Source organism: Orbicella franksi, chromosome 3 (assembly GCF_964199315.1).
Source record: "Orbicella franksi chromosome 3, jaOrbFran1.1, whole genome shotgun sequence".
NCBI classification, from domain to species: domain Eukaryota; kingdom Metazoa; phylum Cnidaria; class Anthozoa; order Scleractinia; family Merulinidae; genus Orbicella; species Orbicella franksi.
Window position 1 is genome coordinate 18,368,948 of NC_138147.1, and position 140,965 is coordinate 18,509,912.

General features: G+C 39.7%; 11 protein-coding genes and 1 pseudogene across 17 annotated transcripts in view; 5 read left to right on the forward strand and 7 right to left on the reverse strand.

The window, feature by feature from the left end:
• Window positions 1–1,590: 1,590 nt before the first annotated feature.
• Window positions 1,591–16,919, reverse strand: LOC145482604 (TNF receptor-associated factor 4-like). Of its 3 annotated transcripts, none has more exons than XM_081461210.1 (6): window positions 13,422–13,507; window positions 13,040–13,343; window positions 9,955–10,062; window positions 7,697–7,774; window positions 5,553–5,630; window positions 1,591–4,013 (listed from the first exon to the last, which is right to left on the reverse strand). In XM_081461210.1, exons 1-6 carry the CDS (start codon window positions 13,424–13,426, stop codon window positions 3,159–3,161), a joined length of 1,428 nt encoding a protein of 475 aa, XP_081317336.1. In that variant the 5' UTR covers window positions 13,427–13,507; the 3' UTR covers window positions 1,591–3,158. The 3 variants fall into 3 exon arrangements, with proteins under 3 accessions (XP_081317336.1, XP_081317337.1, XP_081317335.1); XM_081461211.1 differs by lacking the exon at window positions 13,422–13,507 and adding an exon at window positions 16,857–16,919 and having other exon boundaries at window positions 1,593–4,013; XM_081461209.1 differs by having other exon boundaries at window positions 1,593–4,013; window positions 13,040–13,448.
• A 2,263-nt stretch (window positions 16,920–19,182) lies between these two features.
• On the forward strand, window positions 19,183–25,097 carry LOC145482380 (uncharacterized). Its single transcript, XM_081461013.1, has 5 exons — window positions 19,183–19,263; window positions 19,539–19,613; window positions 22,007–22,038; window positions 23,806–23,933; window positions 24,903–25,097. Exons 1-5 carry the CDS (start codon window positions 19,183–19,185, stop codon window positions 25,079–25,081), a joined length of 495 nt encoding a protein of 164 aa, XP_081317139.1. The 3' UTR covers window positions 25,082–25,097.
• A 9-nt stretch (window positions 25,098–25,106) lies between these two features.
• Window positions 25,107–47,166, reverse strand: LOC145482579 (SWI/SNF-related matrix-associated actin-dependent regulator of chromatin subfamily A containing DEAD/H box 1-like). 2 transcript variants are annotated; one of them, XM_081461175.1, is made up of 23 exons: window positions 46,686–47,161; window positions 44,358–44,576; window positions 43,695–43,763; window positions 42,636–42,826; window positions 41,637–41,675; window positions 40,459–40,572; window positions 40,160–40,233; window positions 39,507–39,597; window positions 38,677–38,776; window positions 38,097–38,156; window positions 37,037–37,112; window positions 35,653–35,785; window positions 35,273–35,413; window positions 33,966–34,058; window positions 33,278–33,395; window positions 31,043–31,164; window positions 30,679–30,774; window positions 29,974–30,066; window positions 29,439–29,557; window positions 28,871–28,938; window positions 28,300–28,414; window positions 27,050–27,159; window positions 25,107–26,261 (listed from the first exon to the last, which is right to left on the reverse strand). In XM_081461175.1, the coding sequence occupies exons 1-23, from the start codon at window positions 47,032–47,034 to the stop codon at window positions 26,200–26,202; spliced, it is 2,652 nt and encodes an 883-aa protein (XP_081317301.1). In that variant the 5' UTR covers window positions 47,035–47,161; the 3' UTR covers window positions 25,107–26,199. The 2 variants fall into 2 exon arrangements, with proteins under 2 accessions (XP_081317301.1, XP_081317300.1); XM_081461174.1 differs by lacking the exon at window positions 25,107–26,261 and having other exon boundaries at window positions 26,269–27,159; window positions 46,686–47,166.
• A 972-nt stretch (window positions 47,167–48,138) lies between these two features.
• On the reverse strand, window positions 48,139–58,455 carry LOC145482574 (transient receptor potential cation channel subfamily A member 1-like). The gene is made up of 10 exons (XM_081461168.1): window positions 57,646–58,455; window positions 55,723–56,066; window positions 54,592–54,904; window positions 53,944–54,271; window positions 53,351–53,547; window positions 52,545–52,874; window positions 51,302–52,148; window positions 50,738–50,953; window positions 49,799–49,977; window positions 48,139–49,495 (listed from the first exon to the last, which is right to left on the reverse strand). The coding sequence occupies exons 1-10, from the start codon at window positions 58,074–58,076 to the stop codon at window positions 49,267–49,269; spliced, it is 3,414 nt and encodes a 1,137-aa protein (XP_081317294.1). The 5' UTR covers window positions 58,077–58,455; the 3' UTR covers window positions 48,139–49,266.
• A 146-nt stretch (window positions 58,456–58,601) lies between these two features.
• Window positions 58,602–69,954, reverse strand: LOC145482575 (transient receptor potential cation channel subfamily A member 1-like). 2 transcript variants are annotated; one of them, XM_081461169.1, is made up of 10 exons: window positions 69,524–69,954; window positions 68,036–68,379; window positions 66,913–67,225; window positions 66,240–66,567; window positions 65,546–65,742; window positions 64,754–65,083; window positions 63,061–63,907; window positions 61,681–61,893; window positions 60,687–60,865; window positions 58,602–59,834 (listed from the first exon to the last, which is right to left on the reverse strand). In XM_081461169.1, the coding sequence occupies exons 1-10, from the start codon at window positions 69,952–69,954 to the stop codon at window positions 59,606–59,608; spliced, it is 3,411 nt and encodes a 1,136-aa protein (XP_081317295.1). In that variant the 3' UTR covers window positions 58,602–59,605. The 2 variants fall into 2 exon arrangements, with proteins under 2 accessions (XP_081317295.1, XP_081317296.1); XM_081461170.1 differs by lacking the exons at window positions 58,602–59,834; window positions 60,687–60,865 and having other exon boundaries at window positions 61,588–61,893.
• Window positions 69,955–72,131: 2,177 nt separating this feature from the next.
• Window positions 72,132–80,576, reverse strand: LOC145482648 (transient receptor potential cation channel subfamily A member 1-like). Its single transcript, XM_081461257.1, has 10 exons — window positions 79,973–80,576; window positions 77,720–78,063; window positions 77,066–77,378; window positions 76,316–76,643; window positions 76,005–76,201; window positions 75,455–75,781; window positions 74,018–74,858; window positions 73,525–73,728; window positions 72,701–72,882; window positions 72,132–72,387 (listed from the first exon to the last, which is right to left on the reverse strand). Exons 1-10 carry the CDS (start codon window positions 80,299–80,301, stop codon window positions 72,132–72,134), a joined length of 3,321 nt encoding a protein of 1,106 aa, XP_081317383.1. The 5' UTR covers window positions 80,302–80,576.
• A 2,208-nt stretch (window positions 80,577–82,784) lies between these two features.
• LOC145482578 (transient receptor potential cation channel subfamily A member 1-like) lies at window positions 82,785–94,476 on the reverse strand. Of its 2 annotated transcripts, XM_081461173.1 has the most exons (10): window positions 94,056–94,476; window positions 92,451–92,794; window positions 91,941–92,253; window positions 91,049–91,376; window positions 90,123–90,319; window positions 89,085–89,411; window positions 87,942–88,791; window positions 87,383–87,586; window positions 84,743–84,924; window positions 82,785–84,087 (listed from the first exon to the last, which is right to left on the reverse strand). In XM_081461173.1, exons 1-10 carry the CDS (start codon window positions 94,373–94,375, stop codon window positions 83,868–83,870), a joined length of 3,285 nt encoding a protein of 1,094 aa, XP_081317299.1. In that variant the 5' UTR covers window positions 94,376–94,476; the 3' UTR covers window positions 82,785–83,867. The 2 variants fall into 2 exon arrangements, 1 of the variants encoding a protein (XP_081317299.1); XR_014048781.1 differs by lacking the exon at window positions 82,785–84,087 and having other exon boundaries at window positions 84,837–84,924; window positions 86,919–87,586.
• Window positions 94,477–96,274: 1,798 nt separating this feature from the next.
• On the forward strand, window positions 96,275–110,118 carry LOC145481649 (transient receptor potential cation channel subfamily A member 1-like). Its single transcript, XM_081460169.1, has 12 exons — window positions 96,275–96,661; window positions 97,165–97,299; window positions 97,835–98,207; window positions 101,157–101,497; window positions 102,317–102,590; window positions 102,932–103,262; window positions 103,529–103,731; window positions 104,071–104,406; window positions 104,790–105,606; window positions 106,384–106,593; window positions 107,219–107,394; window positions 107,928–110,118. Exons 2-12 carry the CDS (start codon window positions 97,245–97,247, stop codon window positions 108,142–108,144), a joined length of 3,333 nt encoding a protein of 1,110 aa, XP_081316295.1. The 5' UTR covers window positions 96,275–96,661; window positions 97,165–97,244; the 3' UTR covers window positions 108,145–110,118.
• Window positions 110,119–110,402: 284 nt separating this feature from the next.
• LOC145482573 (uncharacterized) lies at window positions 110,403–129,859 on the forward strand (annotated as a pseudogene). The gene is made up of 11 exons (XR_014048780.1): window positions 110,403–110,660; window positions 112,990–113,368; window positions 113,906–114,243; window positions 114,968–115,241; window positions 115,707–116,037; window positions 116,584–116,786; window positions 117,534–117,869; window positions 125,084–125,912; window positions 126,490–126,699; window positions 127,571–127,746; window positions 128,772–129,859. The product of XR_014048780.1 is annotated as an uncharacterized LOC145482573 (transcript).
• On the forward strand, window positions 118,770–120,760 carry LOC145482601 (uncharacterized). Its single transcript, XM_081461206.1, has one exon. The coding sequence runs from the start codon at window positions 118,863–118,865 to the stop codon at window positions 120,486–120,488; it is 1,626 nt and encodes a 541-aa protein (XP_081317332.1). The 5' UTR covers window positions 118,770–118,862; the 3' UTR covers window positions 120,489–120,760.
• LOC145482594 (uncharacterized) lies at window positions 122,241–124,977 on the reverse strand. Its single transcript, XM_081461197.1, has 2 exons — window positions 124,707–124,977; window positions 122,241–124,592 (listed from the first exon to the last, which is right to left on the reverse strand). The coding sequence occupies exons 1-2, from the start codon at window positions 124,859–124,861 to the stop codon at window positions 122,816–122,818; spliced, it is 1,932 nt and encodes a 643-aa protein (XP_081317323.1). The 5' UTR covers window positions 124,862–124,977; the 3' UTR covers window positions 122,241–122,815.
• A 1,382-nt stretch (window positions 129,860–131,241) lies between the features above and the next one.
• Window positions 131,242–140,965, forward strand: part of LOC145482577 (transient receptor potential cation channel subfamily A member 1-like) — an 18,051-nt gene continuing 8,327 nt past the window's right edge. Inside the window, exons 1-7 of the mRNA XM_081461172.1 lie at window positions 131,242–131,362; window positions 135,886–136,270; window positions 136,460–136,800; window positions 137,525–137,798; window positions 138,356–138,683; window positions 139,494–139,696; window positions 140,493–140,828. Coding sequence (XP_081317298.1) covers window positions 131,311–131,362; window positions 135,886–136,270; window positions 136,460–136,800; window positions 137,525–137,798; window positions 138,356–138,683; window positions 139,494–139,696; window positions 140,493–140,828 — 1,919 coding nt within the window. The 5' untranslated portion in view covers window positions 131,242–131,310. The remainder of the gene's footprint in view (window positions 131,363–135,885; window positions 136,271–136,459; window positions 136,801–137,524; window positions 137,799–138,355; window positions 138,684–139,493; window positions 139,697–140,492; window positions 140,829–140,965) is intronic.

Genomic DNA, 140,965 nt, shown 5'->3' on the forward strand with positions numbered 1-140,965 from the left:
GCTCTCAGGAGGAGAAAAATGATTTTTCTTCGGCATGAATTGAAACCACGTGTTTCAGTTGCTGAGTGTACACCGGGCAAACATTTTATTGCAACATTTTCTAACACAACATTGATTACACTCGCCTGCTTGTTTCAGTTGGTTTCAGCAATTCCATGTAATTGTTGTTGCGGTTCATTCCGTCGTAAAACAAGTTAGCAAAGAACGAAAACGATGAGCTTCCTTGAGAGAATGTTTCGAGCTCTTCGGCTTGTTTATCGGAGAATGAAACTATTTGAAAACCGCGCCTGGTTTTCTCTCGTCCCACATTGCTGCACGGGCTTTCCGTCCTTTCGCGCCATTTTTTGTCGAAGTCCCGTAAACGGCAAATAAAAGGCTTTGCACCAGCAACATTTGAACTTATAGTGCACTAAATAAAGTTCTTTCAAACAGGCAACAATGAGGTCTTCACATTCTTTTAATTTCCTTTCACGCCTTTTTGTGGGGAGCTGTCACTGACTAAATCACGTCAGCTAGTAATGAGTCTCGTCTGGCTCGTAATTACATTAGATTTCCAGTTGACGTCTTTCTGGCGTTTTCTGTCAAGGGCCTTACTTTAATAAGAAAACCAAAGACCGAGCCTTTAAAAAAGTTTTTAAATTATAGTTTTTAAAACTACACTCCACCCCCCTCTTTGTCGCACTGATGTTAGCGAGCGTGAAACAGGTGACTGGACCTGGTGAAACTTGGAAAGCCTTGGACATGCGATGAAATAGCGAGATACTTGTATAAAAGTGGCAGATCTAGGGGAGGGGCCCGGGGGCCCCGGGCCCCTCCCCCTTTGTTTTGATTAAAAAAAAATTGCGGCAGGAAGAAAAGCCGGCAGGGCAAGCAAAAAAAACCCCGCCCCACCCCCTCCCCTTCAGCTCAAGGTCTGGATCCGCCACTGGTATTTACCAAGAGCCGTAAATTAAAAATAACGGTAAGTTTCTCACTCAGCGTAAATGTTTGCAGGAACTTTGATGCTCAATTTACAGCTATTATACCGATTTTATACTCCTGAGGTGAAAAACATGCTCCCGCCATCCTCTACGCTTTGTCACACGGCACAACGGATGGGCTGAGCTGGAGACGAAGAAGCCGTGAGGAAGTAAATTGAAGAGGAGGAAAAACACTGATATTGGCAGGGTAAATGAAGAACAAACAAAAAAATGTTTTTCTCGATCGGAGTCACTTGACCTTAATTATTCTCTTTCCGTTGCGTTGTCTCGACAATGCCCGTGAGCTTTAAATTCATTTTTCTTCTCTTTAGCTCGATATCTGACTAAAATCTCCGTTCAGTGGCATCAAAATTGCCACTGTTTACAGAAGATCCATTTCCCAAGTTAATTTCTCTTTCCAGTCTTCCTCCATCCTTTCGTTTAGCGTTACGTATTCGTCCCCTTAAAATTGTATAAAACTGGACGCCAGACGAAATTGTGACGCATATTTAAAACTCAAAATTTTACAAAGAACGCAAGGGCTTATTAGGGCTTTAGCCACCTGGAAATGTTTGCAGTTGTTGAAAGAAACTTTCTCCTTCGATATGACGCCCACACAGCTAACAATTTCGCCTATTTCTAAGTTTCACAAGTTCTCTAAATCTTTAATAAATTCATATCTGGTATGATGGCTTCTTTACGCACAGTCGTATGCTAATGAGGCAAAATATAAAATATGATATCACTAAAGATTCTCCCGTAGAGATATTACAGCAAGTGGGTGCGTGCGTAGCGCGCGAAATCTTTATCTCTTTTCAGAGGCAATAAAATTCGATTTTCGAGCGTCTTGGAAACATTTCCTTCCCTCCCCTTCCCTCCCCCCCCCAAACAATGTTGATTTTTCTATTTCTTAGACTGCACAGACTACAGCAGCTAAACAACATTGAATTGGGGGGCCGGGGGTATCAGAGAATTAACGCTAGAAGCAAATAAAATAGAGTAAGGCTTAAATATCAAAGTCTCAACTACTTTTGTCGCCCATTGAAGCTACGGTCAATGAGAAATACTGCACGGATCTCTGTTGAATGACTTTATCGGTATAGAGCGTTTTCACATGACTTCACGGCAGTCATATTGGTGTTCCAAAACAATGAAACGGCGGCTATGTTGGTGTACCAAACCAATCCTGTAGGAGTGGAACTCTTTTCTTATGTATACAATTTCTTTTGTTCCAGTAAGTTTACATGGTTGCTGGCCAAGTGAGTTAAAACGCTCTTCGGAATCGGTATAGAATGTTCGGCCCAAATCACTGGTATTTCTCTCCGTGGAATGAAGAAAACGTTTCACTTGATGTCTCAGCAGTCATTACTGGTGCTCCCCCAAAAATTGCGTTTTTATTGATTTTAAGCAAAATGGCCAGATTGTTAGGACACACACACACAAGCCGCCTTGACATTGCTGTACTGAGTGCAGCTGTTTGTATTAAATGCTCGTCAAAGCAAACCACAATGGACATCAACTATTCGCACTTCACCGTCCACTTTGTGCTTCCTTTGTGTTCCCTCAGGCAGCGTTCACTACCCCTGAGAAATTTGAAAACACAGCTTTATTCTACGGTTAAGCCTACTGTTCACACTAATCCGTCACAAAAACAGAGCTTTAAGAAAACGCTCTTCAAACCGGAGGAATTTGAAAACGCCGTCTTTTCGTTTTCGTGTGGACGGAAAACTTTTTGACAACGGAGCTTTTAAAAAACGATGACATCACGTGCGAAAGTATTTTTTTATAATCTTCGCACCTTTTATGTTAATTCTTCGCGCCAAAATCGCTTTAAATGCTGTAATTTGCATGATCTAACATATATTTTTCCTTGATAATGGAGTCATGACTACTCCGAAACGCCTGATTTTATCGTTTTATGTTTTAAGAAATCTTTTTAAATACGAATCACGATAATCATGTGGTTTTCCTGCTCGAGTTTTCCTCAAACACAAATCCAAAATGACCGGTGATTGTTGCGTTTAAAAAAATCCTCCGGCGTAGTGTGGACGGAAAACATTTGATGCGTTTTCAGAGTGAAACCTCCGTTTTCAAATTCCTCCGGCGTGGTGGGGACGGTGCCTCAATTGTATTAAGTTGGATGCCAGACGTGGCTCTAAATGGAAAATATGCATCCCGAGACAAGTGAAGAATTCATTTCTATGATTCAGGCATGTCTACAAGAATTCGGATGAATAGGGAGTCATCGGCAAGAAAGTTACCAGCTTCAAGTTCTTCATGTTTAATAAAATCATCAAATCCAACAATGATGGCTCTCTCATCTCGACCGGGCCTGTCGATTCCCTTCCTTCTGACGTCATCGCGTTTAAAGTCGTGAACTTTGCGCATGCGCGTTAAATCCTTCCTCGCTTCAGAGTCCGGGTTTTGATCCAGCAAGCTGAACGTGTAGCGTGGTTTGATTGGCCATTGAAGAACTGCGTCATACTCCCCAGACATGACGCATGCGTATAATGACAAGCAGGTCCCAGTTTCTTTGCCTCTCCCATTTAGGTAAGCCCAGACTACGATCTTGTAGCCGAATGCCGATGTGTAGAACGGTTCACTGGTCATTGGGTCGTCGGCCCGACCCGATTGAACACGCTGCAATCTTCGGGAAAAGCTAGAAATTCGCCAGACAAGTTCTCCGTAACCATTCAGCCCGGGGTAACGAACGAGACCGTTTTGGGGCATTTCTGGTCCTCGTTTCTCCAGCTCGACAATTCTTTGCCTCAGTTCCTTCTCGTGCTTTGATTGATGTTTCTTCTGCTCTTTCAGCTGTTCAGACAAGCGATTGATGGTTTTCTCCTGTTCCGCGTTACTTTTGAGTGTTTCCTCGCACAGTGCCGTCAACTTGGTGACACTTTCCATAAGCTGAGTTATGTTGCCCTCCTGTTTTCTCAAGCGGCCTCGCTGTATTCCCATCTCGGTCCGTTGCTCTTTGATCACCTCCAGTGCCAGCTGTAAATGTTCCTCCGAGTTCTCCTGCAGATGCTTCGTCATGTTAGTTTTAGGACCCTACATAAGTCATGTAAGAAACGGTTATGTTAAAAAACGGGAAAACTGCTATAGGAGTCGACTTAAACAACTCACACAATACAACAACTTGAAAGCACTTTTCACAGGTCACCTAAATGATGAAAAAGACAACTCGTTCTCTCTGATTTTAAGTTAAATCGTTAAGCCACAATTGATCGATTTTCTTGGATGACGCCATAATAACGTTATCTGGCTAAGTATCCCCAATTAGAGAGAGGGGTGTTTCCTCTCGGCTAGCTAAATTTCGACAAGTTAAATAAAGTTTCTGATTGATCGATTGAGCCACGAGATAAAAGGCGAATTCTTTCAGCAGCCGGGACAAGTGCAGAAAAATGAATGTCCTTCAACTTTACAAGCAATGTGTTGCGCAGTGGAGGCAATGGCAGCATAACGAGCATGGTCAAGTCGGTTTGCAGGATTTTATACTGAATACGCACACGGTTTAAATGGAAAGCGAGTCGAAAGCGAGTTTCTCCTATGACGCATACTCTTCGAGACCTCCGGCATTTGCTAGTTAGGATTTTCACTTCAAAAAGATTTGTAGAGCGTCTTCCTTTGAAGAGAGACTTGAAAATTAAATAAAGAATTAATTAACTTATTAGAGACTCATTAACCGTCTGGACGGACTGGGGCAAGTTCTTTCAGTGCGTCTGTTAGTGTGTCAGCACAAGACGATTATACGTCAAAAAAAAAAAGTGCATAATTAAGTGTGTAAAGTACGCGACCTAACGACATATCGACACAAGACGGGCGTTATGTCGTTATGTTGAGGTAATTTACAGTGTGACCATGCTGAAACAATGACATATCAATAATATAACAGCATAAACACAACGACATAAGGATAAAACTGAGGCCAAATTGGTTGGGCGTCTGAGTGTCCCAAATTCCGTTAATGTTTCGCCTAAATATTCCGTATCCCGTAAATTTCAATTTCAAAACGTAACATTTTTCTTGTTCGATATCCCGGAAACTCTGTTCTAAATATCCCTTTTCCCGTTGATTTTTTTCGTTTTTGGGCGAGCAGGATGGCGCAGTGGTGAGAGCGCTCGCCTCCCACCAATGTGGCCCGGATTCGATGCCAGCTCGGTGCCATACGCGGGATGAGTTTGTTGTTGGTTCTCGCCTTGCTCCGAGGGTGTTTCTCCGGGCTCCCTCCGGATTTTCCTTCCCCCCGCAAAAATCAACATCTCCAAATTCCAATTCGACCAGGATAGAGGACCCGCTAGTAAAAACCAGCCAAGGCTGATGTGGCTCCCTCTCTAAACATTGTAATTTATTTCATATATCCCGTATCCCGTTAATTTTTTACCCAAAAGGGCCTCGAAACTGACATTTTCCTTATATTACACCAGACACATAAAACTGGAGACCCATCAAGCTGCAGACGGCTAGCTCGTCTGGGTGGATTTTGCGTCTCCAGTATAAACAAGAGCCAATTTGCAACTGAAACAGCGTGAAAAGAAACCAAAGTTGCTAAACTTGAAACTCGAGTTCAAATCAAAACAGTCAAGTTACCTGAAAAGCGCATCCAATGTCTTGATAAACACAATGTTCACATGTGTTCGGGCACTCTTCCATAATGTGATCCGTGAGCTGCAAAATTCAGAACAATAAAGCAACATTTGTTATAATTTATAATCTCTTAAAAAGGCAGCAAGATACATTTAGACAAAGAAGACAGAGAAGCGATTGCTTATCAAGAAAACAATCAAAAGGTGAAAACAGGATTCTCATTTTACCGAGATTTTCCGTGGGCGGTAAAATACGTGTAGCCTGCAGCTAAAAATCACAGCCGTGCAAAGTGCTTTCCTGAAGGTCGAGACAACTCTCTCGTTACCTTTGGGCTACGTTTTGAGTAACTATGTATATGCATTTTAGACAGTCGATGCAATCTGTCAACAAATATTTCAAATAGCCACAGTTTCCCATACATTTTTGACCTTTTATGTTTTGCTTTGTCTTGCGTGATCTATAATAATGAACATTGAAAAGTAAACACACTTTACAATAGAAACATCTGAGTACATTCATCACAAATCTCAGAGTTTTGCTATTTTATTTCTTTAAAAGCCGGAAAAGGTGATATCCGTCGGAGTGGCTTATCTCATTATTTCTCGAAACTGATGCACTCTGTCGGCGTCTTTGCTTTCATTAGGTCTAAGTTCGTTTAATTAAGGATTTGTTAATCTTTTGCTGTCGCTGCCAATAACACATAGATGCAAACAGGATGAATGCTTCCTTTGACAAAGCATACGTGCATGCTATGCGGACCTATGGCTTCGTGTTTTGGTTTATAGTAATCCAAAAATCGTACCGCACTGAGTTTGACATTTAGTCACATTTGGTTGCATTCGCTTGTTAGTATTTGCGTTCTTCATTTGAAAAAAATTGATAAGCCACTTAAATGCATTCAATCTCTCTTGTACAAACATCGGCAAATGTCGTCGGCTTTGAATTCGCCGGAAATGCCCGAAGAGAACCTCACAGGTCACATTGTCGAGAAATCAAACAATACGAATGTATTTGTCTACATGCAACAAACTGGATTATGTAATAAGTAAAAGCAAAGTACAAATTTTCATGTAACGTCAATGCCAGCGTAATTAAGGGAAAAGGGCCCCGTCTACACTACGTTAGAGAAATTTGAAAACAGCCTTTTCACCCTGAAACCGCACCAAATGTTTTCCGTCCACACTACGCCGGTTTGAAGAGCGTTTTCGAAAAGCGCCGTTTTCGTGACGGATTAGTGTGGACGGTGGGCCTAACCGTAGAAATAAAGCTGCGTTTTCAAATTTTTCCGGCGTAGTGTAGACGAGGCCTATTAAAGTCAGGGTTAAATCTCAAAACACGTTTTATTACAGCACGCTTTTGATTGAACACGTTGTCACAAAAATTTCCAAAGGCCCTGTGATTCTTTAAGTCAACCCCTTTAATAGACTACTTTTCAAAAAAGAAAAAAATTATATTTAAGGAGAAGCTAAACTGACTAGAGTAGTGGTAAAGTTCGAGAAAGTAGCACAATTTGAAGTCCTTATACAATAAAATTCACAGCGTGTAAGTTTGTACTGATGCCTGGAAAACATGGCATAATTGCCAGCCGGCCATAAAATAATTCGAGATTTATAACATCTCCCAGTTTCTCGACTTTCAATCCAGTGAACTGAAACATAGCGTTTCTCAGAATTTTAGCTTTCTGGAAATAATTATGCTGTTGCTTATCGCTTGAGAAGGTAATATCGTCATTTGAGAAATAAATTAAGATGTTTCATAGCAGATAACCTCTCAAGCGAATGATATGTCGATAAGATGCTACTTATCATTGAATTTTATTTTTTGCATGTAACAAATATTTAAGACTCGTAGTTCCGCAAAGATATTTTAAAATGAAAACAACCGATAAACTTGACTGAGAACGCGGACTGTCGTCAAAGTATTTAAAAATATTGAAAGACCACATCAAATACTTTGAAGATTTGAATTAAACATTTACATTCATCACAAACGCGACGCGCGATTCACTTGAAGTAAATATTACTTGTACTATAAAATGTACCACTTGAACGGAAGAGGCATCCGATCGTAATCTAGGAGATTTTGTACATACTGCTATAACCATTGCTATTCATGATAATTTTTCAGTTTTGAGTTTTATACTCTACCTTTTCTCGAGGAACCTCCATCTTGCCACACATGTTAGGACATTTGACCGGGAAAAGAGGACACACGTCCAAGTGATTCTGTTTGGGTGAAAAATACGAACACTGGAGTGAGAAACTCGCAGCGCCATCCATTCTAACAAAGTTGAAACTCCCAACTTGAGCTCAAAATGTTGCCGACCAAACGAAATGTTTTCACTGGGTTATTTTCGTCTGGGCAAGAGCCAATACGATGTATTGAAAGAATGTGAAAGGAAATACGCTGTGGTTAGATCTTCAACAAATGAGATTTCACTGCCATATCCTTCAACAGCTCATACGGCTTAAGGCTATGACAAACTCGAAGCGCGCGCGCGCTAACTCCATCGAGAGATAATTACCGCATCAATTGACCTTTAGATTTACCTCACGCGATCGTGTGATTCCCAAGCCTTGCCTTCGATCGCGAGTTCGGGACTTCAAGACCGCTATTCAGAGAATTCTTTTAAGCTTCACAGGACTCAAACATTCAGTCATTTTACTAGCAGTGCCGGTGGCACTGTTTACCTTATTATATGTGTGTTTATGGTTATTGAAGATTCAATGTTCGTGACTACTTCAAATTCGCCTCATGTTTGCCGAACTGTACACAAAAACACATGTTGAGATTTGTGAATAAATTGACGTTACACGAGACAAGGAAACGGCTGTGTTGAACGTGATTAAAATTTTCGACAAGTGGTGAATACACGCGGCTTCATATAAACATGGTTGTACAATCACTGCGAAGGAAAAATATAAAATCAAGTTCGCGATACAAAACTGACAAGTGTCTCCTTCGCTTGTTTCTACAAAATCGTACTTCATAAATTACAAATCATTAACTTGATTGATAGTTCAAAATCTATGATTTCGGGCTTTCCGCCTGTCTCTGGACTTAACATTCCTCAAGCGTTTCGAGTTCTACAGAAATTGCAAAGAATTTTCGGCAATTTTCGCGGCTGAAGAACATATAGTCAACATTATGAAACAATATTTTATCGCTCTTACAAACCCAGTAATGTTGAACCTACCTTTGATTTAGACGAGTTTTCTTTCACTTCTCAAGATACGCTCAAAACTCGAGTAAGGCGGCTTTTACAGAGAAATTCTAAAAATGATCCAGATGTGATCTTTTGTGCAGAAGCATGAAAACAGTATTGAATAAATTACAGTATGGCACTCGCATTTTAATATCCTTCCTTTTGTGTTTCGCTGCTATATTTGTGAGATTCATTTCCGAGATTGTTTGTCTGTGAAACAATAGTTTCCCGCCCATTTTAGAAATATGCCATTGAGACGATTGGCCACACCAAAAAATGTTTTAATACAAAATGACGCCAAGGAATGTAGCAGGCGACATAAACATTCACTTACTAATGTGAATAGCTTAATTTACCCTCGCAGCTCGTCCAAACAACGACGGCGAGGCGGAAACAAGGCCGATATTCAACGTAATTTTAGTCGATTCCAAGTGTTTTCAATTTCCGATGAGGTTTTTTAAGTTGTGTGGATATTGAGTTAACCAAGGCTTGACAAATTTGAAGTGGGACTCATTGTTGCACAATTGTAGAGAAATGCCGGGGGGTTTCAATCAATTAAGTATTTGAAAATATTTCTGTCATGCTTCTCAATGCTTCTTAATGCTTTAATGCTTCTTTAATTGCTCAATGCTTTCTCAATGCTTTACTTTTAACGGAAAAGAAAAACAAATACCCCTAAAGTTGAAGCTTTTTTCTCGCGTTGTTCTGACACCGGTACTTCAAAGGAAAAATATGGCCAGCCGAGGCTGCGATCCCAGACATTGGTCAGCGGTTGTCGCTCTCATGCTGGTCGCCCTAATTTAATTTTGATGTGTTCCCTATCTTGTCGAAAAGACGTTCAGGACCTCGGTGGTGATTTTGGCGTAAAATATGCGAGGGGTCTCAATTGGCATCATTCCTGGAAAAAGCTAAATTCGCGCAGTTTAGAGAAGAATTTGAATATGGCAAATTATGTTTGCAAGAGACGAATTCCGGTTTCCTTGAACGCTTAAACGACCCTTATACTTGAAAGTTTCTTCTCAACACAGGCTTTCTACTGTCACGTCCCTCATTCATTCTTCCCGGTGGCCGAAGGGGATGAGGTAGGGAAATTGCGTGAGGAGCAAACACAAGTGCACGATGTCCACAGGGAAATATAGACTCATAGGCAAAACTCTCCCAGCTTGTGCCACAAAATACAGCAATCAATATTTGGCTCACCTTCAAAGCCAGCGTCACTGGTGTCATGTCGTCCTTGCAAAATGTGCAAGTGACATCTGCGCTAAGCTGACTGTCCACATTGCTATCTTCACAAGATAAGTCCTTTTCCTAATGACAAGCGAAATTTATCGTAACTACAATAACAATTCAAAACTTACTTACTTGTTTTCTATAAACAAAACAAAGTATTTTACATTCAGCCCGTGGGTAAATCTTACGTGAGAACTGAACAAGAACGTAGATGTATTGAAATCTTGATAGAAATAACCAAAGGTGATTTAATGAGGCATTTATATTCACACCCGAGCTTAAGTTTGTCGGGTATGTTCAGTTTAACAAAGGCAGTTGGTGTCCAAGATTATCCCCTTCAAGTTATCAATCTGTTTTCGATAAAATAATAAGATCAGATTTGCAGGATCAGAATAAGGCGCTTAGAAAAGATATTGCAAAAAACTAAAAACAAAAAACAAAAAACAAAAAAACAAAACAAAACAAAACAAAGTCAAGAAACAAACAGAAATAAAAAAGCCCGGCAAAGTTCAGTATATCGTTTTTGATAAGGTTTTCTAACAATACCTCCGTGTTTTTTTTTTTCGTAGGCCAAACGCTAACTTAAGTTTTACTATTTTAACTGGAGCACTAAACTTATGATTAGAATTAATTCATAGTTGCCAACCTAGATTATAGAATGGAGTGTATTCGTAGAAAACCTTAGAAAGAAAACCTTAAACCGAACTTTGCTGTTTTATTTTTTTTTTATCAAGAATTTATTAAAGCGTGGCCGTGCAATTTTGGATAAAAAAAGAGGATCATGGAAGGTGATAAAATAAGTACGTAATGCGCTTAAGTGGGTTACATGAAGATGTGGAAAGACCACACACACACAAAACGGTAACAGCTGACGCCAGAAATAACTTTCCTAGTGAATTGATTAAAGCGTTCTTTTGGGAAATAGGGATCAGTTTGAAAACTAAAGAGCTTTTTTCAACTTTATAAAGAGGCTTAGGCAATCTGATTTACGTTTGAAATACAGTGGCCCGTAGAACATCTAGAAACCACTGTAATCTCAGAAACCTAATAGCAGTCGTTTGATAGACGGAACTCTTCATTCAGGGAAAAAAAAAATTTGTTTGACGGAGAACTGTTTCTCGACATGACACTTGACAGATTGGATGGGTCTGCTTATTTTAGAGGACCGCGCAAAGTTTGCGCGGTCTTCTGTATTGAGCGGACACCTCCCTTCTCATGGTCATGCCAGGTTCCACTTGAGCTACCTTATCTTAATCCAGATAGTAATTTTTTGATACTCACTTTAGCACATACCTGGCTCATTTGAAAATTAAAATTAAAGGAATTAAAGGATCAACCAAAAATACCTTTTCTGACAAGATTGAAGAACGCTAATTTTCAATTCCAGCTGTGCAATGTCAGCTAGATGTTAAGCTAATATTTTTGCAACCTTCATTTAACTGTCTGTGACAGAGGTGTCCGCCTTACTTAACCTGCGTTCAGGCGTTCTTTTTTCCCCTTCCTCCGTTCGCCAAGAAAAAAGAACGGCTGATGGATCGCAGGTTACCCTATCAGGCTTAGACAAAGACGAAGTTCGTGAGATTATTTCTTGAACAGTTCCCTTCAGTGAAGAACTGGGCAAACGAAAGGTGTTTTCATGATGCGAGTGCATCAGTCTTAAGTTCAAAGGGATGGTATGGGAAACACTTTAAAAGTCAAGGGCCATGACCAACACAAGTATCACACACCCTATCCCTCCTCCACCGAGCCTCTTCCGATCCGACTGGAGCCTGGACTTCTGCATCCGGAATCCAGTCCACTAGCCATTTAAATTAATAACCTATAGCTATCTGTGTGAAAACATGTTGGAGTTGATCCATAGATCAGCAACGTGGATAAATGGATATTGCAGTGCTCAAATATTGCGAGGACGTATATCATTAAAAAATTTATCCTAAATGTTTCAAGTTCGCCATTCCTAGTCCACGACCGACACAAACTTCTCTAGTTGCAAAAATTCATTTTCCTTTCTTGGATTGTCGTTTTTATCTCTTTGGTTACATGGGTCTTCAGTTACATCAGCCATAAGATCACAATCAAAACTCTCCTTACTTTTCTTCCCGCATTCCTGTAGACCTCCACGGGAGAATTTCGTCCTAATCCGAGAAGCCGATGACTTTAATTTTGCTGAAAAGGAGTTGGAATTTGGAAAACAACTCCTGCTCTTGGGAAATATAGGAGTACATCGCTCACGAGCGAAATGACGGCTACACTCGAACAGATTTAAAAACACTAATCGGCTGCTTAGGATAAAGTCGAAGATAACCTTTGCGACTTACAGGAAAGAAAAAAAACATTTCTATCACGTTTTGGTTATAGTAATTCAGTTCCTAACTGACCAAGCACTCAAGCATATTAGGATTTCCTAGATTTACCGCATTAAAAGAGCTAAGACAATTCAAGGAAGCCGCCAGAGGAGGGATGCCTGAAATACGCGAAATATCTACCCGCGCCTACTCTTTGTTATAACAATAAAGGAGTTAATAATGCAGGAGTCAATAATATACGAGTCAATAAAAAGAGCCAAGCCCGCTGTGAATACAGCGTGGCAAATCCACTTCTTTTTTGAAAGAAAAAAAAAAAGGAAAAAGTAACCGCTTTGCCTAGGAATCCTTCATTATAAAATACTGGAGGATTAAAAGATTAAACATCAGACACATATTCGTTCATTTACGATCCGTTCAGCCCGAACCGTTTTAACTTACTTTTTATCCAACCGGATAAACACTTTAAAAACGCTTTTGCCCAAGCAAAAATAAATTAAAGAAATTAAAAACTGACGAAAAGAAATGAAGAAATATAAAATCATTACGAATTTTCTATCCTGTGGCTAAATTTAATAATCTTTCTATAACTATCATAGCAGAGCAAAACAAAACCGAGGGCAATAACCATTGGTTATGCTGTTACTGTATTTCTGGTCGGATTTTAGAAACATAACCACACTATTAAAGTAAACCGCAACAAAATAACAGAAAATGTTTACATTGAGGATTTCAGGAGAACCAGATCTTACCTTCGTGTCATCCTGAGAGCTGCTGAAGTACTGTTTTAAACAGATGGATAAAAATTTCTGGATCGTCTCCGTTTCCAACGATCCATTCGAAGACATATCCCCATTTTTTGGACTGACACTTTCACAAGCTTCTTGCGCAAAGAACTCGCGAAAAACAACACATTCCGAAGTCATGGCCGATACTAAGTGAAAACCTTGGATTATCTGCTGCGATGACCCTTTTAATGCCGTGGCCAAGCCTAGAACAATGCTAGAAAATCTTGTCCCTTCTGCGGAAGTCCAAGGCGCCGATTTTCTACCGCTTCTAAGAAGGAAAAACAAACCGGAGTAAAACATGATGAAAGAAGTCAACATTGTACAGATTGCTAGGAGTTTACAATACCTCATTAATAATGTGGACGTTTGGGCTTTTCCGTACACTGAACTCAGGGTAGCAGAACACGTATAACCTTACATTGAATACAGTGATTGTATTAGATCTGCATCTAACGACATACAAGTTGAGTAATGGACTTCTTCTAGGCCGCGTACTTACATCGTAAGCGTTTCTAAGAGGTGTGATTTCCAGAGATAAGGACGGAGGTGAATTTTTTAAACTAATTTGAAATGCATACGACTTAATCGAGTTAGAAGGCAGGCAGGAAGGCACTAAGATTTTCGTTTAGGATTTCAAAATGAAATAAAAAGATAACCGTGTTCACCTGGCCGGATTCCTTTCGAGGAGAGCGTAATTTGCGACAGCGCGCGTGCGGTAATATTCCATCTCTTTATCCCAAATGACATTTGCAAATTCGTGGTGTTAACTAATGACCTCACTAATCGAGGGATACGGTACGTTGTTTAAAAGCTCCTTTCGAAGAAAGATCGTGCCTTCGATATCACGGTAACACGATGACATCTTATGTGTCCATTACAATAGATGCCCTGCAATATCATAATTATCATCTGATATGGAGTTGTATCACCTTGGTGTATCTTTGGCTAAACTCGATAACGATGTTTGATACTGTATCACTGCACGCAAATTTTTTCTTCATTATTTTTACAGCTGTGTGTTTGTACTTCTGCTAACCTTCGGCAAATAAAGATGTTTGCAAAGTTGAGACCAAATTAAATTTAATCGCCCCAATTTGTGCAGGGCTGTTCACACGCATGAGCAGAATGTAATTCACCTTCAATTCACAAATTCATTTCGGACGACACATCGTGTCTGAAAGCCTTGATTCTATTAGGCAACTCCTTAACAGTTTGCAGTCTCTGGTGATAAGAGCGCATGAAAACAACAACATAAACAAAAACACAAAAAAACTCGCGTAATCAAAAAAGCAACCACGTTTATTTTTAATAGATAGCAATTTAGATAAATTATGATCTCATTGGTATAATTAGTAACCTACAATGTAGATCCTACAATCTCGGAACTGATCTTGGGTATAATAATCAGAGATATAAAGTTTCCTCCTCCCACCCCACTCCTCGAAAATCAGCGATGACGTGCGCTAAAATCAAAACGCGCCATTTTTTAATGGTTGAAATGTGGGGAGGGGTTGTCTTATTGTGTTCATCACGTTTAAATTGAGTAAGAGCATTTACAACACCTCCTTTGCCAACTGCTATCTGACGTAGCCGCAATCAACACATCTCCTCCGAAAGGCCAAAAGGGAAATTAGCCGCCTGATCCAAATCAAATTCATCTAACTACTTCTATAGCGAATTAATGGGGATGACAAAGGAGAATTTGTATGTTGACATTGACGTTTACGTTGTAGTGCTTGGCTAAGCTGGTTAACTGGCTTAACTTTGTCATTTTATTCAGCTTACGCGCACGCTAACATTCTACGAAACATCTCAGCAGGAAGGGGAAAAATTAGATCAATAAAAATGCTTCGGTGAGAAAAGAGTTCGATTCTTTTCATTGCCTCGTCCTTAACTGGCAATGAAATAAGACCGTTTATTTTCGTCCTCTCTTGGCTGTGAGGCAGTCATCTAAATAGAATCCTAGCTTTCTTGACGTCTTAGGCAAGGGATAAGAAGGCGTTGCAAAAACTTCGGGAATCCCGAGGGTCATCCACGGGAATTGAAGCGAAAAGGATGAAAGATAAAGAGATAGCAGGGACTACTGTAATAAGTGGATTCAGCACCTCTTTCCATGGCCAATAAGCTATATTATTTTAAATATACCACGTTGTATCAGCCTTGCGGTAGCCTTTGAATTCTCATCGTTTTACTCCTTGAGCGCCGTTTTTCGATAGGCACCTACTAAGTATATTTCAGGAAAGCGCCGATACTTCTAAAGTGACATATGCATACAGTGGACGATTATTATCACGGGATATGGATCTCGTGCTCATAATGTAGAAAGAAATGTTCCTATCTAGATCTATCTCAGGGCTGAGCGCTTTCCTATTTTAATCAATCTGTTAATAATCATAGGATGTGAGATAAGGAAACTATGGCACGGAAAACGCATGTTGAAAAAAACTTCTATCAAGATTGTTATCCTAATCCACGACCATCCTCATTTAATTTTTGGGTTATTATTACTTCTTTCTCATTAATGATCTAATACTCTGGACTTCGTTGATTTGACAGTCATTTTGTTCATCACAAAACTAAAATGTATCCGATATTTATCTAGTAAGGCTTTATTTTCTCCTGAGCATATGCACTGAATTTAGCTTGTCGGTAAAATGTATTTATAAAATCATCACATGTACATATGAGTAATGACTCATTTCCGTGCCCAAATCAGGATCATAATCTCTTGCCCAAATATAATAGACTGCTGGCAGCAAGTCTCTTCTCACAGAGTCAGACGAACGTTGATCTGTGAACGCAAACGCGAAGGAGCAGTATGGACGAAATGGGGTCCAAATGTGCGCGTCTCGCCCCTTAATCCCTGCCTGACTTCGAGAGATAAATAGGCTATCTGCAGTAAACAATATAATGAAGGTAAGAAAGCTATTTTAAAAACCTATTTCCGCTCTCGGCACCACCATTTTTCATAACCGGAAATAAACTGCGCGAGTTTGCCGACCCCGTTTTTCTCGCTCTCTGCCCGCGGGTGGCACGAGACCTCTAATTACGAGGTCGTGAACTTTGATCAATTTCCTAAGCCAAAACATAACCAACAACACGTGGGTGAAAGGGTAGCAGATTTACTAGATTTAAAGCAAAATCAATTTTATCTTTTGCTATTCCGCCTGAACAGTACGTGTTTGTTGGCGAGGATTTGCAGTCTCCTGCTGGATTGCGGAAAGCGAGAGAGGTTTGCTCTTTTCAGTACTGAGTGTTTATCGAACTTATGTTGGAAGACATCTTGAATGCACGTGGTGCCGATGAACTTGTAGTCGATAAAAACATCCAGAACAAATTTCGAGATAAGGATTTTCATTGAATGCATATTGCCAAAAAGTGCTGCTATAATCAAGAAAATACAACCCAAGAATTAATGCAACCTCTGGAAAAAGTATCTTAAATTTATCACCTTGAAAATACAACACTGTTAGAGCCACGTGAACGAGTGTAGGGATTAATCTAAGCTTTACTTGGCGTTGACATTGCGGATTTTGCATTAGCCTAGGTGAAAAACGCACTGCCTGTTTTCGAGGCTTTCAGTTTAATAGATCTATCACGTTTGTTTTGCGTTTTCTTTGGGCAAAGTCAAGTGAGCAATAAGTACAGCAACATTAAAATCACATCCGCTCAAGCCAGGTGTGTTTATAACTTCATAACGCGCGAAAATTTGCAAGAAATAATAAAAAAAAATTAACAGCTGTGATTTACTGGTTACTGTCAACTTCGAAATTCTGCTTACCTTGAAGTTCCAGCCGTCCTGTGCGTTTGTTTCAAAGGGAAGCCGGGCACGTAAACAGGAACCGCCTCCACTAGTCTAGCTCTGCTCCGGGAGTGAACATACAGAAACGTGTTTTCGACTAAGGCGGCAAAACTGAAATACAAACCCGTTTTGGTTGATGTCGATTTAGAGCCCGGATCGGCAGCGGGTGATAAATGGTTGCTATGTCTCACCCAGGCCGCTTTCCCGTCGGCACGCCCAGACATACGAAAATAAACACTCTTATTTTACGAGTTTTTTTCAATTCGCTGGTAACTAAACTAAAATTTTTAATTCAGATCACGCCATGGAATGGCTACAATTTATAGAAGATCTAGAAGCTGCGGGGGAATTTGAAAAGCTTATTTTCGTGCGAGACATTATTTTGCGGGTACATTCTTCAAATTATAGAGCTTCCGCGGTTCAAAGGGACATGTGTTCAACAACCGCCAAACTCGAGAGGTTTTCTGTTAGTGGTGTGTTTTTATTTATTTTTAATTAAGTCATTACCGATTGAGAATAAAAAAAAACTGAAGACAACTAAGGCGGCGAATGTTCGTTTTCTTGAATTTTACTGATGCGTGGTTGTAGCCAATTTCTATCCAACCTTGCAAACAGGATGAAGCAATTTTTATACACGCTCAGCCACCCGCAAGCGAATGCACTACTATACTTCCTTGAAAGGTTTTTCCTTCTCCACAACGAAGTAGGTATTCAGATTGTGAAGAACGGGTGAAATATGAAACAGTACAAAGGAGAAAGGGTGTGAGAACCACAAACCACTAGTGGCCGCAAAATACTGGACGGTGCGGCAACTTTCTTCGCAGTCGATTTTCCTGCGCTTGCTGTTGCAGTCCCTTGCTTTTCAAACATAATTTTCGTTGTCACACGAAAGGACACACGGTGCGAGAAGGAATTGCAGATAATCGGCATAATCCGGTGGGGTAATCCCTTCTTGTCTGTACCGCAGATCATGGGATAATTAGGCGTTGGAGCATGAGGGGCACAGTGAGGTGGACTAATTTTTGACGTTAGCGTGGGAGTTTTATCCATTTCAATATTTTGGAATAGGATGGAACAAGGTATTAAACTCTGTTTGAGTCTCATAATTCGTCTAAGCCGTCCGCATTCCTACCTGGGGTCCATCAACAGTGTTCAGTGGGGAACCACAGACCCAAACCTCTAACTTAGCCCCTTACCCCATGAGCTGGCTGCCATGATATTCCCTCACGGCACTTTTTTTTTAAAGGATTCCTCGAGCAAGACAGTCATTTTACGGGCTGACACAAAAAAAGCGACTTCCAGAGAACTGACATAGCTCTCCATCATTTTACGCTCCCTACTATACGAGCAGGCTCTCTTGGTTTGGTTGTGGAACGTTTTGTTTTTGTCCCTTAAAAAGCACAAAACAACAACAAAATCGGCAAAACCTGCTAGTGGGCTAGCCAATCTCTTACGTACCGTCCACCCAGGCGTAACCGGCTAGATGTAGTCAATTTCCCTTTAATCAACTAAATGTCAGTCTCCACTGGACTGGATTTCGTGTGGTACGTATACTGAATAGGAAAAGTATCCTTTATGGCTTACACCGTAAGGCAGGCGCTCGCGGCTTATCATGGTGCGCGCGCCTTGCGCGCGCATCTCCGGCAACGAATGTTAGTTGCTTTGCACTGCCTAGCACTCTGATTACCCGTTATTCCACAGACTAGAAACCTTTGTTCTTTGCCTGACCAAGGTGTACAGGATGCTTAGTCCCCTTGCATTGGTAGCTGCTATTTCAGTCGACGTCCCACAGGTTGATCTAAAGAAGCTTGTGTGAAGATTTTATGTGACTTTTGGACTTTGCGCGCGCACGGTGACGAATTGAACCAATATTGAAAGAAATGACAAATTCCTGCATAAATGACGAAAGAGAGTACAGTGGAACCCCGCCTTATGGACACCTCATAATACGGCCTCCTCGTTATTAGGCCAACTTTATTCCGGCCCGAACAAAAGCTTAATATATAGTCAGTCATTTTCTCATTTAGAAAACTCCTTTAATACGGCCACTCCATTAATACGGCCAGATTTTTGTGGCCCGTTAGTGACCGGATTAAGGGGGTTCCACTGTCCTTCGTTACTACATGCACCGACTCAGACTATGGCAACACAAAATCTTTCTTCTGTTATCTCACTTCATGCGTGACAACAGGATGAATGCTACCATAAGACAGTTCACCATTATGACAAAACTGTGACGTCATAAAAGAAACTTCAAAGTCCTCGAGTTGTCCTACCATGGAGAGATCTATGTTTCTTTTCCATAATGTCTAAAGACGACAAAATGGGCAGATTTGACTCGTACGACTTGAGTGAGGCATGCTTTACCCTCGATAAACCTCTTGAGGTAAATCTGTATTATCGTTGCAGTTTTGTGGATTCTCTTGTAGCTTCTTGAATTCAGCTTATAATTTTAGTCGCACATCGGTATAATGCCGTTGCTGCTTCGCGTTTTTAAAATCTCCATGTTTAAAAACGTTTTGCTAGCGAAGCTGCGATAAACGCAACACCCTCGGTCAAAGAGAATGATCCACTCGCCATTCTTCATCAGTGTATTGTCAAGACCTCTTGGAGTGTTTTAAGCGCTTTAATTTGTCGTGAGATCTCTTTTAATCCTTATAGGATGAAATAGAAAACGTTTGGCAACAACACAACACACTTCTTAGATTACCAGTAACGCCCGTCACGTATCGCATAGTACTACTCTCTCCTTCCGTAAATCTCTTATTTTTTTTACATCCAGCTGCATAATAACTGCTTGTGCGACTAGTTACTAACAGTAGATCTTATGTCAGGCATTCTAAAGCCTGTCATCAGTTTGTAAGTCTGCCTATCTTCCGTAGAAAATTTGATGATTTCGTTAAATTGCTTACCAGTTTCAGTTGAAGTTGGGACGATGAATTTGTTTTGATCACCGAAACTGTAGCCTCTGATTGAAATATCATTATTATATTGCCGCAAAATGTAACCTAGGTATGTTGTACTCGGAGCACCAGAGGTGTTTCTCATGGCAAGGCCATAACTTTAATGATATCGGAACAAGCCTGCGTGCAAACGTCTTCTACTTTAAAGGATGTAGTAAACGTCTGCACGTAAGCAATACTTAGACCAAAACCAGAAACTTCTTAAGAAAAGCCTCCGGCACCCAGAGCAACTTTGTTGATGTTTCGAAGACTTCTAGAATTGTGAACGCAGAACTGCTGTACACTGTATAGAATGCAGTAACTCTTACAGGCCAAACGTTTGGCAATTAGAGCGGTTTTCAACTGAGTGCTGTAAGACCAAAACACAATTAATCGCCAATCCAGTGAACAAATCAAAACTGGAAGTCATTACATGTAGCTAACACGAAGCGCGGGTCCGGATTGGTTATTACTTCTGATTGGATGAAAACGTGGCGCGATCTTTTTTAAGCCAATCCCGTAGCGTAGAAACGGAAAACTAATACACCTTTTACTGTTCATTTACAGAAAATAAACATTCATTTGTGTCCAAATTTCTTTCTTTATGGTCAATAAACTCTCATTAACACCAATATGACCTTCATTTGCGCGTAAGGAACGTTCAAGGATAACATTTACATATGCATTGACATTCAAAATCATCAAAAGAAAAACAATACCTTCATTTGACATTCATTGACTGTAAATGTATTTTCATTTTGGTCGAAAAAAAATTCGTTGTCGCGAAACGACAATCATTTACACTTTAGGACATTCAGTTTTCAACAAAAGACTTTCAATAACACAATTTGCATGAGAACTAACATTCAATTGCATTATTAGGCAACCATATCCATGAAGGTAACAATCTTAAGTGCGGTAAGACAAACATTACCGTGTTTTCACCAAACGTTAAGAAAAAACAATCGCTCATTCGCGCAGTTCTTTCGAACAGAGATATCTCGCCCAATTTTCCTCGAAATTTTTATTATAGAACAAGGGACCATATGTACTTTTTTTTTAAAACATATTGTCACAATCCTCCTCTTCCAGATATATATAGAACACCGCGAAAGGATAGTCAGGGCCTTTGAAGATGTCAAAAGAGACGAAGCAAGACGCCAGGGAATTGCTCTGTGAAATTATCGCACGCAGCTGCTGCCGCAAGCTCTACAACGAAATATGTATTGGTACCATTACGGCAGCTAAATGTGGACAGTGGTTTCGTTTCATGCAAACGTATTTGCCACGATGCCTCAATAGTGAGGCAATTGAAGGATAAATCGTTCAGCGAATTTGATATTCTATCTTTCAAAAATAAATGTTATTATGGCTGTAATGTTTGTCTCGCCGCATTAAAGACTGTTACCTTCATGGATATGGTTGCCTAATAATGCAATTGAATGTTAGTTCTCATGCAAATTGTGTTATTGAAAGTCTTTTGTTGAAAACTGAATGTCCTAAAGTGTAAATGATTGTCGTTTCGCGACAACGAATTTTTTTTCGACCAAAATGAAAATACATTTACAGTCAATGAATGTCAAATGAAGGTATTGTTTTTCTTTTGATGATTTTGAATGTCAATGCATATGTAAATGTTATCCTTGAACGTTCCTTACGCGCAAATGAAGGTCATATTGGTGTTAATGAGAGTTTATTGACCATAAAGAAAGAAATTTGGACACAAATGAATGTTTATTTTCTGTAAATGAACAGCAAAAGGTGTAAAAGTACCTTTCGATACTCAAGAGAAAACAGCTTTAAATCAAATGTATTACATAACAATATTTTTATGCTGCAACATGCACTTCTCAAACTCCTTAATAATTCATCAAGTTTGGACAAAGGAAATTATGACCGCGGCGGTGTTTGGATATCTGATCTTAATTAGCGTAGATTTTGACAATTTTATTTCTCCGTTTTCTCCTTAGTTTTAGTTTCGATTGAGAAGATATATCAAACACTCAAGACAGTGTTTGACCACATTTCCAAACACCTCGAAGTTCGTCAAAAATACTCCGGTGCACGTCGTATTTTCAACTCTCTTCTCGGTGTTTGGAAATGTGGTCAAACACGGTCTTTCGTGTGTGATATATCACTTCCTTACTTTAAAAATTGTTAGTTCTGAAATTCTTTTCTTTCCTGTAGGCTTTTGTTAGCCAGCAAAGTACAGAGTCCAGGTAAGGTTTAGGTTTTTAAGCTGACGAATTTTTAAAGGTGGCTCAAAACAATAATATTTCCGTGAGAAGTCTGGGCTCTAACGCGTATTTGAGCACGAGGCATCACGTGATCACCTGAGGACAGAGGCGAGATTTAAAGTTTGCAAAACTCACAATAAACATGGCGGCACGAGGCCTACTTACTTACATCCATCCTCCAGGCAATTTCAAAGGAAAAAATATTCTTTTAATCCGCTGTGCTGGAACGTAAACGAAAATTGTGATGTTGATGTTGCTATCGATCGCGCCGGCTATCAATCTAAAAAACAGCAGGAAAAAACTGCTCTTCAGGTTTTCTTCGTCTTTTACTGTGCCAGTCTCACCTTCGGGTATTTATGGTACTCTTCTTCTACCGCTTATGCTGCCAACGACAACAGCGAAAAAGAAAACACTACTCGCGGCTTTTGGCGTGGAATTGCGGGCGTTACTGAGCAGCCGACTGCCCTCACGCGTACGGAAAGAGCGATCTTGCAAGTCGAGATTTTAATTTACGCGTAGAACACGCTTGTAAAATTCCTTATCCACGGAACTAATATCAAAAACTGATCCGGTGACCTTACTTTTTTAATGCAAAAAATATTCAACAGCAAAAGCGGAATGTATGTGCGAAATTGTAAACCCTGTTTCTTCTTCTGTGTGTAATAAAAAAGATTTTTATAAAAAAATATGAGGTCACCGGCTTAGTTTTTAAGATAGATGCAATTGATGGTAAAAAGAGGGTCAAGTTTGTTGCTATGCAACAGAACAGTGCACCCTTAATTTATGACTTAAACACAATGAAAGGTACACTGGAAAGTTACCTTGAAAAAATAGCACGGCTATGCAAAACAGTACAGTTCCAAACCTGAAAAATCGCACCTAGTTCTAAATGTCTCAAAAAAACAGAAAACTGTTTTGAGCCAGCTTACATCGTGTTTAAATAAAGATTAAATAAATAGAAATAAATGAATAAGAGTGATCATCAGCAGCTAACTAGCAAAGACAGACACTTGACTTGTAAAAACCAAGTTACAACAACAACAACAACAACAACAACAACAACATCCTCTTTATTACCCTTTTTTCATTAATACAGAAATATATAAAATATTGCTAAAAATTAGGGTTCTGGCAACCCGAAATAACCACTAGGTTAAAAATGCCGGGTTGCCAGTTAGTCAAATTTTGGCCGGACACACACACGTACACACGGACACACGTACAAAATATAATATATACCAGAAAGTAAAGAAGAAAAGAGGCTGAAATTACACGCGTAATCTATTACCTTAAATAAAAAAAATATATTTGAACTGAACAATGAAGAATATCAGATAAATAATGGTAAGGCGTTGCAAAAACAGTGATAATATCTTAATGTGAAAAAAAAAGTGAGTAACTCCGTGTTGTGCTGGAGCCGCGAGTGCACCACATTCAATGCCAAGAGCTAGTCGATAATGCCGTTCACATGCTTCGTGTCCTAGAATTTTTAGTGCACCTCCCGTCTTATCCACTGAGAAAATTCCACATCGGGAGACAAACGATTATGCTCTCTTTTTTATAATTCAAATTGCAGTCTCGTATCGTATTTATTCACTTCCAAGTAGACACTTGGATGAAAAAAAAAAGGAAATTTATCAGGCAGCCGCTAAGATACACTGTCTAGTTTCAGAACTCAAGGGATGAACGGTACTCATTTAGCAGAGCTAGGGTTTGCGATTAAATAAGTGGGTTTTTTTGTTTCTTTAGTTGCCAGAGCTCTGCACCATCGACAGCAAGATCGTCATGTTCGTTGACTTCAAATGAGACAGGAGAAAGTTATTGGATAAGGGAGGAAGACAACCGTGAAGAAAATGCCTCGTCTTTTAGTAGTCTAGGTAAAGTATGTATATGTCCCGGGGGTGGGGGGACTCAAAAATGTCATATACGGGGAGGCTCTGCTCCGAGGTTCGCAACCTTGCCATCTATATACTGTTTCTGACAGAACTGGTGACTCTTTTATATAACTTCCATAGAAAATGGTACCCCCTTTACATACCTAACGTACGCTGCTTTTACTGACCATATAAAAGTCCTGCAGAAATTGTTCTGATCAAAAAAGGTCCACCAGAAAATTTAGCTAAGTTTCTACCCTAAAAAAAGCCATAAAGGCCTTCGCACAACCACGTCACTGATATACCAGTGTTCCCTACCCTTTTATATTCCTCCGTACACTGAGTCCATTGGAGTGGATGTTTGTTTACTGGTTTTTATCTAGATTCAACCTAGAACCAACAACCAGCCTTGGGGTTTCCACCGCAATAATTAAGATTTCTCGATCACGGAATCAACTGGGAACTGGTGTCTGGGTCTTAACCTCCACTAAGACTTACAACCGTGCGCGGACCGATATATAGTCAAATAGTAATAAAAAAAAAACGTTATCTAGACGTCAGGAGACGAAAGTGGAGGGAAGCAAAATAGACGTATTCGGATAACGTATTTACATCCTTGATGTCATCCTCCCACTTCAGATCACGGAATGATTCATTTGGGAGGTTACAATTGTGTAATTTGCTACACGCAACCGATTGCATGGAAGTGTGTACAAAGAGAACAGTTGTAACCTCCCAAATGAATCATCACATGGTCTGAATTGAGTGGCAACAAGGATGTAAAGTCGTTAACCCAATTCGGCTATAGTGGATGAAGCAGGACTATACAGCAAATTACCTCTGCGGATGTCAATACTGCTAGTCGCTCCATGCAACAGAAACTGGTGGTAAACGAACACGCGCTAATTTAGGTGATTAGATATCTGGTTGCTCCTAGGACCAAAACACTGAGATAATTCGCATTTTGTTTAGGGTTGAACTCACCACAGCTTGTCCACCTAACTAAAGCAAGAGCAAAGGCTCCAAGAACCCACAGACCAAGGAAAAACAGATCAAGCAAAGCAAGTAAAAAAGATAAGACTGAAAGCACCTTTGCTTCATGTACCAAGGACAACGTTAGGAATTTAAGAGCACGATTTGAACAAATGTGAGATTGAATAAGTTTACACAACAGAATTCATAAAAAAACCAGTTTATTTCGAGAACAAAATATAGAGTTGTCTTTATACAATTTATCACGTGACTTCATGTAATACATAGACAAAGCATACTACGTATTAACACGAATTCAGTGTCAATCCGCTTGTGTTGTAGTAAATTATTGAATTTTTTGAACGCCTTTGACTGTTTTACCTAACGCAATTGGTCTTAAAAAAACAAATCGCTCGAAAAGGTGTCACGAGAAACGAAGTTGAATACCATAGCCTGAGATTGTCAACTTTGTTTCGCAAAATCCAAAATACCGTTACTACAATAACTTTGTCGCTGTTTAAAATTTTTGGCATAGCAGTGCCAACAATGCTGCGAGGAGATGGACGAGGGAATGTCGCGAACGCGCAAAGCAAAAGGCCATTTCCGAGTTGCATTTTGTTATGTGTCAAAACGAGTCTTAATGCAAAAATATTCATTTGGAAATGTGTTTCCCCTACAGGTTTTTTTAATGCTAATCAAACTCATTTTCATATAAAAGGTTTTGCACCAGGACTCGCTCTAAAGCAGAGACACAAGGTAAGTCGGAAATGACCAATTCCAGACAAAAACATTTTTCAAATGTTTAAAGTAACTCTCCAACTGAGGGAAGCCCCAAAATTAAAGGTTTCTACAAGAGAGAAAAACGTCAACGAAACAACAATGAACTGAACTTAAACACGGGGGGTTATGACCGTAAAAGACTAAGGCTTAAGAGAGACAAAGTATTTGAATTTTTTTCAAGCTTAGCCCTTTGTGACATAGCTCCCTTAAAACATTCTGAAATTAGATCGAAGGACTTTGCAAGAATGGATACAAAGATCGTGTTTCAACTTTAAGGAAATGAACTTCAGTGACACGAGGTATAGGGTTCAGTGCGCTCTTATCATATTAATAAGCATCTTAACGTATTTCTATATGTACTACATTTCTTTACGTTAGAGTTTTCAAAATTGTTCCATTTTCTATATCCTACCATAAATTTACATTTTATGTATACATTCAACTTCAGCTAGAAATCTAATGAATTTCTCTTCAATTCAAAATATCATCTAATACTAACGTTTCGTTAGAGAATGGGTCATGAAGAATTAAACACCTCGCTAAGAAGTTCTGATACATCTTTTGGTGCTGTTACATCATCTGCAGAAGAACACGAGCAGAGAATTGAGATATATTCAGTTCACAGCTTCTAGTTTCCATGTCAGTAAACAAAAGAAAAACCACACACACACATAACAAAAACTAAATTACAAACAAATACATCGTGTAAGACCCTATACGGGTTAACGAAAATTACTGTTATACCTCCCAACTCAAATACGCTTTCCGATAGCCGGAGAACATGTCAGGTGTCAAACCTCACTAACTCCCTCGGGAAACAACAACTCTCGACCCGCACGAGATCAGGTCGTGCAACTTAAAACCGTGGCAAATTTGTGTGCCAGACGGCGTCAAGCAAATAATTTTTTCGGAGTCTGTTCTCTTTTTGAGTTGGGAGGTAAAACAAAACACTTATTGACTGGCACCACAGGAAACAGTGAGTTTTGTTTCCCCTCGACCCTCAACATCCGGGTCTCGGCTTCCCTTTGGACCAGTCATAAAATGCTGAAGTGATCAGATCTTCAAAAGTACAAATTGTCCACGTACGATATTCGGCTCTTACTAGGTGTAGAAGACACAGCTGACGTAAAACAATAGAGAACAAAAAGACAAAAGAACGTGGAAAACAATGAAAACAATAGGTTTGTGGGGTGGTGGTCCATAGTGACGTGTACTGTGACTTCTACGACAGCCCGATATTCTCATTGCAATACAACGACCTCGTATTTAACAATGGTAGTAGAGGACAAGGAGGGGGGCGGCGGGGGAAGGGGGAGGGGGGAATGCAACGACAGACAAGCACAAATAACAACTCCTTTGTAACTCACCTTCGTCTGAGGCGGCCATGTCTCGCTCTAGTCGGAGTTTATTCTGTGCACATTGAAGCACGCCTTCCTCTATCGTGTCCTTAGCGATCAGGCGATATACAGTTACGACTCTGTCGGTGAAATGTTCCCGAATAAATTACCGCATAAAATACTTAAAATTCCAAGTCAGTTCAACCAGTTGGGTAAACCAAGCTGAGCAACTAAAAGATCAGCTACAAGGCGCAAAAAAAAAAAACGTTCAAGACAATTGTCAGCAATCGAGGTTCTACCCTTGCGATTAGCGTCTGATTTTTCCCTAACGAATCGACTACGCTTTCAAGCGAGTGATTGATGAAAAATAATAAAACTGATCAACAATTACGGTTTATTGTCTCTCCATACAGAAAATTCAAAATTCTTAAAAACAACGCAAATAAAATTTACGAAAATAAGCCGCGAGAAATAATATTTTGAGCTTGGATATAAAAGGGTTTCATTGTTCAAGTTCTGATATGAGCGAGTCACGGACGCCTTGCCGCTCTTTTTACCCTCTTAATTAACCAAACGCAAAATGATACTATGGAATTTGACACCTCATACAGTGAATAACGAGTTACTTCTTAATGTTAAGGGGAGGAGGAGGAGGAAAAATTTCATCTTTATATACTTTTAATTTTACACATGTAGTTATTAAAATCATACCGAGCCCTCTTTGGGTTTTGAAATTTAATCATACCAAATCCAATATGGGGTCGCACGCAAAGAACGTCAAAGAAACACATCAAGAATCAGAAAAACTTACCAAACTTACCCCCGCCCGCTCCTAAGGGCTTGAGGTAGTTATTAAAATTTAACAAAAATACACATGGAATTTAGTCCCTGTTCCCACTACACCAGAGAAATTTGAAAGCGGCGTTTTCACTCTGAAAACGCATCAAAGGTTTTCTGTCCACACTACGCTGGAGACATTTCAAAACGTAACAATAACCGGCCACTTTGGATTTGTGTTTGAGGAAAAATCGGGCAGAGAAATCACATGATTATCGTGACTTCGTCGTTTTCGAAAAGCTCATTTTTTGAAATGTTTTCCGTCCTCATTAAAACGCAAAGCCGGCATTTTCAAACTCCTCCTGCTTGAAGAACGTTTTCGAAAAGCTCCGTTTTAGTGACGGATTAGCGTGGACAGTAGGCCTAACCGTGGAAATAAACTTAGCTACGTTTTCAAACTTCTCCAGCGTAGTGTATCCTGGTACTTGATTATGCATGCGTACCTTGTTTGGCCCACTCTGTGGCAGCGGTCCTCCGCTTGTTTGTCGTTGTACGGGTTAAAATCCACGTCATGCAAGATGACAACATTGGCTGAGGTTAGATTGATGCCCAGGCCTCCTGGAAATGACGCAAGAACACTCGGTTAAGTTTGAAAGAGCATTTTAAGAGGCCTGAAACAACACTGGGACTCATGTGTAAATCAACAGCGCTCCAGTGACGTTGTACATTTACAATTGGACGTTGGTTGTAATCGTGATAGCTAGATGTAACTCAGCTTTCCTTAAATAGATTGGCCCATAAGATGCCCAGATGAATTTCCATTTCAGTTCAGTCCTTGTCTTAAGAGTCTGAAGCTTTTTTTGAACGAAACTTTTGTTTACGCTTGTAAATATTTGTTCTAAAAAGATCTACTTCTTGTTCATTTCGTAATTAAGGGACCGCATCACGTCTTAGTGCACCCTTATATTAGGAGCCCTCTCACTGGGGGTCATAATTGAGGTGCTTATGTGTGGTCGGACCACAACCCTGCGTACCCTTAACCGACAAATGAGCAAACGCACTCCAATTACACACCTGCTTTGGTGGAAAGAAGAAACACGAAGATATCAGGATCGCCATTAAACTTGTCAATAAGACTTTGTCTGCAAATTGGAAAACAAAAATACGCGGGTTTAGACTTTTACGTCAGGAAAGTACATAAGTACATATGCTTAACCTCAAGGAAAAGGGTATCACTTTAAACAGTGCCTTAATATTACAATGCGCATCAATTGTTAGAATGTGAAGGCAACGGAAAAATCGGATTAAGAGTACTAGGTGCGTCAATTTTGCTCTCCTCTATGTTTTAATCCCCACCTCCATACAGAAGGAGCAAGCACATTAGCTGGTACACAGAACGGGTCTCTTTCCGAAGGTTATGAGCCGCCCCAGGATACAAGGTCCCTCTTTACAAGCCCCTTTGAAATTGTAGGCAGGACTTACTAACTGGATTATAAGGTGCCACAGAAGGTAATAAGCCAGCAGTACATGTATGCTATGAAGTTCTAAATTTCAAGTTTTGTGTAAATTACTACTCTGTTGATAAAATTGCTTCTAAAATGCTTCATGCTATAGGATCATCAAATGTGTTAGGTGGACCTACCTGTCCACCACCGACGTCTGACCGTCCAGTCTCAAGTAACGATGGCGTCTGTCTGACAGATAGACCTCTATAATATCCATTACCATTGTAAACTGGCTGAACAACAGTACGCGACAGTTCTAGCATGATAAAAAATAAAAATGAAAACAAAGCAAACATAAAAAAAACGCGGAATAAGGCCATGTAAGTTATGTACAAGATTGATGATCCAAATTGTATTTGTGCTTAATTTACAGGTACACAACGTTCAGTAATATTTATTTTGTAAAACGGATACTACAAAAAGGATGCAAGCAGTATTTAATCTACCTTACATGTCTTGAGAGGAAATCGAGAGGGTTTAACTCTGTCAGCGGAGATGCACCTCAAAGTTGCCGGCTTTTCCCAATTCATTGTAAATAAGGGCACGAGAATTCTTACAATATTTGATCGTAGTATAACCGTAAGAGGCCAATTGTCTTTATCAAGACTACTTCGTTTGCCATGCAACCAATATTTTTCACGTCTGTATACATGGTATGATACGAATACCAACCTTCTCCTTCAAGCTCGGAAGCAGAGAGTCCAGATAGACAAATTTTCCCGATTTCAACAAGATCTCTTTACTAAGACAATGATCCGCCAGCCTCTGAAACATGGTACAAAAAAAAATGCCGATGACTTGAGATGCTTTAAGATGGGGCTATGTCATATATTTGGCAGCACAAAACGGTACCTTTACTGATTTAAAGCAAAAAGTAATTCTTGCTTAACGAGTTAGAAAAGGTAAACATTGAGCAAAAAACAACAAGGAAGGGTTAAGATTAGAAAAGACTGAGAATGGTCACGACCGATGAGCTTGGGGAGCAGGGATGGCGCAGTGGTGAGAGCGCTCGTCTCCAACCAATGTGGCCCGGCTCCATATGTGGGATGAGTTTGTTGTTGGTTGTCGCCTTTCTCCGGGTTCCTCCTTCCTCAAAAACCAACCTTTCAAATTCCAATTCGACCAGGATAGAGGAGCCGCATGAAAACCAGGTAAGGCTGATATGGCTTCCTCTCTAAATATAGTAACATTGTTTTTAAAAAATAAGGCTAACCCGTGAAATCGCTCTCGAACAAACATGTTCTTACTGATGTATGTTAGACACGTAATGAAGCACCTAAAATGCCTTGTATATGAATCTATCTACAAGGTACACAACATCGCGGAGTATTTTTTTTTAGCCAAATATGAAAGGGAGTAAGTTGCAAATCGACTTACCTGTTCTTCACGACAGAGACAATGGAGTTCAAAGTCTGACATGACTGTCATATCCTCAAAAACCAGATCTGGCTCGGAGTCACGGTGACCAGGATCCTGTTGAACAGCATTAAAAAGTTCGTCAGATAGTCTACTACGCGCACGCTCTTTGGCCTCGTCACGCGTTCGTCACGCATTTCTCCCCGAGCACGAGGAAAGATTGTGTGACGACCCAGGAAAGCTCGTGCGCACAAGACTATTTATCAAACTGATCTATTCAGCTTGTGTAGCGACGTCAAAGCTATCCTCAGCTGAATGTGAAAAGATAAGAGATAACTTGGATCTTCGTCTGATAAAGATCACAGATAAACACTTGTAACAATACCTTGCAATACTTCTTGGCCATCTTAAGTAACACGTCATCTTTGTAGTGGCTGCGAAGAAGTAAAGGATGATTGGCGGCCTTGCGAAGCAGCATCAAAATATTACTGTACTGCGAACCTGCATCTGAGAAAGAGAGAGCGAGGGTTACACTTACAAGCCAGATATTGTGACATTCCTTCGCATGCAATGGCTCAGCGAGGATTTGAACAGAAACCTGTTTTCAATAACTGCCTTGTACCATGACTGGATATCTTTCCGAAATGCTTGGATTTTCCCTGAAAATCTTCGTAGAGCTAAAAGCAACCGAGGAGTTTCTGATTCTTATTATCCTATCAAAAACTAGCGCGAGTACTCACGAATACTTGGAACGTTGTCGCGTCATTCAAAGGCGACGTGTTGCTAATAATAATAATAATAATAATAATAATAATAATAATAATAATAATAATAATAATAATAATAATAATAATCGATATTTAAACAGGGTGACCCCTTCAGTCGCAGGACTGGTATCAACGGGGGCCCTGTATAACGTAACATAAAAGAGCATGTATAAATAATATATATCTATAAAAAACTAACTACTTTAAAAGATACGCTGAAATGTTTAAAAAATTAAAAAGCTTAAAAAGGTAATAGCGTTCTCATAAAAATTGGATATCGAATTGAAAATGTTCTAAAAAATAACCTAAGAAAAAAAATCGGAGATAGCCTTGAAACGTTACTTAGGTGGCAAAATCTTTATGTTCGTTGGAAAGCTATTAAATGTGCATGCACCATGATAACTGTATTTGCTGAGCAAATACAGTTTAACATCCCGCACTAAAGGCCACCTGCACCAAGGTGGCCGTTGTGGAGAGCTTCCACTGCATTCGATGATTTAAGCCGAACCTCAGTCAGTAGACCCGTAGCTTCCTAAATTGTGATAAGTATCCAGTTAAGAAGGCGGCTTGGTTTGGTGGTTAGGGTGCTGAATCTGCAACCTGGAGGTCCCGGGTTCAAATTTTCCTCCCTGCTTCTGGATGGATTTCTATTCAATGGTCCCAGATTAACTCCAACTCCCCCACGTCTTGTAGATAACCAACCAGTTGGGATTTTTAACACGCTCTCAGTTCTATTTCACAATACAGTGGAATTCCGATTTCACGAAACTTCGATTTTTCAAACCTCCAGAAAAATTGAAACAAAAGTCATTTTCCGCGCCTCAGTGAAACGCTGTAATTCTACTCCAGATTTCTCGAACTATCCGATTTTTCAAACCAATTTTCGTTTCCCTCGGAGGTTCGAAAAATCTGGATTTCACCAAATTTGTTTCTCGATTTATAGTGTGCCCAGTTTGCACAGCAGTGCTAAATATCGTGACACTTGAAGTGATTTTTTTTTTTATCTCGGATGATTCATTGCTCTTTAGTGCTTAACAGTTCCTGTACCTATACGTCTAAAACTAATCATTCATTCTCACACATATGAGATTAAATTTGAAAGAAATAACTCTTGAGGGTAACAAAATACGCGGTCTGAAATGGGACAAGGTGCAAACGTAGTTAAAGATCTCTTGTCGACAAACTTATCTGTGAGTAAAAGGAGCTACGCCACGGTTTCGCAACTTAAAAAGCTTAGCCTAAATTTTTCAAGTTCGTCGTTTGTAATTGCAGGTTAACGCACCTAGCGAGTGAATTATCGGGATTTACCTGCACGAGTTCACTAACAATGAATGAGAAATTTCAATACCGCACGAGGCTTTGCCGAGTGCGGTATTGAAAATTTCGAGTTCATTGTTAGTGAACTCGTGCAGGTAAATCCCGATAATTCACGAGCAATGAGTGCGTTAACATTTTTATTATTCAAACTGAATACACTGCACAAAGAAACACTGCATTGAAACCACTATATTTGAGTCAGCCGAAGCCATGGTGTAATGACAGTGGTGTGTTGAACGGCTATTACACCACGATAATGACGTCAAGGTGGTTGTCTCGTCACAACCCAGCATCACGTGGTACAAATAAGCCAATCGGAAAATCGGAATACGTACAGTGTATGAAAGTTGAATAATAATCCGTGTTTATCTTCTCCATCCTTAACCGTCCTTGTTCCTTTATGGCTTATTATTATCTTTTTGGTGTTTTCTATCATAGTAATGTACTATTTTCAGCTTACTATCTTCAATTTAATGGTAATTTTGTACTCAAAATACCATGACCGAGCTCCTTTAAAAAGGTATCTGCCATCTTACCCGATTGCTTGAATTGTTTTGAACAGTTTACAAAGCTGTCATTGTACAACTGACGCTGGTCCTCCATCAGGTCGACCTTTATTACATGATCATGTTTTGCAGGAAGCTGTTGAAGAACCTGAAGAATGAAACGATTCGCCAAAATAGCGAGCAATAAGTTCTTTCTATTCAATAAATCGATCCTGATTACAGAATGCAGTTCTTGAGAATACAGCAACTGATCAGTCAGTGATCAGCTCAGGTCTGGTAAGGCGAAACTGAGGGCGCTTTCCATTCAACCAAAAATTCCGGATTGAATTTCTAGTGGCGAACGGAACAGCAATTAACGGAATTTTCGAAAAGAAGACAACCTTGCGAGGTGCACGCACTTTTTCGAAAAATTCTTACCGGAAATTTCCGTTCCCGGGATCTTGAGAATTTTCGGATGAATTTTTTTGCATTTCGGAAGTTCTACAACTTTCGGATATTCCGGAAACTTTGCAAGGACATTTTCATATCATTTGCCAACGTTTCGAAAGTTCAAGAAGTTTTGGTTGAATGGAAAGCGCCCTGGTTCAGGTCAGAAGTTAGGCGTTTTGAACTGTGACCAAAAAACAAGCAAATTTGCATTCCATTTCGGATCAAATTAGCTGACCCATGCAGTAGTATGAGCCTATCCTGTTTTTGCTTTTAAGTAATGAGTACTTACATCTTTCTTGAGTCTTCGTAGTACAAAAGGTTTCATGATCCTCTTGGCTTGAGCGACTGTGGCCTTCTCATAGTTACTTCCTGGTTCACCATTCTACGAATACAAAACAGTGAAGTGCAGTAAAATTAATCTTAATTAATTCTTAGCCGCAATAAATCGCGACGGAGGTTAATGTAACTTAGGCCCCGTCCATACTACGCCCATGAAATTTGAAAACGCAACAACCATCGGCCATTTAATTTTGGATTTGTGTTTGAAGAAAACCCAGGTGGGGAGGGGGGGGGGGGGAAATCACATGATTATTATTGTGTCAAAAAAAAAAGCTCTGTTTTCAAAATGTTTTTCATTCACAAACGCAAAGCCAGCATTTTCAAATTCCTCCGGTTTGAAGAGCGTTTTCGAAAAGCTCCGTTTTCGTGACGGATTAGCGTGGACAGTAGGCCTAAACATAGAAATAAAGATGCGTTTTCAAATTCACCGAGGGTCTTTAATCAGATTCAAGTAGATAAACAGCTCAGTGCAATCAGTGGAATACCAAGACCGATTTGTTATCAATTCGTTGAAAATACTCGCTAATTGGAATCAATCAATACTGACAAATCTAGGTTTGAGGAACACAAGGTCATTGTTCAGGACTATTCAATGATCTAAGTGTCAAGGACACTTCAGCGATATTCAAGTACTGGTTTTCCTCACAATCACATGCAAAATTTGTTTAGCTATATCTAGGGGTTGACATGAAACGTGGGAAGCATGGTGAACTACATGTAATAGTTAGCACGCTGGACTCCGAATCGAGTGGTCTAGGTTCGAGCCCTGGCGGGAGACATTGTGTTGTGTTCTTGGGCAAGACACTTTACCCTCACAGTGCCTCTCTCGACCCAGGTGTATGATAGGGTACAGGCAAATTTAATGCTGAAGGGTAACCCTACGATGGACCAGCATCGCATCCAGGAGAGAGTAGAATTACTCTTAGTCGCTTTGTGCTACACAAACCGGAGATAAGCTCTGGGCTTATGGGCCACCGGTATCCCTTTGCGCGCGCTCCATTCTTCCATTAGAGGGGCGTCCGAGATGCGACCGGAAAAATTCCATGTTGATGATGTACATGTAACTTTAGGTTAGTTGGCGTTTCTTACACGGCAACATTCAAAACAACCAACCAGAGGCGTCACCCCCGATTAATGTGGGGCTACGCCATGTCAAATTTCAGACTGCTCGGCGACATGAAAGAAGAATGACTGTGCAAGAGAACGTCTGCTTATCACGTTGAGAGACTGAAAAACAAGACAGTAAGATATTTGTACCATTCTGCTGTTGGAAAAGAGTAGTTTGATCCCTTGTACACTTTCACCAAACATGCAAGGCATCACAAAGCTTAGAAGAGACATCAGTTCCAATAAGTTGTTCTGTAGCGGGGTCCCTGTGAGAAGAAGTCGTCGACGGGCCTGGAAAACACAAAACAGGAAAAATTAACATATGTAAAAGCTGGTGAAATAGATGAAAAAGATTTCTTGTTGTGGATTTAACAGTAGAGGAAATCTCTAATAGTCACAATTGTTATTCACTATACATGCATGCACAAATACCGAGTACGGTGTGATATTGTTCTCGTTTCCCACATTATTTGTACTCCATTGCGGGTGCTATAGTTGGATTATAATAGCGAGATACACACTGCACCTACCTTGACCTTCATAAGTCCCTGGTATCTCTGTGACTGCATGTTCTTTAACATGTGCCCCTCGTCTAGTACCACATAGTGACACTTAAGTTTTCGCAAGAATGCACGGTCATCACTTGTAGTGGCAACAGCGTAGCTTAGGACAAAAGTGGCAAAATTACAATCAGATAGGAAAGGATGCTCAGTTTTCATAACTTTGTACAGTACAGGAATAAGCGAGTTCACAGCAGCACTTCAGTTCTACGATTCCCTAAACTCAACCCAAGTGGGGCAACATCTCCACTTGAAACAGCCAATAGTTCTCTCAACCATAATAAAATCATATGGCTAGCTCCATGAGCAGGCAAGATAAACTGAATCCTAGGCTGCGATTGGCTACCCGAGCGATGGGATTACCCGTTTTATCCTGAAAGAAACACTGCTCTTTTTCCATGTAATAAATCCTACATATTGACCACGCTTGTTCAGTCAAGATGGTTGGATATTCAGTCAAGATGCATGTTTATGGACCTTGACTCTGTCTCTGTCTATAACCATGCGAAAATAAGATAAATAAATAAATAAAAATTAATAAAAATAATGAAAATAAATAAATAAAAATAACTTGACAAATAACCAGTCATCTTGACCTCACGCTTGGTCAATAACCCATATGTATCACACAAGCACAGTATACTCTGAAGACAAACCTATTCATTAAGAGTTTAGCTACCTTAATTCTTAAATTGACAATTAGGCTCAACCCGTTTTGACAGGGGTGCTACTACCAGTGAATACCATCAATCAATTCAGCTCACAATAAAATGGCATAATGTTAATGTCAGCTCTGTTAGAATGTGCTGGTAGTCAGCAGTGTTTCCCCTACAGTAAATTATTGCTAATTTGCTAGCTGCTTTTTGCATGGGAGTTTACCAAGAGAGGATGAGGAGTAAGCGAGTTAATCCCCCATATGTAGGCCTTATTCCCAAGATAATGCCTCTAAAGCTATTTTTAGACATGGTACCCAGTTCTTCTGTGGTTAATGCTACCATGTGAGGTATGTGGATGTTGTCATGGATGATAAAACTGTGTGTAAAGCTGCTTGGACTGTCCTCGTTAGCAAACTCTGCATCAAAGGATTGGCTATTTCTAGACCCTCCTGGGATTTCCGAAACCAGGCGTGAGTGATCTAAAAGTAACTTAACAGAGAAATATCTTACTTTGGGTTTAAGGCCTCTATGGAGGATGACTCTCTCATCCTTCATCTTCTCTTGAATTCACCTGGTTCACTAATCCTGACTAACAACAAATCCATCTATAGACTTTACTACATATATACTACAGTACATCTGTCATCCTGCCTGTGACTATGAAACATTATTAGTAACACGATTTTAAATGCACTCACGTGGTAATAATAATCTCAGGTTTCACTTCTCTATCAAGCACCTCATCCTGCAGGTGACGTCTTTCCTCTTGACTCCCTGTCCAGTTTTAAATTCAACATACACACACACACAAAAAACATTTAAATCATGACAAGATCTTTAGCAAGACAGACATCTTGCATCTATCCTAGTTAAGTTGCGGAAGAATTTGTTGAAGAATTAGCCTGCATAGCAAGGTGTAATAGGAGAGGGAAAGGGGAAGGGAGATTCAATTTTCTCTGTCAAAAACACGATGGGAATTAACTGTACTTCTTACTGATGAAAGTGACTATAATACATACGCTTTAGGGATCAACAGTTCAAATAAGTTATAACTAGGCTAAATACTCTAATTTTGTATTAAGAAGTCCTGGTTTCATTCCGCTCGGAGCATTATTGTACAGTACGGTGCGGTGCGGTGCAGTAGGGTAGGGTAGGGTAGGGTAGGGTACAGTACAGTGCGGTATACCAGTTAATATTAAAATAGTGGTATCAAGCAAATGCTCATGACCAACCACTGGCAGATATGCTACACTGTAGACGTATGCTCATCTTCTTGCCATAAGCTAATAACACTGAGGGTTTACCCAGGGCTCGAAAAAAAACTTGAATTAAAGCTTGCCCTTAGGAAGAGCATCTCTCAAATAATTATTGCTTGCCTGGGCAAGTCTTAGTTGGTTCTTTTAATGATTTAGTTGACAGATGACTTGCTTGATCTCTTGCCCATCAGGCAAGTGAGAATGAAGAGGCATTTGCCCAGAGGGAGAACCTACTTGTCCTGGATGACCGGACAGCCTTTTTTTCAAGCCATGTATTACCACAACAGCAGTGTTATCTGTCAAAACGCCCTTAATTTCAGCTTTGGGGCTAATAACTAGAAAATGAATTTGGTAGCCTCAATTGCCTATAGTATTCATCAATGATCAGCCAGCTTGTTAAGATACAACTTTTTGAAAAGACCAAAAGAATTACAAAGAAGAGATTCAGAGCCACACATTACAATTCACTATGAGAATTAAAATCTAATTTGACAGGACTTACCATAGTATAAAAAGAATTCTATTGATGGACACCATTTCTTGGTTTCCCTACACCAGTTGTCTGCAATTTATCGACAAGCAAAATTAACTGTGAAAGATAACTTTCAGTAAAATCTAAATATTAAATTCATTACCATCACAACAATCAATTATTCCAACAGTATTAAAACAATGACATACAGATGTACCGTAAAGAAGCTACGATAAGACCTCTGAGACCTCTGATTACAACTCTGTCCTAGAAATAACTGCATAAAATTTTATTCACACTCAGGGCTCAAAAAACACTCTCAAATTTTGCTTGTCCTGGGTAAGTCTTGAGTTTGCTCTTTCAATGCTTTAGTTAGCAGGCAGCTTGCCTGATCTCTTGCCCAGCGGTCAAGTGAGAATGGAAAGTTAATTGCCCAGCAGGAAAACCTTCTTGTCTCTGACGACTGGACAGCACCTTTTTTTTGAGCCCTGCACACTGTCAACATGAGAATTCATGGCAATACATTTTAGTTACCATTCCTTGCAGCTACCAATTGGGAGAGAAAAACAAATAATCAAAAGGAAACCAAAAGAATTTTCAAAATTCTGACCTAGTGTTGATGATGGGACAATAATCAGATGAGGGCCTTCTTCTCCAGTTTCACACAAGTGAGCAAGAAAAGCAAGGGCTTGAACTGTTTTCCCAAGACCCTGCAGAAAAATTGATAGCTATTTAGTACTTGTAATCTTTTAAATATTCACTACATGAATGATCCTGTTTATTGGTCATAAAACTGAAGGTTCTTATCATTTTCATCAGTCAAGAATGGAAAATGATAAATACAGACGACCATGTCCACACAACTGCCACCTTTCTATTCTGGCCACATATTTTTGTCCTGGGCAGTTGAGATCTAAGATCCTCTTTTAAGAATTTATTAGTTAAACCTTGTTTTAATCTTAACTCCTGTGGAAGACAGGCCTTTTCAGTTGTTGCTCCTGAACTGTGGAATGAACTGTCACAAGATGTTAAATTAACTAGTACGGTAGAGATTTTTAAACGCCTACTCGAAACTCCTTTTTATTTGAGCTTACATGTATACATGTAACTTACGATGCACTAGTCTATAAGTATTTTGTATGTTTCAGTAGTGTAAGCAGCCCTTTTAGAAAAGGCGCTATGTAAAATAAAATCTATTTATTTATAATAATAATAATAATAGTAATAGTATAGTAGTAATAATAATAATAATAATAATAATAATAATAATTATTATTATTATTATTATTATTATTATTATTATTATTATTATTATTGAAAGATTTGTGGCTCTTACTAATGGCCAGTAAACTCTGTCTCCAGGGTGGCCAGTGTAGAGAGGTTCAACTTAAAAAAGTGCATTAAATTATTTAATTACTTTCAGTGACAGCAAGTCCTTACCATTTCATCAGCTAATATTCCATTTAGCCCCTGCTCATGCATCACTACCAACCAGTTAAGACTTGTCAGTTGATATGGCTTAAGCTGGAGGCTAAGAGAGATAAACTGTCAAGTTTCTATCAAAAGAACAAATTACTACAATTATCTCAAACCCACTTACAAAAATGACCGTTTTAAAAGAAACTTGTTATCATTATTATTGGACGTAATATATCAAACACGAGAGACAGTGTTTCATGGGATATCCAAGCACCGAGAAGAGAGTATTTTTGACAAAATTTGAGGTGTTTGCATAGCCAATGAAACGCTGTCTCAAGTGTTTGATATATCTTCTTAATCGAAACAAAAACTACGGAGTAAATGGAGAAGTAAAATCATCAAAACCTATGCTAATTAAAACAGCGTATCCAAACCTTCTTCACCGTTGTGATTTCCTATGTTTTAACGTGAATTATTAATGAGTTTGAGAAATACATGTACAGTCCTGATTAAACATACATGCATGTTTATCCTAAAATTATAAATGTATGCCTCTGGAATAATAAGACTGATTGTGAGTCTTATATGAAAAGTACAGAGACTGTTGTCCTGATGATGTGGGCTTTCTGTGATTATGTGGACTTGCAAGCAAATCATCCACAAGTGAAATGTACCTTTTTGCTAATATTTTTGGTTGTGAAGTGATTACAGCTCCATTTTTACCATTTGAAGAATCACCCTCCTCAGCCTGAAAAAATAAATTAAAATAACAACTGCACATTTGTCAACATAGGTTTTTTTTTTCTTAGAAACCAATCGATTAAACAAACTGAAACAAAACAAGTTCTCCTGCATGAAGGAGTGATGCCCTACATGTATATTGTTAATGACCAAGGAAATCGTCATTTACGCTTACTTACATGTATGAAGCTACCACTGTCATGTATGCTGTTTACTGATCAATCCAACTTACATTTAATCTTGAGTTCAGCATGTCTTGAATTCTATTTGAGATATCTTCGCATTTGTTCATCAAATTCTCAACCACTTTACGCTCCTCCAGAAGACTTTGGCATTTGTCTATTAACTGTAAAGAAAATGACATCTAAAAATATTAAAACAAAAGATTGCAGTGGGAACATACATGTAAGGTAGTGGGGTCACTTTCAATGCATGATTGAGCTTACGTCTGAATATACGCATGTATATTAATAAAGGGATGAAAAAAAATTAATATGTAAGATCTGATTTCATACGCTGTCTTATAAAGGCTCTTTTAAGGTATGGCAGACCAAAGATTACAGTGTGTATGGAGGAGAACTGTTGAAGCTAAGCACAAAGACCTGGGCTGGGTCCAGACTAGCTGAAATGGGCAAGCAAAAGACCATGTAGGATGGAATATTTTACTAAGCACCCTTATGCTCCACTCACAGGAGCAAAGAAGATGGCCATCTCCTGACCAAAAACATAAGCCTTTTTTGACCAACGAGTATAGTACAGTTATACCATATTAATTGGCACATGCAAACTGTTTAGGGTACAGAGTACCATAACAAAGTACTGAGGGAAGACTGCAATGCACATGATGTCATGGCAGCCATATTGGTGTTCCAAAACAATGAAACTGCGGCCATGTTGGTGTTTCTCAAGTGAACACATTAAATTCTGTTGTTTCAATAAATTTGCATGGCTGCTGGACACGCTCTATGGACTAGTAAGTTAGCAGTCCATTCAGGAGGAGTACTTGTAACAACACCTGTACATGTATGTAGCAAAATCTGTTTCTGTAGGCCACCAAAGAAAATGGAGTTGTAATAAGTACCAGCACTGATGAGCTAACTGGCTACAGTGATCTCTTGCATTGGAATGGACCACTAACCCAGTAGACAATCAACTCTCGATCAGCTGCTGTTGTTGTTGTTGTTGTTGTTTTTTTTCAGCAGGGTTGCCGCAAGGCTTTGAAGGCATATTTTTAATTGGAGTAAGTAAGCGGATGATTTTGCCATCAGATTTGAAATAATCAGATGAATAACCACGCAGAGTAACTGGCCCAGATCATAAATAGGTGTCATGGCTTTTGCCAGTGGTTAGCCTCTCTTGAAAAACCCTGTTTCAGTAAAATCAGTCATGAAAGAAATCATACAAAATTACCTGGGATGACAAAGACTTGGCAGAGTTTAGCTTAGAAACCTACATGTAAACGTGTTCAAAATAAATAACAAAATGTCAAGGAAAAGAAATCTTTAACATCTTTACACGTATTATGAAATAAGATCAGATGAACAAAACTTTTGTAGTAAAAGGAATGATGTACATGTACATGTACATGTATTTACTATTGATCTCAGACATCTGTTGAAATGGCTTGTTTTTCAGGCAATTGCAGGCATCGTCTTGTGATGATGAATTTCATGACAGTGTGATGAGTGAATCTCCTGCCGATGGGGAAGTTGCTCCACAGTTTGTTTTGAGTTTTGCACTTTCTAGCAGGAGACAATTCAAGATAATTATGTTACAGAGGAGAGTTTTCAGACAGATGCAAAATTCATGGCATGGATAAGATTTGCCTTGAACTTGCCACGTTTGAGGAATTTGCAACAGCTGTGCTAAAAACTGTGGCCATCCACGCCAAGAGATGTTTGTCAATAGGTGAACACTTTTTTGGAATCCATGGCTGAAACCAATGGTGTGTGAAAAGGCCTCAAAAAAGCCATTTCAACAGATGTCTGGGATCAATAGTACGAAAAAACCAAAAAAATAACAAAACAAATGAGAGTACATTGCATGTAATTCACACACAAAGACATTTAGAATCACAGTGAAAAAAAAACAAACAAAAAAGTATGTACAGCTCAGCTTAACAAACAAAAATCAATCTTGTATATACTAGTAATGAATTCAAAAATTTTCATTGCTGTAAAAAGCAAATACTGTCAAATACTCATTCTGCTTTTGTACTACATCTGCATTTCAGCCTTGGCAAATTGGTCTGCTTGTTCAATTCTCTCATGCATAGCCTACATTGTAAACACCCTGGCTTTAAAGAGAACTCCCTTGTTTCTCACTGCTCTTTCTTTGACAACTACATTTATACCCAACCTACACAATGTAATACAGACTGTAGGGGTTTGTTAACAGAAACATCCTTACAAGATCATTCCAGGAGTCAAAAGGTCTCATCTTGATAATTTTCTCAGCTTTTTTGGCTGACAAGGTAGGAACAGATGTCAATTCTTGAAGAGAACAGTCATTGAAAAATGACAAAATAGTAACCATCTCCTCGTCATTGAAGTCCTCCTCATCACTCTCATCAGCAATGTAATAATTATTATCTGTGCAATCTGAAAAGACATGAATGTGGAATAGGGGCAGGTATGTTTTGCAAGTTGCAGGTTGCAGGTTGAAAAATTGACTTTCAAGTCTGCGTGAATCTACTTAGCACTTCGGTTAGCCTGAATAGCACTCCGGTTAGCCTAAATTAGCTTAGGTTGCTTGCGGTTAGCCTTTATACTGGGGTTTATTCGAGTTCAACTCAAATAAACAAGTCTCTTTGACCTGCAAACTGCAACATATACCTGCTGGTGGAATAGTATTCATTTGGTAAATGAACAGTAAAAATCAATTACATCTTGAAGATTAATAGATTTGTGAATGAATGCATGCATGCATTTATACAAGAATGCATAGTATTACGTGAATTTGTGCAGTTAAGCCACAGTAGCCTGCACGTCTTAGTGCTAAAGCTATCCTGGAATCCTTGAGAACGAGGAAAGTTTGGGATACTAGCTCATCTGCAAACAACAACCTAAAGTAAGTATACACTCAGCATGTTCCATTGGAAATACACAAATCTGATTGGTTCTCCAGGGCTGCAAATAACAGTTCGTCATTGGCCGACCAAAATTTGCTCACGTCTGACGAAATCCCAACTGTGGTCGGACATGATGTCTGGACCGTAGATCATTTTACGGTGAGGAAATAAAAATCTACCTTGAGTAAATCTTACTTTTTTTGGTGATGTCCAACCACAATTTGATATGTCTGACCAAGATGGTGTCTTAGTTGGACATTAGTCCTACCAAGAGAAAAAATTATTTGCAGCCCTGTTCTCCCGCTGAGGTCTATTTGTAGAAAGAACAATTATAATAATTTATGCAAATGTTTCTTAAAAGAGAAAATTATACTGTACTCTGAGTTTGATATACTTACCGATAACGGTTACCACAACATCACTGTCACCAGTTTCATCATCTGACACACAAATAACTTCAACCTTGTCTGAAAGGAACAAAATGAACATAATATAATATAATAATAACATACTGACATGCCCACTATAGCCATCATGGTACATGTAGGTCAGTTTAACCCATATGCAGAAAACATCGCATAATTAGTATACTGTATTTACTCACAAGAGCACTGTGACACTCTTTAAATTTTTAGTGTTTAAGTTGTAACCCTTATTTGGGAGTGGAGCTTATTCAGGGGTTTATAAGGGGTGGCAACTGGGCAGATTGACCAGCAAGGCTAATTTAGCCTGTCTAGTTTGACCACCTGGAGGTGAGTTTTCTTATAAAGAAGTTCAGTTAAAAATGAATGCAGAGCTTCTTTGAAGGCAACATTCTTTAATACTTTTGCTCTTGTGCCGTCCTATGCAGCACTAAATCTGAAGTGCTTGAGTACATCATGATTGCAGTATAAATAATTATACACATGCTGGCAGCATGAACATCAAAATGTGGTCAGTTTACATTGTACATGACATTCACACTGCACTGTTAAAACTGCAAAATCAGTACATCAAATCTTAATCTTAACTTTTTTAAAAATAAAATTTTATAAAAAAAACACCATTAAATTTTTATTCACCTTGATCTGAGCATTTCTCACCAGTACCATCTTCATTGGATGCATCCACTGGTTGTGAACTTTGTGTTGAGTTATTCCTGTACTTATTGTGGTCTAAAACATTGTTATCAAGTTGGCAGGACCTCTTTGTTCCTTTGTCAATATCTTCATCATCTTCAAGAAAACGATGTCTCTTTCTCTTCTTTCCTGAACATTCAAAATTCTTGTCTCTGCAATCAACTTAAATAAAATTCAGTCAATATATTACTCACTGATAATTTTTCATAGCTGTTAACAACACACACACGTTTACTTACCTTAAGTTTACAAAACATAAAAAATACAGTATTTAGGAATACAAGACCATACACTGTAGCTGGTAAAATCCCATCCAGAACAAATAAAAAGTATATAGAAGCTAATAGCTAAATGGCTGCTCTGATCTGAAATTTATAAATTTCATTTAACCAACAAAATCTTAGCACATTGTGAAAGAGATTGACAGGGTTCAGCTGCTTTAAAAAGATAAAGTTTTCACAAGCCTGCATGCCCATCACTATCAGATTTTATTATCCTTACTGCAGCATGATATTACCATTATATTTGTTTCTTTTCTTCCGTTCATGAAGAAGACCAGTTCGTACATGTAAATATCGTAATTGGAGCACAATTCAGGGAGTTAGGGGGTGAGTAATTTCAAAATCTGATGAACATGCAGCACAAGGCTGATTTGGAATGATGAACATGATTACTCCCTGAAAAAATTATTGTATTCATGACAGGAGGTCCAATATATAAATAAATATAAATATTAAAGAGTCTTTTGAGAACTTCTTTTGATCAAAAAAGGGAGTAGCATTTTCCATAAAGGTCAAAAAATTTAGGAAACATTAAGAAGTAAGCCAAATGTTACAGTGCGCATAATAGACAGGAAAATGGCATAGGTATCCAATAACAAAAGCTTGCAATTAGATACCTGTAATTGGACACCCACGTGAACATGTGCAGATTATGCAACAAATAGGTGCTCGCAGAACCAATGACAATAGAGAATTTTGTTACAGATGATTATTATTGTTATTGTCATCGTATTTATTTCTTTTCTGCCATTTATTAATAAGATATATTAGCCATTAAATTGTAGAAAATGTATGTAAGCTTGAATAAATAAACAAACAAACAAACGAACGAACGAACGAACGAACGAACGAACGAACGAATGAACGAATAAATAAATAAAATTAATACTCTAGAAGATACCAGACTTGGCAGAGCAATAACCACGGTGTAGTATGAATAGTACACCACACCACACTTTTACTAATTTTATGTGCTCAACACCTTTCATCAAAAGAAATCAACCAACCGACAACACAAAGAAAACGTCTGAAATGAATATACATATTCAATGCGTGATGGACAATACACTGATCCCCAGTCCACGGACTACCCAAATGAACTACCCTAAAATGGACTAACCTTCAAAATAATATTCCAAATAAGTACTATTTATTGTTCTTAGCTGCTAGTATACTTAAATTACACATAACTTCCGCTTATGATCATCCTGTACAGCCTCTAAGTACCATTTTGAATAACTTCTGAACACAAAATGGTGCAAAAAGCATAAACTCAAACCAAATTTCATCATTTAATTATCAATGGTTGTTATCAATCAGAGGAACCAATCAGTATCAGGATCATACAAGTGTAAACATAATAACTTGAAAAGCCATTGAAATGTAAGCGAGGAACCCAGTCTAACATTTGATTTAGGAATTGCACATTACTAAACGTAAACTAATGTTACAGGTGATTTTCAGTTTTATTCAATGCGATTCAGTCAGCCACTACACATGCACAAGCTAAACGATGACATGATAGGAGATGACAAGAAATAATGGCTGAATGGTAAACTTTCCAGGAACAATGACAAATTAACAAGGTAGTCAGAACATTCAGTTCCTCTCCATCTATTAACAGCCCTTAATTGTTCCCAATTAATTTGGAGGCAAACAGCCTGAATCTGAATGTTTACAACGCATTTGAGAAAAACACTGGTTGCTGGCGTTATTATTATTATTATGTTATGCTGGCGTTATTATATTTTAGGGTTAGTCCATTTTTGGGTAGTCCATTTGGGTAGTCCATGGACTGGGGGGTCAGTGTTTTTTTCCATCACCATATTCATTGAGCAAGTAATTTTTACCGGGTCAGTGATTACAATGCTTTCATCATATTTGCATTGCACTCAATATCCGGCATCTGTAGTACAGTACTAAAGCTTAAGAACGAGTTTTTGCGATTATTTTCATGACAGTTTTATTAGTAATTAAGCCCTCAACTTACCAGAACTTGAAGTCTGTTTATCGCAAACTGAATTGACTGCTTCATCGAGCGAATTAGAACAAGTTATGGCATCGACAAGTTGAAGCCGAGTTTCGCTTGGAAAAATCTCCATCATGTCGACAAGAGTTTGGGCAAGATTTGAATCTGTTAAACCTGTGCTGTCTCTATTTGGGTCAAGTTCACTATTTGCCTCATTGCTAGAATTCGAAGAGCTCTCTGATGAATTATTTTCCGAGCTGTGTTTCGTCGAGTGTGAAGAAGAGGCTGCACATGGCTGATGTGAATTATCACGTGAAAATGCTGAACGCTTTCGTTGATATGCAAACTCGTCCAAATTGAACTCTGACATCTTTTCCACATGCCAACCTTCCGTCCTGCTATTGTGTTGGTGAATTAATAGCGATCTCGAGCTCTACAGTATGCCAGAAATATTTCCCGGCCATTCGTTAATCGCCTCTGAAAATTGCCAAAATCGTCAAAACCGCCAAAAAAGCACAATAGATGAGGAAGCCTGGGTACCAAGTACCCTTTACAAAGCGCCACTTCCAATAAGCGCCCCATAAAAAAGTGCCCTCCACAGGGGTTGCCAAATGTAAAGCCTTTCTTTCACCTCTCGTGCGCTTGGGAAAGAATCGACTGCCACGCAGGCTATTTAAAATTTGGTTCTCGGTAGTTTACGGTTACTTTTCTCCCTTGATGTGAGATTGGAAACTGGGGCACTAAGCAAATGTTTAGCATTTTTAACGTTCTGTGCCAAACAGAAGAAGGGGAGTCCCTCTAAAGGTGTCGGAAAGTAGTCCACAGTTCCCAAACGGATATTCCCGAAAATTTCTTTTCCATTTGACTTTAAACAGCTTAAGCCGGGCCGGTGATTTACGGATTGCTTTGGCTAAATGAAAACCTATTATTTAACATTTACCAAACGTTTTCCGGAAATTTCGGCGGGAATTCACAGATATGAGAAATACTATCCTGGCTTACCCGGCCGGAACGTCTCGGAAAAGTAGTCCCAAATTCTCAAACGAAATATCCGAAAGGGAAATGTGCTTACAATATCTATTAGCTTTTATCCACACCAACGCCAAGCCCTCGGCCAGTACAGGGTTGCCACCCACCGGAACAAAAAAAATCCCTGATTTTTCACTGGCTGTAAAGCAATTTTCACTGACCCTGCAGGATGACTATTCTGGCAATGAATCAACAAAAATAAGGATGGCTCAGATAATTTTTAAAACAAAATTGCCTTGTCTATGCAAAAACATCTCATACAATAATTTGCGGCAACCAAACATCCCAAAAATGACGAAAAGGAGCTCAGCAAAATCAATGTTTTTTTCTGAGTCTAATCCCTCACATGCCCTCTTTTGAGCTATGATGACAGCCTTCCGTATAGGGACGTTTTATTTTTAAAAAAATCATCTTTATTAACAATAAATCGTTTAAATCGATATTTGAAACTTAAATATAGAAAATATTGACCAGCAATCTTTATGCTATTTAATTGTCGGTCTTAAAAAAATGTTCTATATAAATAGAGAACAGACCAGTGTATGAAGTATGCGGCTAGTTTTTAAACACCTAGTTTTCAAAGCTTGCAAGAGAAAAACAGTTTTCGTCGTGAAACAGTCATTATTAACTATGGGAAAATCTTAGCTTAAGGTGACTTCTTGCCGGCACAGTGAATCTTTGTTACCAAGACCTTAAATAACAATTCTTAGAAAATTAAAGCCCATCATGCATAAATACTTTCAAAACGAATTCAAAAGCTAGGCTCGGTGCCCTGTTACCTATTTTCTATAAACTACATCATCCATGTGTATTATTCTCTATTCATTTGAGGTACAAAAAAACTATTGTTGTTGTTGTTGTCTTTCCACCTTGTTCAGGTTTTTGCTTTATTTTTGAGCAACATAACGGGATGAATTGCTTTTCAACGATACGCATACACTTTACAAACGCTTTCTCCCAACCACCCTCACTCTTCAAGTTTACAATACGTGCCTCAGCAAAAGCGATTCAGTTTGTACTGGAGCTACAAAAACATCAACTCTGAATATTATAAAGGCATCCACGGTTAACTGTTCTAAGGAATTTGAGCCCGATGTATGAAATATACTTTTTATGGAACGCGGATTTAAAAACACAAAAGTTTACAAAGATGTCATGTATGGGCTCATTAGCGCTCTTGCCACCCAGAAACTGTACATTTAATTTTGAAAGCCAATACCACCGTCAATATTACACCTAAAGGTCTGGCTACCATTTGAATCAATCATTACTTTTCATAAGTTTTTTAATGTTTTGGAGTCAATTCATATTTAACGTGATGCCTTCTCTTCGCAAATACGTATGCTAATGAGGCAAAATGATAACAATGACGTCAGCATGGTCAGCAACGATCGCCCTGTATGTCACGTTGATAGGCCATACAAGAATTCTCGGAATTGGAAGTACTGAAAGTAAGGAAATGAAATTAATCTCTGTTTAATGATACTTCCCAGCACGAGCCTCCATTGCAAGGTAGTCCAATATCGAGAATACGAATATGGCTTAAGTTACAACAGATGTCTTGCTCATTGTGCTACTCCATCTTCACGCGCGTTGGTAAATTGACTTCCACACCAACGCGTTCAGCAACTGCGAGCAGAATGTCCCTCTGTTGATCCACAGTACCCATCATGATCTTCTGTCGCGCCTTAGCCTTCTCGATTTCCCGCGTTAAATTGTCAAGACGTAAGGTCATCTCGTCAATTTCATCGTTGTCTCCAAGGAGATCTTGATCCTGGAATTCTTCCTTGTTGGTTCTTCTCCTACAAAATTATTTCAGGATAGTTTGAGACGACATACGAGGAAAACATTTTGATTATTGCATATTATTTGAAATCATGATAACAAAAACACGTGAGGTCTGAAAGAGGTTATTTGTGACTGCCAAACAGCCAAAGTTCTAATTGACAAATTATTTTCAGTGAACCTAACTCTCCAACAGCCAAATGTTTAACAAACAACTTACGAATGACCTAGTAACGCGACAATTGAATTTTATCGCCCTTTGTTTTAACTGTGTTTCTCATTGTTGTAAAGAGACATGCATTCAGTCAAAACATACTTACTTCCAAAAACTTCCACCGGTCACTGCCACTCTCACAATCTCAGTCCCAGAATACATTCGACGGGTGAAAAATTTTGGGAACTTTCTCTCGATGTCGGCGATAAACGTGATTTGTCTTCCTTTGTTTCTAAGGAAGGCTGTCTTCTGGATGGCCTCGATATCGCCAACCGCTAGACCAATCTGAGAAGAGAAGACACAAAATGATTATCATTTATTTTTCTTTTGCATTTCTTTGAAAAAGTAAAATACACTGGAAACCCGGGCAAAAATAACGGGGAGATGAGAATTGTTACAGGGAAGCATGTTTAGATTGCGACATTCACTTTTGGGGGAAGTAACGTTGGATTCAAAGTGCAATTATTGATATCCGACATTTATTATTGTTTGATAGAATGGAAGATAACAAAAGGATTGTGCTTTGTCCAAAGACGATCAGAGAGCTTTCCGAGATTTCGAAAGTTCCGAGACCCAAAATTTCCGTTCACCATTCGCCACCCCTACTAGCTGGTCATACCCTGAAATGTCAGTGGTCTTCCACCCCCATTCTAAACCCCGTTTATTTTTTAAGTGTGGGTGGCGACTGAAATTTCAGGATGGCTAGGTCCATAGGTGTTGGTCGTTATGGCAACTACAGCACACTAAACGACAAGTGGTTTCTGCTATTTGTTGCTACATGGAGGGTCTGCATGAAGTTGTTGGAATCTAAGTTACCAGTGGAATTTTAGGGGATTTCTCAGCTATCTATCTATCTGTCTGTCTGTCTGTCTGTCTGTCTGTGTGTCAGTCAGTTTTTCTCCTATCAGCAAATTTTGGAAGTCTCAGATTTTTCTCAATTGATATTAACTCTCAACTATGAGTTAAACTCATAGCGACCTAAGCCTCTAAATGGTACCTTACTGTTAAGTTTCAAACGGGAACAATTAAGAGAATCGCGGCTTACCAATAAGTTAACGAGGGCTATCGGCATCACCAATATAAACAAGTAGTAGAACAAATAAGTCGAATCTTCAAAAGGCACGAGGGGTATACCACCTTTGCCCGACGTCCCAGGCACGGTATTGTTCAGTTGGTCAATAACAGTTGCAGCGTATTCAATTTCTCCTGTTGTCATCGCAGTCACCTTCATAAATGTCTTACCTATCGTCGCAAATGAAGCCTGCAAAAGAAAGAAGAAAAACATATTCTATGGAGCGTTTGACTCAAATTCTCAACGGCCGACAGCATAACATACCACCGGTTACTCCCTCCCTCCCTCCCTCCCTCCCTCCTTCCCTCCCTCCCTCCCTCCCTCCTTCCCTCCCTCCCTCCCTCACTCACTCACTCACTTACTTGTACTTATATAGTCTGATTCTAAGTAACACACACTTTGTTCCTCACTTATATAATTCCTCTTCGATGTACATGACACTTAGGACGCAACACATCCATGGCTAAGTTGACCTGAGACCATGTGCGCTAATGCAATGATACATACTGAAATATTCAAGAGGTTTGTTTATTTTACCTGTTCTTTCAACAAAATGAAAAACGCCATCGAAAAGGCCAAGGTGAACATCACGAACAAACACAAAACCTTTAGCACGGTCTTCATTACTTCGAGGAACATGGTCACATACAAACCAAAGTACTTAAGTGGCTCTATGATTAGGATTAGGTTGATGTAGCCAAAAAAGATAGAAAACGTTCCCATCTGCCAGTAAATATCGTACTCATGTCTGAGAGAAGTGTCGTCGGAAATGTAGGGCAAAACGAACAATAATGCAGTAATGTACAACGTCCATTCCAAGGCGTTGGACCACTCTGTGAAGTAACGAAACCTCTGCGAGTAAATTTGATAAAGCTCTTTTGCAAGGTGTAAGATTGCGAATGCAATGACGATGTACGGCACAGCCTGGTTGAAACTATTTCTCTCTTGGAAGAAGTCATCTTCGATTTCTGGTTTTTCGCCAGGCTCTGGAGGCTCTGGGAAAGAAAGCGTGTCTCTCTCCGTCAGGACAAAAATCGTCAGAAATACGAGAAAAATTGAATAAAGAAAGAAATTTCCTCCGTAGACAAACCAGCCGAACTTCCTCCACTTCAACACCATCAGCTTACGAGAGAGCGCGTGAGTCAGGAGAAGCTGCTGTTTATGTTTCACCATGGTCGACAGGCCCAGGAACCGTTCCCCTTTCGCGCCACTTTGGTCGTCGGGACCTGGATCTAGGAGGGTGAAATCATACTTGATGGAGCGCTCAGAAAGTGATCTTTGGATGCACCGATCCATGACAACATGGGCAGCATCTGGAAAATGTTCGATTAACCTTCCCATTGGATTAGGTTTGACACTCGTGGCTGTTAGAGCCTCACGCCACCTAAGAAAGAAATCACGAATTTCAATGGAAGGAATTTTGGCATGCCTTAAGTAAAGAAAACGTGAAATTGTTATTGCGCAAACACGTTGTTGTCTTGTGAATTCTCGTTACGAAACTACAATTGAGAGCCTAGCTGTTCATTCGTTCGTTCTTCTAGCCGTCTGTCTGTCTTTCTGTCTGTCTGTCTGTCTGTCTTCTGTCATGCCTGTCTGTCTGTCTGCTTGTCTATTTTATCAGCGTGTCTCTTTATTAAAATCTTAACTGATCATGAAACGGTGAAAACGTCTTATGGAGTAAGATTTTGCGACTTTGTTCAGCAATGAAGCTTATCTCTGGACTTAGAAATATAAAATGGAAGATAAAAACAAATAGACGAGGTGTTTGGTAGTGCAATACCTTTGATGTTTGACAATAACCATCACCACTTCATTATTCTGCGCTTCCATAGCAACGTCAAGGCACGTCATTTCACGTTTGTTGAGTAGCAGCAAGCTTGCCCCATAATTCATCAGAATCCTGGTAGTCTCTACTTGATTAAAGTGCGCTGCTACATGAAGTGCCGCGTTACCATCGATATCCACGTGATCTGTGAGGACGCCTCTCTCGAGAAGAAGTTCCGCGACGCCCAAGTTTCCTGCCTTAGCAGCCCATAACAGGGGCGTCCAGCCCACGATATCAGGGCTGTTAATATCGGCACCCATCTCCAAGAGTATGACGCAGGATTTTCTGCAAGGCGATGAGGTGAAAATGAAGTTATGAGCAGAGGATAAAACAGCTCCCTTTATGGTTAAAAGTAAATGTCCCAAGCACTACTGGCTTACGTCCATGAAAAACATTGACTTGAAAATCATGGGTAGCAAAAAATTCCGGAATTTTCCGGGAATCACCAAATTAAATGGCACAATTCCGTTTGCAACTCGTCTGTCCTATATTTCCAGTCCCTAATCAAAGCAAAACTGCCAGAAGCGAATTATAAGTGGTAAGAGGTACATCTCGTTAACTTTTGTACGCTGAAACCCATTACCATCATTCAACGGTTATCTTAACCCAGTTTGCAAGCACCCCATGCTTACAAGCCCGGTCTCTTACGTTACAAGCGTTTTTACAATTAAAAATGCCGTGTTGCTTAACCAGCAAATGTATTTTCTGTGCAAGGCACGTTCCTGCTGTAATAACACACATAACGGCAATCTACACTTTACCTTTTCATGCTAATGACAGCGTAATGTAATGGAGTTCTCCGCTGGTCATCTCGCAGCCAAACACAAGAAGGCGCAGCCTGGGTGAGAGCCTTAACCTGCCGAGCGGTACCTCGGTCAGCGGCTACATGAAGCGGTGTTTTGTGCTTTACGTCTCGAACACATCCATTGACTTTGGTATCAAGTAGCAATTCTAATAACTAAAGAAAAGAAAAAATTATAGATTTCACAACTCGGTTAGTAGCGTTTGTCCCTGGCTCAAGAGCAAACTTGTTTTCAAGTTTACTAAGGAAGAGGAAAAGGAGGATGAGGAGGGAAAGAAAGAAAGAAATTTGTCTATAAAGTAAAAACTGCAACGGCAAGTTCTGAAAAGAAAAACAACTCATCAACAGACGACACTTGCAAAGATGTACGAAGGTTGACTTAAACTTCTGACAAGAAGCGGACTGGCGGGTTTTCCGCTTATGTTCTGGCGAACGAGTAACAGCAACACCAGGAAAACAGATAATATGCAGAACAACAAGTCAATGCTGGAAGCATACTTGGAATCACATTTAACTTCAAAGCTATTTCCCAAACACTTTACCCATGAATACCTTCGGGTTGTCAGCGCGAGAAGCGTAATGAAGAGACGTCCGCTGCTTGTGATCAGGTATGTTGACCAAGTCGGACCCAGTCTCGCTTAGCAGCATGCTAAGAGTCTCTTCTCTGCCATGTTCCACGGCAAGATGTAAACAACAACGCAGGCGATTATCTTGTGCTGAGAGCTTGGCTCCAAATGATATGAACAATTTGACGCAGTCAGACTGTCCAGCGGCAACCGCTTGGTGAAAAGGCGTTTGGCCATTCTGGTCTCTAGCGTCAATTTCTGCGCCATTTTCGTGGAGAATTTCGATGCATCTCACGGATCCCAAAGCAGCGGCACTAACAAAATAATTTGTAAAATTTATTAGTACGATGAACTGATAGATTATTCTCTAATTTTGGCGCGAAATCTCATAAACAAAAATCGTCCCCATTGTTTCGCTAAAGAAGAAGCGGAGAAAACGCATACAAAGTTCGCCAAGTTATGAGAACATTTGTATTTGAAAAGGACAAAGTAAACGGGTTGAATGCACGTTAAGCTGCTTCCAATCCCTATAACGTCCACATTTTTCTAATGTCCAGATCAGTCTGCCCCGAGGCCTTTGTAGATAAGCATGTTCTCTTTAAACTTACTGATAACGTAGTTTAGTCGTAAATACCTGTGCAGAGCTGTTTTCTGTAGGCTGTCTATTGCATTCACATTTCCACCTTTTGAAATCAGCATTTTTAACACCTCCTGGTGTCCTCCGACCGCTGCCAAGTATATTGGTGTCTGCGAGCTCTTGTTTTGACAGTTCATATCAGCACCATATTGAATAAGGACCTGGGACACTTCCTTGGAGCCCGTTTGTACGGCGAGATGAAGTGCCGTACTGCCATCCAAGTCACATCTGTTGATGAACTGTTTGAAGTCTGGACTGCTCTCTGGCTTTGAAACAGCAGAGGGCTCTTTTTTGAAGTAATAACGGATTGCTATAACATTTTAAAGCAGAAAAGAGTTACTCTAATGGGAATACAAAACAGAATTGGGATAGTATTTGCGTAAAGACAAGTACATGATCAAACATCGAAAAACAACTTCAAACAGTGTGCCACGCGACCTGACATTTGAATCTAGTAAGGTAATGTGGTGGATTCCTAGCTTGTTGGCAGAACTCGTTAAATGGTTCATTTTGAAAGAAGCTCCTGGTAGTGATTGATATTACAATAATGCATTTAACAAACACACATTACTCTTTCAATAACCGAGTATGAATGGTAGTTCCTCATCAGCTATTACGACAACGACTGACTGTATTTTTGGCGAAACTTCGTTTTTTGCAGATCGCGAGACAAGATAAAAGAAAACAATAAACTAAGCAAACACGCAAAACTTAAAAGCCACATAAAGCTCATGTTCAAGGGTAGAAGATAAATTCTTAATTGCTGCCGAAAGATTGTCGTCAAAGCTGACGATGCACGATGACCTTTTGGTTTAGAACGTTTGAGCTTTTACAGTATACACGACCAGAATTCTTAGGTCGCCCAACTGTTTCTCTTGTAATAAATCAATGGATCGCTTGACTTGTGCTTCGTGTCTTGAAATAATTACGGAAAAACCAGGACGAAGAAAAAAGTTGGAAAAAAGTACACGCGATTTAACGAGACGGTTTTTATCTCTCGTTCGCCCGTCTATTTTTTCATTATTCCCCTCACAATCCTTTTCTACACAATGCTTCGAAAGTGGAACGGGCAGGAAAAGCATCCTGTTGAAGAACTTTCAAAGAGAAAGGTTGGCAACGCTTGCTTACCTGCTTCCACTATCTGTTGTGTGACGTACGAATCTCCATTGGTTGCAGCAAAATGAAGCACCGTCATTCCCTCCGCCGAGCAAATATCAATCGTGGCCCCATACAGCAGCAAAAGTTGACAGATGATGCTGTAACCCGCACCACTGGCATGCATAAGAGGAGTCACGGCTTTGAAATCTGACGCGTTTGCATCGGCATTTGCGTTCTTAAGGAGGTGCTCAACGATTTCTTTGTTTCCAAACGCCGCGGCCTCGTGTAAAGCTGTCGACCCCGTCAGGCTGTTTGCAACGTTAACTTTAGCCCCTGATCCGATCAATGACAGCAGCGCATCCATGGAATTGAACCTATGAAGGAGAAGGTACGAATTAAGACCTCCTTGAATCGTCAAAGACAGAAAGAGAGAGCTCTCCTGAGAACTCGCGACTGGGATCTCAATTTGAGCCTCTTCCACTCGCTTGGGCTCTACATTTGCGAATGACAGCTCACAACGCCTCTCTCCGCCTCACCTGGATATAAACTACTAAACCGCTATGGGCTAGCATCGTACTTACCCAGTGGCTTCATGATCACTTTTTACCACGTGGCAGATACGTATCCAAATTTAATGTTCCGCCTTTCCATTTTTCGCGCATTCCCGTTCCAGCGTAACAATTTAGCTTTACCGATATTCATGAGCATTCCAAGCTTCACTCCTTTGGACAGCTTTCCTTTAGACTTATTGCTAAAATTCTGCGTTTCTTGTGTTGCAAAAGCTAAATTTGAAACTATAGGCTCCTATATTTAGTGTCATTTGAAATACACTGGACTGTCTGTGTGTTTCCGTGACTCAAGCCAGTTGATTTGCACATGAATAGACCCTATTCATAAATGGCTGCCAATTAAAAATTCTTTTGTAAGTATTAAAATTAGCCCAACTAACCTCGTTTTTTGAGTTGGTAATTCAAAAGAATTTTTTACTCTCAAACGAGGTTAGTTGGGCTAATTTAAATGGATACAAAAGAATTTTAAATTAGCAGCCGTTTATGAATAGGGTCTATAACGCAGCTAATAAATGCATCGCGGCCAAAGAAGGTCACTGTTACATGTAATTCATACTGCGAGAGAGCTACAGTACGTCACGAAACACAGATTTCGTTTGTAACAGACAATCAAGACAATATTGTAAATTCTAAAAGCAAGGCATTCATCCACAAGCAATCAAGCTGTGCATTTTCATTTGTGAACGTTGACTGAGTAAAATTTGGGTTTGTCATTTTAGTCACTTCGATTTGTTCAGCTGATTTGTTTAATATTTGCTGTATTTGCTTGAGTTCACAACAGCAGTCGAGATCAAACATTGATCGCGCTAAGACAACTAACTTGAATTTGCCTTAGAATAGACCCTATTCATAAATGGCTGCCAATTAAAAATTCTTTTGTAAGTATTAAACAATTGGCCCAACTAAAGACCGTATTCGTGAAGTGAAAACCCGAGAACACCGGATAGCGAGAGGGTTCTTGTAAGAAATTCCAACAGTAATATCGGCAAAAAATTGTTACAGCTCTCAATCCAAATATTCGACTTGATTTTTGCCGCACAACTCTTAGTTCTACCTGAAGGCAATGAAGCACGCCGGCCGATAAACACGTACAAACAACTCGTACGTAGTAGTTCTCCGTTACTTTTGGCATTTGTGTTGTCTGTTTGTACGTTATGGGTATGGGAATGAAACAAATAAAAATAATTATTCAATCGTTGACCCTAAACAGGACATCCTGATCTCGCGTGTTTAAATAACTATAAATACGCAATCTATACGAAATACGGAAACCGTAGTCCCCAGAAAAGCTTGTGCGAATGCTTTTCAAGGCACGGTTGTTTGATGCCAGTACAATGTAAAGATATTACATTAGCACATTGTAGAGATACGGTAAGTAACTCACCTCGCGGCAAGATGAAGCGGAGTTGACCCATCTATGCCAACAACAGCTACTCTAGCACCGAAATCAAGAAGCATGTTGACGATGAGAACTTTGTTGTACTGAGCCGCATAGTGCAGTGCCGTGAAACCGTACTCGTCCAACGCGTCCAAGTCGTATTTTTTCTCCGCCAGAACTTTCCGCACTTCTTCGGAATTTCCACTTGCTGCCGCGCGATGAAAGGCGATGTTTCCATCCTGTAAGGGAACCATTTTCAAGCCTAACCGAAGTGACTCATCTTGAAGCTGAAGTCTTCCTCCTGATTGAGGTCTTTTGGTTTGAACCATTGGACTCTGTCGTATTCGCGATATAAGACCACGATATCCCCCAGCGCGAACGTTTACCGTCGAATTTGTCGCGTTGGAATCCGAGTCGCCCATATCTCGGTCGGACATTTTAAGCGTGATATGTGCTCAACTATTCCTTATTCCTCCATTTTCAGTTCAGCGTCATGCAAAGTACGTGATAATTACTCACTGGTGGTGTGTTTCACCAAGCATAACATACGTCACGAAAACAATAGTAGCTAAGGTTACCAGTTAGCGGAAACAACATCTTAGCTAACCAGTAACAAAGGGCGACGTTTTCCTGAAGTCAACGTCACGTTGCGAATGCGGTGATTTAGATGGCAAATTGACCAATGGGAGGAGTGGTTCGTGAAATATTATTTGAACCTTGCAGTTAAACAAATAAAATGAATAAACAAACATGAAAAGAAGGAAAGAGAAGCCAACGACAAGAATGACTCCGCGGGTTTTCATTTCACCAAGTCAGGGATTTTAATTTACTCACATTTAGAGCTTTGAGTGACATTGAAAATTGACGTCTCTTATTGCTTTTAAATTTTAATAATATTCAGTGAATTAATAAATAACTTAGTAATTTTTATAGCGCTTTTCACAATAAATTATTTGAAGACTAACCAATAATAATAAAAAAAAATTATTAATTAATAGGAAATAAACAAGAAATGCATCAAATATACATTAAAATGCCAACCCGAAACAGAAATAAGTCGTGTGACAACACGCAGGTTAGCCGGGAGGCTGTTCCATGGAGCCGGTGCAGCAAAATTAAGTAATTAAAAGACCTGCCGCCAAGTGTTGGGCCCATTGTCTCCCGTGGGCTCTCCCGTGGAATTTCTAACAGCAGGCTATTTAAGAGCGTAAGGACTATGAGCTCTTTTGCTTAACTTTTAGCGGACGTCACTAAGATAAGATGGCGCTAGTCCGTAAATTGATTTAAAGGTAAGAATTTACTTAATTCGATAAGTAATGAGACGCCAATAAAGTTCGTAGAGAGCTGGCATTATGTGTGAGTAGTCGGGTATGTTGTGGAAGGCGCGGTGGCCTCATGGTAGTGCGCTTGTCTCCGGATCGAGCGGTCCGGGTTCGAGCCCTGGCCGAGGACATTGTGTTGTGTACTTGGGCAAGACACTTTACTCTCACAGTGCCTCTCTCCACTCAGGTGTATAAATGGGTACCGGCGAACTTAATCCTGGGGGTTACCCTGCGATGGACTAGCATCCCATCAGGGGGAGTAGAAATACTCCTAGTTACTCCATGCTACAGAAACCGGGATAAGCTCCGGCCTGATGGGCCACTTGAGTCGTATACAAACTACCTTTTTTACTTTCTCCTGTATGTTCATAACACGTCCAACAGCGGCATTTTGGACACGCTGTACAGTGTAGCTTAGAACTTTGCCAACTGGGAAGTCCATATATTAAGGTCATTAAGCTATTACAATAGCCGAGTCGAGAGGTAGTAAAGGCATGGACAATTGCACGCAGACTATCCTCAGAAATATATGTTTAACGTAACAGGATGTTTTAAGTCAACGCTTACTCTTTGTCCTCCAATCTGGCTAAATCTGGTTAACGTAGGATGGCAACTGAAATTTTACAAATATCTTGCTCATTGTATTACTCCATCTTCACGCGCGTTGGTAAATTGACTTCCACACCAACGTGTTCAGCAACTGCGAGCAGAATGTCCCTCTGTTGATCTACAGAACCCATCATGATCTTCTGTCGCGCCTTAGCCTTTTCGATTTCCCGCGTTAAATTGTCAAGACGTAAGGTCATCTCGTCAATTTCATCGTTGTCTCCAAGGAGATCTCGATCCTGGAATTCTTCCTTGTTGGTTCTTCCCCTAAAAAGAGGTTTCAGAATAGTTTGAGACAACAAACGTGGAAACCAGTTTGATTGCTGTTCAGAAAAAAGCCCACAAGAAAATACACGCACTGATTGGTTAAGAATCGTGTTTCTATTTAACTAGATAAAAACACAGGGCTGGTCAAGGCTGCTGACGTAACGATGGCTCCAACAAAGACAGTTTACAATCTGATGTTCAAAGTAAACAAGTTGTTGTTTTTTTCTTCGCTGTATTTTCTAAAACAAATAGAAAATATGTTCTTCGTGTTTCTATCGAGAGATCGGTGGTTCCCACACAGCATTTTCGTCCTCCCAAACTTCCACTCGTATTTCTGTTAAACAATTAGATTATGTGCGAGCGAATAATCTAAATTATTGTTTTAGTACAAATCTAATAGTCATTCAAAATTTTATCAAAATCCTCTTCACAGACACTTCGAAAACGCAAAGGAGCGGCCGTCATTTTGTAAACAAGGGCACACTGCTACGCGCATAGACTCTCTATATCTACCACAGAAAATAGATCATGTGAGTAGCGTAGCCAATCAGAGAACGGCATTCGTGATAGAACGCTGGTAGATTTATACTAAACTCGAAAAAAACACTGTACATGTTTTCTGTTTCTTAAATATTAATTGAAATCGTGATAAGAAAAGTAAGTGAAGGACTGGATGAGGTTTGACTAGTTCTATTTGACATTTCAGTAAAACACACTCCCGGCCGCAACAGCCAATTGTCTAGAGAAAAACTCACAAAATGCCCCTTTAAGCCGACAGCTAAATTTTGTCGCCCCTTCTTTTGTCTGTGTATCTGTTGTAAAGAGACATTCATTCTGTCAAAATATACTTACCTCCAAAAACTTCCACCGCCCACTTTCGCTCTCACGATCTGAGTCCCAGAATACATTCGACGGGTGAAAAATTTTGGGAACTTTCTCTCGATGTCGGCGATAAACGTGATTTGTTTTCCTTTGTTTCTAAGGAATGCTGTCTTCTGGATGGCCTCGATATCGCCAACCGCTAGACCAATCTGAGAAGAGATGGCACAGAAAATGATTAATATATGGATCTAGCCAAGCCTAAAACTGGAGTTAAGTTGGATCTAAATTACAATTATTGATATCCGACATTTATAGTTGTTTGATAGAATGGAAGATAACAAAAGATTGTGCTTTGTCCTAAACGATCAGAGAGCTTTCCGATATTTCGGAATCGAATCAAAAGTTCCGAGGCCCAAACGCTTCTATGAACCATTCGCCACCCCTACTGGCCACAGCCAGTGGTCTTCCAGCCTCATTCCAAACTCCGTTAATTTTCAAACTAATAATGAGCGGCGACTGAAATTTGCGGATAGCCTGATCAACAGTAGCCTTGTACGCAGACCCTCTTTGGGCTCGTCATTTGGGTGCCGAGCCTAAAGTGCGTCTGAAGACGCGTCTGAAGTGCGTCTGAAGTAGAAGACTAGGTCACTAAACACTGCAAAAAATGGCGTCTAAATATGATTAACAACAGTACTTTATACATCCTAAACCTCGTGTTAATGTTTCCAGACAAAGATTTTTTCACGTGGCTGTCATTCTTAGGACGTATAATTATTGTTATTCAATGTCGGCGCCATTTATGAAAAGTGTCTATATATAGGTGTTGGCCTTGCGGCAACGACAGTACACTAAGCTACAGATGCTATAATTTCTGCCAATTGCTGCTACCTGCAGGTTTCTCAGCTGAAATTTGAAGTAGTGGTCAATTCTCAGCTATAAATTAACCCTCATCGAGACCCTCTACATGGTACCTTATTGCTTAGTTTCAAACAGACCGAAAACAATTTAGAGAATCGCGGCTTACCAATAAGTTTACGAGGGCTATCGGCATCACCAATATAAACAAGTAGTAGAAAAAATAGGTGGAATCCTCGAATGGCACGAGAGGTATACCAGGTTTGCCCGTCCCAGGCACGGACATTTTTAGCTGGTCAATAACAGTTGCAGCGTATTCAATTTCTCCTGTTGTCATCGCAGTCACCTTCATAAATGTTTTTCCTATCGACGCAAATGCGTCCTGCAGAAAAGAAGAAAAACATATTCTCCTATGAAGCATTTGTATTCAACGTCATGCGAGCCATGCATACAATGTTTTAAAAAAGAGCTCAAATTCTCAACAATCGTCAGCATAACATATATATATATATATATATATAGAACCGCTAACTTCAGGCAGAGAGCCACATAAATCATTAATTAGCTCAATTTGTTGTATCGTGAGCCCCATTCTGTTGGCTTGTCACACACGTCGTTGGGGAGTAGTGCGTGACGTAGCCTGTGTAGCATGCAAGCGTTCCCATACAAAGACCTTTTACCCCATTCTCGCCGTGCCAAAAATAGAGTAAGAGCAAAACAAAACAAAACAAATACAAAAAACTCGACGGGTCACCTAGCCCGGTGACCCGTTTCCCCCACTATCCTCCCTGGGACAATTTGTTTCGTGTGTATCGACCTTATGGCGGGCAGTAATTGTTCGACAGTGGATCAAGGTTTATTAACTCGCTTCGAAGGGGCATGGACTCCTTGAGGAGGTTAATGGTGGAAGGAAGAAGTGCTCTCTTTGTTACGGCATTTATAAATGGCTAGGACCACAAGTGGCTCTGAAGACCGGCCAGATACTTTTACTGAAGTATCTATTAAAATAGCCAGCCACCTCGGTTGTGATTTCAATATACTGAGTACCACACACCGTGTTTTAGGCTAAAACATAGATGAAATTGAATAGTGCACAATTTGTTTTTGATTTAATAGCCTAGATAGTAAGTACTGCAAACTCAGTGTTTGACTTAAATATATAGATAATAGCACGAATAGAGGGAAGTACCTTGATCATGATGATACTAAATAGCGCAACCGATCTTTGCTTTAAATGGAGCTACGTCATGGTTTGCGAATCATGATTTAGTTTGTCGATTGCAATGCGTGTTAAAATCATATCCAGCCTTAACCAACCGCCAGTCCTCTTATGGTTTATAATAATCTTTTTGGTGTTTTTTTTCTCTTAATAAACAACTATTTTAAGGTTTCTTCAACTCAAAATACTGTGACTGAGCTTTTCAACTTACAACATTCTTCTACGATGAACACGAACCACTAAGGACGAAACACATCCCTGCCAAAAAGTTGATCGTGCATACTCATGCAGTAAAACATACTTAAATATTCAAGAGATTCGCTCACTTACCTGTTCCTTCAACAAAATAAAAAACGCCATAGAAAAGGCTAAGGTGAACATCACGAACAAACACAAAACCTTTAGCACGGTCTTCATCACTTCGAGGAACATGGTCACGTACAAACCCACGTACTTAAGTGGCTCTATGATAAGGATTAGGTTGATGTAGCCAAAAAAGATAGAAAACGTTCCCATCTGCCAGTAAACAGCGTAAGTACTTCTGAAAGTATTGGGGTCGGAGACGTAGGGCAAAACGAACAATGACGCAGTAATGTACAACGTCCATTCCAAGGCGTTGGACCACTCTGTGAAGTAACGAAACCTCTGCGAGTAAATTTGATAAAGCTCTTTCGCAAGGTGTAACGCTGCAAATATTATGACGATGTAGGGCACAGCCTGGTTGAAACTGTTTCTCTCTTGGAAGAAATCATCTTCTATATCTGGCTCTTCACCAGGCTCTGGAGGCTCTGGAAAGTCGATTGTTTCTCTCTCCGTCAGAACAAAAATCGTCAGAAATACGAGAAAAACTGAATAAAGAAAGAGATTTCCTCCGTAGACAAACCAGCCGAACTTCCTCCACTTCAACACCATCAGCTTACGAGAGAGAGCGTGAGTCAGGAGAAGCTGCTGTTTATGTTTCACCATGGTCGACAGGCCCAGGAAACGTTCCGCTTTTGCGCCACTTTGGTCGTCGGGACCTGGATCTAGGAGGGTGAAATCATACTTGATGGAGCGCTCAGAAAGTGATCTTTGGATGCACCGATCCATGACAACATGAGCGGCATCTGGAAAATGTTCGATTAACCTTCCCATTGGATTAGGATTGACACTCGTAGCTGTTAGAGCTTCACGCCATCTACGATGGGAAACACAAATTTCAATGGAAGGAATTGGCATGACGTAAGAGCAAACACGTACGCTGTGGCAACGGAATATTTGTTTGAAATTGTTATTTGTGCAAACACGATACTGTCTTGAAGATCCTCGTTATGAAACCACAAGTGAGAGCCTAACTGCCCATTTGTCTGTTCTTTTTTCCTGCTGTCTGTCTGATGCCTGTCTGTCTACCTATCCGACTGTCTGCCTGTGTGTATGTCCGTCTGTCCGTCTTTCTGTCCGCCTTTCTGTCTGTCTATCTGTTTACCTGCCTGTCTACCTTTCTGTCTGTTTGCCTGCCTATTTGTCTGTCTGCCTGTCCGACTGTCTGTGTATCTTTCTGTCTGTCTATATGTCTGTCTGCCTCTCTGCCTGCCTGTCTGTCTATCTGTCTGAGTGTCTGTCTATCTGTCTTTCTGTCTATCTGTCTGTCTGCCTGTCTACCTGTCTGTCTGCCTGTCTGCCTGTGTGTGTGTGTGTCTATCTGTCTGACTGCCTTTCTGTCCGTCTTTCTGTCTGTCTGCTTGCCTATCTGTCAACCTATCTGTCTGCCTATCTGTGTCTATGGTCTGTTTGTCTGTCTGCTCTATCAAAATGGTTCTCAGTTTACTTAAGATTTTAAATTTAACTGATCCAGTGAGACAGCGAAAAAAGATTTCTTTGGGTTCCTATCCTAGAAATGTTGTATGAAAGTCAGTTTTTGTGACAATGTTTGGCAAATGAAGCTAATTGACAGTGCAACATCTTTAAATAGAAAATTAAAAAAAAAAAAAAAAAATGGAATCGAATTTGAACGATAAACAAAATGTTTGGTAGTGTACAATACCTTTGATGTTTGACAATAACCATCACCACTTCATTATTCTGCGCTTCCATAGCAACGTCCAAGCATGTCATTCCACGTTTGTTGAGTAACAGCAAGCTTGCCCCATAATTCATCAGAATCCTGGTAGTCTCCACTTGATTGAAGTGTGCTGCTACATGAAGTGCCGCGTTACCATCGATATCCACGTGATCTGTGAGCACGCCTCTCTCGAGAAGGAGTTCTACAACGCCGACGTTTCCGGCCTTAGCAGCCCACAACAGGGGAGTCCAGCCCACGGTATCAGGGCTGTTGATGTCGGCACCCATCTCTAATAGTGTGACGCAGGATTTTCTGCAAGGTGATGAAGTGATGACAAACATTAACTGGTTAATCATGGCTGCTTTTCATCCCAAAATCCCGCAATTTATCCCGAAATTCCGGACTGTTCGTAGAAGCATCAAATGGCACAAACATTATCAGGAAATTCCATTCGCTTGTCCAATTTCTAGTCTCTCATCAACGAATATCAAAAGCCGGGAACTGAATTTTGATTGCATTGGCAAGCGCCATCTTGTTCAGTTTGTTTGCTGAAACCACTTTCAATCATTCAACGGTAATCAAAACCAGTTCATGCTGAGCTGACAAATGACAAGCACCTCACGTTGACAAGCTCTTTACATTACAAACGTGACTTCCAATATTTCGCCTATGAAATTACAAAACGTGAATGACCTTAACAAGCACTGTGACGTTCTTACAATATAAAAAGTCGTCTTGCTACAATAAAACACATTGCATCAATCTACACTTTACCTTTTCATGCTAATAACAGCGTAATGTAATGGTGTCCTCCGCTGGTCATCTCGCAGCCAAACACAAGAAGGCGCAGCCTGTGTGAGAACCTTAACCTGCCGTGCAGTACCTCGGTCAGCGGCTACATGAAGCGGTGTTTTGTGCTTCGCGTCTCGAACACAACCATTGACTTTGGTATCGAGTAGAAGCTCTAATAACTAGAGAAATGCCAAAAGATAGATTTCGCTTCTCAAGTATATATTGGGTACTTATGTTGGTGGTTGAAGAGGAAACTTGTTTTGGTATTTAGTAACGAAGAGAAAAAAGGGGGAAGAGGAGGAGAAGGAGGGTAGGGAAGGAGGAAAAAAAATTGCACATAAAATAAAAGCAGCAAATAACAAGCTCTGAAAAAGAAAACGTATCAACAGGCGATCCTTGGAAAGATGTACTAAGGTTGCATTAACATCTGACAAGAAGCGCTAGGCTGTGTAACTGGCGGGTATTTCGTTCCGTCGGGCTGTCGAGTAACGGCAACACCAGGAAAACAATAATATGCGATACCACGAGTCACACAAAAGACACTAGCTACTAATAAAGTACAGCTAGCTTCCCCAGACGGAACCGAAACATACTTTAGAAGCATAAAGAGGGTCTTAGAATTCCATATAACTTTTGAAGCCATTTCACAAACTTAACACTTTATTTATATCAATACCTTCGCGTTGTCAGCACGAGCAGCGTAATGAAGAGACGTCCTCTGCTTGTGATCAGGTATGTTGACCAAGTCGGACCCAGTCTCACTTAGCAACATGCTAAGAGTCTCTTCTCTGCCATGTTCCACTGCAAGATGTATACAACAACGCAGGCGCTTGTCTTGGGCTGAAAGCTTCGCGCCAAATGATATGAACAATTTGGCACAGTCTGTCTGTCCTGCAGCAACCGCTTGGTGAAAAGGCGTTTGGCCATTCTGGTCTCTAACGTCAATTTCAGCGCCTTTTTCGTGGAGAATTTCGATGCATTTCACGGATCCTAAGGCAGCAGCTCTAACAAAATAATTTGTAACGTTTATTAGTACGATGAACTGATAGATTATTCTCAAATCAATAATCGTCCCCAAGACCTCCAACTTTCAAATTTATTTTCAGCAAGGAGTCGCCAAAGAAGAGGCAGACAAAACGCATACAAAGCTTGTCATGTTAGAGAAAATGTTTATTTGAAAAGGACAAAGCAGTCGAGTTGAATGCACGTTAAGCTGAGACTTTTATAAATAGTACCAGTCAATCCTCCCTATAACGTCCTCTTCTTTGTAACAGCTAGATCACTCTGCCCCAGGGTAGCCGTTGTAGATGGTTATGTTCTTAATGGTAAAGGAGTTTAGAAGTAGATACCTATGCATAGCTGTTTTCTGTAGGCTGTCCTTTGCATTAACGTCTCCACCTTGTGAAATCAGCATTTTTAACACCTCCTGGTGCCCTCCGACCGCTGCCAAGTATATCGGTTTCTGCAAGCTCTTGTTTTGACAGTTCATATCAGCACCATACTGAATAAGGACCTGGGACACTTCCTTGGAGCCTGTTTGTACGGCGAGATGAAGTGCCGTACTGCCATCCAAGTCACATCTGTTGATGAACTGTTTGAAGTCTGGGCTGCTGTCTGGCTTTAAAACAGCGGAGGGCTCTTTTTTGAAGTAATGACGAATTGCTATAACATTTTAAAGCAGAAAAAAGTTAATCGCATGGGAATACAAAAGAGAAAAGTGAGACTATTCGCGTAAATATTTCGTCAAGCTAGAAACCTCGAAAAACCAGTTCAAAGAAGCCAAGTTTTTCAAAGAAAAGCCACTTCACTTCACCTGTCTTCTCACATCCGAACCTCGGCAGAACTCTGAAATCGATTTATTTTGAAAGAAACTTATAGACGAATTGATTACCAAATTTGCCAAACATGGATTGTTCTTTTACACAATGTAAATAGTAGTTTCTCATCAGCTATTACGACTACATACAACGCCAATTGTTCGACCTCCTGAGGAGTACACTTGAAAGTATCGGCTTATGACAATATAAAGTCCCAGTACAGTGGGAACAAGTGGGAACGAGAAGCCAGTGTCCCATTAATGGGATGATCCCTGAAGAAAGAGGTTTACCAGTGCTGTTTAGGTGCCCCAAAGTAGACGTTTCATGCTAATTGCTCTCTCGAATGACATAATTACTTATAAGAATACACTTGAAGCGGAAAATCCTAGCGCGGCGGAATACTGTTCGTTCATGAATAATATACCAATAGATCGCCTAATTTGCGCTGCATGTCTTGCAATAATTATTGCAGGAACACCGGCTCGAAATGTCCGTGAACTAACAGGCGTATTTGTAACGAAACGGTTTTTGTTCTCTCGTTCACCCGTCTATTTTTCCATTTCCCTCACAATCCCTTCCTCACACATACAATGCTTCGAAAAAGTCCTCGGAAGCGAAATTCTTAGGGAATGCTTGAACTCATGAACTTCGTTACCTGCTTCCACTATCTGTTGTGTGACGTACGAATCTCCATTGGTTGCAGCAAAATGAAGCACCGTCATTCCCTCCGCGGAACACATATCAATCGTGGCCCCATACTGCAGCAAAAGTAGACAGATGATGCTGTAACCTGCACCACTGGCATTCATAAGAGGAATCACGGCTTTGAAGTCTGACGCGTTTGCATCGGCATTTACGTTCTTAAGGAGGTGCTCAACGATTTCTTTGTTTCCAAACGCCGCGGCCTCGTGTAAAGCTGTCGACCCAGTCAAGCTGTTTGCAACGTTAACTATAGTTCCTGATCCGATCAACGACAGAAGCGCATCCATGGAGTTGAACCTGTGAAGGAGGAGTTCCAATCGTGAGTGATTGAACAGGAGAATTATCTACCAAGGCTAAACGTTTTTACCACACAGTAGGTCATAGTAGATACGTATCCAAATTAGATATTCTGCCTTTTCATTATTCCTGCATTTCCGTTCCAGAGTACAATTCCAGCTATGAGCATTCCGAGCCTCCCCCGTTTCGACAGCTTTCCTTTTTGACATTTTGCATTATCAGTGTTACATAAAAGCTAAATTTGAAACTAGGCTTCTAAATTTAGCATCTTTAAAATATACAGGACTGTCTGTGTATTTCCGTGACTCCGGCCAGTTAATTTGCACATACATAAAGCAGGTAATAAATGCGTCGCAGCCAAAGAAGGTCATTGTTATTCATACTACGAGAGAGGAAGAATACGTCACGAAACACATATTTGGATTCTACAAGACAATAAAGACAATGCTGTCACATTTAACAGCAAGGCGACCATCTATTCTTTCTTGAATACTAAGTGTTTTAACGTGAAGTTCAGCAAAAGAAAACTTTTAACGTTGACTGAGTAAAACTTGGGTTTTTGTTTAATATTTGCTTGATCGAGTTAACGGCAACAGTCGATAAGAAATTGATCGCGCTCATTGATTTTCAAATCTGTTTTGAAAAACACAAAATAATGAGATCTGAATCAACCTTAGGCAATTGAAAATAAACTGAACCGTTACTGGAAATTTAGAGAAGTGAAAATTAACCCGAGAATGACGATGGGGTTCCAGAATATTTAACATAGAAAATGGCAAAGATCATATCTGCAAACTTTCTGGCAATTTTTCTGGTTTTTCTTTCTGGCCGTAGGCTATTAAGTACGCAGAGTAACAGGTACATATACAGTACAAATAATTCGTACATAGTATAAGTTCTCCGTAAAATCTTACCGGCATTTTTGTCGTCGACTTTTTGCGACAGCGTTAAAAGAAACAAACAAACTGAACTAAAAACTCATTCAAATGTTGACTTTCCGTAGGACATCCTAATTTCGTATACAGTTAACATTCAAAATACGTAATTTAATTAATCGCAGATATGAGTTTTAGAGGTGCGTTAGTTTTGATGTATGTGCCAAAAATATAACACCAGCACGTTGTAGCAATGCGGTATCACTCACCTCGCGGCAAGATGAAGGGGAGTTGATCCATCTATGCCTACAACAGCCACTCTAGCACCGAAATCAAGAAGCATGTTGACGATGAAAACTTTGTTGTACTGAGCTGCATAGTGCAGTGCCGTGAAACCGTACTCGTCCAACGCGTCCAAGTCGTATTTTTTCTCCGCCAGAACTTTTCGCACTTCTTCGGAATTTCCACTTGCTGCCGCGCGATGAAAGGCGATGTTTCCATCCTGTAAGGGAACCATTTTCAAGCCTAACTGAAGTGACTCATCTTGAAGCTGGAGTCGTCCTCCTGATTGAGGTCTTTTGGTTTGAATCATTGGACTTGGTCGTATTCGTGATATAAGACTACGATATCTCCCAACGCGAACGTTCACGGTCGAATTTGTCGCGTTGGAATCCGTGTCGTCCATATCTCGGTCGGACATTTTAAGCGTGATATGTGCTGAACTATTATGCCATTTTCAGTTTAATGTCATGCAATATTATTCACTGGCAATATGCTTCACTAAACATAGCACACTTTACGACATCAATTGTAGCTACGGATACCAAACAACGGAAAAAACAACATCCTAGCTAACCAGAACGGGTGAGGTTTTCCCACGTTTGATTCATGAATGGTAATGCAGCGATCAACGGGAGTGGTTTAAAATTTCATGAACTACGTATTACCAAATAACAAATAAGATAAAATAAAATAAGATGAACAAAAAAGGAAGGAAAAGATAACAGCAAGACTGATTTCAAGTCAGCCAGTTTTCATGTCGCCAAGTAAGGGATAGGAATCAAGCCAGTGCTTTGAGTGACTTTAATAGCTTTTTTCACAATTAATTAACTTTCCATTTACATTACAATATAATCTAGCATGTGTGTGAGGCAATTTCGTGCTATTTTGTAGTTTCAGCCTGAAATTGCCTTGCATCCACGTTGGATTGTATTGTAATGTAAATGAGCAAAACTAACCGTGGGAAGGGCTATTGGTGCGTAACGATCGGGTATTTTATCTCGAAAGGCCTCCTTTCATAGCAGACCATAACAGCATGTACAGCTGTAAAAAAGAAAAAAGAAATAAACTGGACAAACAACCGAAATTTACACCGTCAAAACTCTCAGCCAATAAAAATATGCCTGCACATATTAACGTTCAACAAGTATTATAATTTTTAAGTATTTTATTAAAATAAACTAAACAAACATTATTTCAGGTGTCTCGGTATTATTAAGCCTGATTCTTGAGTATTTGTATTTTCTCTCTCAGGTGGGCAGTCTTTTAAACTTTTAAGACAGAAATTAAAATTTTCAATCAACTGATAACTCAAGAAAAATTTTCGAGGGAATTTAATTTTGAGGATTGATCATTTTTGCGTTGTAGAACTAATTTATTAAAATAGGGAAAGGCTGGTCTTTCTTGCCGGTGGGGATCGACTTTTTGGCGATTTTTAGGCTGTCGCGTTGATAAATTTAAGCGAACGCAAATAAATAAAAAGATTCCTTGGATGCCGACCTATTCTTTTTCTAAAAACTTGTCGAAAGTAAAGTTGTTCAATTATTGTTAGATTGTGAATAGCTTTTACGTTTTCACGCTATTCCCGGTAGCATATGCAGTATCAAAATTTCCCAACGTTTGAACCTAAAAGGGCTCTCAAGCTAAGAGAAGTGTAGTGTTTGTTGGGTTGCCTGTGGCAGCCTGTGACAAGTATTATGAGATAGGTCTTGTGGTTAGAAACATGCGGGCGTGAAAATGGCAAGAGCGAGTTATACTGTCTTCAATGCGGCTTAAAGGCGAATAAAGGAGTGTTAGAACAAGGAACAAGGAAACAGGAAAGATCTGACAGAGGAGGAAGAAGAGAAAGAAGAGGAAGACGAGATAGACGGAAGAGAAGGAGGAGGAAGAAGAAGGAGAAGAAGAAGAAGAAGAAGAAAAAGAAGAAGAAGAAGAAGAAGAAGAAGAAGAAGACAAACTGAAAGGTACCTCTGCAGTCAATGAGAATTTTTTAATGTAAGTAATGACAAACTATGAGATACTCTTCAAGATGTAAATTGATATAGGAAAGAGATTGGATGCATTAACAATGTGCCATCATTGTTCCTCACATCTTCCAACAGCCGTCCAATACATAATATCAAATTATATTGTTTCTAAATACAAGAAACTTAGGCTCGAAAATGGGATTCCGGTCGTCATTTTTTTAAAACTGAGACTTGCAAACAAGTAACTGGAAACAGTCAGAGCAATGTCCGGCTGGCGAGTAAATAGGTGCATACTAAATAATCAACCGTTTTTGGACTTTAATCCAAATGTCTGGACTTTAGTCAATTAAGATTCACTCGGTTTTATTGCCCCAATAGTTTTTCCGAAACTTTTAGAACCTCCTTATGTTTACATATAATTCCCCAGCTAGTTTAGAAAAGTAACCATTCGAACTGAGTTTAACTGATTCCAGTCCGAAATGTTGTTTGCCTGGGACATCGTTACGAGAAAATGGCTCTGTTAGGTATGACATAAACCAAAGATTTATCTCCAGCATACAAAGATTTATCACACTGTATCTCGTCATTCAATGTCTATTACTAGGGTCCTTTTTGTTGCATTCGTCGACAATCACACGGCAAAGTGGGCAGCTATGGCATAGTGGTTAGCATCATTCGAAGTGACATCTTCACCGCGCATGTCCACGCCGGTTTTGGCAGCTACAGCCAGTAGAATGTTCCGCTGATCATGGATCGTGTCGATGATTACCTTCAGCCGTTTCTTGGTCTTCGCCAGTTCCTTAGCAAGCTGGCCAAGTCTATCTTCATCCTCGTTTCCAGATATTTGCTCTTCTTTGTCAAGGTCTCCGTCTTCAAAGGAAAATCTTCTGTGGATAGCAAATATAGAGGTTGTTTTCAAAACAGTGCGTGAAGATATGATTAGATAGACATTTTAACAGCCTGATCTAACAGACAGAGCCACAGGCCTGCCTCCGAGTTGCTGTTAAGAAGCTTTGAAATATCACAAACTTCATGCTTATAAAGGAGCAAGTTAAATTCCTTTACCTTTATTACTGAACCAAAGTTAAATGGTGAAACAAAATGGGTATATTAGTTCATTTCTGTCTTTCACCGAGGACCATCAATCGCAAACGAAACGAACCGTTATAGGGTTTTCCACAATCCTACACAGATACTCACCGTGACAAAATCTTCTTTTCCACATAACGTCCAGTTATCACCAACTGAGGCTTGTGAAAACGGCGTGTGATGAATTTTGGAAAGTTTCTCTCAACTCCGAAAACGAAGTCAATGAACTTTCCTTTATTCCTCAGAAAAGCATATTTCTGTACTGATTCAATGTCCCCCACGGCTAAACCGACCTGTGAGAGACATACAAGTGCGCAGTTATTGAGAAATATGAGAGACATACAAGTGCGCAGTTATTGATCACCATGGACAATTAGTGGAAAATGGCGCTATATAAATGTATATTTATTTATTTATTTATTAACGGTAGCCTTTTAAAAGGGCATTGTGATGTCATTGTGATCTCAAAAGTAGACTAACTCTTTGAAAGTAAATGAAGTCATACTTCAGTCGAACGCGAAAGTTCATAAAAAGTACAACTAGTGAGAAACGTTTTTGAGGGTACATATTTCCCATCAGGTGGGTAAAAAGAATAACTATTTTAACATTTTGGAGACCTATTGTTCAATTTGTCTTTGAGTTCCCATGCTCCGGTTGCCTTATTAATTTAGCAGCTTTAAAGTCTTAAGGGTTAGTGGTGGAATGGTTGGGCTCCTAGTTACCACTGAATAGATTTGTTCTTTCCGATCCCGAATGAAACTCCTCCACGCTATGCGTAAATCACAGCCTCCCGACAGTTAGGATTTGTAACAAGTTTCCGTTGAATTTTACTTGCTTGTTCATTATGTGTGTGTCCCGACTACGTAAACCATTGGTAAATACTTAGATACTGCAATATAGTCACTAATGTTTTCACTCTCAATCTATTTACTCACCAAAAGGTTCATAAGAACAATAGGCATGGCAAATATGAAGAGGCACAGGAAGATAAACGATGATTCTCTGTAAGGTACAAGATGCGCATGAGATACTGGATCCTTTTGTTCTAGGCTGTCCACCAACATAGTGGTATAATCTAGTTCGCCAACAGTCATCACAATCACCTTCACTAGCGTCAAGAAAAAGGTGTCGAACGCGTCCTGAAAAATAGAAAATGAATAGACCATTGCCGAATTACTTTAGCCTCTTTCTCAAAGCGAGTCTTGGTCCCTATCCTTTCATGTGGATCATTCATTCACGTGCAAATTAAACTCATTTTCAAATCAATGGTTGTGTACCTGACCTCACTTTGATAGAGAGGCTTAGGGCAACTCGGAAATGGGCTATTTTTATATCAGTCCAACAGCGAGGCAAGGCAAAAATTCGCTGCTGAGTTCTAGCAAACTGACTTATACCTTAGACGTTCTACACACAAAAACAGAATTTTACCTGCTCCCTGAAGAGTATGTAGAACACCACTGAGAAGGCAACAGCAAACAGCATGAAAAGACTGATGGTTTTGAGCACCGTCATTGCTACTTGAAAAAACATTGTCACGTAGATGCCAACATGATCCAAAGTCTGTGCGAACAATATCAGGTTACAATAGCCCAAGAAAACGGCAACTGCTCCTATTTGCCAAGTGACCCTCGTGTCACCTCGAAGACTTGACAGGACTCTGGACACGTAAGGAAGTATGAAAACTATGGTTGACACGTAAAGGACCCATTCCAGTATGTTTGTCCACTCTTTGAAGTACGCTGCTCGTTGGAGACATATCTGGTAAAGCTCTTTGGCTAGATGTAATAATGCAAATACCAGGATGAGATATGGGACTATTTTATGGAGTGCTTCTTTCTGCTCGAACATGCCATCGTCATCGTCTTCATCGTGTTTGCGCTTGAGGACAATCTTTTTCCGCTTATCCAACATGAAGAACGTCATCAGAAACAGGTATAATGAAAATATGGCAAGGTTTGTCCAGTAAACGAACCATCCATAACTGCGCCACTTGATCTTGAGAAGTTTTCTGCAAAGATCATGCACCAGGAGATCCTTTTGTTTGTACCTCACCATAACCATGAGGCCGAAGAAAGGCTCCTCGTTTGGTCCACTTTGATCATCAGGGCCTGGATCGAGCAGACGAAAATCATAGTCAATAGAGCGTTTGGTCAGAGACCTCTGGATACAGCGATCCATGACGCACTTGGCAGCATCTGGGAACCGTTGAATTAGCTTCCCCATTCGATTCTGACCATCAGGGCACTTCGCTGACAAGATCTCTCTCCATCTAGGAACAGAACGAAGCAAGGTATCACCATATGTTTATTTTGGCATGTGAAATAATCAAACATCAAAGTGGTCTTCAATGGTTGGCCAACAATCTAACAATTATATCGTATGCTTGAAATAACTAAAATTTTGCTTTCACTTGCAGTTCAATGCTCGAGTTTTTAGCACACAAATCAAAGCTAAACCGTGCAAGACTGAGTTTTAACTAACATTACTACCCATTTATACTCTAATCACCTTGAAACGATCTTAATAAACACAAATTAACATAGCATCAAGAGCGATCATCTCGTTTATTAATACAGGATATATCATAAAGAAAATAAAGCAGTTAATAAAGAGAAAATTAAAAAAGCAAAGTTGAAATAGCTGCCGTTGACTGGCTCTTGCATAACTTACAAAATCCTAAATAGCGTACTAGCCCCTTCGGGATTCATGCCTGCAAGCACGTCTAAAATACTTCTACCGTTAACACGAATCATACATAACGAACATACACCAGTGTAATTAGCAAAACGTTACAAAACAAATTTGTGAGGTCTTCATTGAAGAAAAAATTGCACATGCAAGAGGTGTATGAACTTTCTTATTTACCTATAATTATTAGTAATTGCCATGACAACGTCTCCCTGTTGATTCTCAATGGCCACGTCCAGGCAGTTAAGTCCATTTTCATTCGCCTTCAAGCTGGCTTGTCGATTTAGGAGGATCTTTACAGCTTCCACTTGACCACACGCGGAGGCAATTAGGAGTGCTGTGTTCCCTGTTTGATCTTGCTGATCGATATTGGCCTTCAAGTCGAGAAACATTTCAATTAAGCCACTGGCACCTATCTTAGCAGCAAATATCAGAGGCGTCCAGCCGTAGGCATCAAGACTGTCGACTTGTGCACCCATTTGGACAAGGATTAAACAGATTTTCCTGCAGAGAAATAAAAGCTATAATTCTCCAGATCACTGAGTGCAATTAAGGCCCTAATTTCTCTAAAGAAAAGGTTGCAATTTATGTAAATCGTTAGCACTTCCCTTCGAAAACTGAGTGAAGAAACCTCTACAGAATGCAATTACTGAGTGCAAACTTAGCAAAGCTAATCTTGCTGAAATTCAGTATATGACTGCTTGCATTGACCGCCTTGTTGCCTTACTGTTTTCCATTTAACGCCGCGAAATGAAGCGGTGTTCTGTTTTCTAGATCCTTTTGACAAACACAGGTGATGGACGCTTTGGTTAGAGCTTCAACATGGCGGGCCTTTCCATTTTCAGCAGCTATGTGTAATGGCGTCTTTCCAGCATCATCTCTCAGCAAAGGGTTCGCTTTCTTTTCCAACAAAACGCTCAGAAGCTGAAAAATTAGACAGAAATTCAGTTAAAAGCCTCGCTCAATGACGTATTTAAGTCATTTATCCTCAGGTTAGTGTGATGTACTTGCATTAAAACGAAATCAAGCTGATCTTACCTTTATGTTTGTAGCTGACGCGGCGTAATGCAGGGGTGTTCTTTCATGTACGTCAGGAAAATTTATAATTCCTGAACCACATCTCTCCAGCAAGAGCTTTAAGACGTCTTCCTTGTCGTTTTCTACAGCCAGATGAACACAGCATCTCTGGTAATTGTCACGAGCAGCTATCTCGGCACCGGACTCGAGAAGCATCTTGGCACAGTTTGCATGACCAGCGGCTACAGCACAGAGAAACGGCGTCATACCGTCGGCGTCCGAGGAATCTATGAACGCGTTGTTCTTGAGAAGAAGCTCGATGCATTCTGGGTTTCCAAACGAAGCGGCACTGAAAAAACGCAAAGATAAAGCAATATTTTATTGGTCACAGGCAAAAGAGGATGAGAGTTAACACCTCATATAGGTCTTATTCTCAAAGTAAACGTCCGTTACCTTGGACAAAATTTAGTGGCAAGAAACTAGAAAAAAGATGCTTATGTGCCCTCTGCGGGCTGTTGGTTATTGTTCAGCCACTAAATTCTAATCGAATACTCATAATTCGGCGTAGAAATTTTGAACAAAAGAACAGCATTAATTCATAGTTTCTGATTCCGACCCGTTTCTTCAAACAGAGCTAGCGTCAAATGCTTTGAAGAATTGAAAGTTATGAAACCAAGCAAGTTTACCTTGCTTTAAGAAGAACTACTCCTTCAGTTTCCTGTTCTATTTACAATGTCCTTTTGTGCAAAACTCCAGCTCTTGTGATCCTACCTGTGTAGCGGAGTTCTTTGGTTACAATCCTTCGTGTTTGTTTCTGCTCCTCGTTTGATGAGTAATTCCAAAATCTCTTTGTTTCTTCCATTGGACACCACATGCAAAGGAGTCTGATGGTGTTTGTTTTGAATGTTCACGTCAGCACCATGCTGCAGGAGGACCTGACAGATGGACACGTGACCTTTCTGAACGGCTATGTGAAGTGCTGAGTTCTGGTTTGCGTCTTGATTGTTTACGAACTGTCCGAATTCTAGATGATCCTTGGTCGACCGCATAGCGCTAACTGGGTAACTTAACGTATTCCCCAAAGCTGAAGTGAAATTCAAAAACGACAACAATATAAAAAAAAGATGCAAAAACACAGCAACATGAGAATTACAACACTTTTGTGAACTTCCTCTTCTGTGATACTAGTTTATTTACATGTAGGAGCCACGAATATGGCAATGATGCATCATTAAATAATGAAGGCTGGCCGGGATGGCAGCCTTCCCTCCTGCCAGCCTACCAACCATCCAGCCTGCCAGCCCGCTTGCCAGCCGGTCAATCGTTCAGTAAAGAATGTTAATTAATTGTAATTAGTCTCTAGAGAATACTATTGGGAAGTGCAATACGGCTAAGATTTGTATCAATCAGACGTCCATCTCTTACCAGTCTGAAAAATCAAAGAAACAATGTTGATGTTGACCGCGTTTGTCGCCAGATGAAGACAAGTATGTCCCTGTTTTGTGCTAATGTTAATACTGGCTCCATTATCGATGAGATATCTACAAATATCCTCGTATCCTCGACTGATGCCTATGTGAAGAGCAGTCATTCCTTGCTGGTCCGTTGCGTCGATTTCCAGGTTTTTCGCCTTGAGCAGTCGTTCGACTGTCTGTATGTGGCCAAATTGCACCGCAACATGAAGAGGGGTACAACCCTTCGACGAGGATGTGACGTTTGGTTTGGCTCCCTCCTTCAGCAAAATATCGATGGCTTCTAGAGCATTAGACCTAAGTGGCATCATGAGAGAGAAGGACGGAAATTAGCATTACTTAGTTACATATTTAATTGGCTACTAATCCCTTGAATTCTAACCTTTTTGTTCAATGCCTTACCTCATATGCAAGGTCGTTTACCTATAGATCCGCTATCGAGTCGCATTTAACTACAATATTGTACTAGAAGAAAATATTTAATTAAAAGGGGACCTTCTCATTATTCGAGGTCTTTTTTCTCACACGATAAAATAAGTATGACCAGCGGAAATAAACAATAATAAGAAGAGTAAAGTACTTATTGTGAGCTCTTTCATCTTTGTGCTCGAGCCCATACGATCTTATTGAAACGTCGATTTTAACGATTTCTAATGTTTCCCAAAATCAGAAATTGATGTTCTTTGTTTTAAAATTCATTGGCGTCACCAGTCATTTTGTCTATAATTGATGATCGCCAAAACTTATCAGAAATTGAATGTCACAAACTTGTGCTTGTGATTCGCTGGCCAATTTTGTTTTAATTTCTACTCTCAACTTTCTATTAATTACACATCACAATTGGTTCTTCCGGCGCAAATACACAGTAAATGTAGAAGCAAATCAAAATAATGCAGTATTCATTTGATAATGAAATGCAGAATGAAAATGAATTCGAATTTAAAAATTTAGCATCAACAACTGAAAACGTTTTAGAAAATGCATTGTCAAATAATATAGATTCAAGTTATTATCTCAGTGTAAACGGAATGTGGTGAAGTGTAATGTATTTCAAGATATGAAGTATAACTTGAATGAATGTTTTGTTAGTACTGTGACAACTTGGAAACGTTCATTTTGTTGAATGTGCAAGTTAATTATCAACAAATTTTATAAGTATACCTTGAACGTTTGAGGAAATTGTTTCTTTTTAAACTCGTGGATACGCGAAGCGTAGAAACGTGTTTCTTGTGGGGACTCCGATGTACAAATATGTCACTCACTCACTCACTCACTCACTCACTCAGGTGTAGACACTGTTCGTAATCAGTCGGCCCGAAGGAGAGCGCCCGAGGCCGACGCCATGTTGGAATAGTAACCGAGCCCGACGTCATATTGGAATAGTAACCGTGCAGTCAGCGCGAGCCTCGCTATCGTTTTTGCGCGGTTACTACTCAAAGGATGCATCGTGCCAGCCCGAATTGATGACTTTGTAGCTTTTACACGACCATTAATGTTAGGTGTTTCGCTAAATTGAAGTGGAGTTGACTTCGAATGTTCGAATTAGTACTATGGCCAACTTGAGAGCTGAATTTTATGAGCATTTGACTCGTCCAGGCGTTCAAAATGACCAGGAGATGAGCATTTGTTTGCCGGAAAGGAGAGTACTCTATGATTTCTTTGGCATAAGACAGTGTCCTCTGTGACCCAAGAACCCTTAGCCTTTACCACTCTCTGTTCAGCTGCAATTTTGCCACCCTAGCTATTCTGTAATATGTGTGCAACAAAAGCCAACGAAAAAAGCCTACGCTTTGTGAGATAAGTGCGACCTTGCATGGTACGAACCCGGCTTGTTTTAACAACCTTTGAAAATACACCAGTAATTGCAAGCTCACCAACATGTTTCATCTCTAAATTACTTAATCCACGAGTTTTACGATAGGTCTCCTTTGATTGAATTCAATTAACAGTATACGCCTTTTGCAATACCCTCTCAAATAATATTGCTAAGAACGGTAAAGGGATGAATTAAATCAAAGCGGAACCTAAATTAGAAATCTCTTACGTTATCTTCTTTATGGCACTCAGTCCAATTAGAGAACACAATGTGGATGTATGTAAGGCTGAAGTGTTTTTCATTTTCCTGGTCAACACTACCACTCAACTAAAACCCCAGTGTTTTTAAACGTTACATGATAAAAATAGTAACTATTTTGCTCATATTTACCTGGCAGCAACATGAAGTGGTGTCAGTCCTTCTTTGCTGTAAACTTCGACGCTAGCGCCAGCTTTTAACATGAAGTCGATTACCTGAACGCGGTTCCTTTTCGCTGCGTGGTGTAGAGCGCTTAACCCATTCTGATCCAAAATGTCCGCCATGTTTTTCGTCGATGAGAGATACGCTTGGATATCGGCCACTTGTCCGTTGGCCGCGGCTTCAAACAGATTGTTTATTTGGCGCGAAGAGACCACCCACTCGAAATAACTTCCATCTGGGGCGCTTTCATGGTCTCCGGGAGAAGACAGCAACGGGGAAGGTGCAAAGTCGATATTCATCGAGTGCAACGCTTGAAATCCAAGATCAAGAAAACCGGAGAAACTCAAATTCAGAAAACTAGCTCCAGATGGAGACAGATTTCAAGCGAATGAGTAACAGCCCTGCTGAAACTTGTGGACGGTTCCACTGGCAAACCACGTTGTTGCGAGTGCAATAATTTCAGAGGAAATCAATGCTAGATTGCAAAATACTTGCATGTTTCCGCCTTTAAGCGAGAGAACGTTTGGTTCTCATTGTTTTTTTCAAAAGACGTTTGAACAGTGTGAGTATTTTCGTTGGCAGCTTCCGACACGTTGGATTTCTTTAAAATCATTTATCACGTAACTATACACGGTCGTAACTTATTTCCATAACAAGTACCTGTTACCTGACGTGCTGTCTTTGTAAGTAGCGTAATGCTTTTGGTTAGTGTTGTGGCTAGGGTTAAATTTTTAAAAATATTTCCGAACATTCTGGCGTTCCTGGTCTTACTGCATGTTCATTGGAAAACAATTTGGACGCAATAATCCCAGCGCGAGGGGTCAATACCACACTCCTATTAGTTCGCTCTGATCATGGGCATGCAAGTTAACCTGGACTCTCTCTTTTCCCGCCTAGGTTCAACCACTATATAGCTCGGGAAAGCTCAGAGACTTTACTATTGGGCAAGTAAAACACAGCCTTTATCAGTTTGGAGTTGATAAAGGTAAATTAACCGCCGTACGGAGTTAGTGAAGCTGTGACTCTCAATACATTAAATGTAACTTTTTTGCAAGCATATTAGTAAAATTACGATGACTCTTAAAAGCCATGCAGTACACCTGTTACCAAAAAAAAAAAAAAAATCACGATGTCTTGAGTCAGAAGCATATCACCTGCTTGAGCTTGAAGTTACAGTGGAACCCCGTTAATCCGGTCACTAACGGGCCACAAAAATCTGGCCTTGTTAACGGGGTGGCTGTATCTTAGCTCGAAATAAATTCATCTCGTCGTCGAAGTTAGATTTGCTCACGCCATCAGATCGCATTATTGGCTTACACAAACTGTAATTGTGACGTACTTTAACTTACGTATACTGAGTTTGATATCCTGCCTACACTAGCTATGTTACAATCGTCGATAAGTTCTTTATTTTTCCTTTAAAAAATTACATTGTTGGCTAGACTTCTAACAAGTCTGTTTACTCATAAGCGTTATTGTGTATAGCTGGCCATTAAGCGATGGCACTTCTACAGTGAGCACGAAGAGGTGAAATAAGTTACAATTTTAAAAATCCGGCGAAACAAATTTCTTTATGACATTAGGCAGGCCGTACGGCCTTTTTGTCGAACCTCTCGCCTGCTAAAGTGCTCTCGTTCAAAATTAAAAAAAAAAAAAGAAAAAAAGAAAAAAAGAAAGTAGAATATTTGAGATAATAAGGGGACTAGTCAAAGAGTAGGCACCTTAAGATACCAGGACGGGACGAACCAGGACGGCTACCGGAAGTAAATTAACTCAACTGGGCACGCGCACGAGAACTCTCGACTCATCTCTTTGCTGTCCTCATGTCGTCGAGGACGCCATTTCGCCCGACTAGCCGTCATATCGAAAACGTGAGTATTTTGCACTTGTTTTGCGCCGATAACTGTTCCAATCGACTTTATTCTCAGTTATATTGATAGGAAGGTTTATAAGGTTCACAGTTTTCGTGATTGTAGTGTAGAATACCACGCTGAGATAATGTGAATAAAAATATTCCTCGTCTCATCGTTTGTGTTTCTAAAGTCACTGTTAAGACGCTATCACGAGTGTGCAAGCTCAATACAAACTGTATGCATTGAGAATACATCAGTGTAAGTACAGTCGATAAAATGTTGTAAGAATGAATGCCATGGAGCATCTATCGAGGAAATAAAATAAACATTTTCAAACTGATGTTTAGGTGTTTTTTTATACTACCCGGAACTTGATGCAACGTTTGTTTGATTTTTATAATGCTTGTTACAATTACAGATGAAAATTGAAACGTTCACCAAAAGTCAGGATTCTTCGGCGACAGAATTTCCAAACGCTTTAGTGGTAAAAAGCCATCTGAAGCAGGCCGATCAGATTGTTCGTTTAATTTTTTCATGCGGAAATTATGGTTTCTGTATTAAAATATTGACAGATGTTTGCTTCGCTTATAAAGAAAACGAAATTCAACATCGCTGTTCACTATGATCGTTTAAGCCTAATAGGATAAGATTTCTACCATCTCTTTTATGGTCTAATAGATGTCATTGCTTCTGTGAATAGCTTGTACGAGGTTCGAATTATTGACGTCGCCGTCCTTTGCGAAAATGCACATCTTAAGCACTTTTGTTTTTGGCGACACGACGGGACCCGCGAAAGTTTCCCGCGTCCACTGCCGTTGCCGTCCTAGTATGGAGGAGAGAACGGGAGGTAGATGAGGAGCAGAGAAGATTAGGTCATCAACTTTTGGAGCTGGGAAAAGAGATGAGGCATATAATTTTCGACAACTTATAGGATTGGTCAGAGTATTTTATATTTGAAATATAGCATAAATGAAAAGCAAAACTGTTTTTATAGATCTCAAATATACCATCGATCAAATCGTGTGCTTATTAGTTGATTATTCCCAAGAAATGAAATGTAAGTCCAAAGTCTCTTTGCACACCACATCTTGGTTGACTAAGACAATGTGTGGAGCAAAACAACTGACTGACAAGCCTGACGCGTCTTCGATACAAGAACACATTATGGGCTCATTGAATTGTGCAACTAAGGCTCCCATTTTTATAGCTAAGGGGTGGACCACATAGTTTCTTACTATCATTAAAATTGGCAGGGTAGCGCAAGTAAGTTTTGGGCAAAAAGAAAGGGATCATCATGTGTTTTTCATGCAACATATTCCCATATACATCGTCTACCCCCTCTACCATCTTTTGGACTTTTTAATAGTCCCTTTTTGGAAACGCTAGACCTGCAAAAGACTTCTACATAGCTTTCGTTTGAACATTTATACAGTAGGGTTACATACAAAGTCGTATAAAACTAAGCTGGAATCGATAGGGTTTAAACCAATCCTAAAGTTAAGGGTCGAGGCAAAAAAATCTCTGGGTAGGTTTTAGTTAAGAGTTCTGCATGGTTACTGCGTGAGACATTGGTCTGGATTCTTTTTAATCTCCATTTAGGTTGAGAACTGGCAAAAAATCTAACAATGTATTTTCCAAAAACATGTGCAAGAAAGCTGGACTGTGTTTCTTCTACAGTGTAATGTCATAAAATTAAAGCGTAAAACTTAATATGAAATTTTTAAAATTTCTTCTCTGAACTTCTTGGTCAAAAGGATTAAAAAATTCCGAATCGTCTTTTTAAATCGGTTTCAAAGTAAGTCCACTGCTCACACAATTTTTCTAATTATTATGAAAGTAATTTGCTCCAAAATAAAAATCTCAGTTAACCTAATTTTCGTTTAGGATGTTTACACCAAGGTCTGCCGGGCCTTGAACAAACACGAAAAGATGGGTTCACTGGAAAATGACCTTCATGTAACCAGCTGATCCACATTCCTTCACATAATAACTACAGATCTGGCAATCTTAGCTCAGATGACGATCTCGCTATCTTCCTCGTGAGCATCCACTCCTGCTTTGGCAGCTAACGCCAGTAAAATGTTCCGCTGGTCATGAATCGTGCCAATGATTGACATTTGCCGCTTCGTGACCTGCGCCAGTTCCTTGGTAAGGACCTCAAGTTTCTGTTCCTCCTCTAGCTCGGTTTTTGGATCTTCATCGCTGAGATCTTTATCGTCAAAAGTAAATTTCCTGCGCATATAGAAAATACCTTTATTACGTAAAGTAAGTGAAAAGAATTTGTTTCTACCGGTGAGCATAAAAACAGGTTCACAAATAGTACATGTGTGTACTTATGCATTGAATAGCTTTTGACTGGTATCGATCAGATGACTTGTATAATAATGATTACAATATTTTAATACTTGATTCTTACGTACAATTCAAGCTTATTGCGCTTTGTTCCGCTACTCTGTATGTTACAGACTACCAATCTAGAAAACAATAGCCTAAATTTGTCAAGTTTCTCCCTGGAACCAAACCTACACAATCACAGTATCCTAACTCCTTAAAGTAGTAAAGAAACAGCAACCTCACTGCATGACCATGACAATCGGTGACAGCAGTGTCAGCTATGTAATCTTAGAGATAATGCTAAGCAAAGCGGTCTTGTCGCCTAAAAGGGCCATGACATCGACTGGGCGTATCAGAAAAACAAGGCTCAAGTTTTCATATACAGCTAAGAGTAATTTCCAGTGAGTCAGGATACAGAGAAATAAATTCTTTTGGGGCAATTTGTATTTGTCAAGAAAACTATGCTCTTTGCGGATGTCAAAATAGTAGTTGTAACGGCTCTTAACCTGATCGATACCTTTGAATCCCCACCCACCCACATTCAGACACATACCCAGACGAAATTTTCCTTTCCACGTAACGTCCTGTTACCACCAACTGAGGCTTGTGAAAACGGCGTGTGATGAATCTTGGGAAATGTCTCTCGACTCCGAAAACGAAGTCGATGAACTTCCCCTTGTTCCTCAAAAACGCATATTTCTGCACTGATTCAATGTCTCCCACAGCTAAACCAACCTGTGAAAGTCAGGACACAAGCGAAAATTTGTGAACTGCGTGGAAAGTGGCAGTCAAAAACTATAGATAAAGCAAGTGCACCGTGTTATACCATAGCAACAAGTAAACAGCCTTATGAACGCATTGGTAGAGGAACGTTGGCTAGGTATTAACGACAATTAATGAAGAAAACAGGCAAACAAAGAAGCAAGAAAATAATCGAAATAATGAAAACGTGTTTATGCCTTAAGTTTCCTCAGTACTGACTATTACAAGTATAAATCTACCATATATGAATTTTCTCACAATTATCGTGAGCCCTGGAATATACAAGAACACGTAAAAAAACTCCACGTTTAGGCACAAAGCTATGGGTAATTCCATCATGGAGCCTTAATACTTTAATCTTTATACGTAAAACTGGACTCCAAACAGTTTTCAGGGCAACAAAATAAACAATGAACTCCCAACGCCGACAATGAACACTCTATTCTAATGCCAAATAAATCATTTTAATATATAGTAAAAGCTTTTCAATCAACCAGGAACCATAATCGGGGACGGAGACCGTAAGTCTTGGGATCCGCGCGCACCTATGATATGGGACAATTTTTCTATTTTTAGAACAAATTGCGCCATCCTGACGTCATATATCCGCGCGGATCCACGCACATGTCGGGGGCTCTCGCGTGGATGTTGTCACGTTGCGGGATCAAATGGTGAGCGTTGAGAGACCTTGAGAGATTATCTTGCGTATTTTTGCACAGCGATGGCAGGGAATAAGGCAGGGAATACGAACCAGGGCCGTTATATGTATTTTTATGCTCTGAGCTAACGGAAAAGGTGGGTTTTTCAGGGTCAGAAACAAGACTTCAATCTCCCGCTGAGAATGAATAATAAGATCTGCTCGCGCTAGTTGTAAGCTTACGCGTATGTTTTTGCGTTTGCTCTGACTTAGAATATAGCAAGAAAACTCTCTATTCTGGTATCGAGTTAATTTGTGAGTTTCTCAGACAATGGTTAATCATAATCAAAACCTGTTTTGATGGTTTCTTATTGTTTTGCTTGTTTGGTGAATTTGCAAAAGTTTCAGTTGAAAGGAAAGTCTGACGCGTACAATAAGCTCATTTGCATATAGTGCAGCTCGTGCACTTTCAAGTCCGAGTGACAGTCCGAGTCGGTGTTTTCATTTGTCAACAAATCTTGACAAAGATTTCTTTCGTTATCTTCTGTGCTGAGATGCTGCAACAAATTTCACGAACGCAAAAAATGCTACTGACATCATGCGTGTTTCTTCAACATAAGCATAGTGAAGTTTTACACTGCGAAAATGAAAATAGACAAGGAGTTTTGATAACTCGATCAACAAAATCGAAATCGTTATTCGAAGTTGATTAAAGAAAGCGTCATCGTAACTTTGCTGATTATTTCTGCTTTGTTCGCATATTTTCAGCTTAGCTTTTAATATGTTCTCAAACATTTATCAATCTTAAACATATTTAAAAACTATAGAGTTATTGTTTGAGTTCGATATACGTTTTCACACGAAAACAGTGCGACGGAAGTACAAATTTGTCATGTTTACTGACTGTACAAAACACGCATCGGCGGGCGCTCTCATTCATCGACAACAGAGAATTTACTGGATTTTTACGCGAATAAAACTGAGCATTATCTACGGACGGACGGAAGTTATTGGGCCTTGATGAAACATCAAGCGTTGCTTACAATTCAGGCGAAACTCAAACTAGCAATTATTTTGTTTTACTTTTTGGTCGCGATAGACTGGCAAATTCCTCGCAAGCGTGTGGCAAGAGGAGCTAGGAAATTATGAAATCCTGAAGCTCTGCTACATCTAAATATATCCAGCTAGTTTTTTGGTGTGTAATGGAAAAGCTGTTAATCTTCAACATATGTGAAATTTAAAGTGGAGTAATTTACAGCTCATGTAAAAGAAGCATCCGTCGGAACACAACTTGTCAGCGATATATATCTAAGCTTAAAGCGGAACATACCTAAATTCGACACTGTCTTACTTCACTCAAACTGGAGCAGCTTACGACGAAAATGCTTAAGCAAAATTCCAACAGACGTAAACGCGATGAGTTGTGGGCCAAAAACATGAAAAATTTCGGGAATATAGGACGCCATTTCCCCCCGCGCGACATCCGCAAAAATCCTCGCAGCACGTACGCGCATGTGCCGCAGGCGATGGCGCAATTTGTTCTAAAAATAGAATTATTGTCCCATATCATGGGGACAACCCCAATACTAGAAATGGCGCGCGCTTACTGTCTCCGTCCCCGATTATGGCTCCTGAATCAACATATTATTTGACAAATCTCTTTAGCTTCCTAAATTTAATGTGGTGCATGTCTTTAGATGTAGGGCCCTCTGGATTTCAGCATCTACTGAATACCCCCTCCCTTGCTTCAAAATACAGATTCCTTTAAAACTCGTCGTAAATACTATTACTCACCAGGAGATTCATAAGGATTATGGGCATAGCAAAGATAAAGATGCACATGAACACAAAAGAAGATTCACCGTAGGGCACCAGAGGCGCACCATTATCTGGATTCTTCGCATCTAAGTTGTCCACTAACATAGTGTCATAGTCTATCTCGCCGATGGTCATTACAAACACCTTCATAAGCGTCATAAAAAAGGTGTCAAACGCATCCTAAAAAAGAGACAAAGGTAATGACATAAGAGACCTGTAAAAATTCATATGATGACGCATGATGGAAAACCAATCCAAAATGGCAATGGGATGTTAAAAAGAGTAAATTCTGTTATAATCCTTCAGAAAACTTAAAAAAGCACGAGTTCTGTCAAAAAAGAAACATTTGGCTGGCCTTGACGTCAATGCCATAACAATAGCAAATGATTTGGGGAAACAGATGGCACGTCAAATTTTAGAAAGGGATAAATAAATAACCTCTCTTCAAAATTCTGAAAAACCTAGTCACACTAATTCCTAGTTGTCTCTTTGTACGCCCAATGGTTGTAAATAACTTCAGAATATAATATTTTACCTGTTCTCTGAAGAGTATGTAGAAGACCACTGAGAAGGCAACAGCAAACAACGTGAAAAGACCGATGGTTTTGAGCACCGTCGTTGCTACTCGAATAAACATTGTCACGTAGATGCCAACATAATCCAAAGTCTGCACAAACAAAATCAAGTTCATGTATCCTAGAAAAACGGCAACTGTTCCCATTTGCCAGGTAATCCTGGGATCGCCTCGAAGACTTGAAGCGCTAGGAAACACGTAGGGAAGCACAAACATTATGGTTGCCACGTAAAGTACCCATTCCAGTGCGTTTGTCCATTGTTTGAAATACTCCATTCGTTGTGTGAATATTTGATAGAGTTCTTTGGCTAGATGGAATGATGCAAATATCAGGATAAGAAATCCAGATATATTGTTGAAGGAGTCTTTCTGCATAAAGTTATCATCAATATCATCGTCGGAATCTTCATCATTGTGGGGTTTGAGGGTAACAAGTTTGCGCTGCGTTAACATGAAATACGTCATCAGAGCAAGGAACAAGGAATACACAACAAGGTTTGTCCAGTAGACGAACCATCCATAACAGCGCCACTTGATCTTAAGAAGTTTCCTGCTAAGATCATGTACCAGGAGGTCCGTTTGTTTGTGTTTTACCATAAACATGAGGCCGAAGAAAGGCTCTGCGTTTAGTCCACTTTGATCATCAGGTCCTGGATCGAGAAGACGAAAGTCGTACGTGATAGAGCGTTGAGGTAGAGACCGCTGGATACAGCGATCCATGACAGACGAGGCGACAACTGGAAACCGTTGAATCAGCTTCCCCATTCGATTCTGGTCATCAGGGCTCTTCGCTGACAAGACGTCCCTCCATCTGGATACGAGAAAAACATTCATACAATTACAGATTTTACAGGTATGAAAGTTCAAAATCAACTGGACAAGCTAGAACCTTATATTGTTTAGAGTAACGCATGCACATATTGCAGCTTGCCTGTTATTGGTTTACTTTTGCAAAAATTCAATGGTTGAAAGGGTAGACCAGTTTTTTCTTTTTTTGGTGGGTTGTTGGGGTGAGGTTGAGTAATTTCGGAGCACAGTTGACTCTGCTCTGCTGTTACAAGCAACTAAGGGATTTAACTTCAAGGAAATTTGGCATGTCTTCACCTGGCATTTTTTATTATAGCCATAATTACGTCTTCCTGCTGATTCTCAATAGCCACATCAAGGCAGTTAAATCCATTTTCATTCGGCGTCAAGCTTGCTTGTCGATTTAAAAGGATCTTTACAGCATTCACGTGACCTCTCGCAGATGCAATCAGGAGCGCTGTGTTTCCTGTTTGGTCTTGGTGGTCTATGTTGGCGTTTAAGTCGAGAAACATTTGAATTAAGCTAATAGCCCCTGTCTTGGCAGCAAACGAAAGGGGCGTCCAGCCATAGATGTCAGAACTATCCACTTCAGCACCCATTTGGAGCAAAATTGAACAGATTTTCCTGCGATGAAAGGTGAAAATAATATTCAAAAACCGGTAGAGAGTCTAGCTGACATCTTTCTTATAGGAAGCTATTCTAGAGAAACTAGGACACGATGGTGTTCTAACAGGGAAAAGTCATCAATGGCAGAACCGATCAGGTTCTTGGATTTCAGCAGAACGCGCGGTGTGTCTGCTAAAAGCAGTGGCGGATCCAGATCTTGAGCTAAGGGGGCTCCCGGTTTTTTTACATGCCCTGCCGGCTTTTCTTCTTTCTGCGATTTTTTCTTTTACCCAAATAATGGGTGGGTGCCTGGGGAGCCCGGGCCCCCACCCATAGATCCGCCACTGAAAAGGGCCGTAGAAACGGAAGTATTATTCCTTGAAGTTGTTATTGTTTTTTCTTCTCAATTTACGTAACAGCAGCACAATTTATTTGCCATGTTTTGAAACTACATTTGCAGGTCACAAAAATTTACACAGGAGTTTCAACCTGTCTCGGCTCTCTAATAGGGTTCTAGGAACAAATGATGATTCACTGATGAAGGCTAACGCTCCAAACGTTTGACCTTTTCACTTTAATATATAATTGTTTGGTAGAGTGCTTTCATTTTGTCGAACGTGAATATTTTAGAGTTGCCTGTTGTTTCTGTTTTAATTTAAAACGTGGCCAAGTGCGATGCTTTTGAATGAAAATGAGTCTGATCTTTAGTTTGCAATGCCAAGCCCTAACCTTTCTCCGTTCAAGGCCGCAAAATGTAGCGGTGTTCTACCGTCTGCGTCTTTTTGACGAACACTGGCGAAAGAAGCCTTTGTTAGAGCTTTAACATGGCGTGCATTCCCAGTCTCGGCAGCTATATGTAATGGCGTCTTTCCATTACCATCCTGAAGCAGGCAGTTCGCTTTCTCCTCCAACAAAATGTCCAGAAGCTTAAAAAATGAAACAAAAAAAGGAACTTTAAAATTGTAACGTGTACTAAAATAAGCTGTCATTTTGTCATGTTTCGCCTCATTTATTTGTGTGAATGCAAAAGAGGAAGTTTGGTTTAAGTAAACGTAATCATACGGTTTCGAGTTCAATTTGGAATTAATTTGCACGAGTGAGTTTTTCAAAAAACTGAAATTGCACGAGTCGCTTCGGCGAGTGCAAATTCGCCTTTTTGAAAAACTCACAAGTGCAAATTAATTCCAAATTGAACGAGAAAAACCGTATAATTACTTATTAATAACATAAACATGAAAAAATTCGCGTAGAGAAGGTGCCGGAAGATCTTTCTTTAAGTCATTTTTCTCTCATTCGAGAAAACTTTTTTCAAAGTTTCTGCACAAAATTTCCGTCATCATTTTACGTGGTATCCTTGGCTTAGAAAATTTCTCATTTTCTTTCAGCCTATCATAATCCAGAATTACGATGTGTAATTTGCACTGGTGTTACACGTTTTGCATTGGTGTTACACTTTTTGCAGTGGTGTTACACTTGAACTGCACTGCTCTCAGCCAATTAAAATCGACTAGTTTTTTCATGTGTATTATTAGGCTTGTTAAAGGGCTTACTCGAAGGAAACCTAGACTCTTTCATGCATTCATACATTTACAGTTTAGAATTTGGATATTTCATTTTCAAATTGATTGATATTTACAACTAGTTTTAGCTCTTACTCCTGTTTTTGCAGATAAAGCAGCGTAATGCAATGCTGTCCTTTCATGCATATCAGGAACATTGCAAAGACCTGGCCCAGATCTCTGCAGCAGCATCTTCAACACATCTCCCTTGTCGTTTTCTACAGCCAGATGAACACAGCATCTCTGGTACTTGTCACGAGCTGCGATATCCGCTCCAGACTCGAGAAGCAACTTTGCACAGTTTGTATGACCAGCGGCTACTGCGCAGAGAAATGGCGTCATACGATCAGCGTCCGTGTGATCTATAGATGTTAAATGCTTGAGAAGAAGCTCGATGCATTCTGAGTTTCCAAAAGACGCCGCACTAAGAAAGAGCATTAAACAAAAATCAATCGTTCAAGCAGTTGATCGATCAATAGATCGACTGATTTCTGAACGGTCAGTCAGAATGCTTGAACCGTCAGTCAGTCAGTCAGTCAGTCAGTCAGTCAGTCAATCAAAATTATTGTTCCCAGACTACCGGTTGAAGTCCAAAGCTTAATATTTGAAACGCCCCTTCGCCCACCTGCACATGAGGATACAAATAACAAATTAAAGTTCTCCTCATAGAACAACGAGAAGAACAAAAAGAACAACAACCACAACCAAACATTAATAATTAGGATATAAGCAATTATGACTGATTATGTTATGATTATACAATACACCTAATTCCACAATGGCAGTCAGTTTATTATTATTTTGTTACATGGTAATTAGCCCTCTTTGCCTCGTCAAATGTACAAAATACAAAAGAATGTTGAAGTGAAAATGAGGTAAAGATGGCTAATTAACATGCAAACAAAATAATAATAAATTGGCCGCTATTTTGGAACAAGGTGTATATTCTTAGACTTTCGCATTCAAGCCTATTCCCTGTACTACCTACCTGTGCAAAGGAGTTCTTTGGTTACGATCATTCGTGTTTGTTTGTGCTCCTTGTTTGATGAGTAATTCCAAAATCTCTCTGTTTTTTCCCATGGACGCCATTTGTAAAGGAGTCTTTGAGCACTTATTTTGGACGTTGACTTCAGCACCATGCTGCAAAAGGACTTGGCACATTGACACGTGACCTGTCTGAACAGCCATGTGAAGTGCTGAGTTCTGGTACGCGTCTTTTTGGTTAACAAACCGAATGACTTCTGGATTAGTTTCGTTCGACTGTATCGCCACACCTGGATACCTTAAACTATCTCTCAGAGCTGAAATGAAGTAAAAAATGGCAACAACAATAAACATACAAGGTCAAAGCTTTATTCTGCGGATACTCAGCATTTACTTCATATTGTTATCCTCAAAATTTACTTTTAATATAAACCGATGAGTTCAGTAAGTCTTCTTTGATTCTTAGACAGGAATAAATAGATTAGTTTGTTTTTAGTAAAACGTCCATACTCACCAGACTGAATCACCAAATCCACAATATCCGTGCTGCCAGCGTTAGCTGCCAGATGAAGACAAGTGCGTCCCTGTTTTGTGCTGATGTTAATACTGGCTCCATTATTAATGAGATATCTGCAAACATCCTCATATCCTCGACTGATGGCTATGTGAAGAGCAGTCATTCCTTGCTGGTCAGTTGCGTCAATATCCAAGTTTTTCGTACTCAGCAGCCGTTCAATGATCTTTTTGTGGCCAAATTGCGTGGCAACATGGAGAGCGGTACAGCCGCTCGAAGTAGACGTGACGTTTGGTTTAGCTCCCCTCTTCAGCAAGATATCAACGGCCTCTTGGGCATCATACCTACAAGAAAAAACATTTATCATATGGCTATCTCCGCAAGCGGGACAGTTAGGCCAAATTGCATAATCCTGGTAATACTATATCATTTATTATATGACTGTTAAAATTATTTCACCGTGATTGGCTAAGAGCAGGCCAATTTATCGTTAATTGTTAATTTGTTAACGCATGAGGTGAGCAATTTTCTCAGTCCTATAATCAAGAAGTAAACGTCTGAAGGCCCGCGCAATTTTGAGAGAATTTTTAAACATTACTCGTAGTGTAAATCCTTAATTGCACTCGCATTCATACGATTATCTATTGAGTGTTTTCACATGACGTCACGGCAGCCATATTGGTGTTCCAAAACAAAGAAACTGCGGCCATTTTGGTGTACCAAACCAATCCTGTGGGAGCTGAACTCTTTTCTTATGTAAACGCTTCCTTTTCTTCCAGTAAATTTGCATGTTTGCTGGACAAAAATGCTCTATACTTATTGACGAAGCTTGTTTGGTCATGGATGCCTGGATATTAATTGGCCTGGCTCTTTGTTAGACGTGTTTATGGACCTCCATTACCTTAGGGCGGTCCAAAAACGCGCAAAAAAACAAAACAAAACAAAGCAACAAAAAAAGAACTCTTGCCTTACCAGGCCATCTCAAAAATGGTGATTTGTCTTGATTTCTCATAGATGTGTTCATTCCGCCGGAAGAGTTTGCAACGATTGTATGTAGATATCACACTTTGGGACGCAAGCAACCAAACAGTATATTCGCTTTTAGTGTTGTAACCCGGGTATTGCCGATGAAAGAATGTAATGTTTAAAGAGTCTTTCTTACCATGTCATTGATTCATTTTTTGTCCCCTTATTTCGAATTTATTCAAATGTTAATGCTTTTTGACAACAAATATGGCAGAGCCGAGGTCATGTGAGCACGCTTTGTTGAAATCGTATGCAAATGAAATTTCTTGGCAATATTTTTATCTGAATTAGTCAATATAGGCGCTCCTAGCGAAAAACAAAACTGAAAAAAAAAAAATTTAGGCAACCATTGTGAACTTTGCGAAGGAAAAATTAGATTAATAGTTTCAATACTCGACGTGAACCAATTAGATTCTTTTCGTTTAATTACAAAGTAATATTTGTTTTCTGGTTATTTCGTTGCGTACTGAAAGGTCATACATGTTTGTTACCTAGACTGGATTTCTTTCATTCTCCTGGACAAAATTCAAAACTGAACTTTACACCACAAGAATTGTTAATTCTATAGCCGATATTTACCTCACAGCTACATGAAGTGGTGTTAATCCGTCTTTGTTGTAAGCATCAACTCGAGCACCTGCCTTTAGCATGAAATCAATAGCTTGAGCATCGTTGTTTCTTGCAGAATGATGTAGAGTACTTGCGCCATTTTCATCCAAAACGTCCGCCATAGTAGCCGTTGATAAATTAGTTTGGATGTCAGCAACTTGTCCGTTAGCCCCAGACGTAGTCGCAAGGAGATTGTTCGCTCGGTGTGGCAATGATTCAAATTCAAAACTTATACCATCTTCATCGGGAGAAGTCGCCAGCGACGAAGGAACGAAGTCGACGTTCATCATTGCGTTTGAATCGACTGAAATTGCCGTAGTTTATGAGGACCGCATTTTCGTGCGAACCGAACGCAAAATAAACATTGCCAAAGCATCGCATTGTAAAAATGCAAAACATTTGCATTAGCTCTTAACAACAGAGAGAGCTTAGGTTGCTTTTATTAAAGGTATTGTTTTCTTTTAGCTCTTCGACACCTTCACTTTCTTTTCGACCAATCGAGTGGTGGAGGCTGCACGTGTGATATTTTGCATAATAACATGATAATAAGTACGAACTGTACTGTCGTCAGTGGCTGTTACATTATTTTCGTTTCTATTATGAATATATTTCAGTTTCCATATGCTTAGTACTGCGTTGATTTACTAAATAGTCGATCACTAGCTCGTCACAACCAAGTACCTAGTTACTGTCTGGCCAACACTGCTCCATAAACAATCGCATACCTCGCCATTAGATTTCATTCCCGCAAAGTTAACGATCAGATATGATTCAGCATAAAATAACGCTAACTGGACGTTCTCAAATAGATGGCTAATGAATTTGTTTTTCAGATTTGGTCGATCTATTCGCCTTGCAGCCCTGATCGATGCAAAACCACGGATCGATAAAGGCCGCAAAGTGCAGGGAGTAGCAGGTAAAGACAGAGGGATATGACCTAGCGGTAGCAATCGGGGACGCCGCGGGGAGGCCCAATTCGCAAAGTGGAATTAAAATTGCTGGTGGCTCTGATGAGTGAGACAGATCTTGGATTTGATCAGAAAGATAGAAAGATTCTATAGGCATTGAAAACTTCCTTTTTCAGCCTTAATCATCTATAAAATAGCTATGGTTCAGAGCTGTCTGAACCTTGCTGAGCAGCTGTTATTTGACAGAATAATACACAATGTAATGACACAAACAACACACTTTCGAAAAACAGCCGAGAGAACGAAAAACGGAAGGCTAGATAAGCCAATATTCTAAGTTGGACTGCCTCAGGGAAGGAAATCGATTTCAATGCTGCGAGAAACTGAGGGATGTATAAATAATTTTTTTTTTGTTCTGTTTCGCTCAAGCCTCGGGACCAATTTGGAAATTATTATAATGAAAGCGGTCTGTTATTAAAAGGGGATAAACGCAAAAGTTTTGCTTGAAAGACCGAAGTTCATTTAAATGTAAAAAACCAGAAAATAGCTTGTCAAAGTGCATTTGCTGCCATTGTATTTGGAAATTGCTTAACTGCTCCACCCCGATACGGTTGTTCCGCCAAATGCTGCATGATTTTTTAGTCACTCTCTCTTTTCGTTTTTTTCTGCTAAATTAATTGCAATGTTAATAGTTTTAAAAGAGAGAATTGACGGATTGCACCGGCGTTGAAAACTTTCTCTTTTAGCCGCTTGATCAACGATGAAATGGAAAAAGAGTTTTCGCTGTGGTAATATGACTGGAAAATATACAATATTATGGTACACACTGTCGAAGTTACGTTCGAGAAGGAAAAGTGGTACAAAAACATATACGCAATTAGGTCAATATGCTAACTTGGCTCCCGGGGAAGGAAATCAATTTCAATGCAGCGAGAAATTGAGGGATGTATTGATCAATATTATGTTGTTCTGTTCTCTCAAGCCTCAGGGCCAGTTTGGAAATTAATTTATCGTAGGCGGTCTATTATTAAAAAGGGATAAACACAGAAGTTTTGCTTGACAGACTGAAGTTCATTCTAAGGAAGTGAAAATAGTTGAAAATGGCTTACCAAAACGCATTTTGCTGCTGTTGTATATTTGGAACTGCGTATCCCCCACCCCACCCCTCGCCAAATGCGAGTCATTCTTTATTTTCCGGTTTTGTTATTAAATACTTTAAATAACATAAAATACTCGATTCCATAAGCTTTTTAGCTTTTACTTTAATCGTGTGTCAATTAAGGTTATGTTTGTTGAATGTCGCTGAATCGCGGGTGAGTTTCAATACGTTCGAACGAATGCTTTGTCGGTGTTTGTTTCCAAGTTTTCGTGTTGCGTAGTGACGATTCGACTCATCCATAAGTAATGACACTGAATGTCACGCAACTAAGTCACAAGGTCGGTCTCTCTTAAGTGTTGTTCGACAGCAAGTTAGGGTATACGTTTTTCCCTGGCTAATATCAGCCACAAAGACCCATAACAGTCACCACAGTACGTAATGCTAAGTCGACCACATTTACATGGCGGTTAGTCAATAAGATGGATCATTACCACTTGAAACGATTTTGAAAGTCGGAGACGACGGTTGCATCCGCTTACGCTTCAGCCATTGATAGTGAGTACAAACAGGTAAGATATCATAAAATATTGTCAATGAAACGACACAAAGGAGTTTTCTTTCGTTGCGAATTTTAAACTTGTGAAATCTGTCGCGTTCCACGGGGTTAATTTGTTAATGTTTTCTCATGACGTCGCTTGATAAAGAAAACGTTAACATCGATGAGTATTGATTTCATCCCGCTCAGTTTGTTGCTGTGGAAATCTTTATGTGGATGTTATGCACTTTTGCACCATTGTGGAGGTGCGGTTTTAGGTTATTCTCGTCAATTTGATCTGCTTTCCACCTTATAGCCTATTCTCCTGGTTTAAAATTCATCAGAATTCGTTGAGTTTCATCGCTTCATGCATCATTTGCCATGTCAAATCAGTAGCTATAAGTTAATTGATATGATCGTCTCTTCAGTAAATTGCTCGGGAACGTTCAGTGAGCGTTTACTTTCTCAAAGAAATTATATTTGAGCACAGAATTGTTTTAAACTTTTCATTGCAAGATATCATTGTTATTCTCTCAGTGTTAGTTGCTGGCAAGGATACTAATGGACAGATCTATCCAAGAGACTGATTGAATTGGCGAGTCGAGCGAGCTGTTAAAATGGCGGACGTCAATCTCACAGAGGAGCATTACGTAAGATTCGCGAACGGAAAAGGTACAAACTTTGTTCTACTAATCCAGACTTGACCTTGATAACGAGTAGTTTAAGATTAAACCAAACCATATCGTTTTCATTAGTAATAAGGTAAAGAACCAGTGCACTTCTAAATTAGTTGATCTTAGTTCGATCCGGTTTAATTGATTGACTAACTGAAGGCATACTGATTATGCAACATCCACATGGCTTACTGATGCGCTATTTAGCTTAAAGAATATATATAACATGTATGAATTTGTTTTTTACCGTGTTGGAACAATCAGGAATATATAATAACTTTGTTTGCTTGTCGTGATATTCATTCCCAGACAATTGCTTCTGCTGGTCTGAATATGGTACACTGTAAACGACAGCTGAACAACATTGTTACTTTGCGTTTGACAAACGGTCCTGGAAAACAGTTATTTTTGTTCTTTTTGTCTCTCACTTGATGCCTTCACAGTACTTTGTTGCATACATGTTTCAGCGCGGAGGAAGCTAGTGACGTTAGTCACTCTGCTTCGCTTCATGATGTTCGTCTTTGTTATTTCAGGGAGCCCGTCAGGCGCGTTTCGCAAAGGAACTTCGCCTGGGAGTAATACGGTCAGACCCCTCGAGAAAGATGACACAGGCATGGAGCTGTCCACGTCAGGCAAAAAACCTAAGGGACTGAACCAACATCATGTGTTAAAAATGTTATCACAGGGGAAGGGTACAAGCATTTTCGAAATTGCAAATCAAGGCCTGCAAGAAACAGGGATAGTAGACAAAGAAGTATTATCGGCTAAAGATAACCAAGGCTTTTCGTTACTGCACCATGCTGCACGATGCGATCAAGCTAAACTGGTGAGCTTTTTGTTGGATAACGGAGCAGATATCGACATGAAAGGAGAAAACGGTTGTACCGCCCTTTATGTTGCTGTCAGGTACGTAACATCACTTGTTTCTCGTTTTTTTTTTTTAATAATCACTTTTGGAAAACGTTATGTTACCGAGAAGAGGGGAGGGGGAAGGAGGAGGTGGTGTGGGATTAAAACTCGTGTGTTGTTTACACAGAATTTTCGGGACGACCTTGAACCTTCATCTCTGCACAGATCTGTACAGCACTACTCAGTCGACGGTTGTTAGATTCCCCTTTCCCCTCCTTTGTCTTTTAATTAAAAAAAAAAAAAACCCTCGATGGTCTCTTCCACTGCGTTGCTTTTCTCGACGAGACATCCTCAGTTTTGTTAAAACTGGATAATAGCTCGACGGGTTAAAGGAACGTGGAAAACATTCAATCATTCCAGTTTTGTAGCCCAGGAATAGTCTTTTTTTAAAAAAAAAAAAGAAAAAAAAGAGAAAAATGAATAACGCTGGAACATGTTCCCCCGAATAAGAAATTTGCACGATAGCGTCATTTGACTACAGTTACCCGTATCATTCATTTTTCTGTTTCTTATGCTTATTAGGACAATTGTTATTTAAACCACATTGGGGCTTCAAAATTTAAACAATAAAGGAAAACAAGTGAATTCTGGTGATTGAAGTCTATTGACGATATCGTGGAAATGTGCTATAGACTGATTCGGCTAATGTGGGATGATTCACTTGGGAGGTTGCAATTGTTGTGTACAACCTCCCGTGCAATCAGTTGTGTGTGACAAATTGCACAATGGTAACCTCCAGCCCTAAATTAATAAGGTGAATAAGGCGATAATAATATCTCAATAACGTGGCAATAAGGATGTAAACACCGGCTTTAGCCCAATCGGTTTATAAGTTATCTACTCTTGCTCTGAATTAGCATAACACTGTCGCACCTCCTCATACATAGCGAACATATTCTTTGTAAGTTAGAGGAACTTGGGAAGAAAAACCTGTCAGCAGGTGTTAAGTTAGTTATTCACTTTCTTCAGGTGTATCCTGCTGCTAAACAGTGTAAGCACTCCGTCTGTCTCGTGAGAAAGTAACAAATGAATTGGTATGGATAACAGTTGCTTTTAGAAAACAGTGAGTCCTAAGAAAATAGCGCGCTGATTGGTTAAAAATCGTGTTTCAATAACTAGATAGAAACACAGAACTAGCACGAGCTGTTGACGTAATGAAGGCGCGAGCAAAGAGAACTTACATTTTGATAATCAAAGTTAACAAGTTGTTTTCCTTGTTTTGGTCGCGGTGTTTTCTAAAAGAAATAGAAAACATGTTCTCTGTACATGTTTTCTGTTCGGTCATTGTAAAATTCAGACTGCAGACTGCAGACCGGGGGTAAAATGCAGACTGAGGGTAAAATGCGGCAGACTGCAGACTGCAGACCAGGGGTAAAATGCAGACTGAGGGTAAAATTAAAATATTCTATTGCATCTTACCTTTGTTTACGTCTCGGCCATTTTGAATTTTGTTTACGCGATTAGATCTGGGACCGACCAACTCTTGCAGCGCAATTCCTTCATCCTGTTTTCATCGACAAAGGTTTAATAACGTTCAAACCACCGCGGGTCTTAGTTGCTTCAAATGGCCTTGGAATCGTTCGGAACGCGAGGCAAGCAAAACACGACAGCACAACAACAGGGCAAGCTAAACTTGTAGGCATCGAGCCTAGTTTGTGGAAGACATTCAATCTTTGTTTACGACTTACTATATCAAGAGGTTTGTGAATTGGTATTCGCTGAAAGGTGACAGTCGGCTATCCAAACACGAGAAATTATCACATTTCGGCGTTCTCAAGTAATCGTTAGTATGACCATTTTGTTTGAAGAGATGCCGAAACTCGACGTGTACAAAATTCAATTTCTAAGTGAGGCCTTTGTGTGTCTCGTGAGTGCTGACGTGGCATTTTACGAACACTATTATTTTATCCTTATGACTCGTTTTTTATTATTAATATTTTATTCTACCCTCAGTCTGCATTTTACCCCTGGTCTGCAGTCTGCAGTCTGCGGTCTGCAGTCTGCAGTCTGCATTTTACCCTCAGTCTGCATTTTACCCCCGGTCTGCAGTCTGCAGTCTGCGTTTTACACTGACCGGTTTTCTACTTCTTAAGTTAAGTACAATAGCGAATAAAGGAATGTATGCTCTGAATCTTTGCGGTAAGACCAGTCTAACAAAAAAAAAAAACGAAAAAACAGTAAAAGCGTTCGATATCATTAAACTTGTTGAGAATTAAGTAATATTATAGTCCTAGTGGATTTTTCAACTGGATTGTCAAAACGCTACAGAAAATTTCTGATATTCCCAGCCAATTTTTGTTTTTCTGTATGTCCATCGCAAGTCAATCCATGTCAATCACACCTAAGCGTGAACGGTCCAATAGCGATGAGGTAACTATAATCCATGGACTTGGCTATAGTGTACGTGTTTTACATATAATTTTTCATATAAATTTTACATCTATATATGTTAACGCTTTCCACTCCTATACTGAGTTTTCTTTTTATCCTAAAATAAATGTATTTAAATTAATTGAGGGGCATATAATTAGTTTAAATTACTATATCTTTTTCTTTCAACTTACCTTTCCTTGCGAGTCAGTGGAGAAATAAAGACAATGCAAAATTCAAAATACTTATTTAATACAAAATATAGAAAAGTAAATTAACCGTCGTCGCGAGTTTGTGTTGACGTTTTGAGCGTTAGCCCTTCGCTAGAGCAAATACTTTAATCCGGCGAAGGGCTGCAGCTGAAGCTCGAAACGTTAGTTTTTCCAACTCGCTATGACGTTTAATTTACCAATATCTGCAGCTTCGAATTCATTTTAATAAATAGTTGATGTGATCGATTTTCAATTCGTCTGCGCTAGTCAACTGGCAAACTCGCGGCCGTATTCCGTAGTGTTATCCTCAATTAAACTGAGATGTAGCTCCCTAAACGAAGTGAATTTTTTATCCTCTTTCTAGGCATAAAAGCACCGAGGCTGTAAAAGTCCTACTTCAGCGAGGTGCAGACCCTTCTATACCAGACGACGAAACCGAGACACCCCTTCTCTTTGCAGCACGACGGGGCTACAAGGATATCGCAGCCCTCCTGCTTGAGGATACCAGGACAGAAGTTAATTATGTAGACGCAAGAAATTTAACGCCATTTCATGCAGCCTGTTCTAGTGGCGACCGTTCACTGTGCGAACTGCTCCTGAAGCATGGTGCTGACTTAACTGCAAAGACAAAGAACCGGCTCACTGGATTGCATTTCGCTGCTTATAACGGTGACGATGACATTTGTGAACTGCTCGTTTCTGCAGGTATGTTTCAATGATATCTTTCAGTGAAGACCCCGGACCCGGAACTATTTTGGTCAGATTTATACCGACTTGAGGAAAAGAAAAAGACAGTTTTCAAATTGGACCGTGGAATTTGGAGGGGTGTTTCAAAATCCAGGTCATGCACATCTACTGAATCGAAAAGTAGGACAATCTTGAACTGAGGTGAAAGGTCATAAAGCTCGCATTTCTGCCTGAATTACATAACTAGTGACAGTGAAGAATGATCATCGCAGTTAATTTTCCAATTTAAGCAATTGGAAAGAAGAAGCCTGAAAAAAATCAGGGCTTCAACGGGATTCGAACCCGTGACCTCCGCGATACCGGTGCGATGCTCTACCAACTGAGCTATGAAGCCACACATTGGGAGCGAGGTCAATTAATTGAGTTCATATCTTCCCGTGAGAAGTGAAATGATGTGAAGTTTAAAATGTTTATGTTTTAAAATGTTTATGTTTAAAATCATATAAAACTTCACATCATTTCACTCCTCACGGGAAGATATGAACTCAATTAATTGACCTCGCTCCCAATGTGTGGCTTCATAGCTCAGTTGGTAGAGCATCGCACCGGTATCGCGGAGGTCACGGGTTCGAATCCCGTTGAAGCCCTGATTTTTTTCAGGCTTCTTCTTTCCAATTGCTTAAATCGGAAAATTAACTGCGATGATCATTCACTGTCATCTACTACGGCAGTTCATACATGAATTATTTCATATAAAACTTCACATTACATAACTAGTCTTATTTTACAGGCGTTTATATCACTTACGTAAGCAGAACCATTTTCTTTCTTTCACAGCCCACAAGCAATATCCCTCTTTGAAGAAGTTTTTAGATGAAAAAGATGTTGAAGATACCACTGCCCTACACATCAGCTGTAAAAAGGGATGTACTAAGTTCGCCGAATTATTACTGCGGCATGGAGTGGATTATGAGGCGGTGACAGGAGTGAACCTCAGCTCCCCGCTCCATCTAACTGCTATGCATGGTCAAGAGGACATAACACGACTGCTGATTTCTAGTGGAGCGGCCACTGAAAGTAGGGATGCACTTTTGCAGACACCGTTGCACAGGTACGGTCACATGTATGTAAATAACGTTCCGACCATTGTGTAAGTTTTCGTTTCCCTCGCACGCTGATCACTATATGAAATTGCTAAAAGAAAACGCTCTGACGTGTTTAGAGGAGTGGAAACCTTTGACGTTCTTTTCTTTTGCAACTAATGTGGTCATCTGTTCGCTTTAGTTTTTCATTTGTTGACCACGAGGTCCATAATTAAGTTGGTACCAAAACCGCTGGTAACCAGTTTTAACATCTTTTCTTGTATGGTGGAATCAATGACTAGTCCTGCGTTGTTTAAACCGGGGCATTCCACTAAATTTTGTCTTACGATTTAACGAATTGCTTTTCTAGGGCTGCGGCATTCAATTATGTAACAATAGCTCAAATCCTGTTGGAAAATGGAGCCTGCAAAGAAGCTAAAAATATGATGGACCTAACTCCATTTTTGGTTTCTGTCCTTCATGGTGGCATTGAAACTGCTGAGATGTTGCTGGATCAAGGAGCCAACATAATGGCAACCGATTCCACTGGTAACAGTTGTCTTCATTTAGCCGTTCAACACAGCCAAAAAGAGATGGTTCGAATGCTGCTGACTCACAGAGACAAAGGGAAGTTTATGGAGCTCAGGAATAATGAGTTGAAGACGGTGATGCATCTCGCCGCTACGCACGACACCACAGAGGTGAATGAAGGGTCTCTTCTACTCGTAGTTGGGAAGGTGACCGGCGTAAGGATGGCCGATTGCCTAAGTGCCAGGTTGAAAACTAAGGAGACGCCTAAAGAGTCTTTTAGCGCTGCTGCTTAGTTTGGAAAGTGTTAGCTGAATAGAGTAGGGTCAGGATTACAAGACCTTTAAGGACCACGGTTCAGGGTCAAAAATGTGCTTTTCCACATGCAAGTTGAAGTCAATATTTACACAGTGCTATTATGGTTTTGGTTTCTCATCAGATTCTGAACATCCTTCTTGAGGACAGCTATTTGTTTGACCAACGGGACATTAACGAACGGATACCGCTTCACACTGCGGCCGAAAATGGATCATTGGAATGTGTCGATTCGCTGTTGAGATGCAAAACGCTTTTAACGTACGCAAACGACAGGGATAAGCAAGGAATGAGCCCGCTTCATCTCGCAGCTTCCAACAAACACGTGTGAGTTATCTATTTCTATCGTCCTGAACCCCGCAATAAGCTAAAATCCCTTGGTTATGACAGCCACCTTCCTTCTCATGTAAGGCCATTTTTCTATGTTATAATACGACTACCCAATTAACACGGCGAGATTTCAGAGTCATGTCTTGAAATTTGCAATAATAACCATAAATGTTAGTTTTCTCTGGAGAAATGATTGCGTGAAAAACAAGGAGACTATATAAGAAAAAGAAAGCTGGCCTTCTAGTTTCTTACACATCTCACCTATTATATTGATTGTAGTTAGAAAGAAGAGAGAATCTCTTAGACTTAAAAGACTTACTGTTTTTACATTTTCAGGGAGACTTGTAAACTCCTGATGGGGAAAGGTAGTGACGTGGCATCGCTCAATTCTCATCAGCGTACTCCGCTTCATTTAGCTGTCCAAGCTGGTTCACTCGAAACAGTCCGCCTTCTGTTGAGTCCTATGCTGCCAAATACACTGGAGATTAAAGACGCTGACGGAAACACTCCACTTCATATTGCATGCTCGCTCAATCGTCTTGAAATACTAAGGTTCTTCTTGGACCAGGGAGCTGACGTTACTGCTTTAAACAATGAGAACATGACTTGTCTGGATGTCGCTATCGAGTGGGATTCAGTTGAGGTGGCGAAGACCCTCGTCAAACACAAGAGGTGTGTTAACGTAGGCACCGTTTCAATCTTCCCCCATATAACCCATCTAATTATAATTATTGTGTTCCAGTTTTCTCTGACCTTTGTAGCATTTGCCCCCTCAGCAAACCGTATTTCTGAGGCTTCCATTCTACCGTTCGAGACGGTGATGTGACATAATAGCATTGCTCAATATGCCAGAGCACGTTTGTATTCAGCCAGTTTGCAGATCGGACGTGTAACATTTTCTTTGTTGTTGTGTGGAACAAAGGGAAGGGCAGACGTCTATACGCAGGCTAGCACCAGACTGTTGCAAAGCTGTGGACTTGTCTAGGTCTTGGGAAAAATATACTGTATATGTACTTGCTCTTCTGGTATCGTTAATTTTTGTCTTGTTTGCTTAGATGGAAGGAAGTGGTTTGCCTCAATTCTACAGATCAAATAACACCCATGGAAAAGCTGATAAGAAAGCTCCCTGAGGTGGCTGAAATCGTTTTGGATCAGTGTATTAGCTACAACGACCTGCCAATCACTCATCCAGACTTTACGGTGACTTTCAATTTCCATCCTTTGGACCCGCCCGATGCTATAACCAGTAGTCGCTATTTTTTTGGTCCTGCTTGCATGGCGACCTACCGTCGAGAGAGTCTTTTAAATCACAGTGTGACGCAAATGCTATTGAGATGGAAATGGCTGGCTCTTGGAAAGTTCATTAACTACTTGAACTTCTTGTTTTTCTTCGTTTTTCTTCTATTGTTCTCTGTGTTCATTATTGAGGAAAGAGGCAAAGTAAACCTTTCGCACGGTGATGCTAGCGCCACATCAGACACATCAAAAGCGATGCCAGCGGTGATCTTTGCGTATTTGATTATAGGCCTTTCGAAAGAACTAGCTCAGATGTTATGGTTACAAGTAAATTACTTCAAAGATTACACAAACTATGTGGACTTCGGTATGTATGCGTGTACTTTCATCTACATCCTTCCTTACGTGATTAGAGACGACCTGTACGGTGACATTGAAGTACAGTGGACTGCGGGAACATTGGGTCTAATGCTGTGTTACGTAAACCTAATTCTCGCTCTACGTCGAGTGAGTTCGGTGGCCCTGTACGTGACCATGTACATCGAGGTGCTGCTAACGTTTATTAAAGTGATCCTCATCTTTACTACCGTGCTTATTGGCTATTCGTTAGTCTTCTATGTTCTACTGAAACAAGAGGTAAGAGAGAAAATTGTTTAGGCGTAGATCAAAGTAGTTGTTTATTGAGAGGAAGCTCTGTTATTTGCAATGAGAAAACAGTTCGACACAATACCGAAGGTTTAACTTCTCTGCAGCGACCATCTTTGGCGGTTCACATATTCAACAAAGTTTAGTGGAAGGCGAGAAAGGGGCGGGGGGGGGGAGGGGGAGGGGTTGGATGAGAGGCTGGATGAGGAAAGAGAATTCAAATACAAAATGCATCGGCCGTTGTGTTTAACTTCTTTTTGAAAAAGATTGGAGGTTGCCGATAGAAAGAGACGGCCGTTAGTGAAAGTTCCACAGTGATAAAAGTCAGCGAAAAGAAACTAGAACGTTTCGACACCATTTTAGCTTCATTTACAATCAAGTAGAACATAACGGTTGCAATATTGCATTTCGCTCGTTAGACATACGAATTGATCATGAAAGATTGACTGAAGAAAGAAAACTGTGACATTAAGTAACTGTATCACGGTAATAGAAGCGAAGATGGTCCCATAGTTCTTTCAAATCATTTATAGCCATTAACAATTCGACGTGAGAAATATTCCCTTCGCTACGCATTTAAGGAAAGCCTTTTTCTTATCCTATGTAACTGAGATCAGGATATGAAGTTTTGTATATCGCAAAACAAAGTAAAAAATATAGTTCATGTAAATAAGGAGTAAAACTCCATACGTAATGGCAAAGTGTCGTTGTCGATGTTACGTTGTTTCTCGGTCTCATTTGTGTTTCTGATCTCTCCTTACGTTTCAGGATAACTTTTCATCCGTTTGGGTGTCGTTTGTGAAAGTATTTGTGATGATGATTGGCGAAATGGATTACTCGGACATATTGTCTGATAACGTTGTGAACAGTGCCAAGGTCCCAGGCACAGACATGCTCTATGTCCCATTGCCAGAGTTGTCGTACATCATGTTCATGATGTTTGCTCTGTCAGTCTCTATAGTCCTGATGAACCTCTTGGTGAGTTAATACAATTTACTGTTAGCAACACAACAGAAGTATGCCTTTTAAACCAACGCCTCGGCAATACGATGGCCTTTTGGTCTGAAGAAGGCAGAGTGGTCACGTGAAATGCAGCCACGTCACGTTTATGATCGGAGAAAAAATAGGGTCCATCTCACTTATTTGGATAGTTGAAAGAATCCACGGTTTTATAGTCACATGGCTCTTATCAATGGCGTGCACCTATTCGATTATCGAACTTACTTGAGAAACCACTTTTGTGAATGAAAAGTATGGCCGGGTTTATTTTAAAATATCCTTTTTTTGCTGTTAATTTAGTACCTCAGTTCTTAACCACCTCTTAAACCCGCGTGCTAGGTTAAACACTGCGTGACTGATTAAAAATTCGTTTATGAAAGGTCAATGATCACACACTTTCAATTGAAAAGAATATATTTCATTTCATAATCAGTTTTGAAAAAATGAAACTGAGAGCAAAAGAACAAGAAGCAAACAAACAGTCAAACAAACAAACAAATAAAAAAACAAACAAACAAACAGAAACAAACAAACGAAAGGAGAACACAACATCAACCAAGTAAGATCTGTCAAACTCGAACACTTGGTTGTTTTTGTATTGCAGGTTGGCCTTGCAGTTGGAGACATTGATTCAATCCAAAAGACTGCAAGTCTGCGAACTCTTATTGACCAAGCCTTCTTAGTGGATAACATACAGAAGAAGTATCCGAAAACGTTGTTGCGCCTAGGTTATAAAGAGTCCATGGAGATATCACCGAACCAGAATACTTTTATCAAGAGGTGGGTATATCATTCTATAACGTTTCCTCAAAATACTGGGATATCTTATCTTACCAATTATGTTTTGCTGTACATTTTTTAAAATAATGACTTACCAATTCTTTTCTCAAAAGACCAAGCAATATTTACAACTTTTTAAAAATAATTTCTTTTAACCAGTGGCGATTTTCTTTAACGATGAAAAAAAAAGGGATTTTCTTTTACTGCTTCCCAATAGATAATAACATGAAAGGGAACTGTTTTCACGGGCAGCTTTTGAAAACTTTACTTTCAGTGGACCTTTTCGGCAATACGGTGGCCATTTTGAATTCGATCTATTGTTTTGAATAGCCATTATGGGATGCTTAGGGGGCCAATGTGTATCAGATTAAGTGTAGCGGCTAGATGTTGTTGTTTCGAGTTATGATTGGCTCATTAGGCTGACTGCGATCTTTGAGATTGGCCAGAGTGATAACCTTCGTTTTTGTTTAGCGGAATTCAATTTAAAATCGCTCTAAAGCATTGTACTCTCATTTGTTCTTTATTTTTTTCAGGTTAGCCTTTGCTGGTGTTGATCTCTCAGATGACGAGTTCTTGGACCTCATTCGCAAGAAAGATTCTGATCAGAACAATGATGAAGAAGATCTGGACAACTACGATCAACAACGAATCGAAAGGCAGGAGGAAAGAATCAAGACCCTGCAAGCTACTGTAGATGCTCAGACCGAACTGCTGAAAGCTATAGCCGATAAACTACAAATTAAAAAATAAGTAAATAATGAGGAGAACATCATTATCGTCTGGTTTATTTATTTATATATATATTTATTTATTTATTTATTTATTTATTCATTCATTCACTTATTTCTTCATTTATTTACTTTTTTTTTTCGGTTCAGGTGTCGTTCTCTTACCTTTTCTATCCTCTTAATGAGGAGAGCCTTTTGGGACTGACCTGGCTCTACAAAAAAACAGGCATTGTTACTAGGCATACCAGCACGAGTGCCTACTTTCTAGCTCAATTTGTTTGTTTATTTACAGTGTCGTCAATTAGAATAGCAGTGCTTAACATGAACGACTGAACTGATTAATTTATTTACTTCTGCCTTCTCTATTTCTTTTTCTGGAAAGAAAATTTTAAAAATGCAAAGGGTTTTGAAGGGGTGTATACCTGTAGTCGGGGAAGCAAGAATTAGTTGATTCAGGTTTGCAAGACCGCGGCTGAGTCTTCAATTTTGTCTCGAAGTTTGTAGTAAGGATACAACTGTTCGCGCCGTAATGGCCAAAACGCTTTTTGCAGTTCTTTCAAGTGTTTGAATATTCTTTAATTGATTAATCGAGTAATAAGAAACGGGACCTTTATCGGTGTTTCAACGACAAGTTGCCCGCAAAAACGGCTCGTGTTTTTTTGATATAGTTTCCTTTGCGCTCTTTATGTACGCTTCTGATGTGTTACTTTCGTGTTTTTGAAACATTACTTTGGCGCTTCATTTGGGTGACAAACAAAATCGCCTAAAATCGTGTTAACAAAAACTTACATATAGCATCGTTAATTTATACGAGTTTCTTCAGCTGTGTAAACCTTCTATGCGGATAACAAATTCATTTGCATTAAAATTTCTTCGAGTTTAAGGTAGACTGGCAAAATAATTAAAGTTATAATCGCTATGAAAATTATTGAACCTCTCTAATAAAGAACCCGTTTAGCTGATTAGTGGGGAAGTGTGGAGGCTGTCGAGGTCCAGAGGTACATGTACTGATAATAAATCTGCGTAAATCCGGCCAAACATATACATATGGGTGCATGATTTTAGTATGTTTGTAAAATTCTCTGAAGAAGTCTAGGACAGTTAAACGAACTACAATAAACAAATTTTGTGGCTTCAGTTCCGCGAGTGCTGCTCACTGCGACATAACCTTTAAAAAAATGTTTTAAAATGTTTTCTTTTTCTCGTATAATAGTGTTTGAAACACTAAATTATACGCGCGTTTTACACAGCTGTCGAGATATCGACACCTCAAATCTCCTGGAGCAAAATCACAGGCGCTTTAGTTGCCATTATCTTATTAGTGACCGCGCATTTTTCCCAATGACAGCAGCGAGTTTAAGTGACTGCGACGGCGACGCCGAGGACAACGTCGATTAAAAAAAATGAGTTTAAATTTTACCTACGAATCTCGGTCATTTAGTTTGTTTATCTTTGTCAAAAATATCTCTAAACTGAAAATGGAACACAGCGTAAAACTCGAAAAATAAAATTTAACAATTATCCGTCGTGGTTCACGTTCTCCACACAACGTAGAATTTGGTCATTTCACGTTACTAGGGAGTTTACGAAACCACGTCTTGCAGAGGACGGCAAAGAAATGAAGCAAGAATTGTAACGCACGTGCACAGCCATTGTTCTACTCATTAATTCTTTTGTTCAGTGACGTTCCCGTCGCCGTTGCCGTCGTGGTTTCGTAAACTCCCTAGTGTTTTACAGAAGACGACACAGAAATGTACCAAGAATTATAACGCACGTGCACAGCCATTGAATTGCACATGAAACCTTTTGTTTAGCGACGTTCCCGTTGCCGTTTACTTTGTGGTTTTAATCTCCCCAATAAAACTACTGAGCATTGTAATATCATTCTCAGTTCAGACCAATGTGGAGAGATGAGTCAATATTAAATGATAACATCTCGGGTGCCTTTCTCTCATACTTTTTATAATATGGTGTATTAATTATTTATTTTCATGATTAGGGCATGCCGTTTTTTGGAAAACTCTCAATTATTTTACAGCTGGTTGGAGCTGAAATCCTCATCTCATGAAAATAAGTGGCGAAGGCTAATTTCAATTTTCATTGCTTCACCTGTTTATTTGGTGACATAAGCGAAAAATTATCATAAGCTCTATACCAATACTTCAAAAATGCAGTTCTTGACTTTCTTGGATTTCCAGAAGTTTTTATCAGATGCAATAACCTCATTACTGTAATAATCTGGCTGTAATCTGGCTGAATTATTATTAAAAAAAGAGAAGAGGACAGTCAAGAGTGACGTTTTTAATCATGCTTGTCTCACCCAATATCAGAGTAATTAATAGTTACACGATTAATTCCCGACTTCACCGAATTAGCATCATCTGACGGTAATTTAAATTAGAATGTTCTGTGTCACGCTAATCAGCAAATGCCGAACGAATATTACATATCACCCACGACATGATCACGTAGTTGAGATCGTCGCCATGAGCACTCAAAAGTCGACGTATCGTTCTATTGGCGCCAGCAATGGATCAGGTTTGACGGTTTTCTTTCGCTTAGTTATTAGTTTCGATTACGACTATTACGTTTTAGGTTCAGTTTATGGTAAATAGGACACAGATACGACTATCCTTCAGTGCTTTACGTCGTTTAAAGCTAGTTGTTGTTGTATTAGACACTGCGTTGTCGACGTTTGTTTTTAAGCTGATAAACTAAAAGGACTTGTTGTTCAACGAGAGTCGGCTTTGTGGAGGATAGTGTGGATTCACAAGATGAACGTAGCGTACTTGAGGTTAAAACATGATATCGGTGATTTGGACTTAAAATTTTATTTAATTAGCCCAACTCTAAATCAAGGTTAAGGATAACAAGGCGTATTGTGGCAGGTGTAGACCTTCTGAAAACTAATGACATTGGTTGAGAGAATTGGCAAGAACACCTATAGGCAGACAGAATGACGAATATAAAAGCCACCGTGACCGATTTATCGACAGTTTACTTTGCATCAACGGTTCTTTGTAAGCTTGTTATGAGCTTAAATATGAATAAAAAGCGCATCATATAGTTTATCAAACCCCTTATTTAATTGAAATGGTTTTGCCATGACCGTGGTTTAAACAACTGAGAGTTTTGAAGTGGCACGAGTAACAATTCTATAGCAAGAACTCGGTTAGGAAAATTGCGTGAATAGAATTTAAATGTAGAACGACCATGACGTTGGTGTTTTTGATCATTAATTATAGTTAAGCTTTTGTTTATGAAATTTTATTAAGGTCTTTTGTAAGTAAGTGGTTTTATTGTATGTACAGGCGTGGAATTTCTTAAAATTCATTTTTGGTAATTTGAAAGTCGAACTGAAATGTAGCAATCTCCGGTTGCTTCAGTTTGATATTGATAGCTTTACCATGATGACCTAATCGCTGTCCTAATCGGAAATGTGATGTCGGGTCACAGACAGAGAAAGTTTACATTGTCCAATGTTTTAATAGTTCACGGACAGATCGGAAAAGGAAATCCTTTTACCCTTGCATTTCGTGAAATGTTTTCGTAGAGTATCGTGTCAGCATATCTAATAGAGGGGAATGGTCATGAAACCCGATAAAGTTCTTTGTTGTATGTTTTTGTTCGCTTTTTTGGCCTTGACCGTGCGCAAAACACAATACTTGTTTACTCCGTGCTGAGGAACTAACCAATAGAAACGTGTTGGTTTAAGTAATTTATGCGTAGTGTATGAACGCAAAACGAAAGATCGTGCACGGTCATGGACGTTCCAACATAAATCTTGCCATCTTTGTTTGTTCTTTTGATGTTTGCCGGACTTTATAACCAGTCCCCTCTATCAACTATGGTGTCAGTGGGTGAGGTGTTTTTTAAGACATGAACATTTTGCGTTGTTATATAGCTGGCGTTTTTCCCACTACAGCGCGCCCATTCATTGGCTAGTTCATGGTCACATAACATCTAACAATGAAACTGTTTCTCACCAAGTGCCAAGAGCGGGCAAGTTGCGAAAACTATGACGTCAAACGGGAAACAAGTCACCGTTACCCGCGAAATGTTGACCGCTGTTGCACGTCATTTGTCAATAAAGTGATTATGAGTTTTTCACTGGTTTGACCCAGTTGTTTTGCTATACAACAAATTACTTAATTAATAACTGGTCCCTTGGGGAACAGTGAATTTTGTTTCCCTCGAATCTCAATGTTTCCCCCGACTTCGTCTCGGAAATCATTGAGATTCTCGGGAAACAAAATCCACTGTTCCCCAAGGGACCAGTCATTAAGTGTTAATTGTCGACGAAAATATCATGCGTAAAATGAGTTTACAAAATACAACATGTACAGCAGGCTATTATTAGTTGCGGCGCGTTGTTTTGGCTTACGACACTGAAAAGGGAAATTTCGCAATTTTGAGAAATGCGTGTAAACGTTTTGGGCAAAACTGTTCAAGTTTTCTGGTTAACTGTAAAGTAGAGTCAGGTAGTATGTAATGGACCATGTTTTCTAGTTTACAGTACGTACGTTTTTAAATATAATAAAAACAAAGTTATAACAATAATAATAAAAATAATAGTAATAAAATAAGAGTATAATAATAATTCTTTATTGAGCTCATTCAAATTCTTCAATAAAACTTTACGTGATGATTATTTAAGGTACAAAACTATTTACAATAAGTATTTTCGGTTTGTGCCATCATCATCATCATCATCATCATCATTATCATAATAATAAATGAGCTGTTTAAGACAAAAGTCTTGTCCTCAGGTCTCTGTTACCCAAGATCAATGACGTTTAAGAACATCCATGATCAGTATAACAATTTTTTTAATTGACGTGTCATTATAACTGATTTATTTCTTCAGATAGCCCAGGCTTAGCGTCTAGAGGCATAGTGAGTAGTACCTTATCTCTGTCCAAAGTTGAACCACTGATCGATAGTGAATATCTAGAACTCATCACCAATCCGGGAAGCGCCAAAGGATCACGAAATGTCAGTCCAGCGCCTCTACCGGGAAAGGAAATTCAAGCATTCAAGCCCATCGAAAATGGTTTGAGGAAATTTTCTAACGAAAGCTTTATAGGTATGGAAAAGATGAACGATATAGACGGTGAAGGGTTGTCTGCCCTTCATCGAGCTGTCCGTGCTGGTGATGTCGCTACAGTGGTTGCTCTGCTGGATAACGGTGCGGACATCAATCTTTTAGGCAAGAGTGGATTAACACCGCTTCATGCTGCTGTTAGGTATGTGCACTTGTCTCAATCAATACTAGCAAAGAATAGCAAAAATTTCACCCCTACGTCACAACGATAAACTATCCTTAACATTCCCTTTTATGTTTAAGCTAGCCTTTAATTAATTTATTGAACGACGCTTACTGAGTTGGCCCTGTTCACAATCTTAGGTTTGATAAAAAAAAGTATTTAGTTTACAATAACTTCACTTTCTCCATAATCCCCCTCCCCCGAGGTGGGGGGGGGGTGGTGGTGGTGGTGGTAAGGGGGGTCATAGGCAGGGGTTATAACGATGAACAAGTATAAATCTATGTTCGATGTATTGGTAGTTCTCTCCTGTTGTTGCATCTTCTATTTAGCATTTAATTTTACGTATGCCGTGGTCCGTGTTTTTTTCCATGTCACCCAAAGAACAGCCAGAGACACGCTGTCAGCTTCATGGCCTAGAGGAAGGGTCACTTCCCACATCTTAACCCGAACGCATTGGCAACAAGAACAAAATATAGTACTACATGTATTCTCGATAATGGTCGATATGTTTTATAGGTTCGAAAGAGCCGAGATTGTTAAACGTCTGCTTGAGAGAGGAGCAGATCCACTTATAGAAGGGGAGAACCATTTAACACCACTTCACTCAGCGGCACGAAGAGGCTTTACGGAGATATGCAGGCTTCTCTTTAGAGATCCCAGGTTAATGCCAACGGCAGTAAAGGACAAAAGGGCTTCGCCATTTCATTTGGCCTGTTTGAGTGGAAATCGAGAAACATGCGAATTGTTTTTAGCAAATGGTGCGGACGTGGTAACGAAGTCAGGGCAGCATACTCCACTCCACTTTGCAGCCTGGTAGGGGAACGAGAACATTTGCAAGTTTCTTATTGAAACAGGTAATAGTTTGTTTTCTTAGGGTTTAGTTTATGATGTTTGGACATGTGTCTTGCCATGCTTTCGTCTCAGTTCTGTTTTTGACTCGTTGAGTCAGCATAAAGATGTCTTTGGAATTTAAATGTAATACAGAAGATCAAGAATTTCGCGTATCTCTGGATCTGTTCAGTGACATAATCATAATTTGTATGCCTAACGTAAAAAGAAAGCGTTCAGCATCAAATATAAATATTGGTGACTGGCTGTTGTGGCTCACGTTCCCCAGGAAAAGCAGACTTTGGTCTTTTTCATTGCTTTTTTTTGCGGAGGACGGCTAAGAAATCCAGTACCAATCCATGGCCATCTGCATAGCCATTGGTCCTACTCATTAGTGAAACCTTTTGTTTGGTGACGTTCTGACAACGTTACTGTCCTGTTCGTGGTTTATGTTAACTCTCTATAAATGAAAGAAGGAGGAATTTGGCTCTTTTATCCACAGCTTTCTTTGGCCATTCCCGTTCGAAATAAGCCATTTTACTGATGCAAATATTTCCTAGTTCCATTCCCTTGTGGGGGCAAGAAGTGATCACTCGGCCAATTCATTTAAATCATCGATTTATTAAATAGATTAAATTTTGCTCCCACAAGGGACTGGAGCTATCAGTAGCAAAATGGTGTATTAATTGACAATTAAATTGGCCAAACTTTAGTCACGCAATAAACTGATACTGAACCATTTCTTTCAAGCTTCAAAAGGGCAATTTTCTGTGGCCGAATTTGTCAATGAAAAAGACAACGAAGGTAAGACAGCCCTTCACTACGCCTGCTTTAGAGGTCACACAGGAGTGGTGGACGTGCTTTTACGTCACGAAGCGGACCGGGATGTAGTCGACTTGCTGGGTTGTTCGTCGCCTCTTCATTTAGCAGCTAAATATGGTAATGAGACGTCGGTCCAGCTTCTGATCTTGTATGAAGCTGTCATTGATTTAAGGGATGGGAGCCTAAGAACTCCATTGCACAGGTAGAATCATAAATCCCTGCTGTTTCATTACTTTCATGTTTTGCTTCAAATCAGTTTTAATTGATGACTCAGCAGAGAGTGGAGTATGAAACAGTCAGAAATTATGGCTGTGACTCTGAAATAATCGTGACCCATTGTAATAAACCAATTGAAACTTAATTTCAACAATGATAACCATCGTCGGACTCGTCTTATTTTTGTTTTATTCAAACATTTCGGTACTGGAAAATAGTTACGACCTTGATATATAACTCATCATAATTACTAAAGTTCTTTGAGCCAGGTTTTTGGGTCCAAATAATAATATTGTTGATTTGTTTTAATATCAAGAAAGGGTGTGTTAGTGGTTTAAATGAAACACTTTGGTTACATACGTTTTGCATAACGATTATATCTAAGTTGAGCCTTCATATCCAAACAAGGTGTTTTTTGCTGAATTTGATTCGAGAAATATACTTTCCTCAGTGCTGCAGCGTTCAATCACAATCGAATAGTCGAGCTTCTTTTGGAGAATGGAGCTGATCCGGAAGCCAAGGACATGTTGGCTATGACGCCATTCCTGATGGCAGTGACTCTGGGAGGAAGCCAAAGTGCGAAGATTTTATTGGACCACGGAGCTGATATAACAGCAACAGACTCTTCATTGAATAGTTGTCTTCATTTGGCTATTAAGTACAAGAGGGCAGAAATGGTGAAAATGCTCCTGGAAAGAGACACAGATCAAATGTTAATACTATCAAAGGATAAAGACCTAAGGAGCGTGTTTCACTTGGCAGCTGGACTGGAAAATTCAGAGGTATAAATTTAGTTATATTTTTTCTTTGTCAGGCTGCACCGTGTGGTATTAATATATACCCTGATTGTATTCGATCTCACAATGCGTTTATGAGAAACGAATAAAGCATTTTCAATCGATATGAATTTGTAGCATCCCATGATATATTTGACAGCCTGCAAGTATACATGAAACAAAAACGTGCAAGGAAAGGTTTATAACGCTAAATGAACCTTTTCATAACAAACCCCTACATTTAAAGGTCTACCGTTGCACTGAATGTACTTTGATAACAAATAATTATTTGGTTGCTTTAAATTGCAGATTCACAGTATTCTCTTAGGGAATTAAGGGAGAAATCTAGCCAAATGGATTGAAATTGTCTTTCCAAATTATCCTCTTAGTGTAAGGTTTGGATTGCATAGCTCGACGTCGTATTATTAAGTAATTAATCACAACCACTTCAAAGTTAGTGAAAACCACCTTGCTACTCGAGCGTTAATTTTTAACTCTCATCTCTGTGATGAAACTTAAATACTGAATTTATTGCTGTTCCCTTTCATTTAGATATTGGAAATTCTAATACAGTGGAGAAAACAGCACGATGTCAAAATTGATCGTGATGTTAACGAGAAGACACCTCTTCATATCGCAGCCGAAAATGGCGCACTAGAGTGCGTGGAGCTTCTTTCTAGTTGCAAAGACATGTTGAATGACAGAGATGAACTTGGACTCACAGCTCTTCATTTGGCTGCCAGCAACAAACACACGTGGGTAACTTTATGAATATCCCAAACATTTTAACCAACAGGTCTTTTTAAACATGTACAAACTATAAAACGCCATTAACTGGCTTGTAAAATCCTTTGCTGTATAGGGCTAGCATGACAGCGCGCACATTTATTGGCTGGTTCGATGTCACATGACAACTGACAATGGTATTGTTTCCCGCCGAAAGTCTCTGAGCGGGTAACATTGCAAAACCTATGACTTGATGAATGTAGACGTGTTAGTTGTACTTCCTTACGTCTCCGTTGTGCTTTTTACGATAACTGCAGAAACTCGCACGCGCTCATTGGCGGACTTTCATTGTCAATAAGCGGACGACAGACACATGAATTTATAATTTATGCGACGCGGCAACAAGCGAGAGAGGACTATTTGACAATTTGTTATCGTAAAAAACAAATTGACGTCAGTTTTTCATACGTCTGCATGTCTTGTTATTGACAATGAATTTCGTCATAACATTGTCAAAGTAGTCAGCTACTTTGACAATGTTATGACGAAATTCATGATCAATAACAGGACAGACGCTTGAAAAACTGATGTCAATTTGTTAAGTCGAATCTCAATGGCGAGATTCTTGTGAAACAAAATATAAGCCGTTTCCCGGCTATGACGCTTATTGTGATTGCTCTGATCAGTTAAAAGAAAGTACTTGTGGTCTGCGTTAAAACACAATTTGTCACAAGTTAAATGCAGTGGGTTTCATGTCTCGTTTCTTTAAATTTCAGCAAAACGTGCGAGTTCTTAATTTCAAAGGGCTCTGACGTGACATTTGGGGATGGAAATGGTTGCACAGCCCTGCATTTGGCAGTCAAGGCTGGCTCACTAAACACCGTAAAAATCCTGCTTGACTGTCTTTTACCAAGTACACTGGAACATAAAGATTCCAGTCAAAACACGCCACTTCACGTAGCTTGCATGCACAATCGTCGAGATGTTCTCAAGTTCTTGTTGGACAGAGGGGCTGACGTCACGGCCAGAAACATAAGGAATATGACTTGCCTAGATGTCGCCATTGAATGGGAAGCGGGCGAGGTGGCCAAGACACTCCTGAGACATAAAAGGTACGCTATGAGACTACCCACTGTAATCTTACATGCTATATCGCCGTTTTTTTTCTTGTGAAAGAACTGCCCAATATTCAAGGTGTGGCAAAGTTTAGTCCAATAACTTTCCCCTGATTCTTATTTATGACATATGTGTCTTTCTGTACTTTTGCCTATTTTAATAATGATGGCTTGAGTATCTTGAATATATAAGTCAGTATGTCAAACGAGCTCTTGGATCAGGATGCTGTGGACTTTAAAGCATCATCACCATCATCATCATCGTCATCATCATCATTATCATCGTCATCATCATCATTATCATCGTCATCAACATCATCATCGTCATCATCATCATCAACATCATCATCATCATTATCATCGTCATCATCATCATCACCATTATCATCATCATCATCATTATCATCGTCGTCGTTGTCGTTGTCGTCGTGGCGTCGTCATCATCGTCATCATCATTTTTATTTGCCACATTATATATAGAAACATACAATGAAAAAACTTGGGCGAGGAGACCTCAAAGAGCCTCTTGGATTGTAGCAGAGACCAGCTCAGTTATTAATGTAATAATTTTAAGCTTTGTGTGCGCGGCATGACCAATTCAGCCTTGACTCCAATTTGCTCTCTCTTCAACAAATCACTGAATATGTTCATCATTTTGGTGTTCCAGAAGCATTTCGTGTAGAAGCGAAGTTACAAAGTCATAATTATAGCATTTTTTGACCAAACACAATGCCCCTCTAACGTGAAATCGTCAACGAATCGTCAAATTTTAAATGCCAAGGATCAATTACGTGGATGAAAAAATAAAAAAAAAAGATTTTTTTAAAGATTAATTTAGAAACTGAAAGTTGAAACACGAACACCATTAACACCTTGCTAAACTTATGACAAAATACACCGAATGCAAATATGGCGGATCACTCGGACGGCCCGGGACTAGTAGCGTGGAAGCGAGGCTAGTCAGTCCTTGGTGCAATGTTTTGACTACGCATGTTGTGGATTCATTTCGCGATGCCTTCGTTTCGCTGCGTACCCAACTGCAATCAGAGAGGTTATACATCGTTATCGGGAGAAAACGTTTCTTTTTTTAACTTTCCTAAAGCGCCTTTGCTAAGAAAACAGTGGATACACGCGATCCGTCGAGATGAAGGCAAGGGTTTCGTCATAACAGAGCGTACGAAAGTCTGTTCGCTGCATTTCAAGTCAGAAGATCTTAGGAAGTCTATCAACGGACGGATTTATGTCAAGGAAGGTGGCATTCCTTCAAAATTTGACTGGTCAGGACCTTCTCCAAAAAAAAGAAAGGCCCCGACTGAACGCCAACCGCTGCCTGCGAAGAAAAAACTGCTCACCGAAGAAACCGTCGAGATGTTCGCCTTTGAGCCAAGTACAAGCTTCGAGGTTGACACATGTGAAACTCAGGATTTAGAAAGACAAATCTCCGAACAAACTAAAACGATCGGTGAACTAGAAGAGAAATTGAAGCAGTCAGAAAGTGAAATAAACAACCTTCGTCGTGAAAACAACGAACAAAGTGAAAAGATCGGTGAACTAGAAAGTGAAATAAACAACCTTCGTCGTGAAAACACCGAATTGAATGAGAAATTGACAGACTTCGAACGCCAACAGAAGGAAATGTCTTCACGTTTATTTTGTGTCGATCGTTTCACGACGGACGGAGACATTTCTTTTTACACTGGTATGTCCAGTTATGCGACTTTTATGGCCATTTTTGAGTACCTGAATCCTGGAGACAATTGTGAAAACATTCGCCCAAGAGGCAGTGTGACAGATGTCCCCGAAGACTTTTATAATTCAGACTCTGACGATGAGGGCAACGTTCAGGCTGCAAAGAAAGGACGTCGCCGAAAGCTCAAGCCACAAGACGAATTTTTTATTGTACTTTGTCGTCTGAGAAGAGGGTTCTCAGAAAAACATTTGGCCCATCTTTATGGTGTGGCTCAGTCTACTGTAAGCCGAGTTTTTGTACCATGGATAAACTACATGTACTTGAAATTTGGTCAGATAAGCATTTGGCCATCAGAGGAGATCGTGCAGGCAACCATGCCAGCTGATTTTAAAGAAAAATTTCCTACTACGAGAGTCATCATAGACTGTACGGAGGTGCGCTGTGAGATACCTAGCAGTTTACTGCTCAATTCTGAGCTATTCAGTTCTTATAAAAATCATGTAACGCTCAAAGGACTAGTGGGCATTGCCCCAAGTGGCGCAATTACCTTCATTAGCCAGCTGTACACTGGTAGCATCTCAGACCGGGAAATTGTTGTTCGAAGTGGCTTCTTGTCACAGAAATTTGAGAATGGTGACACTGTTATGGCCGACAAAGGATTTCAAATTGCAGACATTTTGCCACTCGGAGTAAAACTGAACATACCACCCTTCCTCGGGGCAAACACTCAAATGTCTGCCGAAGATGTTGTACGAACACAACAAATTGCTGGGCTAAGAATCCATGTCGAAAGAGCAATCAACAAGATCAAGAACTTCCTTATCTGGAAAGGAGAAATACCTTTAAGTTTATTTTCTGTTGTTAACCAGATGTGGAGTGTGTCCGCCTTTCTTTGCAATACACAAGATCCACTGATTTCGGAATAATTTGTATCATTCCAGGGGGGGAGGGGCTGCCATAGGATATGAAACAGACAGGGGTGCTTTTTGGGTCTCGCTAAGGACATTCATGGAGAACCTATTTTTTATGTCTGCTGAGGCCTTGTTTGGGGTTGTATCAAAATGTGTAGTTATTTTTGGTGTTTTTTAGGGGTCACTGACAAAAGCTTGAGCCTGTCCCAGATTAGTTTTCCTTAGGGGTTTCATTCAAAATTTTCAATAAGTATTCCATCTGTTTCATATGGGAGTCCCCCCCCCCCCCCCCCAATTTATCATTTACATTAATCTACTCGCACTTAAGCAAAACATTGAGAACTGGTGGCTGTTCAGTGTGACATATTGTATGTCAAAAGAACAACATTTTGTTATCATTGATTAGTGCTTTCAATCTACAGCCACATAAGATGGGTTAAAATAAGCTTTTTCTTTTTATTCTATTAACCCACAGGGTTAAAGTGCCTATAACCCCAAAACATTTTTTTCGCCTAATCAAATCTCTGTATGGAATTGGGAAAAATGTCGCAAAAATTTTTGAATTCGGTTAAAACCCGAATTTTTTACGAATTTTTAAAGTTGGCGCTGTTAAGAGCACGACCGAGCATTTGGGAGAATGGGACTAGTGACGTCATTCCAGGCCATTGCCAGCGTCGCTCCAGTATAAACTCTCACGTTGTTTTGTGTGTGGGATAGAGTACTGAGGGTTAGTTTTTCGTCAAAAGAACTTTTATTTGACTCAACAAAAGTTTGAATATTCAAACGTACTTATAATGTCGTCCAGCGATTCTAGCTATGACTCTAGCTCGGACTCTGAGGCCGCAGAGGTCGAGGTCGAGTACGACTTAGAAGTCGAGGGTTCATCAAACCCGAGCGAACACGAAACCTCAGATGATGAACCAGATGCCTATGCGAATGAGCCGACGGCAGACGAGGAATGCAGAAAGACAAAGCGAAATATTTCAAAGGAATGCACTCTTAAAGACCATCAAAACTTTTGCAAATACAAATTGAGTACGTGAAAGAAACATGTTAACAACGAGATGCCGCGGGAAAGCTGCTCATTTTAATGAAAATACATGTGCATTTCTCACCTTTCTCTCAGCTCGCTTGCTTTCTGGTTTACTTCCGCCCGAAACACAAGGCGCTTGGATCGTCGGGCAAACACAAATGCCAATTTCATCTTTCCGTAGTCTTCTTTGCATATTGACGTTTGTCAATCCAGGGAACATTACTTCGTAGTCCTCTTCTCGGAAATGCTTTGAGCACACTGCCGAGTACTTCGTGGGCTCCCAATGAGCACGCTTAGATTTTACGAAGTCAACCCATTGCTTTCTTCTTTTTCGCTTCTGCGGTTCATCAGCCCCTTCAAAAGGTATGGGATGAAGCGAAATACCTTCTGCCTTACTTGGCTTATTATTACAGCCGAAAACAACGCATTTATCTGGCATTTTCAAGATTTCTGACCTTCCGAAGCGAAGCAAACGCGGTTCCAAACAAGAAAGCGATCAATGGCCTGGAATGACGTCACAAGTTTCGCTATACCCAGACCCTTTTCAGTGACTCTGTGACTCGGTCGTGTTTTGAAAAAGTGCCATTTTTCCGATCTTTAAAAAATCATAAAAAATCGCGGTTTGAACCGAATTAAAAAATTTTTGCGACATTTTTCCCAATTCCGTACAGAGATTTAATTAAGCGCAAAAATTTTTTTGGTGTTATAGGCACTTTAAGGGACAAATTCTCAATACATTTCTAATGTGTAGTTCCAGAAAATATCCATACACCCCCAAAGAAGGGATTAGAAATTCCTGGGGGGTGGGTGGTTCTCAAAGAACAAAAATGTAACTGAAATTTCCAGAGGAGTGTGGGTTCTGAAGACAAAATCCCCTCCATGGATTTGTATGAATATTTTATGGAACTACACTTAACATTTTTGACAACTAGAGGAGAGAATTTACAAATTTGAACATAATGACAGTTTCAATATTATTGTAATAATTATTTTCTAAAATTCACAAAATACAACAACAACAGTAATCTTATGTGAGTTTTCTTAAATTTTATAGTATTAAATCAGTCTTCATTTGTTTGCATCATTATTTAGATGCTATGTTTTTTTGCCTGAGTGAAAATTATTCATGTAGATAGGATCAAAACATTTTTTGACAACTCGATCAAGTCTTAGTTAGGTAGTCACTTCCACTTTCATGAACACAACTAAAAAAATGGAGATATCTTCAATGCCCAAATGTTTATATTGCCATGTCATTATTTTTGAATATGTCTCAGCTTATTGATTGAATTTACCAAGAATAAATTATTCAAGGCTCCCTTGCTGCCTTGGAAAGAAAATGAGTAAAATAATATGACTTTAATGTTCCTTTTAAGGTGTTCCAATATTCCTCATCAAAAGGAATACGTTCAATGCTCATGCCCTTACTTGTATAAACAACAAAGTCACACCATCTAGCACCAGTAACTCCCATCAGTCCCTGCACTTGGGTATAGTACTTGTGATTCCGCTTTAGTTTCGGTTCACCATTTACATTTTCAAGAAAAAAAGTGCTATCAGAACAAGCATCCAGGGGTGTGACCAGAAATTTTGTTTCAGGACACTTGACCTCTGAAAGGCCGAAGGGGAATGAACAGCCAATGTCAATGACTTTGCCATCAGGTGAAGCACCCAAATAGGGTGCATCTAGGCTCACCACTAGACCTGACTTCAGGACTTTTATGGGCCGACGAATGGAATGCATGTATTTTTGGTACTGCTCCAGGGCAACTGGTTCATACTTAATACCATGGTTAGTGTACCGTGATGTAAAGGGCTTGGGGTGTAGCAGGCTGTTCACAAAATTCTCATGATGCCTTTTCCTTGCACTGATTAAGCCAAAGTTTGATGCTGTAAATCTGAATTTTCTTTCCTGCTTCCACTCTTCACAATTAGACTGCCCCCTTGTTTTGGTCTCAATGTCATTGATTTTCTCTTCATCAACACTAAGCTTTTCCAGTAAGGCTTTCTCAATTGCTGCCAATTCATCAGGTACAGCAAACTCCTCTGTTGCTGTATTGAGTGGGAATCTTGGATAAGAATTAATTGAGACATTGTGTGTGTGGCCTGGGTCAACCCTAGGTACATGAGAAATGTTACAGTACACTTTGAAATTATCCTCTGTTGTGGACAGCTGATAACTTGCATGGGAACCTTGAGGGCTTTTACCAAATTTGGTTTCTAGCAACTGTGAACTTTCAGGAGAAGGTTCCATTATTTGTGCCAATGCCATTTTTGGATTTTCCTTTTTCAACCTTTCACACAACTTCTGCTCATCTGCTCTTTGACTTTTAATACTTTGGAGTGTCCTAGCTTCATATAATAAGCACCTCACCCCAGATTCTCTTGATGAAGATCTGTCTAAGTCTTGATGTGTTTTGAGAACAACAACCTCCATAGCTGGTTGTGAAACTATGGTGTCCCCCCTACCCTTTCGATGCCACTGCTGCAACATAGATGTGCAAGCTTGTTTTGGTTGCATGTCACCCTCATTGTCTAAGTCACTTACACTCTTGCATTCATACAATGTGAACTTGCAGACTTTCATCATCAAGGCTAACACATGGTTACAAAAACCAACAGCACCAGCAACACAGGTACAGTATGCATGTTTTACCTTTCCGCTTACAATACACAGAGCTACTTTTAAGTTATGAGGCGGGTCATTCTTTCTAAAACTGTGGTGACATAGTGACTTGAAATAAAAATAGCTCCCATCACTTGCTGCCAAAATTTCTTTCAAGTATTCGTCTTCAAGAAACGTGGTAGCTTTTCTAACACTCGTTGGAACAGAGTGTGTCTTGGAGCCAATGTTTTTCCCTGACTTCGAAATATGTTGATTCACTTCTGCGCGAGTGAAGAAAGGCATTTTAGTAAGGTCGGTGGACCAGCCATCTGATGGATACTTCGGTTGTGATTCACCGGATACACTCGCATCAACATCTTTGCTCGTCGCCTCGTTGCGTTCTTTTCTTTTCGTATAGATCCGATTCTTGTCTGGATCGACAATGTTCTGATCATGGCCAGTCTTTATATACTCCTCAACCCTTTGTTAAAAAAAATGATCGCTTTAAGTTTCGAAAAATTTTGCATCGAAGCCAGATGCGAACTCAACATGTGCGGAATCTGCAAACTGAGAATGACACGAAATGTTGCCTTACCTTTTCACTAATAACGCCTTTGTCTTCAAACCCTTCAATGAATCGCCACGGCATTTTAACCAAAAACGTAGTTCTTCGTTTTTTAAACTCGCTGATTCTCTTCCAGCTAGTGAAGCGCCGGGAATATCGTCCTCTGTCAAAGAACACGCAGCCATCTGTGACGATCAAAACAAGCAGGGAAAAGCTGCGGTCATGATCGAGGACTGACTAGCCTCGCTTCCACGCTACTAGTCCCGGGCCGTCCGAGTGATCCGCCATATTTGCATTCGGTGTATGCCAAATGATTTATGTTTATATTGATTATCTCGCTTACATTGTTTTCATTGTTGGTTCTAATCCACCACACTGAAACTGAATAGTTGCTGTATCTCTCTTAGGTGGGAAGAAGTGCTCAAGTCTAGTCACGGAGTGTATCCTATGCAAAAATTAATAGAAAAACTTCCTGATGTCGCAGAGATTGTTCTTGATCAGTGTATTAGCTACAGTCCCCTCCCCCCGTCGCACGAAGATTTTTCTGTCACATTTAACTTCATTCATTTGGATCCGGATGAGAACACCGAGCGCTTAAAGTACTTCGGTCCCGCGACTATGGCGATACATCGACGGGAAAAGTTGCTAAACCACAAAGTTACGCAAGTGTTGTTACGTTGGAAGTGGATGATTTTGGGGAAGTTCGTCAACATCGTCAATACCATAGCATTTGCAGTTTTCGTCGTTTTGTTCTCTTTGCTTGTGGCCAAAGAAAGGGAGAAAGTTGAGTTCTCATTCAATTCTTCTGAAACAACCACGATCATGGAGGAAAAAGGCAAATCAACCTTTGTGAAGATAGTCCCTTATGTATTAACTGTATTTTTGGTCATACAACTTATGAAGGAAGTAACTCAACTGACGTGGCTTCGATTATCGTACTTCAAGGATTATACAAACTGGTTAGATTTAGCTATGTTTGTAACGGTGTGGATTTTCATCTCTCCTTACATGTTTGAAACAGATTTGTACAGCATGAAAACGCAATGGACCGCTGGAGTTGTAGGCTTACTTCTGTGTTACATCAATTTTACGATGTCTCTTCGTATTTTCGGTGGGTTTGGCTTGTATGTGACAATGTACGTCGAAGTGCTTTTCACTCTCCTCAAAGTGATGTCTACCTTTGTTATTGGCCTAACGGGCTTCTCCTTGGCGTTTTATATTCTACTCCAGGAGCAGGTGAGCTTGGATAAAAACTGTTTACCAATCTGTTCTATAGTTGATTGCATGCTGCAGAAACTCTCCGTTGTAAAGAAGTAGAATTTTCTTAGTACTTTTCAAACTCATTAATTATTCATCAAGTTTAAACAAAGGTAATCATGACTGTGACGGTGTTTGGATATACAATCTTAGTTAGCATAGATTTTTAAGATTTTATATCTCCGTTTTCTCCTTTATATTAGTTTCAATAGAGAAGATATATCAAACACTCAAGACCATGTTTGACCACTTTCCAAACACCCCGAAAATCGTCAAAAATACTCCGTTACGTTTCGTATTTTTAACTCTCTTCTCAGTGTTTGGAAATGTGGTCAAACACGGTCTTTTGTGTTTGATGTACAACCATCTCTTTCTTCTCTCTTCTCTGTTATTTATATAAAACTGAATTATAGTTTAATACCCAAAATCTTTCTTTTATTGCTGGGATCCATCTTAAAAATACGAACATCCCAGGTCATTGGGATGGTGCTATTTCTAGGATTTTTATTTTTAGACTGTGCTTGTTTCAAACAATCAATGAAACTTTTCCTCGTAGGGAAATTTCACAAGTTTCTGGTTGGCTTTAGCAAAGATTCATATGATGATGGTTGGTGAATTGGATTACACGGGCGTACTGGTGGAGAACGTTGTGAACAACTTCACAGTACCAGGAACAGATGTCCCGTATGTTCCTCTGCCAGCACTCACGTTCTGTCTGTTTTTTGTATTCGTCGTCATGGTGTCTGTAGTGCTTGTCAACTTGTTGGTACGTGCATTTCTTGCTAAGGACGAGTAAATGCATATCTAGGGATCGGCATAGCATATTTTGAAATCAAATAAACATATGAAACCGGCCGCTAAGCCAGGGAGGGGGTGGGAGGGAGGGGATACTCTACAAATTCCTATACGGGGAAAGCTCCGCCTTAAGGTCAAACCCCCCACCCTTTTGGGTACCATTTTGGCAGAAATAGGTGTCCCTTTCTTATACCTATAATTGAAAAGGTACTTCTTTCACATACTTTCACAACTGGCCCGTATTATAAATAAATCGCCAAAAAGGAAGTCCCCGTAGAGGCCATTATAGGAAGTGCCCCCCCCCCCGGCCCCAGCCCGATCAATTTTGGGAAATGAAAATAAATGAAAGAAGTTAAAGAATCTGAAAAAGGATATGATTAACACCGACATATTAACTCCAACGCCCTGATGACAAATCCAGACCAATTTCTTTTATCGTTGCTTACAAAAGCTCGACCTTTTGAAAACATCTTAAAAGAAAAAAAAAACCAAGAGAAGGTACTAATATGACTCAGTACTGTCAAATTGGGTCAGTTAATGAGAAGTTAGAGTACTTAATTAAGAGAGGAAGCCACATCAGCCTTAGCTGGATAATGAATATAAATTTTGTATCATTTTTAAAGATTACCTGCTTTTTTAGATCAAATACACAACTGCATTAGATTCCGAGTATTGAATTGTTGAAATAAATGGCCGCTGATCTCTATCGCCGAGAGGATCCGAGGACGTTTGGACGTCGACGGGAAAGCCCATGATGGCATCGACCAGTCGAGTAAATACGACTTATTATCAATTCAAAACTGTCGTGTTATTAACTTGGGTGCTTTACAAAATGATTCTAGGTTGGTCTGGCAGTTGGTGACATCGAGGCCATCAGGAAGACAGCAAGTCTGCGAGCTTTGATAGACCAAGTATTACTCGTTGACCACATCTTGAAATCTTACCCAAAGTTTATTCTACGACGCATATACAAGAGTTCTCTGGAAATAAAACCGAATCAAAATAGTTTCCTCAAAAGGTACGTATTTATTTAATCTAAGTTTGGCTAATACTTTCATGATTTTCTCTGAGGCAACTAGTAAATTAAGTATTAAGTTGGATTGTCACGACTACCCGATTTCTGAGTAAATCGCTTCTGAATTGCAGAATGACGCCTATTACTTCGCCGATTGATATCATTTTATTTCTCATCATATTTTATTTTGTTTTATCTATCTGAACAGCCTTTTGTTTTCAATTATTGAATCACAGTTAAATTATAGCCTACGTTCGATATTTCAACATTGTATCGAGGCTTTCCGCCAAACGTCTATATTCAATTGGGTCTTTGGTAGATAGTCTTGGCGTCATGGTAAAATCTTTGATCTATACGGACGTTGTTTTTGAGCCCCAAAATGCACGGTTGCCTTGACGTCACGAGGAAAAGCTCTTTTCCCCAGGATTAGTGTCTATTTCAAGCCGGCATGCGCAGCTGACTTATAATTATCATGAACGGTCCAGGGAGAAACTCTCTTGTCAATCTCACTGATCAAATGCAGCTCAATTTGATTTGGATTATTTGTCACTGCTATAGGCCTGGACAAGGAGGCGCTTTGGCCATGGTGGTGCACTCGACTCCAAATCGAGCGGTCAGGGTTCGAGCCCTGGCTGGGAACATTGTGTTGTGTTCTTGGGCGAGACACTTTCCTCTCACAGTGCCCCTCTCCAACCAGGTGTATAAATAGGTACCGTCGAATTTTAATGCTGAGGGTAACCCTGCGATGGACTAGCATCCTATCCAGTGGGAGTAGAAATACCCCTAGTCGCTTCATGCCACAGAAACCGGGATAAGCTCCGGCCTGATGGGTCACTTGGCTAGCTAGTATGCAGATTTTACCTTACCTACCTATAGGCCTGGACAGAGTTAATGTTTTAACAAGGATAATTTTTTCCCTATTAAAACATTTATTCCTGTATTTCCACTAAGACCTTTGTGAAATCTTCATGTGGTAATCTTTTAATTCCTGTTTGGCTTAATTATTTTAACCGGTTTTGCCTCCAAAGAGTTGCCTTTGCTGGTAATGATCTAAGTGATTGGGATTTTATGGATAAGCTGCTGAATCGCGGATCTGGTGCTAGTGACACAGAGGACTGGTGTCAGGAGATGACACAGATACGAGATGAAAGACAAAAAGAGAACTTTCAGAAACTCCAGGCCACTGTAGAAGCACAAGGAAAACTTCTTCAGGCTATGGCTGAGAAACTTAAAATTACAGTGTAGAACATAGAACATAGTGATTTGCTGCATCGTGCGAGTGTCGATATTTAGTGCGCACGAGTAAAGCAAGGGGCTTGACCGTAATGTAATTATGTAATTATTTAATTTAATTTAATTTAATTTAATTCAATGTATAAAGTAATAATAATATGGAAGATTCCCTCTGCCATCATTTACTATGGCGCCGTCCAGTGTTCATCCCGGTGTAGAAGTGATAGGGGCATCTAACTGGTTCGCTTTTTGTCGCCGGTTTTCTTATTTTGTAGTACCCCTTGCAACTCAAATAATTCATACAAGGGATGTGTGAGATATGACTTTTCTGTTTGTCTTTCATGTACTTGATTCGTAATTTAGCAAACTAAGATCAAACACTCTGGTTAGTTTTTTGATGAGATATACAATGATTGTAGGGCATCGGCACAGGCGGGCATGGTGTGATATCATCTATATGACATATCTACTGTCAGTTTATGGTTCAGTGTTTAGTTAAAGTTAAAAACCACAAGTGTCAGCATGTGATTGGTTTCAGCACACCGACTTTACAATATTGTCTATACTTCATCATCATGTTACTTAGAACGGAGCACTAAATACAATACGATTTTTTTCTTGACAACTGAATGTCGTAGTGAGAGTTAATTGGTACTTCTATTTCGAATTCAGTCACGCGCGTTTCTTAGAATTGGTAAAACTGATTTTGAATTCAACAAAAAAAAGTACGACTGTGGTAATTCCCTTGTTGTACATTATACGATCAGAAAAAAAAAAATGATTTAGGGCTTTATTACGCACCATTTTAAAAGGATTCACAAGGGTATTTTAGATAGTAACGATTTTCTTTAACAGCTATGGGCTTGCCCCAGTATATATAAATTCTGTCAATAAATAGTAGCCTTTTGCTGGTATTTTCTGTTTTTTTTTTCTTTCTTTGTGCTTCTCTATACAGGTCTTCTTTTCACTAGGCCGAGTCACCTTTTCCTATCTGTTGCTTATACTGTATTGTTAACTTGAGCTAAGTAGCCGGTAATGTCGGTTTGTTCAACTCGTGGGAAAATAGAAAAATAATTTATAGATACCAAGAAATGAAGTGGTACTCATGGGGAGACTCCTCTGTAAAAAGGACGGTGGTGTCCGTCAGAGTTTTTGAAAAGAACCGCAGGATCCTGTTTTGTGGGCGTGGCTTGGAATTTTTTCATCCCTAAAAGGTACCAATTCTAAAACAACATATCATCTACCGCCATATTTTTTCGGCTCAATACCCTAAAGGGTACCGCAAAAGCTCACGCTATGGACATTTTGATGCTGGACACCCTACGAGGTACCAAAATCACGTTTTTAACCCTAAAAGCTACAATAAGCAACCCCTTTCCTTTTATATTCTCTTGTCACAGTGGTGTTTAAATACTGCCTCTCTCAGTCGCTTTAGCATCCCCATTTTTCTTCTACCCCCTTGCGTTCTTCTTGCTCATCTGGTAGTGGAAGTTCGCGTCAAAGGTAAAATTGTACCTACCGAGCGTTGGATTGACATTCTTCTCAGATCCGCCACGTATTGGCTTAGTGTTGCACTTGCCACTGCCAACAGTGACCAATATCACTGGAAGAAAACAAAAGACGGTTAAGTCTAACAAAGTGTTTTACGACGTCGAAAGGCAAGTGAAACACTCGACTAATTTGAACACCAACTTGAAGCTGCAAATTGACTGACCTGATGGATGAAAACTGGCTTCATCGTTTCAAACGTTACTTCATTGCTTGATTGATAATCACTGTTCAATATCGATGATGTGCCGTTTCTAAGTTGACTCAGGTTAGCGAATACATGGGTAAAATGAAACAAATCAAATCATGTTTACGTAAGGAGGATTAATATATCATTTATTTATATTTGTTCCCGTGAGCCTCGTAGGAAAGTTAGAATTTTAATAAAGATCGAAATTAGTATGCTATTGCTCATGTTGATTTACTTGCACCTGCTTACAGTAGTGATAATCATTCATCAGTGTTAATATTATTACCGCCTACTATGTAAATGTAAAACGCTTACGTAAATGCGTGATTTCTAGAACGTAGCAGTTAAAATGCGGTGATCGGAAAAGCAGTTTTACCTAATTTATAAAAGAAAAATATTTATCAAGACTGGCTTCCTCATTTTGTGTCTTATTCTAGAGCAATCGTTGCGCGGCTAATTCTGACTTCACATTATTTACTTCGTCACTATAGTGATTAAAGTTAGAATATATGTCTTGTCACGCCAAAAGCGGACCGTCAAAGCAGGGATCATTTGCAATGAAGTGAACGTTGACTTCTTCTTCAATTGTCGTCGCAATGAGCAACCTAATGTCTTTGTATCGCTCCATTGGTGTCAACGATGGAAAAGGTTTGAAGGCTTGCTTTCTCTTTATAATATACTGATCCACTAATTGAGAACGCCTTCATATTAAATAAATGCTTTATCGTAAACATATAAGTCAACAGCGTCGACATATTAACAACAACATAACGGCGAAGTTGAAAAGCCGTAAACGGCTCGGTTTCTAAACGGTAGTGTTTCAAAATGCTCGTGTTACAACAAGTTTAAATTCATTAGAATCCTTACAATTTTAGGACGCAGAAAACTCCTCCATGAAGCTTGAGCATGTCGTTGACGATTTGCATCTAACTTCTGAGTCACGGATAAACCGACCTTTTACGATTCTGAAGGGTTGTTCGTAGTGTTCGGCTCTTAAGCTATGCAATGAATTTTATTAATCTGGGCCTCTTCATTGGCAAAATGTACACCGATGTGTGAGAAGTAATATAAACTGATTTGAAACAAAATCGCTTTCGTGGCGTTGATATTGATTGCTCAAACAACTTAACGCAATGCTAATGTATTCACGGTCATGATTACAAACGTCAAGAAAGGCAAGGCTGAAAACCTTTGTTGAGGTAATGTTTTAGTTTTAGTTGTTCACACGCTGGAAATCCAGACACTTGAATAAAGTTTTTCAATCAGTCAGTTAGTCAGTCAGCCAGACAGTCAGCAGAAAAACTTGATCAAAAATGAAGAGAAGGCAAGACTGAGGACCTTTGTTGAGATAATGTTTTAGTTTTAGTTGTTTCCCACGCTGAATACCTAGACATTTGAATAACGTTTTTCAGCCAGTCAGTTAGTCAGTCAGCCAGCCAGCCAGTCAGTCAGTCAGTCAGTCAGTGCCGCCAATGCTAAAGCAACGTTGCGCGACTAATTATTGTTATTCTGACTTGACCAAGTTTGTTGTGAATAGGAAAGTTCCTCGCCACGCCAAACATCACCACTTATAGTGAGATAATGAGTGACCGCGCCTGTTAAACTTTACCAGATGAGCAGTCTAGCAGTAATGCATCAGTAATCAGTAATCGCATCAGCTATGGGAAATGGTTTGACGGTTAGTCAGTAATTTAAACAATCCTCATTTGCTGTCAGTTGCGGTGCCGTCACGTAAATATTCTTTTTATATAGCAAAGCTTTTTTTAGTGTACAGGTGTAGATCTTGGTAAAACTCTTCATTGGTATCGGCAAAACAACTAATTTGAACATAATTAAACTTTGCAGTGAAAGGAGCTCAGTCACGAGATTTTGAATGAATTATCTTTTAATTGACGTAAGCCTGAAAATAATAGTTTACTAAGATAGAAAATCACCTAAGACATAATAATGAACCATGAGGGAGCAAGGATGGCTTAGGATGGGGAAGATTAACACGGATTATAAAAGGACGAACTTGAAGAATTTGGGCTCAACTTTTCAAGATGCGCAAACCGTGACGCAGTTCCTTTAACGTCAGTCAAGCAACCTCAAATGTTACATGCGATTTATCGGCCATCGTGCCGGGAAATTTACAATGTCAGTGTAAATAAAATGAGTATATTACACATTATATAATAACCCAAGTTATCCTCGCATTTTGATTGGTTCTTGCCTACTATTAGAGGACAGACGCACCATTGACGTCATCATTTTAAAGTTCTTCTCTCCGTGTTTTAAAATGGCGGAAAGTTTTAAGAATGTAGATAATATTTCACGTGACTGGGCGAAAGATAAAGTACAAAAAAGTCTTGTCGAGGCATTAAAGAGGTACGAGGAAGAAGAAAGAAAAAGCCGTTTCTTTTTTTAGAAAATGACTCAGAAAAATACTCGAGCGGTCTTAGTCGGCAGTCGAGCGAGACTGAACCAAACACAAAATCGGTCTTGAAATTACTTTAAGGTAAGAAACCATTGCTTTGTCTCGAATTTAACAAACCCAATAAACAAAATTGTTATATCATTAATTTATTTAAACAACTCAACTTTGCTCATCCTCAAAATGATTGTTGACACAGATTGATGTCAGGAATGAAACATCAAAACATCACTTCTTAAAATCAGTTAAAATAAACACGTAACCTAGCTTGCTTTCCGACGCGAATGTTCCAGTCCGCTTCAGGGCACAGCAGCGAACAAAGTATAGCTAACTACAGCTCACGGCCAACTGTATCGCAGCTATAAGGTGTCTCTGACACCATATCAAACTGATTTGAGAATCACCAACCACAGAGGACACAATTTCCACCGTCACTGACGCTCCTTTCACTTAAACCCGAATCGAATGGCCTCCTGTGTCGACCGCAACCGCAAGCTTTCCGAGCGTATTTTTTCAACTCCTGCAATACTCAAGACAACATCTTTTCGGATCACAGGGCTGCTCTGATGACAAAAACTGACTTGACTTTTCAGCATTTTCCTTAAGATTCTTAGATTTCGCAGTTCAATTTTGCTTTCGCTGTAAGTTTTCAATCCACGAGAAGCGATTTTCGACTCAAGTTTGACAGTGGCGTGATTTTCCTGGACTAGTCACAATTGTTTGCCACGCATAGCAACCAATGAGATTGATTCATTTTGTATAAACAATAGATTGCGTCAAATGGCTTTTTCTCCTGTTCGCCAATGTGGGCAAAGGCCGGCTTTCGAGTTATGTTGAAAGATTTTAAAATAACAAAGCTTTTTCTGTTGTTTCTTTATTACATAAAACAAATAGATTCTATGTTGCCGTGCGTCTGTTCAGTAATAGATCACAGACGACGTCAAAATGCGGTAAGAACATGTGTGACATACTCGGCTATCGCCTCGTGTGCCACTTATTTGTTCTTACCACGTCATCTGTAATCCATTACTGAACAGACGCACGGCAACATGGAATCTATTTGTTAAGTAGACACTATCATTGATTGGCACTAAGGAAAGATGGCGGACGTTTCATTATCCCAACATGCCTTAGTGTTGTTGCTTCTCCAGCTCTGACAACCGATGGCAAAGAAGAATTTTGTGAAGGTCGACGTCTATAATTGCGCACTATAAACAGCCCTGTTATCTATAAAAAGAATATGTCTAACTATGAATTAGAAATGGCATTATATCAAAATTTATTTCCAAACCACCAGTGTCATGCTTAAACTCGAAGAACACTCAAATGTCGAACCACATAATGGCTGTCACAGGTTATTCAGCAAAAAGTTGTGTTATTGAGCCTGGATTGTTTCACTTGTCTCAATACAACGTCCCCTTTTTTCTGGAAAACAAAACAAAACAAAAAAAAAAAACATCGCATTGAACTAACGATGCTCAGCAGCATTACTGTTAGCTACGGAATCACTTTGAAGCTACAGAGAGTTTTCATGACTTATGTATATGGACTGCCACAGTTCAGTTGACATACGGTATTTACTTAAAATAGATATAATTACATATTTTAATATTGCCCCTATTTTATACGTGTAGGCAATTTGTTGGACTGTTTAAAACTAGCATGGAAAAAGAAATTGTTTTTCCAAACTTTACGGAATCACTAGCTTTTAATGTATTCTAATAAGGATATTTATCTTTTTCTCAGCCCGGGGGCGGGCGGAATTTAACAAATCCTGCAATCCGATTGGTTCCTGGAGCGGGCGGAATTTTCTCATCCGGACCGCCAAAGCGGGTGGAATCCGTCGTGTTGATCTATTTTCGCGAACGAATTAGCGGTAATCGCCAATCTTTCGCCCTTTTTACACTTCCACAGACCATTAATCAACGCAAGTTTATCTCTGTTAACCTTAAAATGGCAAGGAAACTTACTGTAAGTAAATTCAATTGAGTTTTTTGAACTTGTGAGAGTTTATTTGGCTGTTTGTGGCTTTTGTAGCTCCACGTTGTAATGGCGCGCAATCCTGTGTGTCTTTCTCTGCACAATTTTAAGTAAAAAATGAGTCAAATTCAGTCGAGTTTACCTCTCTGATCGTTGCTGTATTTGAGAGGATTTCTGTGGAATACACTTAACGAATTTCCTCGCTATCTGCTACTCAATTCACGGTAGAAAAGTCTGATTTCAAGTGATTCGCAGCGACTAACAGAAATTGTGTTTGTAGTGCAACTTCAAACTTTGCAGGAAATTTCACACCGGAAAAACACTTTTGGAGAACTTAACTGGTGAACTAACAGCAACTAACATAAATTAGTTCGGAATAAATCTGTTCTTTAATACATTTCTTTGCGCGTAAGCCAATTCAGTGACAAAGTTGCATAAACAAACCCACTAGTAAGCCAATTTACCGCAAGAAAAAACGATAAACATGTTATTTTCCGGCTTAAGGGTCGGCACGGTCCTTATAGTGAAAAACTGTGACCTCGGTTTAAAAAATCTTCCCTCGGCTTGCGGCCTCGGGTAGCATTTTTAAGACCTCTGTCACAGCTTTTCACTTTACAGACCTCCCAGCCGGCCAATAACATATATGTGTTTATTCTATACTGGATTTTATTTTTTTTTTTTATCATGTATTACTTTTTTTTGCTATCAAATTGTTAGCGAAAAAAATTAATGATGTACATGTAGTACAAAGCCTTAAGTAAAGTGTTGTTGCCTCCAGATAGCCCCAGTCTGTCGTCCAGAGGTACACAGAGAAGCAACATATCTCTGACCAAAGTTGAGCCATGGACTGATAATGACTCGTTGGAACTCATCTCCAGCCCAGGAAGTGGCAAACGATCGCGGAAGATAATTCCCACGCCACCACTTGAAAAGGAAATCCAGGCATATAAACCAGCTGCAGTCGAAAATGGCTTACTGTACTTTGCTAACGACAGCTTTTCAGGTGTGCAAAACGTGAACGCTTTAGATATGGAAGGATTGTCTGCCCTTCATCGAGCTGTCCTGGTTGACGATGTTACCACAGTTGTTTTTCTGTTGGATAATGATGCAGACATTAACCGTGTGGGCAACGGTGGATTTACACCTCTTCACTCAGCCGTAAAGTATGTTCATGGTTAAAAGTACCACCTCGCTAATCACAACACTTTTTGAATATAGATCCTTTTGTTCCATTCAGGGTCACGAAGAATGATTGTAAAAGTCACTGCATCATACATGACGTTGCCAGTTCATGAAAAGCTGGATAATAACGAACAAAATATAATTTTTGTGTGATTACAATATTTTTACAGGTTTGAAAGAGTTGAGATTGTTAAACTTCTGCTTCAAAGGGGAGCCAATCCATTGGTCCAAAATGATAACCACTGTACACCACTTCACTTAGCTGCACGGAGGGGACATACGGAGATATGCAGTCTTCTGCTAAAAGATTCCAGAGTCCAGGTGAATTCTTTATACCAAGGACATTTTTCGCCGTTCCACATGGCCTGTTTGAACGGAAGTAGAGAGGTGTGTGAGTTGTTTCTTAAAAGTGGTGCCGACATAACTCTCAAGTCGACGACTGGCATTACTCCTCTTCAAACAGCAGCCTGGAAAGGTCATGAAGAAACATGTCAACTTCTGATCGAAACAGGTAATTCTTTTAAAATTATTATATAGAGCAGTTTTCATTTGATTGCCAAAAATTAACTGGGTTTGATTCAACTACGCTGTATGATTGGCTTAAAAAATTCTCGCTACGTACATTTTCATCCAGTCAGATTGAAGTAAAACCAAAATCAATTGTGATTGCACTCGCACTCGTTTTCCCGCGCTTTGCGTCAGCGACATGTTATTAATTTGAGTTTCGATTGGCTCACAGGCCAGATCGATTACTTTGGTTTTGGCTTTAAGACACTCAATTGAAATCCACTCTAGCTGTATTTAGTAGGGCTGAGGGATTGGTGCTAATTGATTCTGGAATTTTTTTCAACAAGTATCTTTCTGACTCAAGGAGTCAATTAGTTTTTTTGTGATATTTTTAATCTTAGCAGCAATAGTGTATTTTTGTATCGTTGGAGAAATTCCGTGTTAAGGAAATAAAATGGTTGTCTTTCTGTCTGAATCTGTCTGTATGTCAAGAAAAATGATACATAACCCGCCTTGCCTACACCAACAGTACAAAACGTCACCTAACGTAACTTGATATGATAAATGATATGCCATCTTATGGTCTTTTATTAACAATGCCTTTTTATCGAGGTAAATAATTCTTATAATAAGTGACTTATACACATGTATTGACTGGCCAAATCTCGAATGAAAAGCTGATTCATAAATAAATCTAGTAAATATGATTGCTATTTTCTTCCCATAAGCTTCCAAACGGTTAACTTCTTTAAGCGACTTTGTCAACGGACGAGATAGGGAAGGTTCAACACCTCTTCAAGTAGCTTGCATGGGCGGTCACGAAGGAGTTGTCGACTTGCTGTTACGGCACGGCGCGGACATGGAAACCATTGACTGGGTGGCATGTAAATCGCCACTTCATTTAGCAGCTAAGCACGGTCACTTGACGTTGGTCGAACTTCTTGTCCTGTATGGAGCTGTCATTGACAGCAGGGATGGGAGCCTAAGGACGCCATTGCATAGGTGGGTAAAGAATTCCTGTTTGTTATCCAGTTTTATAGGCTTGGATGTTCGATGATCCAACTGAGTAAATGTAGTCCCAATATAATTTTTGTTTTGCTTGATTTTGGTTTTCAATTTGTTTCACTGAGTATTGACAGAGTTACTCCTTTTAAACGTCATGGAAATAACGCCATCTTATTCTCAGACGCGGGTTTCGAATCAGGGATTAGAGGGAAACTAACACGGCAATTTGTCGCATTTTTGGTCAACACAGAGCCGCAGGTGTCAGCGCACGCTTATCCTTTTACAAAACAATTTCGGCAAAACTGCTCCCGAAAAACAACGTGGGAATAACAGTGGTTCGGCAGAATGTATTTATAATTTCTTGTTTGCACACTTTTAAATGGGGTACGTGCGCCGGAAAGATTGATTAAATTGATATTTTGTCTGCTGCACAGAAAAAAACCATCCGCTTTTCAGTGGACATTTTTAAAGAGGCGCTATCAATCGCTTTCAAACACCCCCTTGTTTGATAGTGTTTTGAATTGATAAATGATTGTGATCGATACCTTCTCCAGTGCTGCAGCACTCAATCACAGCCGAATAGTCCAGCTTCTTTTGGAGAATGGAGCTGATCCGGAAGCCAAAGACATGTTAGCCATGACGCCATTCCTGATGGCAGTGACTCTGGGAAGAAGCCAAAGTGCGAAGGTTTTATTGGACCACGGAGTAGAGATAACAGCAACTGACTCTTCACTGAATAGTTCTCTTCATTTGGCCATTTCGTACCGCAGGGCAGAAATGGTGAAAATGCTACTAGAAAGAGGCAAAGATGAACTGTTATCATTGAAAGACAAAAACTTGAGCACCGTGCTACACTTGGCAGCTGGACTGGAGGATTCAACGGTATTTTCTTTCCGACGTCATATTGGTTTCAGCATTAGCTAGCATTTCTGTCATTACAAAATATGTTGATTTTCAAACTAAAATCAGTGTTAGATAAAATTTATAGCATGCAGTTTTCTAGTAAGTTAGGACACAATATTTGGAAAAAAAGTTATGTAAAATCAATACTGTATTCACACAAGTCTGGTCTTAAACATTAGAGTAACTTTACTTTATATGAGTCGTATCTACAGAATACGAAACTAAGACTACTTTGAAGACTGTTTCAATTAGAGTTCAGGCTACGTCAAATTGTAGGCCGTCATTACAAAATTGAATACTTCACGAGACGCATGCTTAAAGTGGGGAGCATGAAGTACATCCCCTAATAATAAGCTCAATAATAGGCTGTAATCCTGTCTGGAAATACCATCGTACCTGATAACGGCTCTATAAATTTGCTTTCTTTTGAGCAATGTGATTCGTCTACCAACATATTTCTTTATAATTTGTAAAAACATGAAGGGGTGAAATGTAAACAAACAATGTAATAATGTCACCCAACAATTTTTTAACATGTGCAAAAAAGTGGTGAAATGTTTTTGTGTCTTTACAGATCGAAAACCAAAGTCCGAAAGAAGGGTGTCCTTCTCTCAGTTCTCTTTCGAATATACGAAACATCTTTTTCCCAATGTAGGGCTTCTCTCTTTGACTTCCTTTTTGGGGAAGGTACAGCAAAAATATTTTCGCAGTTTGTTGCATCAGGCGCCAACGTTGTCATAATCATTATAACTATTTATATTTCTAATCATTTTAATTTCTTTTCTTTAGATTTTAGAAATTCTGCTACAGGAGAAATGTGAGTTAAACGAGCGCGATGGAAACGAGAACACTCCTATTCATATAGCAGCCACCAATGGCTCGTTAGATTGCTTGAAGGTTCTTTCCAGGTTCCCTTGCTTTTCATTTCTGTTGGACGAACGAGATGAATATGGAATGACGGCTCTTCATATGGCTGCCGGTAACAAACACGCGTGAGTAGCACCACCAATGTGACAGAGTCAGTCCGACAATCTGTGCATGTAAATGTAAACGACAAAGTAGTTAAGACCGCTAGATGGAAGGTGACATCTTCAAGTAATAGTAATTGGACCGAGTGGGGTACAATTCAGGAAGAAATCGCGCCCGCACTTTCAAGAAATTACGAGCGCGATTCCTCCCTGAATTGTGCGACATGAGGTCCAATTACTAATTGATCGTACGTATCTTTTACAGATTTCGGAATTTAAAAGGTCTTTTGAGAACTTCTTTTGAGCGAAAGTGTCTGTAGCGCTTTTCATAAGTTTTGAGAACTGTAGGAAACACCTCGAAGGAAGCCGTTAAAGCGCGTGTAATCGGCGTGTGAATCACGTGGGTATCCAATTACAGGTGTCCAATTACAAAAAGTTCAAATTGGATACCTGTAATTGGATACTCACGTGATCGCGCGCTGATTACGCGTCAAACAGGCGCGCGGAGAATCAATCACCATCGGGAAGTTTGTTATAGATATGATTACTATGGTTGTAGTTTGATGGGTTCTGGCTTCCACTTCAATCTCGGACTTTTGAGGGTACGCATAAGGAGAGATTAAGTTGGGTGACAGAAACACCTAATAAAGCTTTTAACTGACCGCCAAATGGTGTTTAAAAAATAATTGTTAATGAATCTCTTACAAATTCCTACTGCTTTCGCTTAGCTTATTAAAAGAAAGAAAACGGGTTCACGGAAACGTAATTTCTTAACAAACGTACTGGATTATTCATGTCATTCTACTTATTTTAATTTCAGCAACACCTGCGACTTCTTACTTTCCAAGGGCTCTGACGTGACAAATGCGGATGCGAACGGTTGTACAGCCCTCCATTTGGCAGTTAAGGCTGGTTCACTAAAAACCGTGGAAGTTCTGCTTGGTTGTCTTTTACAGAGTACACTGGAACAGAAAGACACGGGTGATAACACGCCACTTCACGTAGCGTGCAGGCACAATCGTCTTGATGTTCTCAAGTTCTTGCTGGACAAGGGAGCTGACGTAACGGCCAGAAATAATAGAAATATGACTTGCCTAGATGTCGCCATTGAATGGGAAGTAGGCGAGGTGGCCAAGACACTCATAAGGCATGAAAGGTATGCCAGATATGAAATATTAACTGAAGGGACTTCATGGGCTTAAACAGCTATTAACTAAGAGATGAAGAAAGTTTTACTGTCCACCTCTCGTATCCGAGTAAACGATAAGGAAAAATACGAAAACGAGATGAGGA

Excerpts from the sequence above, each read along its gene's own strand:
- LOC145482604 (XM_081461209.1), bottom strand. The coding sequence starts at position 13,426 with ATGAGGTATTGTAAACTCCTAGCAATCTGTACAATGTTGACTTCTTTC. Across the intron at positions 7,775-9,954 it reads CAGTGACGCTGGCTTTGAAG|AATCACTTGGACGTGTGTCC; the intron begins GTGAGCCAAATA and ends TCACCCAAACAG. Across the intron at positions 5,631-7,696 it reads TGGAGGTTCCTCGAGAAAAG|CTCACGGATCACATTATGGA; the intron begins GTAGAGTATAAA and ends TGAATTTTGCAG.
- LOC145482380 (XM_081461013.1), top strand. The coding sequence starts at position 19,183 with ATGTCTAAAGACGACAAAATGGGCAGATTTGACTCGTACGACTTGAGT. Across the intron at positions 19,264-19,538 it reads CCCTCGATAAACCTCTTGAG|GATGAAATAGAAAACGTTTG; the intron begins GTAAATCTGTAT and ends TAATCCTTATAG. Across the intron at positions 22,039-23,805 it reads CAGCAAAGTACAGAGTCCAG|TTGCCAGAGCTCTGCACCAT; the intron begins GTAAGGTTTAGG and ends TTGTTTCTTTAG.
- LOC145482579 (XM_081461174.1), bottom strand. The coding sequence starts at position 47,034 with ATGTCAGAGTTCAATTTGGACGAGTTTGCATATCAACGAAAGCGTTCA. Across the intron at positions 44,577-46,685 it reads TAAACAGACTTCAAGTTCTG|TTGATTGCAGAGACAAGAAT; the intron begins GTAAGTTGAGGG and ends ATTTTATTTAAG. Across the intron at positions 33,396-33,965 it reads TACGAAGACTCAAGAAAGAT|GTTCTTCAACAGCTTCCTGC; the intron begins GTAAGTACTCAT and ends TTCATTCTTCAG.
- LOC145482574 (XM_081461168.1), bottom strand. The coding sequence starts at position 58,076 with ATGTCCGACCGAGATATGGGCGACTCGGATTCCAACGCGACAAATTCG. Across the intron at positions 56,067-57,645 it reads CCGCTTCATCTTGCCGCGAG|GTTCAATTCCATGGATGCGC; the intron begins GTGAGTTACTTA and ends TCTCCTTCATAG. Across the intron at positions 53,548-53,943 it reads CTCGCGCTGACAACCCGAAG|TTATTAGAATTGCTACTTGA; the intron begins GTATTCATGGGT and ends TCTTTTCTTTAG.
- LOC145482575 (XM_081461169.1), bottom strand. The coding sequence starts at position 69,954 with ATGTCCGACCGAGATATGGACGACACGGATTCCAACGCGACAAATTCG. Across the intron at positions 67,226-68,035 it reads ACAACAGATAGTGGAAGCAG|CAATTCGTCATTACTTCAAA; the intron begins GTAACGAAGTTC and ends AAAATGTTATAG. Across the intron at positions 63,908-64,753 it reads GTTATTGTCAAACATCAAAG|ATGGCGTGAAGCTCTAACAG; the intron begins GTATTGTACACT and ends TTCCCATCGTAG.
- LOC145482648 (XM_081461257.1), bottom strand. The coding sequence starts at position 80,301 with ATGAATATCGACTTTGCACCTTCCCCGTTGCTGTCTTCTCCCGGAGAC. Across the intron at positions 72,883-73,524 it reads TTGTTCTTATGAACCTTTTG|GTCGGTTTAGCCGTGGGGGA; the intron begins GTGAGTAAATAG and ends TGTCTCTCACAG. Across the intron at positions 72,388-72,700 it reads GAAAAGAAGATTTTGTCACG|AAGATTTTCCTTTGAAGACG; the intron begins GTGAGTATCTGT and ends TGCTATCCACAG.
- LOC145482578 (XM_081461173.1), bottom strand. The coding sequence starts at position 94,375 with ATGATGAACGTCGACTTCGTTCCTTCGTCGCTGGCGACTTCTCCCGAT. Across the intron at positions 91,377-91,940 it reads CAAAGAACTCCTTTGCACAG|TGCGGCGTCTTTTGGAAACT; the intron begins GTAGGTAGTACA and ends GCTCTTTCTTAG. Across the intron at positions 84,088-84,742 it reads GAAAGGAAAATTTCGTCTGG|GAAATTTACTTTTGACGATA; the intron begins GTATGTGTCTGA and ends CTATATGCGCAG.
- LOC145481649 (XM_081460169.1), top strand. The coding sequence starts at position 97,245 with ATGGCGGACGTCAATCTCACAGAGGAGCATTACGTAAGATTCGCGAAC. Across the intron at positions 104,407-104,789 it reads ACCCTCGTCAAACACAAGAG|ATGGAAGGAAGTGGTTTGCC; the intron begins GTGTGTTAACGT and ends TTGTTTGCTTAG. Across the intron at positions 106,594-107,218 it reads TAGTCCTGATGAACCTCTTG|GTTGGCCTTGCAGTTGGAGA; the intron begins GTGAGTTAATAC and ends TTTGTATTGCAG.
- LOC145482601 (XM_081461206.1), top strand. The coding sequence starts at position 118,863 with ATGTTGTGGATTCATTTCGCGATGCCTTCGTTTCGCTGCGTACCCAAC.
- LOC145482594 (XM_081461197.1), bottom strand. The coding sequence starts at position 124,861 with ATGGCTGCGTGTTCTTTGACAGAGGACGATATTCCCGGCGCTTCACTA. Across the intron at positions 124,593-124,706 it reads AAGGCGTTATTAGTGAAAAG|GGTTGAGGAGTATATAAAGA; the intron begins GTAAGGCAACAT and ends TTTTTAACAAAG.